This window comes from Pleurodeles waltl, chromosome 4_1 (genome assembly GCF_031143425.1).
Source record: "Pleurodeles waltl isolate 20211129_DDA chromosome 4_1, aPleWal1.hap1.20221129, whole genome shotgun sequence".
NCBI lineage: Eukaryota > Metazoa > Chordata > Amphibia > Caudata > Salamandridae > Pleurodeles > Pleurodeles waltl.
The window spans coordinates 75703045-75845941 of record NC_090442.1 but is presented as its reverse complement, the minus strand read 5'-3'; the positions used below and the strand labels follow the sequence as shown (position 1 = coordinate 75845941).

Genomic DNA, 142897 nt, shown 5'->3' with positions numbered 1-142897 from the left:
AGACCGGTACAATATGTATACCATATCAAATTGTTTTGCCATAAAACAAAGATATAGCATTGTTAAAGACATTACCACGTGAGGGACACAGAAATTGCATTTTAAAAGACATCTATGTGAACTTGCATCGATCAGAAGAGATAGTGACTGTGTGAGAGTTGTATGGTACTGCTAAACAAAGCACTGTTAAAAATAAGTCTTTCCTCACTAGAGTTGTGTTCTGTCAATGTCTGAGGCAGTGGATTTTTAAATGAGCTAGGAGGCTTAGACTGGCTGAGTCACTGACAGCTTTGCACACTTACTGCAGAGAGTGAGCAGACAAGAGACTAAGACTGAAATTTAGGGCACAGAGTGATTGCAGAAGAGAGTAAGACTCACTCTCACTTCCACCATGGTGAGTAGACAAGAGAGTAAGCTAGTCCCACAGCTGGAATCCCAGAGTAGGTATAACTCAGTGCTAGTCAGAGTCCATGGTATTATATGTGACGTCTGCACTCTACAGCCTGCTGCTCGCAGTAATAAGGTGTGTGTGAAGGCATAACTCTTGAGTGAGGATCTGTATAGCTCAGCAGTAAAGTATGTGACTGCAGATCAAGAGGTCCCCAGTTCAAGTCTTGCTTCCCACTTCACCTTTTAAGGAACAAAAAAAAATGTATCTCTTAATTATTTCAATTTCTGGTGATTTCTCGAAAGTATGTCACAGAAAAACCACTAATTAAAAAGAGTTTTAGGTTTTATCTGCGTCCGTAAGAGGGTTGTGTGAAAGGACCAGCAGCCGGTCTCCATAGCAGTCCCTGTGACTAGTGAAGCAAGAGAAAGCTTGAGAGTGAATTGGCACCCTTGGCCTAGGACCTGCTGTCATGCTATGTATTTTGTTGTGAATCGTGAAGCAGCAGGTGTGTTGAGTGTGTCCATCAGCTTGTAGCCAGGGGCATGAGTCAGGCTGTGTCCCAGACCCTGTGACTAATAAATCAGCAGGTGGTATAGAGAGCCTATAAAAGAGGAAGTCGTTCTGATGAGATCCACAGCAGCAGTTTCTAGTACATCCACTTCCAGATATTACAACAAGGGGGTATAGCTCAGGGGTAGAGCATTTGACTGCAGATCAAGAGGGCCCTGGTTCAAATCCAGGTGCCCCCTTAATACTTTAAAGATGCTGTCAATTTCTTTCTGTATCGCTTTTTTCAATTCTTGGGGAATTTTTGAAAGTATGTCACACTAAAACGACTAATTAAGCAAAATAGCTCAAAGTTTTATGTGCATCCTTAAGACTCTTGTTGAAAATTAACAGTTTTCACACTCACACCCAGTAACTGCACCATGGATCAATCTGGGTGCCCCCTTCACACATGAAAGAAGCTGTCAATTTCTTTCCATATCACTTTCTACAATTCTTGGGGATTTATTGAAAGTATTTCACACTCAAACGACTATTTAAACAAAATAGCTCAAAGTTTTATGTGCATCCTAAAGACTGTTGTGCGAAAATTAACAGTTTTCACACTCACGCCCAGTAACTGCACCATGGATCAATTCGAGTAAAACAAGAGTTCGTACATTGGCACACAGAGACAAATTGAAATTTGTGTACACAGCATGATACTGTGTACTTTAATACATCTTTCTACATTCTGGAGTGTGCAGCACACAGATAATGTTTTACGGCATGGATTTATTAACAAGCATTGCTTCTAATATTTGAGCATATAGCAGAAATTGCAGATGCAAAGAAAAAATACATGGGTAAACAAATCACAAGTTTCTAAATTCCACTGTATTTACCACAGCACAGCTGATTTGTTGTGCTTTAAGAAACACTGTGTGCCTGTACAGCAGCAAAGATGTGAGTGTGTGGACACTGTATGCCCGTAATGCTTTCACAAATGTCCTTATACTGTAACAGAAGTCTCTGCAGTTTTAGAACTGAGTTTGGACAGTAGCATGTGTGCTTACTGATAGTAATATGTGTAAGAAACAAATGCCTGCATGCTGTTACTTGTGTCTTTCTCCAGTAGCACACCTATTTACTGTAATTAGTATGTAAGGTAACGTCGGCTACACAAAACTGGACCCAAATGCTGGTACACTGTGACTGGCCTGTGTACTGTTTCCAGTGTGTTTCACTAGTATCACGCCAGCTTACCGTTACTAGAATGTACAGTAAGACCGGTACAATATGTATACCATATCAAATTGTTTTGCCATAAAACAAAGATATAGCATTGTTAAAGACATTACCACGTGAGGGACACAGAAATTGCATTTTAAAAGACATCTATGTGAACTTGCATCGATCAGAAGAGATAGTGACTGTGTGAGAGTTGTATGGTACTGCTAAACAAAGCACTTTTAAAAATAAGTCTTTCCTCACTAGAGTTGTGTTCTGTCAATGTCTGAGGCAGTGGATTTTTAAATGAGCTAGGAGGCTTAGACTGGCTGAGTCACTGACAGCTTTGCACACTTACTGCAGAGAGTGAGCAGACAAGAGACTAAGACTGAAATTTAGGGCACAGAGTGATTGCAGAAGAGAGTAAGACTCACTCTCACTTCCAGCATGGTGAGTAGACAAGAGAGTAAGCTAGTCCCACATCTGGAATCCCAGAGTAGGTATAACTCAGTGCTAGTCAGAGTCCATGGTATTATATATGACGTCTGCACTCTACAGCCTGCTGCTCGCAGTAATAAGGTGTGTGTGAAGGGATAACTCTTTCATGAGGATCTGTATAGCTCAACAGTAATGTATGTAACTGCAGATCAAGAGGTCCCCAGTTCAAGTCTTGCTTCCCACTTCACCTTTTAAAGAACAAAAAAAAATGTATCTCTTACTTATTTCAATTTCTGGTGATTTCTCGAAAGTATGTCACAGAAAAACCACTAATTAAAAAGAGTTTTAGGTTTTATCTGCGTCCGTAAGAGGGTTGTGTGAAAGGACCAGCAGCCGGTCTCCATAGCAGTCCCTGTGACTAGTGAAGCAAGAGTAAGCTTGAGAGTGAATTGGCGCCCTTGGCCTAGGACCTGCTGTCATGCTATGTATTTTGTTGTGAATCGTGAAGCAGCAGGTGTGTTGAGTGTGTCCATCAGCTTGTAGCCAGGGGCATGAGTCAGGCTGTGTCCCAGACCCTGTGACTAATAAATCAGCAGGTGGTATAGAGAGCCTATAAAAGAGGAAGTCGTTCTGATGAGATCCACAGCAGCAGCTTCTAGTACATCCACTTCCAGATATTACAACAAGGGGGTATAGCTCAGTGGTAGAGCATTTGACTGCAGATCAAGAGGGCCCTGGTTCAAATCCAGGTGCCCCCTTAATACTTTAAAGAAGCTGTCAATTTCTTTCTGTATCGCTTTTTTCAATTCTTGGGGATTTTTTGAAAGTATGTCACACTAAAACGACTAATTAAGCAAAATAGCTCAAAGTTTTACGTGCATCCTTAAGACTCTTGTTGAAAATTAACAGTTTTCACACTCACACCCAGTAACTGCACCATGGATCAATCTGGGTGCCCCCTTCACACATGAAAGAAGCTGTCAATTTCTTTCTATATCACTTTCTACAATTCTTGGGGATTTATTGAAAGTATTTCACACTAAAACGACTATTTAAACAAAATAGCTCAAAGTTTTATGTGCATCCTTAAGTCTGTTGTGCGAAAATTAACAGTTTTCACACTCACGCCCAGTAACTGCACCATGGATCAATTCGAGTAAAACAAGAGTTCGTACATTGGCACACAGAGACAAATTGAAATTTGTGTACACAGCATGATACTGTGTACTTTAATACATCTTTCTACATTCTGTAGTGTGCAGCACACAGATAATGTTTTACGGCATGGATTTATTAACAAGCATTGCTTCTAATAATTGAGCATATAGCAGAAATTGCAGGTGCAAAGAAAAAATACATGGGTAAACAAATCACAAGTTTCTAAATTCCACTGTATTTACCACAGCACAGCTGATTTGTTGTGCTTTAAGAATCACTGTGTGCCTGTACAGCAGCAAAGATGTGAGTGTGTGGACACTGTATGCCCGTAATGCTTTCACAAATGTTCTTATACTGTAACAGAAGTCTCTTCAGTTTTAGAACTGAGTTTGGACAGTAGCATGTGTGCTTACTGATAGTAATATGTGTAAGAAACAAATGCCTGCATGCTGTTACTTGTGTCTTTCTCCAGTAGCGCAACTATTTACTGTAATTAGTATGTAAGGTAACGTCGGCTAGACAAAACTGGACCCAAATGCTGATACACTGTGACTGGCCTGTGTACTGTTTCCAGTGTGTTTCACTAGTATCACGCCAGCTTACCGTTACTAGAATGTACAGTAAGACTGGTCCAATATGTATACCATATCAAATTGGTTTGCCATAAAACAAAGATATAGCATTGTTAAAGACATTACCACGTGAGGGACACAGAAATTGCATTTTAAAAGACATCTATGTGAACTTGCATCGATTAGAAGAGATAGTGACTGTGTGAGAGCTGTATGGTACTGCCAACCAAAGCACTGTTAAAAAGAAGTCTTTCCTCACTAGAGTTGTGTTCTGTCAATGTCTGAGGCAGTGGATTTTTAAATGAGCTAGGAGGCTTAGACTGGCTGAGTCACTGACAGCATTGCACACTTACTGCAGAGAGTGAGCAGACGAGAGACTAAGACTGAAATTTAGGGCACAGAGTGATTGCAGAAGAGAGTAAGACTCACTCTCACTTCCAGCATGGTGAGTAGACAAGAGAGTAAGCTAGTCTCACAGCTGGAATCCCAGAGTAGGTATAACTCAGTGCTAGTCAGAGTCCATGGTATTATATGTGACGTCTGCACTCTACAGCCTGCTGCACACAGTAATAAGGTGTGTGTGAAGGCATATTTCTAGGAAAGAAGATGTGTATAGCCCAGCAGTAAAGTATGTGACTGCAGATCAAGAGGTCCCCAGTTCAAGTCTTGCTTCCCACTTCTCCTCTTAAGGAACAAAAAAAAAATTCTCTCTTACTTATTTTAATTTCTGGTGATTTCTCGAAAGTATGTCACAGAAAAACCACTAATTAAAAAGAGTTTTAGGTTTTATCTGCGTCCGTAAGAGGGTTGTGTGAAAGGATCAGCAGCCGGTCTCCATAGCAGTCCCTGTGACTAGTGAAGCAAGAGTAAGTTTGAGAGTGAATTGGCACCCTTGGCCTAGGACCTGCTGTCATGCTATGTATTTTGGTGTGAATAGTGAAGCAGCAGGTGTGTTGAGTGTGTCCATCAGCTTGTAGCCAGGGGCATGAGTCAGGCTGTGTCCCAGACCCTGTGACTAATAAATCAGCAGGTGGTACAGAGAGCCTATAAAAGAGGAAGCCGTTCTGATGAGATCCACAGCAGCAGCTTCTAGTCCATCCAGTTCCAGATATTATAACAAGGGGGTGTAGCTCAGTGGTAGAGCATTTGACTGCAGATCAAGAGGTTCAAATCCAGGTGCCACCTTAGTACTTTAAAGAAGCTGTCAATTTCTTTCTGGATCGCTTTTTTCAATTCTTGGGGATTTTTGAAAGTATGTCACACTAAACCGACTAATTAAGCAAAATAGCTCAAAGTTTTATGTGCATCCTTAAGACTCTTGTTGAAAATTAACAGTTTTCACACTCACACCCAGTAACTGCACCATGGATCAATCTGGGTGCCCCCTTCACACATGAAAGAAGCTGTCAATTTCTTTCTATATCACTTTCTACAATTCTTGGGGATTTATTGAAAGTATTTCACACTAAAACGACTATTTAAACAAAATAGCTCAAAGTTTTATGTGCATCCTTAAGACTGTTGTGCGAAAATTAACAGTTTTCACACTCACGCCCAGTAACTGCACCATGGATCAATTCGAGTAAAACCAGAGTTCGTACATCGGCACACAGAGACAAATTGAAATTTGTGTACACAGCATGATACTGTGTACTTTAATACATCTTTCTACATTCTATAGTGTGCAGCACACAGATAATGTTTTACGGCATGGATTTATTAACAAGCATTGCTTCTAATATTTGAGCATGTAGCAGAAATTGCAGATGCAAAGAAAAAATACATGGGTAAACAAATAACAAGTTTCTAAATTCCACTATATTTACCACAGCACAGCTGATTTGTTCTGCTTTAAGAAACACTGTGTGCCTGTAGAGCAGCAAAGATGTGAGTGTGTGGACACTGTATGCCCGTAATGCTTTCACAAATGTCCTTATACTGTAACAGAAGTCTCTGCAGTTTTAGAACTGAGTTTGGACAGTAGCATGTGTGCTTACTGATAGTAATATGTGTAAGAAACAAATGCCTGCATGCTGTTACTTGTGTCTTTCTCCAGTAGCACACCTATTTACTGTAATTAGTATGTAAGGTAACGTCGGCTAGACAAAACTGGACCCAAATGCTGGTACACTGTGACTGGCCTCTGTACTGTTTCCAGTGTGTTTCACTAGTATCACGCCAGCTTACCGTTACTAGAATGTACAGTAAGACCGGTACAATATGTATACCATATCAAATTGTTTTACCATAAAACAAAGATATAGCATTGTTAAAGACATTACCACGTGAGGGACACAGAAATTGCATTTTAAAAGACATCTATGTGAACTTGCATCGATTAGAAGAGATAGTGACTGTGTGAGAGTTGTATGGTACTGCTAACCAAAGCACTGTTAAAAAGAAGTCTTTCCTCACTAGAGTTGTGTTCTGTCAATATCTGAGGCCGTGGAGTTTTTAAATGAGCTAGGAGGCTTAGACTGGCTGAGTCACTGACAGCTTTGCACACTTACTGCAGAGAGTGAGCAGACGAGAGACTAGGACTGAAATTTAGGGCACAGAGTGATTGCAGAAGAGAGTAAGACTCACTCTCACTTCCAGCATGGTGAGTAGACAAGAGAGTAAGCTAGTCCCACAGCTGGAATCCCAGAGTAGGTATAACTCAGTGCTAGTCAGAGTCCATGGTATTATATGTGACGTCTGCACTCTACAGCCTGCCGCACGCAGCAATAAGGTGTGTGTGAAGGCATAATTCTGGAAAAGAGGATGTGTATAGCTCAGCAGTAAAGTATGTGACTGCAGATCATGAGGTCCCCAGTTCAAGTCTTGCTTCCCACTTCTCCTTTTAAGAAACAAAAAAAAAATTCTCTGTTACTCATTTCAATTTCTGGAGATTTCTTGAAAGTATGTCACAGAAAAATCACTAATTAAAAAGAGTTTTAGGTTTTATCTGCGTCCGTAAGAGGGTTGTGTGAAAGGACCAGCAGCCGGTCTCCATAGCAGTCCCTGTGACTAGTGAAGCAAGAGTAAACTTGAGAGTGAATTGGCACCCTTGGCCTAGGACCTGCTGTCATGCTATGTATTTTGGTGTGCATAGTGAAGCAGCAGGTGTGTTGAGTGGGTCCATCAGCTTGTAGCCAGGGGCATGAGTCAGGCTGTGTCCCAGACCCTGTGACTAATAAATCAGCAGGTGGTATAGAGACAGCCTATAAAAGAGGAAGCCGTTCTGATAAGATCCACGGCAGCAGTTTCTAGTCCATCCAGTTCCAGATATTATAACAAGGGGGTATAGCTCAGTGGTAAAGCATTTGATTGCAGATCAAGATGTCCCTGGTTCAAATCCGGCTGCCCGCTTAATACTTTAAAGAAGCTGTCAATTTCTTTCTGTATCGCTTTTTTCAATTCTTGGGGATTTTTTGAAAGTATGTCACACTAAAACGACTAATTAAGCAAAATAGCTCAAAGTTTTATGTGCATCCTTAAGACTCTTGTTGAAAATTAACAGTTTTCACACTCACACCCAGTAACTGCACCATGGATCAATCTGGGTGCCCCCTTCACACGTGAAAGAAGCTTTCAATTTCTTTCTATATCACTTTCTACAATTCTTGGGGATTTATTGAAAGTATTTCACACTAAAACGACTATTTAAGCAAAATAGCTCAAAGTTTTATGTGCATCCTTAAGACTGTTGTGCGAAAATTAACAGTTTTCACACTCACGCCCAGTAACTGCACCATGGATCAATTCGAGTAAAACAAGAGTTCGTACATTGGCACACAGAGACAAATTGAAATTTGTGTACACAGCATGATACTGTGTACTTTAATACATCTTTCTACATTCTGCAGTGTGCAGCACCCAGATAATGTGTTACGGCATGGATTTATTAGCAAGCATTGCTTCTAATATTTGAGCATATAGCAGAAATTGCAGATGCAAAGAAAAAATACATGGGTAAACAAATCACAAGTTTCTTAATTCCACTGTATTTACCACAGCACAGCTGATTTGTTGTGCTTTAAGAAACACTGTGTGCCTGTACAGCAGCAAAGATGTGAGTGTGTGGACACTGTATGCCCGTAATGCTTTCACAAATGTCTTTATACTGTAACAGAAGTCTCTGCAGTTTTAGAACTGAGTTTGGACAGTAGCATGTGTGCTTTCTGATAGTAATATGTGTAAGAAACAAATGCCTGCATGCTGTTACTTGTGTCTTTCTCCAGTAGCACAACTATTTACTGTAATTAGTATGTAAGGTAACATCGGCTAGACAAAACTGGACCCAAATGCTGGTACACTGTGACTGGCCTGTGTACTGTTTCCAGTGTGTTTCACTAGTATCACGCCAGCTTACCGTTACTAGAATGTACATTAAGACTGGTCCAATACGTATACCATATCAAATTGTTTTACCATAAAACAAAGATATAACATTGTTAAAGACATTACCACGTGAGGGACACAGAAATTGCATTTTAAAAGACATCTATGTGAACTTGCATCGATTAGAAGAGATAGTGACTGTGTGAGAGCTGTATGGTACTGCTAACCAAAGCACTGTTAAAAAGAAGTCTTTCCTCACTAGAGTTGTGTTCTGTCAATGTCTGAGGCAGTGGATTTTTAAATGAGCTAGGAGGCTTAGACTGGCTGAGTCACTGACAGCTTTGCACACTTACTGCAGAGAGTGAGCAGACGAGAGACTAAGACTGAAATTTAGGGCACAGAGTGATTGCAGAAGAGAGTAAGACTCACTCTCACTTGCAGCATGGTGAGTAGACAAGAGAGTAAGCTAGTCCCACAGCTGGAATCCCATAGTAGGTATAACTCAGTGCTAGTCAGAGTCCATGGTATTATATGTGACGTCTGCACTCTACAGCCTGCTGCACGCAGTAATAAGGTGTGTGTGAAGGCATATTTCTGGAAAAGAGAATGTGTATAGCCCAGCAGTAAAGTATGTGACTGCAGATCAAGAGGTCCCCAGTTCAAGTCTTGCTTCCCACTTCTCCTTTTAAGGAACAAAAAAAAATTCTCTGTTACTTATTTCAATTTCTGGAGATTTCTCGAAAGTATGTCACAGAAAAACCATTAATTAAAAAGAGTTTTAGGTTTTATCTGCGTCCGTAAGAGGGTTGTGTGAAAGGACCAGCAGCCGGTCTCCATAGCAGTCCCTGTGACTAGTGAAGCAAGAGTAAGCTTGAGAGTGAATTGGCACCCTTGGCCTAGGATCTGCTGTCATGCTATGTATTTTGGTGTGCATAGTGAAGCATCAGGTGTGTTGAGTGTGTCCATCAGCTTGTAGCCAGGGGCATGAGTCAGGCTGTGTCCCAGACCCTGTGACTAATAAATCAGCAGGTGGTATAGAGACAGCCTATAAAAGAGGAAGCCTTCTGCTGAGATCCACAGCAGCAGTTTCTAGTCCATCCAGTTCCAGATATTACAACAAGGGGGTATAGCTCAATGCTAGAGCATTTGACTGCAGATCAAGAGGTCCCTGGTTCAAATCCAGACGCCCCGTTAATACTTTAAAGAAGCTGTTAATTTCTTTTTGTATCGCTTTTTTCAATTCTTGGGGATTTTTTGAAAGTATGTCACACTAAAACGACTAACTAAGCAAAATAGCTCAAAGTTTTATGTGCATCCTTAAGACTCTTGTTGAAAATTAACAGTTTTCACACTCACACCCAGTAACTGCACCATGGATCAATCTGGGTGCCCCCTTCACACATGAAAGAAGCTGTCAATTTATTTCTATATCACTTTCTACAATTCTTGATGATTTATTGAAAGTATATCACACTGAAACGACTATTTAAACAAAATAGCTCAAAGTTTTATGTGCATCCTTAAGACTGTTGTGCGAAAATTAACAGTTTTCACACTCACGCCCAGTAACTGCACCATGGATCAATTCGAGTAAAACAAGAGTTCGTACATTGGCACACAGAGACAAATTGAAATTTGTGTACACAGCATGATACTGTGTACTTTAATACATCTTTCTACATTCTGTAGTGTGCAGCACACAGATAATGCTTTACGGCATGGATTTATTAACAAGCATTGCTTCTAATAATTGAGCATATAGCAGAAATTGCAGGTGCAAAGAACAAATACATGGGTAAACAAATCACAAGTTTCTAAATTCCACTGTATTTAACACAGCACAGCTGATTTGTTGTGCTTGAAGAAACACTGTGTGCCTGTACAGCAGCAAAGATGTGAGTGTGTGGACACTGTATGCCCGTAATGCTTTCACAAATGTCCTTATACTGTAACAGAAGTCTCTGCAGTGTTAGAACTGAGTTTGGACAGTAGCATGTGTGCTTACTGATAGCAATATGTGTAAGAAACAAATGCCTGCATGCTGTTACTTGTGTCTTTCTCCAGTAGCACACCTATTTACTGTAATTAGTATGTAAGGTAACATCGGCTAGACAAAACTGGACCCAAATGCTGGTACACTGTGACTGGCCTGTGTACTGTTTCCAGTGTGTTTCACTAGTATCACGCCAGCTTACCGTTACTAGAATGTACAGTAAGACTGGTCCAATATGTATACCATCTCAAATTGTTATACCATAAAACAGAGATATAGCATTGTTAAAGACATTACCACATGAGGGACACAGAAATTGCATTTTAAAAGACATCTATGTGAACTTGCATCGATTAGAAGAGATAGTGACTGTGTGAGAGTTGTATGGTACTGCTAACCAAAGCACTGTTAAAAAGAAGTCTTTCCTCACTAGAGTTGTGTTCTGTCAATGTCTGAGGCAGTGGATTTTTAAATGAGCTAGGAGGCTTAGACTGGCTGAGTCACTGACAGCTTTGCACACTTACTGCAGAGAGTGAGCAGACGAGAGACTAAGACTGAAAATTAGGGCACAGAGTGATTGCAGAAGAGAGTAAGACTCACTCTCACTTCCAGCATGGTGAGTAGACAAGAGAGTAAGTTAGTCCCTGTAGGAAAGTACCATCTTGCCTGGTATGTTACCCCCATTTTTCACTGTATATATGTTGTTTTAGTTGTATGTGTCACTGGGACCCTGTTCACCAGGGCCCCAGTGCTCATAAGTGTGCCTGAATGTGTTACCTGTGTAGTGACTAACTGTCTCACTGAGGCTCTGCTAATCAGAACCTCAGTGGTTATGCTCTCTCATTTCTTTCCAAATTGTCACTAACACGCTAGTGACTAATTTTACCAATTTACATTGGCTTACTGGAACACCCTTATAATTCCCTAGTATATGGTACTGAGGTACCCAGAGTATTGGGGTTCCAGGAGATCCTTATGGGCTGCAGCATCTCTTTTGCCACCCATATGGAGCTCTGACAATTCTTACACAGGCCTGCCACTGCAGCCTGAGTGAAATAACGTCCACGTTATTTCACAGCCATTTTACACTGCACTTAAGTAACTTATAAGTCACCTATATGTCTAACATTTACCTGGTAAAGGTTAGGTGCAAAGTTACTTAGTGTGAGGGCACCCTGGCACTAGCCAAGGTGCCCCCACATTGTTCAGGGCCAATTCCCTGAACTTTGTGAGTGCGGGGACACCATTACACGCGTGCACTACATATAGGTCACTACCTATATGTAGCTTCACAATGGTAACTCCGAATATGGCCATGTAACATGTCTATGATCATGGAATTGCCCCCTCTATGCCATCCTGGCATAGTTGGCACAATCCCATGATCCCAGTGGTCTGTAGCACAGACCCTGGTACTGCCAAACTGCCTTTCCTGGGGTTTCACTGCAGCTGCTGCTGCTGCCAACCCCTCAGACAGGCATCTGCCCTCCTGGGGTCCAGCCAGGCCTGGCCCAGGATGACAGAACAAAGAACTTCCTCTGAGAGAGGGTGTTACACCCTCTCCCTTTGGAAAATGGTGTGAAGGCAGGGGAGGAGTAGCCTCCCCCAGCCTCTGGAAATGCTTTCTTGGGCACAGATGTGCCCAGTTCTGCATAAGCCAGTCTACACTGGTTCAGGGGACCCCTTAGCCCTGCTCTGGCGCGAAACTGGACAAAGGAAAGGGAAGTGACCACTCCCCTGACCTGTACCTCCCCTGGGAGGTGCCCAGAGCTCCTCCAGTGTGCTCCAGACCTCTGCCATCTTGGAAACAGAGGTGCTGCTGGCACACTGGACTGCTCTGAGTGGCCAGTGCCACCAGGTGACGTCAGAGACTCCTTCTGATAGGCTCCTTCAGGTGTTAGTAGCCTATCCTCTCTCCTAGGTAGCCAAACCCTCTTTTCTGGCTATTTAGGGTCTCTGTCTCTGGGGAAACTTTAGATAACGAATGCAAGAGCTCATCAGAGTTCCTCTGCATCTCTCTCTTCACCTTCTGCCAAGGAATCGACTGCTGACCGCGCTGAAAGCCTGCAAAACTGCAACATAGTAGCAAAGACGACTACTGCAACTCTGTAACGCTGATCCTGCCGCCTTCTCGACTGTTTTCCTGGTGGTGCATGCTGTGGGGGTAGTCTGCCTCCTCTCTGCACTAGAAGCTCCGAAGAAATCTCCCGTGGGTCGACGGAATCTTCCCCCTGCAACCGCAGGCACCAAAAAGCTGCATTACCGGTCCCTTGGGTCTCCTCTCAGCACAACGAGCGAGGTCCCTCGAATCCAGCATCTCTGTCCAAGTGACCCCCACAGTCCAGTGACTCTTCAGTCCAAGTTTGGTGGAGGTAAGTCCTTGCCTCACCTCGCTAGACTGCATTGCTGGGAACCGCGACTTTTGCAGCTACTCCGGCCTCCGTGCACTTCCGGTGGAAATCCTTTGTGCACAGTCAAGCCTGGGTCCACGGCACTCTAACCTGCATTGCATGACCTCCTAAGTTGTTCTCCGGCGACGTGGGACTTCTTTGTGCGACTTCGGGTGAGTACCATTTCACGCATCCTCATAGTGCCTGTTTCTGGCACTTCTCCGGGTGCAACCTGCTGCTAATAGAGCTCCTTGTCTTGCTCGACGTCTCCTCTACCTCCTGGTCCAATTTGCGACCTCCTGGTCCCTCCTGGGCCACAGCAGCGTCCAAAAACGCTAACCGCATGATTTGCAGCTAGCAAGGCTTGTTGGCATTCTTTCGGCGGGAAAACACTTCTGCACAACTCTCCACGGCGAGAGGGATCCGTCCCCCAAAGGGGAAGTCTCTAGCCTTTTTTTTTCCTGCAGAAACCTCAGCTTCTTCTGTCCAGTAAAAACTTCTTTGCACCCACAGCTGGCATTTCCTGGGCATCTGCCCATCTCCGACTTGCTTGTGACTTTTGGACTTGGTCCCCTTGTTCCACAGGTACCCAAGATTGGAAATCCATCGTTGTTGCATTGTTGGTTTGTGTCTTTCCTGCATTATTCCTCTGACACAACTTCTTTGTCCTTAGGGGAACTTTAGTGCACTTTGCACTCACTTTTCAGGGTCTTGGGGAGGGTTATTTTTCTAACTCTCACTATTTTCTAATAGTCCCAGCGACCCTCTACAAGGTCACATAGGTTTGGGGTCCATTCGTGGCTCGCATTCCACTTTTGGAGTATATGGTTTGTGTTGCCCCTACCCCTATGTGTCCCCATTGCATCCTATTTTAACTATACATTGTTTGCACTGTTTTCTAAGACAATACTGCATATTTTTGCTATTGTGTATATATATCTTGTGTATATTTCCTATCCTCTCACTGAGGGTACACTCTAAGATACTTTGGCATATTGTCATTGTTGGACTTTTGCTTTTGCAGGGTCATCCCCAGACTTTTTTACCTCCTGCCTCCTATATTTTTCTGACATGTTGCTGTTGGCTTTTCAACTCTGAGCACTTTACCACTGCTAACCAGTGCTAAAGTGCATATGCTCTCCTGTTTAAATTGTATGTAAGTGGTTTATCCATGATTGGCATATTTGATTTACTAGTAAGTCCCTAGTAAGGTGCACTAGAGGTGCCAGGGCCTGTAAATCAAATGCTACTAGTGGGCCTGCAGCACTGGTTGTGCCACCCACATAAGTAGCTCTGTAATCATGTCTCAGACCTGCCACTGCAGTGTCTGTGTGTGTATTCTTACACTGTAAATTCGACTTGGCAAGTGTACCCACTTGCCAGGCCTAAACCTTCCCTTTCCTTACATGTAAGGCACCCCTAAGGTATGCCCTAGGTAGCCCCAAGGGCAGGGTGCAGTGTATGGATAAGGTAGGACATATAGTAATGTGGTTTATATGTCCTGACAGTGAAATACTGCCAATTTCGTTTTCACTGTTGCAAGGTCTGTCTCTCTCATAGGATAATATGGGGGCTACCTTTAAATATGATTAAAGTGTAGATTCCCCTAGAGAAGAGATGGACAGGTGGAGTTTGGGATCCCTGAACTCACAATTTAAAAATGCATCTTTTAGTAAAGTTGATTTTGAGATTGTGAGTTTGGAAATGCCACTTTTAGAAAGTGAGCATTTTCTTGCTTAAACCATTCTGTGACTCTGCCTTGTTTGTGGATTCCCTGTCTGGGTCAGTTGACAGTTGGGTTGTTTTTCACCTCACACCAGACAGTGACACAAAGGGAGCTGGGGTGTGATCTGCATTCCTGATTAGCCATCTCTGCTAGGAGGGAGGGGTGGAGTGGTCACTCTCATCTGAAAGGACTGTGCCTGCCTCTGACAATGCTGTCTCCAGCCCCCTGGTGTGTGTCTGAGGTCTTGCCTGGGCAAGGCAGGATTTCACAAGAAGGTGTGAGTCCCCTTTGAAGGAAGGTGACTTCAAAGACTAAAATGGGTATAAGAAGGGCATCCAAACTTACAAACTTTAGAAACACTTCTGGAATCAAGGGGAACCTCTGCCTGGAGAAGAGCTGATCGCTGAGGAACAAGTGCTGCCCTGCCTGTGACTGTGCTTTGTGGAGCTTTCCTGCAGTGCTGCTTCTGCCTGAGTAAGAGGGCAAAGACTGGACTTTGTGTGCCTTCCATCTTGAAGAAGAAATCTCCAAGGGCTTGATGTAGAGCTTGCCTCCTGTTGTTGAAGTCTCAGGGATAGCAAAGACTTCTTCCTGCCAGCACCTGGAGTCTCTGGAGAGACCCCTGCTCTGCTCTGTGGTGCCCTTCCAGTTCCTGGGACCCTGAAAGGAGAGGCTGGCAGCCTAAGGACAAAAATACACGCACCGAGCACCGTGCGGAGAAAAGATCGACGCGAATCCGATCGCGGCTGAGAAAACGACGCGACGCCGGCTCCGCAGCTGAGAAACGACGCCGCAGGAAACGCGACCGGAGAATCGACGCCCGGAGCAGGAGAAACGACGCGCAGCATCGCTGACGAAGGCTGAGAGATCGCAACCAGCGCCGCGGGACTTTCGGACCGTCGCGTGGCTGGCTTTTTCGACGCGCCTCGCCGTGCCGAGCTGTTTTCGACGCATATACCCGTGCAGGGTTATTTTCGACGCACACCGCCCGTGCGGGGTTATTTTTGCCGCAAACCAGGTACATTTTCACGCTAGCAGCGCTAGTGTGGTGTTACAACTACCTAAAGACTCTTTTTATTTTAAACCTTTAAAAAATCATAACTTGACTTGTGTATGTTGGATTTTTGTCGTTTTGGTCTTGTTTTGTCTAGATAAATATTTCCTATTTTTCTAAACTGGTGTTGTGTCATTTTGTAGTGTTTTCATTGAGTTACTGTGTGTGTTGGTACAAATACTTTACGCCCAGCACTCTGAGGTTAAGCCTACTGCTCTGCCAAGCTACCAAGGGGGTAAGCAGGGGTTAGCTGAGGGTGATTCTCTTTTATCCTAACTAGAGTGAGGGTCCTTGCTTGAACAGGGGGTAACCTGACTGTCAACCAAAGACCCCATTTCTAACATTGGTGACCAGCGGTCGGGATTTGGACTTGTATTTGTACTTGACATACAGTAATTAAGTGTACACTACTGTTTTGATCTCAGACCACTACGTGACCACATACTACTTGTCTTGTGATTCTGCTTTTTGTTCTCTGATGTCCTCCTGGAAGTATTGATGATATTTTTGGACTTGGTTTTTTGGTTGTGAAGCCTTTGCAGAAATGGAAGTCAATTTCTGGCACCTATCTATGTATAAAAAGTGGCAGCTTAAAGCATTCTGCATGGAAAGGGGACTGGCTGTGAACAAGGAATCCAGAAGGGAGGATCTTGAGTCAGCCCTGTTTCAGGATGAATTGAAACGTTGTCAGGCAACACCACCAAATGAGTCTGAGGAGGATAACTACTCTGAGGAGGAGGACTACTCCAAAGAGGAGGGCAGTGGCCCTGAGGAGGGAACAGAAAGAGATGATAGGCTCCTAGCTCGAATCCGGAGTCTGGAAGAGCTTAAGAGGGCCGAGGAGAAGAGAGCCTTAGTCCTGGCAGAAAGGAGGAGGGACTTAGAGATTAAAAAAATGATTTATGCTTACGAGCTTAAATTGAAAGAGCTGGAAGTCATGAGGGCTGAGTCCAGCTGGAATGGTGGCAGCAACAATTGTATATCCAGTGATGCTGCAGAAGTACACATGCCCAGAGAGGTGGTGCCCTACTTGAAGGAGGGAGTTAACACACGCCAGGAGGTTCAGGGGTATGAGGTAGCTCCAGTGATGCACAGGGTCCCTGAGGTGGATTGGGGAACTGGCATGGGGAGTCATATTCCTACTGGTGGGAGGGACACTCTACTGACTCTAGTTGAGAGTGACAGGGAGAGGGGTTCCCCCCAGGTAGAAGTCCTGGTTATGGAGTGTGAAGACATCCCAGAAGAGTGTGGGTTGAGTGTCAGGGACAGTCAGGTACTGTCTCACCAGTCTCAGGAGGGTGATGTGGGGTGCTTTTTCAAAGCAGAGTCACTGGATGGTTGGGTGAAGGGTACTTTGGTTAATTCATGTGAGGGGCTGAGTGATGTAATTGCTGGAGAGCATATGTCTAGTCCTTATTTTCCAGAGCTATGCCAACACCAGGTGGAGTGTGAGTTCTCTGACCCCAGGGAGCTTACAATGGAGGCAGACTTCTGGGTGAGTACCAGAGAGTCTGAAGAGGCATTTGGGGGTGCTCCTGAGAGGAGTGGTCTAGGTAGTTCCCAACCAGGTGGGGTAGGGAAGGATTGTAGTGTCCCAGGTAGGTCCCAGTGTAGTGGGATGGGTGAGGGACCCCATGTCCAGTCTCAGAGGAGAGGGAATGGGGATGGGTTGAGGCCCAAGGTGCCCGAGATCCGGTCCCAGGTCCTGGAGGGTTCCCTGCGGGAACACCAGGAGGGGAGCCTAGCCTGTACCATAGGGCCATCTGTTGAGGGAGACCCCACAGTGTCAGGAGAACTTGGGGGGGCGGCTGTAGCCAGCGTCCCACCAGTTCTGGTGTCTGGCAGTACCACTCCTAGTGAGGGGGTGCAGAAGTCCAGACAGAGGGTTGAGAGGGGGTTGCGGACCCCAGTGGAGAACCTGGAGGGTCAGGGGTCAGCTCTGAGAGCAGAGCCCCCCATGAATGACCTTGGTGAGACCATTTCTGGGTTGGGGGGAATCCAGACTCTGTCAGATGGGCAGAGGTCAGGAGACCTGCGCCAGCCAGACTCTTGTGTGGCCCTTCGGGACAGTGTGTCCCTTGAGGGGGGTAAGTGTGCCCCCCTGGAAGTCCTGGTGTGCCAGGCAGTGGTTCAACCGCAGGGTGGTGACCCTGGGTTGGATGACCAGGTTCAGAGGGTAAACTCTGACCTGGTAGGGGGTAGGTATGCCCCCCAAGAAGTCCTGGTTTGCCAGGCAGTGATCCAGTCTGTGGGTACAGGCCCTGGATTGGGAAGCCAGGTTAAGGGTGTCCCCCCTGACCTGGAGGAAGGGGCTACTGCTAACAGTGCCCCTACCATGTTGTCTTCTGGGGGGGCCGCTCCTAGTTGGGTGGTTCAGGACCCCAGAAGAGAGGGCAGGGGGAGGGAAGCCTCACCCCTGGCCCTGGTCCAACCTGAAGGTACAGACCCCAGGTTGGAGGATCAGTTGCAGGTTAACATCCCTGCACTGATGGAAGAATTGTGCAGGACTGCTTATACAAGCACCCTGACAGTTTTTGACTCTGGGGGTGCCGCTTCTGCAGGGAGGGTACAGAGCCCCAGAGGGGAGGACCAGGGTCAGGTTGTCATCCCTGACCTGGTGGAAGAGAGAGTGGTCAAAGGGTGCCAGGCACCTGGGGCTACCACCCCCCACTCTCCACAGTCACAGTGGTTAGAGAGGCCTGAGGTCGGGCTCTCATCCCTGACAGTTGTCTGGGGCCACTGTGGCTTGCTGTCCTGGTGGACAGAGTTGCCCCTGGGGGGGGAAGGACGAAAGTCACACCCCAGGGGTGGAGTGGGCAACACCATTGTGTTGGCCCTGGTGGTACTATCTGCCCATTGCAATACATCTGTGAGCAAAGTAAAGTTAGGTGTTGCACAGATGGTGTCTGTAGATGTGGAGAAGGGTTCCCCATGGGTTAGCTTAGTGGGCCCTGAGAGTATGGACAGAGGGATCCAACTGGAGTCAGGAAGGCGTAGAACTGGAGCATGCCCCTGCTGTTGTGGGCCTGGGTCCCTGTTCTATCGCCCCAATCAGGGAAGTACATCAAGGTATTGATTGTTCTCCCCTGGCTTTAGGCTGGTAGGGGGTCGTGTTGGACTTTTGCTTTTGCAGGGTCATCCCCAGACTTTTTTACCTCCTGCCTCCTATATTTTTCTGACATGTTGCTGTTGGCTTTTCAACTCTGAGCACTTTACCACTGCTAACCAGTGCTAAAGTGCATATGCTCTCCTGTTTAAATTGTATGTAAGTGGTTTATCCATGATTGGCATATTTGATTTACTAGTAAGTCCCTAGTAAGGTGCACTAGAGGTGCCAGGGCCTGTAAATCAAATGCTACTAGTGGGCCTGCAGCACTGGTTGTGCCACCCACATAAGTAGCTCTGTAATCATGTCTCAGACCTGCCACTGCAGTGTCTGTGTGTGTATTCTTACACTGTAAATTCGACTTGGCAAGTGTACCCACTTGCCAGGCCTAAACCTTCCCTTTCCTTACATGTAAGGCACCCCTAAGGTATGCCCTAGGTAGCCCCAAGGGCAGGGTGCAGTGTATGGATAAGGTAGGACATATAGTAATGTGGTTTATATGTCCTGACAGTGAAATACTGCCAATTTCGTTTTCACTGTTGCAAGGTCTGTCTCTCTCATAGGATAATATGGGGGCTACCTTTAAATATGATTAAAGTGTAGATTCCCCTAGAGAAGAGATGGACAGGTGGAGTTTGGGATCCCTGAACTCACAATTTAAAAATGCATCTTTTAGTAAAGTTGATTTTGAGATTGTGAGTTTGGAAATGCCACTTTTAGAAAGTGAGCATTTTCTTGCTTAAACCATTCTGTGACTCTGCCTTGTTTGTGGATTCCCTGTCTGGGTCAGTTGACAGTTGGGTTGTTTTTCACCTCACACCAGACAGTGACACAAAGGGAGCTGGGGTGTGATCTGCATTCCTGATTAGCCATCTCTGCTAGGAGGGAGGGGTGGAGTGGTCACTCTCATCTGAAAGGACTGTGCCTGCCTCTGACAATGCTGTCTCCAGCCCCCTGGTGTGTGTCTGAGGTCTTGCCTGGGCAAGGCAGGATTTCACAAGAAGGTGTGAGTCCCCTTTGAAGGAAGGTGACTTCAAAGACTAAAATGGGTATAAGAAGGGCATCCAAACTTACAAACTTTAGAAACACTTCTGGAATCAAGGGGAACCTCTGCCTGGAGAAGAGCTGATCGCTGAGGAACAAGTGCTGCCCTGCCTGTGACTGTGCTTTGTGGAGCTTTCCTGCAGTGCTGCTTCTGCCTGAGTAAGAGGGCAAAGACTGGACTTTGTGTGCCTTCCATCTTGAAGAAGAAATCTCCAAGGGCTTGATGTAGAGCTTGCCTCCTGTTGTTGAAGTCTCAGGGATAGCAAAGACTTCTTCCTGCCAGCACCTGGAGTCTCTGGAGAGACCCCTGCTCTGCTCTGTGGTGCCCTTCCAGTTCCTGGGACCCTGAAAGGAGAGGCTGGCAGCCTAAGGACAAAAATACACGCACCGAGCACCGTGCGGAGAAAAGATCGACGCGAATCCGATCGCGGCTGAGAAAACGACGCGACGCCGGCTCCGCAGCTGAGAAACGACGCCGCAGGAAACGCGACCGGAGAATCGACGCCCGGAGCAGGAGAAACGACGCGCAGCATCGCTGACGAAGGCTGAGAGATCGCAACCAGCGCCGCGGGACTTTCGGACCGTCGCGTGGCTGGCTTTTTCGACGCGCCTCGCCGTGCCGAGCTGTTTTCGACGCATATACCCGTGCAGGGTTATTTTCGACGCACACCGCCCGTGCGGGGTTATTTTTGCCGCAAACCAGGTACATTTTCACGCTAGCAGCGCTAGTGTGGTGTTACAACTACCTAAAGACTCTTTTTATTTTAAACCTTTAAAAAATCATAACTTGACTTGTGTATGTTGGATTTTTGTCGTTTTGGTCTTGTTTTGTCTAGATAAATATTTCCTATTTTTCTAAACTGGTGTTGTGTCATTTTGTAGTGTTTTCATTGAGTTACTGTGTGTGTTGGTACAAATACTTTACGCCCAGCACTCTGAGGTTAAGCCTACTGCTCTGCCAAGCTACCAAGGGGGTAAGCAGGGGTTAGCTGAGGGTGATTCTCTTTTATCCTAACTAGAGTGAGGGTCCTTGCTTGAACAGGGGGTAACCTGACTGTCAACCAAAGACCCCATTTCTAACAGTCATAAAAATAAAGTACCTTTATTTTTAGTATAACTGTGTATTGTGTTTTCTTATGATATTGTGCATATGACACTAAGTGGTACTGTAGTAGCTTCACACGTCTCCTAGTTCAGCCTAAGCTGCTCTGCTAAGCTACCATTATCTATCAGCCTAAGCTGCTAGACACCCTATACACTAATAAGGGATAACTGGGCCTGGTGCAAGGTGCAAGTACCCCTAGGTACTCACTACAAGCCAGTCCAGCCTGCTACATTGGTGGCAGCGGTGGGATAAGTGCTTTGAGACTACTTACCACTCTTGTCATTGTACTTTTCATAAGAGAAAAATATACAAAACAAGTTCAGTGTATATACACATAGCCAAAAAGTTTTGCATTTCCTCTTTTCACTCTTTTCTAAGTGCTGAAAACTACTTCTAACTTTCTAAAAAGTTCTAAAAAGTTTTTAAAGTTTTTTTTTCTGTCTTTCTAAAAGTTCTGAAAACTTTTTTCTCTTTTTCTATCACTTTAACTCTCTCTAAAAATGTCTGTCACAGGCCAAAATGTTGACCTGTCTAAGATTGCATATGATCACCTTAGCTGGAAAGGAGCAAGGAGTCTCTGCATAGAGAGAGGTTTGAGTGTAGGGAAGAATCCTTCCTTGGAATTGTTACTTAACATGCTTAGAGAACAAGATAAGGCAAGAAGTGCCCCATCTGTTGAAAAAGTAGCTAATGGTTCCCAATCTGATCCAGGGACTCCCCCAGGAAAAGATTCAGGAAAGAAACTTCCTAGCCTGCCCATTACTAGACAGTCTAGCATAGTTGGTAATGATGAAGAGCCACACCATACAAATAGTGTTGTCTCACATCATAGCAAAAGCATTTATTCACACCACAGTGGTACTGATGTTTCTGTTAGCCAAGCTGTTAGGGTGCCCTCTGTAAGGGACAGGTCTCCTTCTGTCCATTCTCACCATACTTCTGTTTCAAGACATGTCCCTCCCACCCACCCTGATGACAGATTGTTAGAAAGGGAGCTCAATAGATTGAGAGTGGAACAAACCAGACTGAAGCTCAAGAAGCAACAGCTGGATTTGGATAGACAGACTTTAGAAGTAGAGAAGGAGAGACAGAAACTGGGTTTAGAAACCCATGGTGGCAGCAGCAGTATTCCCCATAGTCATCCTGCAAAAGAGCATGATTCCAGGAATCTGCATAAGATAGTTCCCCCTTATAAGGAGGGGGATGACATTAACAAGTGGTTTGCTGCACTTGACAGGGCCTGTGCTGTACAGGATGTCCCTCAAAGGCAGTGGGCTGCTATCCTATGGCTATCATTTAGTGGAAAAGGCAGGGATAGGCTCCTTACTGTGAAAGAAAATGAAGCTAATGATTACAAAGTTCTTAAGAATGCACTCCTGGATGGTTATGGCTTAACCACTGAACAATACAGGATAAAGTTCAGAGAGACCAAAAAGGTGTCTTCACAAGACTGGGTTGATTTCATTGACCATTCAGTGAAGGCCTTGGAGGAGTGGTTACATGGCAGTAAAGTTACTGATTATGACAGCCTCTATAACTTGATCCTGAGAGAGCATATTCTTAATAATTGTGTGTCTGATTTGTTGCACCAGTACTTGGTGGACTCTGATCTGACCTCTCCCCAAGAATTGGGAAAGAAGGCAGACAAATGGGTCAGAACAAGGGTGAACAGAAAAGTTCATACAGGGGGTGACAAAGATGGCAACAAAAAGAAGGATGGTAAGTCTTCAGACAAGGGTGGGGACAAATCTAAAAATGAGTCTTCATCAGGCCCACAAAAACACTCTGGTGGGGGTGGTGGGTCCAAATCCTCCTTTAATCAAAACAAAGAAAAGAAACCATGGTGCTATTTATGTAAAGTAAAAGGCCATTGGACAACAGATCCCAGTTGTCCAAAGAAAAGCACCAAGCCTCCTACCACTACAACCCCTACTGCTACCCCTAGTGTCCCTACTAATAGCAGTGGTGGTGGGAGCAAACCTACTAATAGCCAATCCAAGGGAGTAGCTGGGCTCACTATTGGTAACTTAGTTGGGGTTGGCCTTGTTAGGGAGGCCACAGAGGCTGTGTTAGTCTCTGAGGGGGCTATTGATTTAGCCACCTTAGTTGCTTGTCCCCTTAATATGGATAAGTACAAGCAGCTACCCCTAATAAATGGTGTTGAGGTTCAGGCCTACAGGGACACTGGAGCCAGTGTGACTATGGTCATAGAGAAACTGGTCCACCCTGAACAACATCTACTTGGTCACCAGTACCAAGTAACCGATGCTCACAACAACACACTTAGCCACCCCATGGCTGTTGTAAATCTCAACTGGGGGGGGGTTACTGGTCCAAAGAAAGTTGTGGTAGCCACAGATTTACCTGTAGACTGTCTACTAGGAAATGATTTGGAGACATCAGCTTGGTCAGATGTGGAGTTGGAGGCCCATGCAGCAATGCTGGGCATCCCAGGGCATATTTTTGCTTTGACAAGGGCTCAGGCCAAAAAGCAAAAAGGACAGGGAAGCTTGGATCCTGAAACAATGGACCAAGTGCTCCCTAAAGCTAGGGCTAGTAGAAGCAAACCACTTCCTACTATCCCTCCCGCTACAGTGGATTCTACTTCTGAGGAAGAAGAATTTCCACCCTGTGCAGAACCTACACCAGAGGAGCTGGAAGCAGACACTGCTGAGCTTTTGGGTGAAGGGGGGCCTGCCAGGGAGGAGCTGAGTGTGGCACAGCAAACCTGTCCCACATTAGAGGGTCTGAGACAGTAAGCTGTCAAACAGGCTAATGGGGATGTTAGTGACTCACACAGAGTTTACTGGGAGGACAATCTCTTGTACACTGAGGCAAGGGATCCTAAACCGGGAGCTGCCAGGAGATTAGTGATCCCTCAGGAGTACAGAAAGTTCCTCCTAACTCTTGCTCACGACATTCCCCTAGCAGGACATCTGGGACAAATGAAAACTTGGGACAGGCTTGTTCCCTTGTTTCATTGGCCTAGGATGTCTGAGGACACAAAATAGTTTTGTAAGTCCTGTGAAACCTGTCAAGCCAGTGGCAAGACAGGTGGAACACCAAAGGCACCCCTTATTCCACTGCCTGTGGTTGGGGTTCCCTTTGAAAGGGTAGGGGTTGACATAGTTGGCCCCCTTGACCCTCCTACTGCTTCCGGCAATAGATTCATCTTGGTGTTAGTGGACCATGCCATAAGATACCCTGAAGCTATTCCTTTAAGGACCACTACAGCTCCTGCAGTGGCAAAGGCCCTCCTGGGAATATTTTCCAGGGTGGGCTTCCCAAAGGAAGTAGTATCAGACAGGGGAAGCAATTTCATGTCTGCATACTTAAAGGTCATGTGGAAGGAGTGTGGTGTGACTTATAAGTTCACTACACCCTATCATCCACAAATAAATGGACTGGTGGAGAGATTTAATAAAACTCTCAAAGGCATGATTATGGGTCTCCCTGAAAAACTCCGCAGGAGATGGGATATCCTTCTACCATGCCTCCTTTTTGCCTACAGGGAGTGTCGGAGGCTTGACTGGCTTGTAGTGAGTACCAAGGGGTACTTGCACCTTGCACCAGGCCCAGTTATCCCTTATTAGTGTATAGGGTGTCTAGCAGCTTAGGCTGATAGATAATGGTAGTTTAGCAGAGCAGCTTAGGCTGAACTAGGAGACGTGTGAAGCTACTACAGTACCACCTAGTGTCATATGCACAATATCATAAGAAAACACAATACACAGTTATACTAAAAATAAAGGTACTTTATTTTTATGACAATATGCCAAAGTATCTTAGAGTGTACCCTCAGTGAGAGGATAGGAAATATACACAAGATATTTATACACAATAGCAAAAATATGCAGCATAGTCTTAGAAAACAGTGCAAACAATGTATAGTTACAATAGGATGCAATGGAGAAACATGGGGATAGGGGCAACACAAACCATATACTCCAAAAGTGGAATGCGAACCACGAATGGACCCCAAACCTATGTGACCTTGTAGAGGGTCGCTGGGACTATTAGAAAATAGTGAGAGTTAGAAAAATAACCCTCCCCAAGACCCTGAAAAGTGAGTGCAAAGTGCACTAAAGTTCCCCTAAGGACAAAGAAGTCGTGTTAGAGGAATAATGCAGGAAAGACACAAACCAACAATGCAACAACTGTGGATTTCCAATCTAGGGTACCTGTGGAACAAGGGGACCAAGTCCAAAAGTCACAAGCAAGTCGGAGATTGGCAAATGCCCAGGAAATGCCAGCTGCGGGTGCAAAGAAGCTTCTACTGGACAGAAGAAGCTGAGGTTTCTGCAGGAACGAAAAGGGCTAGAGACTTTGTCTTTGGTGGACGGATCCCTCTCGCCGTGGAGAGTCGTGCAGAAGTATTTTCCCGCCAAAAGAACGCCAACAAGCCTTGCTAGCTGCAAATCGTTCAGTTAACGTTTTTGGACGCTGCTGAGGCACAGGAGGGACCAGGAGGTCGCAAATTGGACCAGCAGAGAGAGGGGACATCGAGCAAGACAAGGAGCCCTCTCTGAAGCCGGTATCACCCGGAGAAGTGCCAGAAACAGGCACTACAAGGATGCATGAAATGGTGCTCACTGAAGTTGCACAAAGGAGTCCCACGTCGCCGGAGACCGACTTAGAAAGTCGTGCAATGCAGGTTAGAGTGCCGTGGACCCAGGCTTGGCTGTGTACAAAGGATTTCCACCGGAAGTGCACAGGGGCCGGAGTAGCTGCAAAAGTCGCGGTTTCCAGCAATGCAGCCCAGCGAGGTGAGGCAAGGACTTACCTCCACCAAACTTGGACTGAAGAGTCACTGGACTGTGGGGGTCACTTGGACAGAGTCGCTGGATTCGAGGGACCTCGCTCGTTGTGCTGAGAGGAGACCCAAGGGACCGGTAATGCAGCTTTTTGGTGCCTGCGGTTGCAGGGGGAAGATTCCGTCGACCCACGGGAGATTTCTTCGGAGCTTCTGGTGCAGAGAGGAGGCAGACTACCCCCACAGCATGCACAAGCAAGAAAACAGTCGAGAAGGCGGCAGGATTAGCGTTACAGAGTTGCAGTAGTCGTCTTTGCTACTATGTTGCAGGTTTGCAGGCTTCCAGAACGGTCAGCAGTCGATTCCTTGGCAGAAGGTGAAGAGAGAGATGCAGAGGAACTCGGATGAGCTCTTGCATTCGTTATCTAAAGTTTCCCCAGAGACAGAGACCCTAAATAGCCAGAAAAGAGGGGTTGGCTACCTAGGAGAGAGGATAGGCTACTAACACCTGAAGGAGCCTATCAGAAGGAGTCTCTGACATCACCTGGTGGCACTGGCCACTCAGAGCAGTCCAGTGTGCCAGCAGCACCTCTGTTTCCAAGATGGCAGTGGTCTGGAGCACACTGGAGGAGCTCTGGACACCTCCCAGGGGAGGTGCAGGTCAGGGGAGTGGTCACTTCCCTTTCCTTTGTCCAGTTTCGCGCCAGAGCAGGGCTAAGGGGTCCCCTGAACCGGTGTAGACTGGCTTATGCAGAATTGGGCACCTCTGTGCCAAACAAAGCATTTTCAGAGGCTGGGGGAGGCTACTCCTCCCCTGCCTTCACACCATTTTCCAAAGGGAGAGGGTGTCACACCCTCTCTCAGAGGAAGTTCTTTGTTCTGCCATCCTGGGCCAGGCCTTTCTGGACCCCAGGAGGGCAGATGCCTGTCTGAGGGGTTGGCAGCAGCAGCAGATGCAGTGAAACCCCAGGAAGGGCAGTTTGGCAGTACCAGGGTCTGTGCTACAGACCACTGGGATCATGGGATTGTGCCAACTATGCCAGGATGGCATAGAGGGGGCAATTCCATGATCATAGACATGTTACATGGCCATATTCTGAGTTACCATTGTGAAGCTACATATAGGTAGTGACCTATATGTAGTGCACGCGTGTAATGGTGTCCCCGCACTCACAAAGTTCAGGGAATTGGCTCTGAACAATGTGGGGGCACCTTGGCTAGTGCCAGGGTGCCCTCACACTAAGTAACTTTGCACCTAACCTTTACCAGGTAAAGGTTAGACATATAGGTGACTTATAAGTTACTTAAGTGCAATGTAAAATGGCTGTGAAATAACGTGGACGTTATTTCACTCAGGCTGCAGTGGCAGGCCTGTGTAAGAATTGTCAGAGCTCCCTATGGGTGGCAAAAGAAATGCTGCAGCCCATAGGGATCTCCTGGAACCCCAATACCCTGGGTACCTCAGTACCATATACTAGGTAATTATAAGGGTGTTCCAGTAAGCCAATGTAAATTGGTAAAATTGGTCACTAGCCTGTTAGTGACAATTTAGAAAGAAATGAGAGAGCATAACCACTGAGGTTCTGGTTAGCAGAGCCTCAGTGAGACAGTTAGGCACCACACAGGGAACACATACATATAGGCCACAAACTTATGAGCACTGGGGTCCTGACTAGCAGGGTCCCAGTGACACATAACAAACATACTGAAAACATAGGGTTTTCACTATGAGCACTGGGCCCTGGCTAGCAGGATCCCAGTGAGACAGTGAAAACACCCTGACATACACTCACAAACAGGCCAAAAGTGGGGGTAACAAGGCTAGAAAGAGGCTACTTTCTCACACAACCCCCCCCCCCAAACGAAGGACAATAAGGCTAACCTTGGCCAGTTGAGACTTTATTGTCTAAGTGGTGATAAGTAGAGAGTAGCTCTGCAATAGACTGGTTACTCCCTTTATCATCCACTATATGGTTACTTCCCTGTGGGGATGTAAACCACCCTGTTTGAAGTTTTTTAGCTAAGCAACAGTGTGAAGATGTATTTTCAGAGTTTCTATCAGTAAGTTTTAGTTTAGAGCAGTGGGAGTTGTCCACTGAACCTATTTGTAGTGATGGAAATGCCAGACAGGGATGCTGTCTCAGAAAAGCCATAGCTGGGCAAAAACTTTGTCCATATGGCTGGAAGAGAGAACAGGGATGCTGTTTCTCTTGAGTTGGAGCAGGGCAGGGATGCTGTCCTATGAGCTCCACACTAGGGCAGGGATGCTGTCCTAAGTGTTGTGAGGCAGTGCAGGGTTTCTACACTAAAGTTTCTCTGGGAGGGTTGGAGGGATGCTCCATGTTAACTAAAATGGTGCTCTTTTTCTCACCAATGTTAGTTCTCCCACAGAGATGTACTTCTACCTCAGGGAGTCCAGCTTTGCCAGCTGATGATTCCCTTGGAACAGGTGCCACCCCAGGAGAGGTTTCTCCCACCACAGGAATGCTATCCTGAATGGCAGGGTGGTTAGGGGATACTGTGATACCCTTTTTACCTGTTGATGGAGAGGGATCCTGAGTTTTCAGGCCTTCTCTCCTTTGCTTTTTCATTTCAGTAGAAATGAGAGGGAACAATTCCTCAGGGATGCCCAGCATGGCTGCATGGGCATAAAACTCTACATCAGCCCAACCTGAGGCCTCTAGGTCATTATCTAAGAGACAGTCTACAGGTAAGCTAGGTGATACCACCACCTGCTTAGGGCCAGTAACTCCACCCCAACTAAACTGAATTATAGCTAAGGGAAGAAACTTAGGGCCTCATTATGACCCTGGCGGGCGGCGGAGGCCGCCCGCCAGGATGCCGCCCTCCAAAATACCGCGCCGCGGTCAAAAGACCGCGGCGGGTATTACAAGTTTTCCCCTGGGCTGGCGGGCGGTTGCTGAAAAACCGCCCGCCAGCCCAGGGGAAAACGACCTTCCCACGAGGATGCCGGCTCGTAATCGAGCCGGCGGAGTGGGAAGGTGCGACGGGTGCAGTGGCACCCGTCGCGTATTTCAGTGTCTGCAAGGCAGACACTGAAATACTTTGCGGGGCCCTCTTACGGGGGCCCCTGCCGTGCCCATGCCATTGGCATGGGCACGGCAGGGGCCCTCAGGGGCCCCGCGACCCCCCCTACCGCCATCCTGTTCATGGCGGCTTTCCCGCCATGAACAGGATGGCGGTAGGGGGGGTCAGAATCCTCATGGCTGCGGAGCGCGCTCCGCAGCCATGGAGGATTCACACGAGCAGCGGAAAGTCAGCGGGAGACCGCTGACTTTCCGCTTCTGACCGCGGCTGAACCGCCGCGGTCAGAATGCTCGTTGGAGCACCGCCAGCCTGTTGGCGGTGCTCCCGTGGTCGGTGGCCCTGGCGGCCACCGGCCGCCAGGGTCAGAATGACCCTCTTAGTGGAGTTATGGACATCAATAATCTTATACTGTTGTCCAATGATGTGTTGATCAGGGTGCACTAGGTTTTCAGTCACCAAAGTGATACTGGCACCTGTGTCCCTGTAGGCCAAGGCCTCAACACCATTTATTGAAACTGTCTGCCTGTACTTATCCATTGTAAGAGGACAAGCAGCCAGTGTGGCAAGGCCAATGCCACTAGGTGTGACAGAAACTGTCTTGGGACTGACTACCCCAGTTTCTATGATGGACCCATAAGTGAACCCAACTACACCCTTAACTTGACTGTTGCCAGCAGTCCCACCACTAGTACCACTACTGCTAGGGGCACTAGAGCTTGATGTATTAGTGGTGGTAGGCTCAGGGGGTTTACCTGGACAGGACTTATCCCCTGGCCTATGGCCTCTGTTTTTACACCAAGGCTTTTTAATGTGTGCAGGTTGGGAAGAAGAGGAAGAATTTGTTTTATCCCCACCCTCTGAAGAGTGTTTAAGATTTGAAGTGGGATCTTTGGTTTTACCCTTATCCCCATGCTTATCTTGAGATTTTTCACCATCTTTCTTCTTATTGCCATCTTTGTCACCCCCTGTATGAACGTTTCTGTTCACCCTTGTTCTGACCCATTTGTCTGCCTTTTTTCCCAATTCTTGGGAAGAGGTCAGATCAGAGTCTACCAGGTACTGGTGCAACAAATCAGACACACAATTATTAAGTATATGCTCTCTCAGGATTGTGTTATACAGGCTTTCATAATCAGTAACTTTACTGCCATGTAACCACCCCTCCAAGGCCTTCACTGAATGGTCAATGAAATCAACCCAGTCTTGTGAAGACTCCTTTTTGGTCTCTCTGAACTTTATCCTGTATTGTTCAGTGGTTAAGCCATAACCATCCAGGAGTGCATTCTTAAGAACTGTAAAATTATTGGATTCACTTTCTTTCACAGTAAGGAGTCTATCCCTACCCTTTCCACTAAATAATAGCCATAGGATAGCAGCCCACTGCCTTTGAGGGACATCCTGTACAACACAGGCCCTCTCAAGTGCAGCAAACCACTTGTTAATGTCATCCCCCTCCTTATAAGGGGGAACTATCTTGTGCAGATTCCTGGAATCATGCTCTTTTGCAGGATGACTATGGGGAATACTGCTGCTGCCACCATGGGTTTCTAAACCCAGTTTCTGTCTCTCCTTCTCTACTTCTAAAGTCTGTCTATCCAAATCCAGCTGTTGCTTCTTGAGCTTCAGTCTGGTTTGTTCCACTCTCAATCTATTGAGCTCCCTTTCTAACAATCTGTCATCAGGGTGGGTGGGAGGGACATGCCTTGAAACAGAAGTATGGTGAGAATGGACAGAAGGAGACCTGTCCCTTACAGAAGCCACCCTAACAGCTTGGCTAACAGAAACATCACTACCAGTATGGTGAGAATAAATGCTTTTGCTATGATGTGAGACAACACTATTTATATGGTGTGGCTCATCATCATTACCAACTATGCTAGACTGTCTAGTAATGGGCAGGCTAGGAACTTTCTTTCCTGAATCTTTTCCTGGAGGAGTCCCTGGATCAGATTGAGAACAATTAGCTACTTTTTCTACAGATGGGGCACTTATGGCCTTATCCTGTACTCTAAGCATGTTAATTAACAGTTCTAAGGAAGGATTCTTCCCTACACTCAAACCTCTCTCTATGCAGAGATTCCTTGCTCCTTTCCAGCTAAGGTGATCATATGCAAGTTTGGACAGATCAACATTTTGGCCTGTGCCAGACATTTTTTAGAGAGAGTTAAAGTGATAGTAAAAGATAAAAAGTTTGTCAGAGCTTTTAGAAAGACAGAGAAAAAAACTTTTAAAACTTTTTAGAACTTTTTAGAAAGTTAGAAGTACTTTTCAGCACTTAGAAAAGAGTGAAAAGAGGAAATGCAAAACTTTTTGGCTATGTGTATATACACTGACCTTGTTTTGTATATTTTTCTCTTATGAAAAGTACAATGACAAGAGTGGTAAGTAGTCTCAAAGCACTTATCCCACCGCTGCACAACCAATGTAGGAGGCTGGACTGGCTTGTAGTGAGTACCAAGGGGTACTTGCACCTTGCACCAGGCCCAGTTATCCCTTATTAGTGTATAGGGTGTCTAGCAGCTTAGGCTGATAGATAATGGTAGCTTAGCAGAGCAGCTTAGGCTGAACTAGGAGACGTGTGAAGCTACTACAGTACCACCTAGTGTCATATGCACAATATCATAAGAAAACACAATACACAGTTATACTAAAAATAAAGGTACTTTATTTTTATGACAATATGCCAAAGTATCTTAGAGTGTACCCTCAGTGAGAGGATAGGAAATATACACAAGATATATATACACAATAGCAAAAATATGCAGTATAGTCTTAGAAAACAGTGCAAACAATGTATAGTTACAATAGGAAGCAATGGGGAAACATGGGGATAGGGGCAACACAAACCATATACTCCAAAAGTGGAATGCGAACCACGAATGGACCCCAAACCTATGTGACCTTGTAGAGGGTCGCTGGGACTATTAGAAAATAGTGAGAGTTAGAAAAATAACCCTCCCCAAGACCCTGAAAAGTGAGTGCAAAGTGCACTAAAGTTCCCCTAAGGACAAAGAAGTCGTGTTAGAGGAATAATGCAGGAAAGACACAAACCAACAATGCAACAACTGTGGATTTCCAATCTAGGGTACCTGTGGAACAAGGGGACCAAGTCCAAAAGTCACAAGCAAGTCGGAGATGGGCAAATGCCCAGGAAATGCCAGCTGCGGGTGCAAAGAAGCTTCTACTGGACAGAAAAAGCTGAGGTTTCTGCAGGAACGAAAAGGGCTAGAGACTTCTCCCTTTAGTGGACGGATCCCACTCGCCGTGGAGAGTCGTGCAGAAGTGTTTTCCCGCCGAAAGAACGCCAACAAGCCTTGCTAGCTGCAAATCGTGCGGTTAGCGTTTTTGGACGCTGCTGAGGCCTAGGAGGGACCAGGAGGTCGCAAATTGGACCAGCAGAGAGAGGGAACGTCGAGCAAGATAAAGAGCCCTCTCTAAAGCCGGTAACACCCAAAGAAGTGCCAGAAACAGGCACTACAAGGATGCGTGAAACAGTGCTCGCCGAAGTTGCACAAAGGAGTCCCACGTCGCCGGAGACCAACTTAGAAAGTCGTGCAATGCAGGTTAGAGTGCCGTGGACCCAGGCTTGGCTGTGCACAAAGAATTTCCACCGGAATTGCACAGGGGCCGGAGTAGCTGCAAAAGTCGCGGTTCCCAGCAATGCAGCCCAGCGAGGTGAGGCAAGGACTTACCTCCACCAAACTTGGACTGAAGAGTGACTGGACTGTGGGGGTCACTTGGACAGAGTTGCTGGATTCGAGGGACCTCGCTTGTCGTGCTGAGAGGAGACCCAAGGGACCGGTAATGCAGCTTTTTGGTGCCTGCGGTTGCAGGGGGAAGATTCCGTCGACCCACGGGAGATTTCTTCGGAGCTTCTGGTGCAGAGAGGAGGCAGACTACCCCCACAGCATGCACAAGCAGGAAAACAGTCGAGAAGGCGGCAGGATCAGCGTTACAGAGTTGCAGTAGTCGTCTTTGCTACTATGTTGCAGTTTTGCAGGCTTCCAGCGCGGTCAGCAGTCGATTCCTTGGCAGAAGGTGAAGAGAGAGATGCAGAGGAACTCGGATGAGCTCTTGCATTCGTTATCTAAAGTTTCCCCAGAGACAGAGACCCTAAATAGCCAGAAAAGAGGGTTTGGCTACCTAGGAGAGAGGATAGGCTACTAACACCTGAAGGAGCCTATCAGAAGGAGTCTCTGACGTCACCTGGTGGCACTGGCCACTCAGAGCAGTCCAGTGTGCCAGCAGCACCTCTGTTTCCAAGATGGCAGAGGTCTGGAGCCCACTGGAGGAGCTCTGGACACCTCCCAGGGGAGGTGCAGGTCAGGGGAGTGGTCACTCCCCTTTCCTTTGTCCAGTTTCGCGCCAGAGCAGGGCTAAGGGGTCCCCTGAACCGGTGTAGACTGGCTTATGCAGAATTGGGCACCTCTGTGCCCAACAAAGCATTTCCAGAGGCTCGGGGAGGCTACTCCTCCCCTGCCTTCACACCATTTTCCAAAGGGAGAGGGTGTCACACCCTCTCTCAGAGGAAGTTCTTTGTTCTGCCATCCTGGGCCAGGCCTGGCTGGACCCCAGGAGGGCAGATGCCTGTCTGAGGGGTTGGCAGCAGCAGCAGCTGCAGTGAAACCCCAGGAAGGGCAGTTTGGCAGTACCAGGGTCTGTGCTACAGACCACTGGGATCATGGGATTGTGCCAACTATGCCAGGATGGCATAGAGGGGGCAATTCCATGATCATAGACATGTTACATGGCCATATTCGGAGTTACCATTGTGAAGCTACATATAGGTAGTGACCTATATGTAGTGCACGCGTGTAATGGTGTCCCCGCACTCACAAAGTTCAGGGAATTGGCTCTGAACAATGTGGGGGCACCTTGGCTAGTGCCAGGGTGCCCTCACACTAAGTAACTTTGCACCTAACCTTTACCAGGTAAAGGTTAGACATATAGGTGACTTATAAGTTACTTAAGTGCAATGTAAAATGGCTGTGAAATAACGTGGACGTTATTTCACTCAGGCTGCAGTGGCAGGCCTGTGTAAGAATTGTCAGAGCTCCCTATGGGTGGCAAAAGAAATGCTGCAGCCCATAGGGATCTCCTGGAACCCCAATACCCTGGGTACCTCAGTACCATATACTAGGGAATTATAAGGGTGTTCCAGTAAGCCATTGTAAATTGGTAAAATTGGTCACTAGCCTGTTAGTGACAATTTAGAAAGAAATGAGAGAGCATAACCACTGAGGTTCTGGTTAGCAGAGCCTCAGTGAGACAGTTAGGCACCACACAGGGAACACATACATATAGGCCACAAACTTATGAGCACTGGGGTCCTGACTAGCAGGGTCCCAGTGACACATAACAAACATACTGAAAATATAGGGTTTTCACTATGAGCACTGGGGCCTGGCTAGCAGGATCCCAGTGAGACAGTGAAAACACTCTGACATACACTCACAAACAGGCCAAAAGTGGGGGTAACAAGGCTAGAAAGAGGCTACTTTCTCACAGGGAGGTACCCCAGAAAGGAGTGGGCTTCAGCCCCTTTGAACTTCTTTTTGGACACCCTGTTAGGGGTCCACTCACACTTGTAAAGGAGGGTTGGGAACAACTGTAGGAGGCTGGACTGGCTTGTAGTGAGTACCAAGGGGTACTTGCACCTTGCACCAGGCCCAGTTATCCCTTATTAGTGTATAGGGTGTCTAGCAGCTTAGGCTGATAGATAATGGTAGCTTAGCAGAGCAGCTTAGGCTGAACTAGGAGACGTGTGTAGCTACTACAGTACCACTTAGTGTCATATGCACAATATCATAAGAAAACACAATACACAGTTATACTAAAAATAAAGGTACTTTATTTTTATGACAATATGCCAAAGTATCTTAGAGTGTACCCTCAGTGAGAGGATAGGAAATATACACAAGATATATATACACAATAGCAAAAATATGCAGTATAGTCTTAGAAAACAGTGCAAACAATGTATAGTTACAATAGGATGCAATGGGGAAACATAGGGATAGGGGCAACACAAACCATATACTCCAAAAGTGGAATGCGAACCACGAATGGACCCCAAACCTATGTGACCTTGTAGAGGGTCGCTGGGACTATTAGATAATAGTGAGAGTTAGAAAAATAACCCTCCCCAAGACCCTGAAAAGTGAGTGCAAAGTGCACTAAAGTTCCTCTAAGGACAAAGAAGTCGTGTTAGAGGAATAATGCAGGAAAGACACAAACCAGCAATGCAACAACTGTGGATTTCCAATCTAGGGTACCTGTGGAACAAGGGGACCAAGTCCAAAAGTCACAAGCAAGTCGGAGATGGGCAGATGCCCAGGAAATGCCAGCTGCGGGTGCAAAGAAGCTTCTACTGGACAGAAGAAGCTGAGGTTTCTGCAGGAACGAAAAGGGCTAGAGACTTCCTCTTTGGTGGACGAATCCCTCTCGCCAAGAAGAGTCGTGCAGAAGTGTTTTCCCGCCGAAAGAACACCAACAAGCCTTGCTAGCTGCAAATCGTGCAGTTAGTGTTTTTGGACGGTGCTGAGGCCCAGGAGGGACCAGAAGGTCGCAAATTGGACCAGCAGAGAGAGGGGACGTCGAGCAAGACAAGGAGCCCTCTCTGAAGCAGGTAGCACCCGGAGAAGTGCCAGAAACAGGCACTACGAGGATGCGTGAAACAGTGCTTGCCGAAGTTGCACAAAGGAGTCCCACGTCGCCGGAGACCAACTTAGAAAGTCGTGCAATGCAGGTTAGAGTGCCGTGGACCCAGGCTTGGCTGTGCACAAAGGATTTCCACCGGAAGTGCACAGGGGCCGGAGTAGCTGCAAAGTCTCGGTTCCCAGCAATGCCGCGAGGTGAGGCAAGGACTTACCTCCACCAAACTTGGACTGAAAGTCACTGGACGGTGGGGGTCACTTGGACAGAGTTGCTGGATTCGAGGGACTTCGCTCGTCGTGCTGAGAGGAGACCCAAGGGACCGGTAATGCAGCTTTTTGGTGCCTGCGGTTGCAGGGGGAAGATTCCGTCGACCCACGGGAGATTTCTTCGGAGCTTCTGGTGCAGAGAGGAGGCAGACTACCCCCACAGCATGCACAAGCAGGAAAACAGTCGAGAAGGCCGCAGGATCAGCGTTACAGAGTTGCAGTAGTCGTCTTTGCTACTATGTTGCAGGTTTGCAGGCTTCCAGCGCGGTCAGCAGTCGATTCCTTATCAGAAGGTGAAGAGAGAGATGCAGAGGAACTCGGATGAGCTCATGCATTCGTTATCTGAAGTTTCCCCAGAGACAGAGACCCTAAATAGCCAGAAAAGAGGGTTTGGCTACCTAGGAGAGAGGATAGGCTACTAACACCTGAAGGAGCCTATCAGAAGGAGTCTCTGACGTCACCTGGTGGCACTGGCCACTCAGAGCAGTCTAGTGTGCCAGCAGCACCTCTGTTTCCAAGATGGCAGAGGTCTGGAGCTCACTGGAGGAGCTCTGGACACCTCCCAGGGGAGGTGCAGGTCAGGGGAGTGGTCACTCCCCTTTCCTTTGTCCAGTTTCGCGCCAGAGCAGGGCTAAGGGGTCCCCTGAACCGGTGTAGACTGGCTTATGCAGAATTGGGCACATCTGTGCCCAACAAAGCATTTCCAGAGGCTGGGGGAGGCTACTCCTCCCCTGCCTTCACACCATTTTCCAAAGGGAGAGGGTGTAACACCCTCTCTCAGAGGAAGTTCTTTGTTCTGCCATCCTGGGCCAGGCCTGGCTGGACCCCAGGAGGGCAGATGCCTGTCTGAGGGGTTGGCAGCAGCAGCAGCTGCAGTGAAACCCCAGGAAGGGCAGTTTGGCAGTACCAGGGTCTGTGCTACAGACCACTGGGATCATGGGATTGTGCCAACCATGCCAGGATGGCATAGAGGGGGCAATTCCATGATCATAGACATGTTACATGGCCATATTCGGAGTTACCATTGTGAAGCTACATATAGGTAGTGACCTATATGTAGTGCACGCGTGTAATGGTGTCCCTGCACTCACAAAGTTCAGGGAATTGGCTCTGAACAATGTGGGGGCACCTTGGCTAGTGCCAGGGTGCCCTCACACTAAGTAACTTTGCACCTAACCTTTACCAGGTAAAGGTTAGAGATATAGGTGACTTATAAGTTACTTAAGTGCAGTGTAAAATGGCTGTGAAATAACGTGGATGTTATTTCACTCAGGCTGCAGTGGCAGGCCTGTGTAAGAATTGTCAGAGCTCCCTATGGGTGGCAAAAGAAATGCTGCAGCCCATAGGGATCTCCTGGAACCCCAATACCCTGGGTACCTCAGTACCATATACTAGGGAATTATAAGGGTGTTCCAGTAAGCCAATGTAAATTGGTAAAAATGGTCACTAGCCTGTTAGTGACAATTTGGAAAGAAATGAGAGAGCATAACCACTGAGGTTCTGATTAGCAGAGCCTCAGTGAGACAGTTAGTCACTACACAGGTAACTTTCAGGCATACTTATGAGCACTGGGGCCCTGGGTTACCAGGGTCCCAGTGACACATACAACTAAAACAACATATATACAGTGAAAAATGGGGGTAACATGCCAGGCAAGATGGTACTTTCCTACAACAACCTTTAAAAGCTCCTAAGCAAGATATTGTGGACTATGTACTTGGCCTCAGATCAAGGATGGCTGAGTATATGAAACAGGCCAGTAAAAACCTTCAGGCCAGCCAAGAGCTCCAGAAGCAATGGCATGATCAGAAGGCTGTTTTGGTTCAGTACCAACCAGGGCAGAAAGTGTGGGTCTTGGAGCCTGTGGCCCCAAGAGCACTCCAAGATAAATGGAGTGGTCCCCACACAATTGTTGAAAAGAAGGGAGAAGTCACCTATTTAGTTGACTTAGGCACTGCCAGGAGTCCCCTTAGGGTGCTCCATGTCAATCGCCTGAAACCCTACTATGACAGGGCTGATCTCACCCTGCTCATGGCAACTGATGAGGGACAGGAAGAAGACAGTGATCCTCTACCTGATCTCTTCTCTTCCACAGAACAAGATGCTCTTGTGGAAGGTGTAGTTTTGGCTGATTGTCTTACTGCTGAGCAGAAAGACCATTGCATATATCTCCTAGATCAATTCTCTGAACTCTTCTCTACTGTGCCAGGTACCACTTCTTGGTGTGAGCACACTATAGATACTGGAGACAGTTTACCTGTCAAAAGTAAGATCTATAGGCAGCCTGACCATGTCAGGGACTGCATAAAGCAAGAGGTGGAGAAAATGTTAGAACTAGGAGTGGTTGAGCACTCTGAAAGTCCATGGGCTTCTCCTGTGGTACTTGTACCAAAACCCCATTCCAAAGATGGAAAGAAGGAAATGCGGTTTTGTGTAGACTATAGAGGTCTCAACCTGGTAACCAAAACTGATGCTCACCCTATACCCAGGGCAGATGAGCTCATAGATACACTGGCATCTGCCAAGTATCTAAGCACTTTTGATTTGACGGCAGGGTATTGGCAGATCAAATTATCAGAAGATGCTAAACCTAAAACAGCATTTTCAACCATTGGAGGACATTGCCAGTTCACTGTAATGCCTTTTGGATTGAAAAATGCACCTGCCACTTTTCAGAGGTTGGTGAACACAGTCCTGCAAGGGCTGGAAGCTTTCAGTGCAGCATATTTGGACGATATAGCTGTCTTTAGCTCCAGCTGGGATGATCACCTGGTCCACCTATGGAAAGTGTTGGAGGCCCTGCAAAAGGCAGGCCTCACTATAAAGGCTTCAAAGTGCCAGATAGGGCAGGGTAAGGTGGTTTATCTGGGACACCTTGTTGGTGGGGAACAGATTGCACCACTTCAGGGGAAAATCCAAACAATTATTGATTGGGTTCCCCCTACCACTCAGACTCAGGTGAGAGCCTTCCTAGGCCTCACTGGGTATTACAGGAGGTTCATTAAGAACTATGGCTCCATTGCAGCCCCTCTTAATGACCTCACATCCAAGAAAATGCCTAAAAAGGTATTATGGACAGCAAACTGTCAGAAAGCTTTTGAGGAGCTGAAGCAGGCCATGTGCTCTGCACCTGTACTGAAAAGCCCTTGTTACTCTAAAAAATTCTATGTCCAAACTGATGCATCTGAATTAGGAGTAGGGGCAGTCCTATCACAACTTAATTCTGAGGGCCAGGATCAACCTGTTGCTTTTATTAGTAGGAGGTTGACGCCTAGAGAAAAGCGTTGGTCTGCCATAGAGAGGGAGGCCTTTGCTGTGGTCTGGGCACTGAAGAAGTTGAGGCCATACCTGTTTGGCACTCACTTCATTGTTCAGACAGACCACAAACCTCTACTTTGGCTAAAACAAATGAAAGGTGAAAATCCTAAATTATTGAGGTGGTCCATATCCCTACAGGGAATGGACTATACAGTGGAACATAGACCTGGGAGTAGCCACTCCAATGCAGATGGACTCTCCAGATATTTCCACTTAGACAATGAAGACTCATCAGGTCATGGCTAGTCTTATTGTCCTTCGTTTGGGGGGGGGGGGTTGTGTAGGAAAGTACCATCTTGCCTGGCATGTTACCCCCATTTTTCACTGTATATATGTTGTTTTAGTTGTATGTGTCACTGGGACCCTGTTCACCAGGGCCCCAGAGCTCATAAGTGTGCCTGAATGTGTTACCTGTGTAGTGACTAACTGTCTCACTGAGGCTCTGCTAATCAGAACCTCAGTGGTTATGCTCTCTCATTTCTTTCCAAATTGTCACTAACAGGCTAGTGACTAATTTTACCAATTTACATTGGCTTACTGGAACACCCTTATAATTCCCTAGTATATGGTACTGAGGTACCCAGGGTATTGGGGTTCCAGGAGATCCCTATGGGCTGCAGCATTTCTTTTGCCACCCATAGGGAGCTCTGACAATTCTTACACAGGCCTGCCACTGCAGCCTGAGTGAAATAACGTCCACGTTATTTCACAGCCATTTTACACTGCACTTAAGTAACTTATAAGTCACCTATATGTCTAACCTTTACCTGGTAAAGGTTAGGTGCAAAGTTACTTAGTGTGAGGGCACCCTGGCACTAGCCAAGGTGCCCCCACATTGTTCAGGGCCAATTCCCCGGACTTTGTGAGTGCGGGGACACCATTACACGCGTGCACTACATATAGGTCAGTACCTATATGTAGCTTCACAATGGTAACTCCGAATATGGCCATGTAACATGTCTATGATCATGGAATTGCCCCCTCTATGCCATCCTGGCATAGTTGGCACAATCCCATGATCCCAGTGGTCTGTAGCACAGACCCTGGTACTGCCAAACTGCCTTTCCTGGGGTTTCACTGCAGCTGCTGCTGCTGCCAACCCCTCAGACAGGCATCTGCCCTCTTGGGGTCCAGCCAGGCCTGGCCCAGGATGGCAGAACAAAGAACTTCCTCTGAGAGAGGGTGTTACACCCTCTCCCTTTGGAAAATGGTGTGAAGGCAGGGGAGGAGTAGCCTCCCCCAGCCTCTGGAAATGCTTTCTTGGGCACAGATGTGCCCAATTCTGCATAAGCCAGTCTACACCGGTTCAGGGGACCCCTTAGCCCTGCTCTGGCGCGAAACTGGACAAAGGAAAGGGGAGTGACCACTCCCCTGACCTCTACCTCCCCTGGGAGGTGCCCAGAGCTCCTCCAGTGTGCTCCAGACCTCTGCCATCTTGGAAACAGAGGTGCTGCTAGCACACTGGACTGCTCTGAGTGGCCAGTGCCACCAGGTGACGTCAGAGACTCCTTCTGATAGGCTCCTTCAGGTGTTAGTAGCCTATCCTCTCTCCTAGGTAGCCAAACCCTCTTTTCTGGCTATTTAGGGTCTCTGTCTCTGGGGAAACTTTAGATAACGAATGCAAGAGCTCATCAGAGTTCCTCTGCATCTCTCTCTTCACCTTCTGCCAAGGAATCGACTGCTGACTGCGATGGAAGCCTGCAAAACTGCAACATAGTAGCAAAGACGACTACTGCAACTCTGTAACGCTGATCCTGCCGCCTTCTCGACTGTTTTCCTGGTGGTGCATGCTGTGGGGGTAGTCTGCCTCCTCTCTGCACCAGAAGCTCCGAAGAAATCTCGCATGGATCGACTGAATCTTCCCCCTGCAACCGCAGGCACCAAAAAGCTGCATTACCAGTCCCTTGGGTCTCCTCTCAGCACAACGAGCGAGGTCCCTCAAATCCAGCAACTCTGTCCAAGTGACCCCCACAGTCCAGTGACTCTTCAGTCCAAGTTTGGTGGAGGTAAGTCCTTGCCTCACCTCGCTAGACTGCATTGTTGGGAACTGTGACTTTTGCAGCTACTCCGGCCTCCGTGCACTTCCGGTGGAAATCCTTTGTGCACAGTCCAGCCTGGGTCCACGGCACTCTAACCTGCATTGCACGACCTCCTAAGTTGTTCTCCGGCGACGTGGGACTTCTTTGTGCGACTTTGGGTGAGCACCGTTTCACACATCCTCGTAGTGCCCGTTTCTGGCACTTCTCCGGGTGCTACCTGCTGCTAAGAGGGCTCCTTGTCTTGCTCGACGTCTCCTCTACCTTCTGGTCCAATTTGCGACCTCCTGGTCCCTCCTGGGCCACAGCAGCGTCCAAAAATGCTAACCGAACGATTTGCAGCTAGCAAGGCTTGTTGGCGTTCTTTCGGCGGGAAAACACTTCTGCACGACTCTCCACGGCAAGATGGATCGGTCCTCCAAAGGGGAAGTCTCTAGCCCTTTTTGTTCCTGCAGAAACCTCAGCTTCTTCTGTCCGGTAAAAGCTCCTTTGCACCCACAGCTGGCATTTCCTGGGCATCTGCCCATCTCCGACTTGCTTGTGACTTTTGGACTTGGTCCCCTTGTTCCACAGGTACCCAAGATTGGAAATCCATCGTTGTTGCATTGTTGGTTTGTGTCTTTCCTGCATTATTCCTCTGACACAACTTCTTGGTCCTTAGGGGAACTTTAGTGCACTTTGCACTCACTTTTCAGGGTCTTGGGGAGGGTTATTTTTCTAACTCTCACTATTTTCTAATAGTCCCAGCGACCCTCTACAAGGTCACATAGGTTTGGGGTCCATTCGTGGCTCGCATTCCACTTTTGGAGTATATGGTTTGTGTTGCCCCTATCCCTATGTGTCCCCATTGCATCCTATTGTAACTATACATTGTTTGCACTGTTTTCTAAGACTATACTGCATATTTTTGCTATTGTGTATATATATCTTGTGTATATTTCCTATCCTCTCACTGAGGGTACACTCTAAGATACTTTGGCATATTGTCATAAAAATAAAGTACCTTTATTTTTAGTATAACTGTGTATTGTGTTTTCTTATTATATTGTGCATATGACACTAAGTGGTACTGTAGTAGCTATACACGTCTCCTAGTTCAGCCTAAGCTGCTCTGCTAAGCTACCATTATCTATCAGCCTAAGCTGCTAGACACCCTATACACTAATAAGGGATAACTGGGCCTGCTGCAAGGTGCAAGTACCCCTAGGTTCTCACTACAAGCCAGTCCAGCCTCCTACAGTCCCACCACAACTGGAATCCCAGAGTAGGTATAACTCAGTGCTAGTCAGAGTCCATGGTATTATATGTGACGTCTGCACTCTACAGCCTGCTGCACGCAGTAATAAGGTGAGTGTGAAGATATGTTTCTAGAAAAGAGGATGTGTATAGCTCAGCAGTAAAGTATGTGACTGCAGATCAAGTGGTCCCCAGTTCAAGTCTTGCTTCCCACTTCTCCTTTTAAGGAACAAAAAAAATATCTCTCTTACTTATTTCAATTTCTGGTGATTTCTCGAAAGTATGTCACAGAAAAACCACTAATTAAAAAGAGTTTTAGGTTTTATCTGCATCCGTCAGAGGGTTGTGTGAAAGGACCAGCAGCCGGTCTCCATAGCAGTCCCTGTGACTAGTGAAGCAAGAGTAAGCTTGAGAGTGAACTGGCACCCTTGGCCTAGGACCTGCTGTCATGCTATGTATTTTGGTGTGAATAGTGAAGCAGCAGGTGTGTTGAGTGTGTCCATCAGCTTGTAGCCAGGGGCATGAGTCAGGCTGTGTCCCAGACCCTGTGACTAATAAATCAGCAGGTGTTATAGAGACAGCCTATAAAAGAGGAAGCCGTTCTGATGAGATCCACAGCAGCAGTTTCTAGTCCATCCAGTTCCAGATATTGCAACAAGGGGTTATAGCTCAGTGGTAGACCATTTGACTGCAGATCAAGAGGTCCCTGGTTCAAATCCAGGTGCCCCCTTAATACTTTAAAGAAGCTGTCAATTTCTTTCTGTATCGCTTTTTTCAATTCTTGGGGATTTTTTGAAAGTATGTCACACTAAAACAACTAAATAAGCAAAATAGCTCAAAGTTTTATGTGCATCCTTAAGACTCTTGTTGAAAATTAACAGTTTTCACACTCACACCCAGTAACTGCACCATGGATCAATCTGGGTGCCCCCTTCACACATGAAAGAAGCTGTCAATTTCTTTCTATATCACTTTCTACAATTCTTGATGCTTTATTGAAAGTATATCACACTAAAACGACTATTTAAACAAAATAGCTCAAAGTTTTATGTGCATCCTTAAGACTGTTGTGCGAAAATTAACAGTTTTCACACTCACGCCCAGTAACTGCACCATAGATCAATTCGAGTAAAACAAGAGTTCGTACATTGGCACACAGAGACAAATTGAAATTTGTGTACACAGCATGATACTGTGTACTTTAATACATCTTTCTACATTCTGTAGTGTGCAGCACACAGATAATGTTTTACGGCATGGATTTATTAACAAGCATTGCTTCTAATATTTGAGCATACAGCAGAAATTGCAGATGCAAAGAAAAAATACATGGGTAAACAAATCAGAAGTTTCTAAATTCCACTGTATTTACCACAGCACAGCTGATTTGTTGTGCTTTAAGAAACACTGTGTGCCTGTACAGCAGCAAAGATGTGAGTGTGTGGACACTGTATGCCCGTAATGCTTTCACAAATGTCCTTATACTGTAACAGAAGTCTCTGCAGTTTTAGAACTGAGTTTGGACAGTAGCATGTGTGCTTACTGATAGTAATATGTGTAAGAAACAAATGCCTACATGCTGTTACTTGTGTCTTTCTCCAGTAGCACACCTATTTACTGTAATTAGTATGTAAGGTAACGTCGGCTAAACAAAACTGGACCCAAATGCTGGTACACTGTGACAGGCCTGTGTACTGTTTCCAGTGTGTTTCACTAGTATCACGCCAGATTACCGTTACTAGAATGTATAGTAAGACCAGTACAATATGTATACCATACCAAATTGTTTTACCATAAAACAAAGATATAGCATTGTTAAAGACATTACCACGTGAGGGACACAGAAATTGCATTTTAAAAGACATCTATGTGAACTTGCATCGATTAGAAGAGATAGTGACTGTGTGAGAGTTGTATGGTACTGCTAACCAAAGCACTGTTAAAAAGAAGTCTTTCCTCACTAGAGTTGTGTTCTGTCAATGTCTGAGGCAGTGGATTTTTAAATGAGCTAGGAGGCTTAGACTGGCTGAGTCACTGACAGCTTTGCACACTTATTGCAGAGAGTGAGCAGACGAGAGACTAAGACTGAAATTTAGAGCACAGAGTGATTGCAGAAGAGAGTAAGACTCACTCTCACTTCCAGCATGGTGAGTAGACAAGAGAGTAAGCTAGTCCCACAGCTGGAATCCCAGAGTAGGCATAACTCAGTGCTAGTCAGAGTCCATGGTATTATATGTGACGTCTGCACTCTACAGCCTGCTGCTCGCAGTAATAAGGTGTGTGTGAAGGCATAATTCTTGAATGAGGATCTGTATAGCTCAGCAGTAAAGTATGTGACTGCAGTTTAAGAGGTCCACTGTTCAAGTCTTGCTTCCCACTTCTCCTTTTAAGGAACAAAAAAAAAATTCTCTCTTACTTATTTCAATTTCTGGAGATTTATTGAAAGTATGTCACAGAAAAACCACTAATTAAAAAGAGTTTTAGGTTTTATCTGCATCCGTAAGAGGGTTGTGTGAAAGGACCAGCAGCCGGTCTCCATAGCCGTCCCTGTGACTAGTGAAGCAAGAGTAAGCTTGAGAGTGAATTGGCACCCTTGGCCTAGGACCTGCTGTCTTGCTATGTATTTTGGTGTGAATAGTGACGCAGCAGGTGTGTTGAGTGTGTCCATCAGCTTGTAGGCAGGGGCATGAGTCAGGCTGTGTCCCAGACCCTGTGACTAATAAATCAGCAGGTGGTATAGAGAGCCCATAAAAGAGGAAGCCGTTCTGATGAGATCCACAGCAGCAGTTTCTAGTCCATCCACTTCCAGATAATACAACAAGGGGGAATAGCTCAGTGGTAGAGCATTTGACTACAGATCAAGAGGTCCCTGTTTCAAATCTGGGTTCCCCCTTAATACTTTAAAGGAGCTGTCAATTTCTTTCAGTATCGCTTTTTTCAATTCTTGGGGATTTTTTTAAAGTATGTCACACTAAAACGACTAATTAAGCAAAATAGCTCAAAGTTTTATGTGCATCCTTAAGACTCTTGTTGAAAATTAACAGTTTTCACACTCACACCCAGTAACTGCACCATGGATCAATCTGGGTGCCCCCTTCACACATGAAAGAAGCTGTCAATTTCTTTCTATATCACTTTCTACAATTCTTGGGGATTTATTGAAAGTATTTCACACTAAAACGACTATTTAAACAAAATAGCTCAAAGTTTTATGTGCATCCTTAAGACTGTTGTGCGAAAATTAACAGTTTTCACACTCACGCCCAGTAACTGCACCATAGATCAATTCGAGTAAAACAAGAGTTCGTACATTGGCACACAGAGACAAATTGAAATTTGTGTACACAGCATGATACTGTGTACTTTAATACATCTTTCTACATTCTGTAGTGTGCAGCACACAGATAATGTTTTACGGCATGGATTTATTAACAAGCATTGCTTCTAATATTTGAGCATATAGCAGAAATTGCAGATGCAAAGAAAAAATACATGGGTAAACAAATCACAAGTTTCTAAATTCCACTGTATTTACCACAGCACAGCGGATTTGTTGTGCTTTAAGAAACACTGTGTGCCTGTACAGCAGCAAAGATGTGAGTGTGTGGACACTGTATGCCCGTAATGCTTTCACAAATGTCCTTATACTGTAACAGAAGTCTCTGCAGTTTTAGAACTGAGTTTGGACAGTAGCATGTGTGCTTACTGATAGTAATATGTGTAAGAAACAAATGCCTGCATGCTGTTACTTGTGTCTTTCTCCAGTAGCACACCTATTTATTGTAATTAGTATGTAAGGTAACGTCGGCTAGACAAAACTGGACCCAAATGCTGGTACACTGTGACTGGCCTGTGTACTGTTTCCAGTGTGTTTCACTAGTATCACGCCAGCTTACCGTTACTAGAATGTACAGTAAGACCGGTACAATATGTATACCATATCAAATTGTTTTATCATAAAACAAAGATATAGCATTGTTAAAGACATTACCACGTGAGGGACACAGAAATTGCATTTTAAAAGACATCTATGTGAACTTACATCGATTAGAAGAGATAGTGACTGTGTGAGAGTTGTATGGTACTGCAAACCAAAGCACTGTTAAAAAGAAGTCTTTCCTCACTAGAGTTGTGTTCTGTCAATGTCTGAGGGAGTGGATTTTTAAATGAGCTAGGAGGCTTAGACTGGCTGAGTCACTGACAGATTTGCACACTTACAGCAGAGAGTGAGCAGACGAGAGACTAAGACTGAAATTTAGGGCACAGAGTGATTTCAGAAGAGAGTAAGACTCACTCTCACTTCCAGCATTGTGAGTAGACAAGAGAGTAAGCTAGTCCCACAGCTGGAATCCCAGAGTAGGTATAACTCAGTGCTAGTCAGAGTCCATGGTATTATATGGGACGTCTGCACTCTACAGCCTGCTGCTCGCAGTAATAAGGTGTGTGTGAAGGCATAATTCTTGCATGAGGATCTGTATAGCTCAGCAGTAAAGTATGTGACTGCAGATCAAGAGGTCCCCAGATGAAGTCTTGCTTCCCACTTCTCCTTTTATGGAACAAAAAAAAAATTCTCTGTTACTTATTTCAATTTATGGAGATTTCCTGAAAGTATGTCACAGAAAAACCATGAATTAAAAAGAGTTTTAGGTTTTATCTGCGTCCGTAAGAGGGTTGTGTGAAAGGACCAGCAGCCGGTCTCCATAGCAGTCCCTGTGACTAGTGAAGCAAGAGTAAGCTTGAGAGTGAATTGGCACCCTTGGCCTAGGACCTGCTGTCATGCTATGTATTTTGGTGTGCATAGTGAAGCAGCAGGTGTGTTGAGTGTGTCCATCAGCTTGTAGCCAGGGGCATGAGTCAGGCTGTGTCCCAGACCCTGTGACTAATAAATCAGCAGGTGGTATAGAGACAGCCTATAAAAGAGGAAGCCGTTCTGATGAGATCCACAGCAGCAGTTTCTAGTCCATCCCATTCCAAATATTGCAACAAGGGGGTATAGCTCAGTGGTAGAGCATTTGACTGCAGATCAAGAGGTCCCTGGTTCAAATCCAGGTGCCCCCTTAATACTTTAAAGAAGCTGTCAATTTCTTTCTGTATCGCTTTTTTCAATTCTTGGGGATTTTTTGAAAATATGTCACACTAAAACGACTAATTAAGCAAAATAGCTCAAAGTTTTATGTGCATCCTTAAGACTCTTGTTGAAAATTAACAGTTTTCACACTCACACCCAGTAACTGCACCATGGATCAATCTGGGTGCCCCCTTCACACATGAAAGAAGCTGTCAATTTCTTTCTATATCACTTTCTACAATTCTTGATGATTTATTGAAAGTATATCACACTAAAACGACTATTTAAACAAAATAGCTCAAAGTTTTATGTGCATCCTTAAGACTGTTGTGCGAAAATTAACAGTTTTCACACTCACGCCCAGTAACTGCACCATGGATCAATTCGAGTAAAACAAGAGTTCGGACATTGGCACACAGAGACAAATTGAAATTTGTGTACACAGCATGATACTGTGTACTTTAATACATCTTTCTACATTCTGCAGTGTGCAGCACACAGATAATGTTTTACGGCATGGATTTATTAACAAGCATTGCTTCTAATAATTGAGCATGTTGCAGAAATTGCAGGTGCAAAGAAAAAATACATGGGTAAACAAATCACAAGTTTCTAAATTCCACTGTATTTACCACAGCACAGCTGATTTGTTGTGCTTTAAGAAACACTGTGTGCCTGTACAGCAGCAAAGATGTGAGTGTGTGGACACTGTATGCCCGTAATGCTTTCACAAATGTCCTTATACTGTAACAGAAGTCTCTGCAGTGTTAGAACTGAGTTTGGACAGTAGCATGTGTGCTTACTGATAGCAATATGTGTAAGAAACAAATGCCTGCATGCTGTTACTTGTGTCTTTCTCCAGTAGCACACCTATTTACTGTAATTAGTATGTAAGGTAACATCGGCTAGACAAAACTGGACCCAAATGCTGGTACACTGTGACTGGCCTGTGTACTGTTTCCAGTGTGTTTCACTAGTATCACGCCAGCTTACCGTTACTAGAATGAAGAGTAAGACTGGTCCAATATGTATACCATATCAAATTGTTTTACCATAAAACAAAGATATAGCATTGTTAAAGACATTACCACATGAGGGACACAGAAATTGCATTTTAAAAGACATCTATGTGAACTTGCATCGATTAGAAGAGATAGTGACTGTGTGAGAGTTGTATGGTACTGCTAACCAAAGCACTGTTAAAAAGAAGTCTTTCCTCACTAGAGTTGTGTTCTGTCAATGTCTGAGGCAGTGGATTTTTAAATGATCTAGGAGGCTTAGACTGGCTGAGTCACCGACAGCTTTGCACACTTACTGCAGAGAGTGACCAGACGAGAGACTAAGACTGAAATTTAGGGCACAGAGTGATTGCAGAAGAGAGTAAGACTCACTCTCACTTCCAGCATGGTGAGTAGATAAGAGAGTAAGCTAGTCCCACCACAGCTGGAATCCCAGAGTAGGTATAACTCAGTGCTAGTCAGAGTCCATGGTATTATATGTGACGTCTGCACTATACAGCCTGCTGCACGCAGTAATAAGGTGTGTGTGAAGGTATGTTTCTGGAAAAGAGAATGTGTATAGCCCAGCGGTAAGGTATGTGACTGCAAATCAAGAGGTCCCCAGTTCAAGTCTTGCTTACCACTTCTTCTTTTAAGGAACAAAAAAAAGATTCTCTCTTACTTATTTAAATTTCTGGTGATTTCTCGAAAGTATGTCACAGAAAAACCACTAATTAAAAAGAGTTTTAGGTTTTATCTGCGTCCATAAGAGGGTTGTGTGAAAGGACCAGCAGCCGGTCTCCATAGCAGTCCCTGTGACTAGTGAAGCAAGAGTAAGCTTGAGAGTGAATTTGCACCATTGGCCTAGGACCTGCTGTCATGCTATGTATTTTGGTGTGAATAGTGAAGCAGCAGGTGTGTTGAGTGTGTCCATCAGGTTGTAGCCAGGGACATGAGTCAGGCTGTGTCCCAGACCCTGTGATTAATAAATCAGCAGGTGGTATAGAGACAGCCTATAAAAGAGGAAGCCGTTCTGATCAGATCCACGGCAGCAGTTTCTAGTCCATCCAGTTCCAGATATTACAACAAGGGCGTATAGCTCAGTGGTAGAGCATTTGACTGCAGATCAAGATGTCCCTGGTTCTAATCCAGCTGCCCCCTTAATACTTTAAAGAAGCTGTCAATTTCTTTCTGTATCGCATTTTTCAATTCTTGGGGATTTTTTGAAAGTATGTCACACTAAAACGACTAATTAAGCATAATAGCTCAAAGTTTTATGTGCATCCTTAAGACTCTTGTTGAAAATTAACAGTTTTCACACTCACACCCAGTAACTGCACCATGGATCAATCTGGGTGCCCCCTTCACACATGAAAGAAGCTGTCAATTTCTTTCTATATCACTTTCTACAATTCTTGGGGATTTATTGAAAATATTTCACACTAAAACGACTATTTAAACAAAATAGCTCAAAGTTTTATGTGCATCCTTAAGACTGTTGTGCGAAAATTAACAGTTTCACACTCACGCCCAGTAACTGCACCATAGATCAATTCGAGTAAAACAAGAGTTCGTACATTGGCACACAGAGACAAATTGAAATTTGTGTACACAGCATGATACTGTGTACTTTAATACATCTTTCTACATTCTGTAGTGTGCAGCACACAGATAATGTTTTACGGCATGGATTTATTAACAAGCATTGCTTCTAATATTTGAGCATATAGCAGAAATTGCAGATGCAAAGAAAAAATACATGGGTAAACAAATCACGAGTTTCTAAATTCCACTGTATTTACCACAGCACAGCGGATTTGTTGTGCTTTAAGAAACACTGTGTGCCTGTACAGCCGCAAAGATGTGAGTGTGTGGACACTGTATGCCCGTAATGCTTTCACAAATGTCCTTATACTGTAACAGAAGTCTCTGCAGTTTTAGAACTGAGTTTGGACAGTAGCATGTGTGCTTACTGATAGTAATATGTGTAAAAAACAAATGCCTGCATGCTGTTACTTGTGTCTTTCTCCAGTAGCACACCTATTTACTGTAATTAGTATGTAAGGTGACATCGGCTAGACAAAACTGGACCGAAATGCTGGTACACTGTGACTGGCCTGTGTACTGTTTCCAGTGTGTTTCACTAGTATCACGCCAGCTTACCGTTACTAGAATGTAGAGTAAGACTGGTCCAATATGTATACCATATCAAATTGTTTTACCATAAAACAAAGATATAGCATTGTTAAAGACATTACCACGTGAGGGACACAGAAATTGCATTTTAAAAGACATCTATGTGAACTTGCATCGATTAGAAGAGATAGTGACTGTGTGAGAGTTGTATGGTACTGCTAACCAAAGCACTGTTAAAAAGAAGTCTTTCCTCACTAGAGTTGTGATATGTCAATGTCTGAGGCAGTGGATTTTTAAATGAGCTAGGAGGCTTAGACTGGCTGAGTCACTGACAGCTTTGCACACTTACTGCAGAGAGTGAGCAGATGAGAGACTAAGACTGAAATTTAGGGCACAGAGTGATTGCAGAAGAGAGTAAGACTCACTCTCACTTCCAGCATGGTGAGTAGACAAGAGAGTAAGCTAGTCCCACAGCTGGAATCCCAGAGTAGGTATAACTCAGTGCTAGTCAGAGTCCATGGTATTATATGTGACGTCTGCACTCTACAGCCTGCTGCACGCAGTAATAAGGTGTGTGTGAAGGTATATTTCTAGAAAAGAGGATGTGTATAGCCCAGCAGTAAAGTATGTGACTGTAAATCAAGAGGTTCCCAGTTCAAGTCTTGCTTCCCACTTCTCCTTTTAAGGAACAAAAAAAATATTCTCTCTTACTTATTTCAATTTCTGGTGATTTCTCGAAAGTATGTCACAGAAAAAACACTAATTAAAAAGAGTTTTAGGTTTTATCTGCGTCCGTAAGAGGGTTGTGTGAAAGGACCAGCAGCCAGTCTCCATAGCAGTCCCTGTGACTAGTGAAGCAAGAGTAAGCTTGAGAGTGAGTTGGCACCCATGGCCTAGGACCTGCTGTCATGCTATGTATTTTGGTGTGAATAGTGAAGCAGCAGGTGTGTTGAGTGTGTCCATCAGCTTGTAGCCAGGGTCATGAGTCAGGCTGTGTCCCAGACCCTGTGACTAATAAATCAGCAGGTGGAATAGAGAGCCTATAAAAGAGGAAGCCGTTCTGATGAGATCCACAGCAGCAGTTTCTAATCCATCCACTTCCACATACTTCAACAAGGGGGTATATCTCAGTGGTAGAGCATTTGACTGCAGATCAAGCGGTCCCTGGTTCAAATCCGGGTGCCCCCTTAATACTTTAAAGAAGCTGTCAATTTCTTTCTGTATCGCTTTTTTCAATTCTTGGGGATTTTTTGAAAGTATGTCACACTAAACCGACTAATTAAGCAAAATAGCTCAAAGTTTTATGTGCATCCTTAAGACTCTTGTTGAAAATTAACAGTTTTCACACTCACAGCCAGTAACTGCACCATGGATCAATCTGGGTGCCCCCTTCACACATGAAAGAAGCTGTCAATTTCTTTCTATATCACTTTCTACAATTCTTGGGGATTTATTGAAAGTATTTCACACTAAAACGACTATTTAAACAAAATAGCTCAAAGTTTTATGTGCATCCTTAAGTCTGTTGTGCGAAAATTAACAGTTTTCACACTCACGCCCAGTAACTGCACCATGGATCAATTCGAGTAAAACAAGAGTTCGTACATTGGCACACAGAGACAAATTGAAATTTGTGTACACAGCATGATACTGTGTACTTTAATACATCTTTCTACATTCTGTAGTGTGCAGCACACAGATAATGTTTTACGGCATGGATTTATTAACAAGCATTGATTCTAATATTTGAGCATATAGCAGAAATTGCAGATGCAAAGAAAAAATACATGCGTAAACAAATCACAAGTTTCTAAATTCCACTGAAGTTACCACAGCACAGCGGATTTGTTGTGCTTTAAGAAACACTTTGTGCCTGTACAGCAGCAAAGATGTGAGTGTGTGGACACTGTATGCCCGTAATGCTTTCACAAATGTCCTTATACTGTAACAGAAGTCTCTGCAGTTTTAGAACTGAGTTTGGACAGTAGCATGTGTGCTTACTGATAGTAATATGTGTAAGAAACAAATGCCTGCATGCTGTTACTTGTGTCTTTCTCCAGTAGCACACCTATTTACTGTAATTAGTATCTAAGGTAACGTCGGCTAGACAAAACTGGACCCAAATGCTGGTACACTGTGAATGGCCTGTCTACTGTTTCCAGTGTGTTTCACTAGTATCACGCCAGCTTACCGTTATTAGAATATACAGTAAGACTGGTCCAATATGTATACCATATCAAATTGTTTTACCATAAAACAAAGATATAGCATTGTTAAAGACATTACCACGTGAGGGACACAGAAATTGCATTTTAAAAGACATCTATGTGAACTTGCATCGATTTGAAGAGATAGTGACTGTGTGAGAGCTGTATGGCACTGCTAACCAAAGCACTGTTAAAAAGAAGTCTTTCCTCACTAGAGTTGTGTTCTGTCAATGTCTGAGACAGTGGATTTTTAAATGAGCTAGGAGGCTTAGACTGGCTGAGTCACTGACAGCTTTGCACACTTACTGCAGAGAGTGAGCAGACGAGAGACTAAGACTGAAATTTAGGGCACAGAGTGATTGCAGAAGAGAGTAAGACTCACTCTCACTTCCAGCATGGTGAGTAGACAAGAGAGTAAGCTAGTCCCACAGCTGGAATCCCAGAGTAGGTATAACTCAGTGCTAGTCAGAGTCCATGGTATTATATGTGACGTCTGCACTCTACAGCCTGCTGCACGCAGTAATAAGGTGTGTGTGAAGGTACATTTCTAGAAAAGAGGATGTGTATAGCCCAGCAGTAAAGTATGTGACTGCAGATCAAGAGGTCCCCAGTTCAAGTCTTGCTTCCCACTTTTCCTTTTAAGGAACAAAAAAAAAATTCTCTCTTACTTATTTCAATTTCTGGTGATTTCTCGAAAGTATGTCACAGAAAAAACACTAATTAAAAAGAGTTTTAGGTTTTATCTGCGTCGGTAAGAGGGTTGTGTGAAAGGACCAGCAGCCAGTCTCCATAGCAGTCCCTGTGACTAGTGAAGCAAGAGTAAGCTTGAGAGTGAGTTGGCACCCATGGCCTAGGACCTGCTGTCATGCTATGTATTTTGGTGTGAATAGTGAAGCAGCAGGTGTGTTGAGTGTGTCCATCAGCTTGTAGCCAGGGGCATGAGTCAGGCTGTGTCCCAGACCCTGTGACTAATAAATCAGCAGGTGGAATAGAGAGCCTATAAAAGAGGAAGCCGTTCTGATGAGATCCACAGCAGCAGTTTCTAGTCCATCCACTTCCGCATATTTCAACAAGGGGGTATAGCTCAGTGGTAGAGCATTTGACTGCAGATCAAGAGGTTCCCGGTTCAAATCCGGGTGCCCCCTTAATACTTTAAAGAAGCTGTCAATTTCTTTCTGTATCGCTTTTTTCAATTCTTGGGGATTTTTTGAAAGTATGTCACACTAAACCGACTAATTAAGCAAAATAGCTCAAAGTTTTATGTGCATCCTTAAGACTCTTGTTGAAAATTAACAGTTTTCACACTCACACCCAGTAACTGCACCATGGATCAATCTGGGTGCCCCCTTCACACATGAAAGAAGCTGTCAATTTCTTTCTATATCACTTTCTACAATTCTTGGGGATTTATTGAAAGTATTTCACACTAAAACGACTATTTAAACAAAATAGCTCAAAGTTTTATGTGCATCCTTAAGACTGTTGTGCGAAAATTAACAGTTTTCACACTCACGCCCAGTAACTGCACCATGGATCAATTCGAGTAAAACAAGAGTTCGTACATTGGCACACAGAGACAAATTGAAATTTGTGTACACAGCATGATACTGTGTACTTTAATACATCTTTCTACATTCTGTAGTGTGCAGCACACAGATAATGTTTTACGGCATGGATTTATTAACAAGCATTGCTTCTAATAATTGAGCATGTAGCAGAAATTGCAGGTGCAAAGAAAAAATACATGGGTAAACAAATCACAAATTTCTAAATTCCACTGTCTTTACCACAGCACAGCTGATTTGTTGTGCTTTAAGAAACACTGTGTGCCTGTACAGCAGCAAAGATGTGAGTGTGTGGACACTGTATGCCCGTAATGCTTTCACAAATGTCCTTATACTGTAACAGAAGTCTCTGCAGTGTTAGAACTGAGTTTGGACAGTAGCATGTGTGCTTACTGTAGGAAAGTACCATCTTGCCTGGCATGTTACCCCCATTTTTCACTGTATATATGTTGTTTTAGTTGTATGTGTCACTGGGACCCTGGTAACCCAGGGCCCCAGAGCTCATAAGTGTGCCTGAATGTGTTACCTGTGTAGTGACTAACTGTCTCACTGAGGCTCTGCTAATCAGAACCTCAGTGGTTATGCTCTCTCATTTCTTTCCAAATTGTCACTAACAGGCTAGTGACCATTTTTACCAATTTACATTGGCTTACTGGAACACCCTTATAATTCCATAGTATATGGTACTGAGGTACCCAGGGTATTGGGGTTCCAGGAGATCCCTATGGGCTGCAGCATTTCTTTTGCCACCCATAGGGAGCTCTGACAATTCTTACACAGGCCTGCCACTGCAGCCTGAGTGAAATAACGTCCACGTTATTTCACAGCCATTTTACACTGCACTTAAGTAACTTATAAGTCACCTATATGTCTAACCTTTACCTGGTAAAGGTTAGGTGCAAAGTTACTTAGTGTGAGGGCACCCTGGCACTAGCCACGGTGCCCCCACATTGTTCAGAGCCAATTCCCTGAACTTTGTGAGTGTGGGGACACCATTACACGCGTGCACTACATATAGGTCACTACCTATATGTAGCTTCACAATGGTAACTCCGAATATGGCCATGTAACATGTCTATAATCATGGAATTGCCCCCTCTATGCCATGCTGGCATAGTTGGCACAATCCCATGATCCCAGTGGTCTGTAGCACAGACCCTGGTACTGGCAAACTGCCCTTCCTGGGGTTTCACTGCAGCTGCTGCTGCTGCCAACCCCTCAGACAGGCATCTGCCCTCCTTTGGTCCAGCCAGGCCTGGCCCAGGATGGCAGAACAAAGAACTTCCTCTGAGAGAGGGTGTTACACCCTCTCCCTTTGGAAAATGGTGTGAAGGCAGGGGAGGAGTAGCCTCCCCCAGCCTCTGGAAATGCTTTGTTGGGCACAGATGTGCCCAATTCTGCATAAGCCAGTCTACACCGGTTCAGGGGACCCCTTAGCCCTGCTCTGGGGCGAAACTGGACAAAGGAAAGGGGAGTGACCACTCCCCTGACCTGCACCTCCCCTGGGAGGTGTCCAGAGCTCCTCCAGTGTGCTCCAGACCTCTGCCATCTTGGAAACAGAGGTGCTGCTGGCACACTGGACTGCTCTGAGTGGCCAGTGCCACCAGGTGACGTCAGAGACTCCTTGTGATAGGCTCCTTCAGGTGTTGCTAGCCTATCCTCTCTCCTAGGTAGCCAAACCCTCTTTTCTGGCTATTTAGGGTCTCTGTCTCTGGGGAAACTTCAGATAACGAATGCAAGAGCTCATCCGAGTTCCTCTGCATCTCTCTCTTCACCTTCTGATAAGGAATCGACTGCTGACAGTGCTGGAAGCCTGCAAACCTGCAACATAGTAGCAAAGACGACTACTGCAACTCTGTAACGCTGATCCTGCCGCCTTCTCGACTGTTTTCCTGCTTGTGCATGCTGTGGGGGTAGTCTGCCTCCTCTCTGCACCAGAAGCTCCGAAGAAATCTCCTGTGGGTCGATGGAATCTTCCCCCTGCAACCGCAGGCACCAAAAAGCTGCATTACCGGTCCCTTGGGTCTCCTCTCAGCACGACGAGCGAGGTCCCTCGAATCCAGCGACTCTGTCCAAGTGACCTCCACAGTCCAGTGACTCTTCAGCCCAAGTTTGGTGGAGGTAAGTCCTTGCCTCACCTCGCTGGGCTGCATTGCTGGGAACAGCGTCTTTGCAGCTACTCCGGCCCCTGTGCACTTCCGGCGGAAATCCTTTGTGCACAGCCAAGCCTGGGTCCACTGCACTCTAACCTGCATTGCACGACTTTCTAAGTTGGTCTCCGGCGACTTGGGACTCCTTTGTGCAACTTCGGCGAGCACCGTTTCACGCATCCTCGTAGTGCCTATTTCTGGCACTTCTCCGGGTGCTACCTGCTTCAGAGAGGGCTCCTTGTCTTGCTCGACTTCCCCTCTCTCTGCTGGTCCAATTTGCGACCTCCTGGTCCCTCCTGGTCCCTCCTGGGCCTCAGCAGCGTCCAAAAACGCTAACCGCACAATTTGCAGCTAGCAAGGCTTGTTGGCGTTCTTTCGGCGGGAAAACACTTCTGCACAACTCTCCACGGCAAGTGGGATCCGTCCACCAAAGGGGAAGTCTCTAGCCCTTTTTGTTCCTGCAGAAACCTCAGCTTCTTCTGTCCAGTAGAAGCTTCTTTGCACCAGCAGCTGGCATTTCCTGGGCATCTGCCCATCTCCGACTTGCTTGTGACTTTTGGACTTGGTCCCCTTGTTCCACAGGTACCCTAGATTGGAAATCCACAGTTGTTGCATTGCTGGTTTGTGTCTTTCCTGCATTATTCCTCTAACACGACTTCTTTGTCCTTAGGGGAACTTTAGTGCACTTTGCACTCACTTTTCAGGGTCTTGGGGAGGGTTATTTTTCTAACTCTCACTATTTTCTAATAGTCCCAGCGACCCTCTACAAGGTCACATAGGTTTGGGGTCCATTCGTGGTTCGCATTCCACTTTTGGAGTATATGGTTTGTGTTGCCCCTATCCCTATGTTTCCCCATTGCATCCTATTGTAACTATACATTGTTTGCACTGTTTTCTAAGACTATACTGCATATTTTTGCTATTGTGTATATATATCTTGGCTATATTTCCTATCCTCTCACTGAGGGTACACTCTAAGATACTTTGGCATATTGTCATAAAAATAAAGTACCTTTATTTTTAGTATAACTGTGTATTGTGTTTTCTTATGATATTGTGCATATGACACTAAGTGGTACTGTAGTAGCTTCACACGTCTCCTAGTTCAGCCTAAGCTGCTCTGCTAAGCTACCATTATCTATCAGCCTAAGCTGCTAGACACCCTATACACTAATAAGGGATAACTGGGCCTGGTGCAAGGTGCAAGTACCCCTTGGTACTCACTACAAGCCAGTCCAGCCTCCTACATTGGTTGTGCAGTGGTGGGATAAGTGCTTTGAGACTACTTACCACTCTTGTCATTGTACTTTTCATAAGAAAAAAAAAAAAAAAACAAGGTCAGTGTATATACACATAGCCAAAACGTTTTGCATTTCCTCTTTTCACTCTTTTCTAAGTGCTGAAAAGTACTTCTAACTTTCTAAAAAGTTCTAAAAAGTTTAAAAAGTTTTTTTCTCTGTCTTTCTAAAAGCTCTGACAAACTTTTTATCTTTTACTATCACTTAAACTCTCTCTAAAAATGTCTGGCACAGGCCAAAATGTTGATCTGTCCAAACTTGCATATGACAACCTTAGCTGGAAAAGAGCAAGGAGTCTCTGTATAGAGAGAGGTTTGAGTGTAGGGAAGAATCCTTTCTTGGAACTGTTACTTAACATGCTTAGAGAACAGGATAAGGCCATAGGTGCCTCATCTGTTGAAAAAGTACCTAATAGTTCCCAATCTGATTCAGGGACTACCCCAGGAAAAGATTCAGGAAAGAAACTTCCTAGCCTGCCCATTACTAGACAGTCTAGCATAGTTGGTAATGATGATGAGCCACACCATACAAATAGTGTTGTCTCACATCATAGCAAAAGCATTTATTCTCACCATACTGGTAGTAATGTTTCTGTTAGCCAAGCTGTTAGGGTGGCTTCTGTAAGGGACAGGTCTCCTTCTGTTCATTCCCATCATACCTCTGTATCTAGGAATGCCCCTCCCACCAACCCTGATGACAGAATGTTAGAGAGGGAACTCAATAAGTTGAGGGTGGAACAAACCAGACTGAAGCTTAAAAAGCAACAGCTGGATTTGGATAGACAGTCTTTTGAACTAGAGAAGGAAAGACAGAAGTTGGGTTTAGAAACCCATGGTGGCAGCAGCAGTATTCCCCATAGTCATCCTGCAAAAGAGCATGATTCCAGGAATCTGCACAAGATAGTTCCCCCTTATAAGGAGGGGGATGACATTAACAAGTGGTTTGCTGCACTTGAGAGGGCCTGTGTTGTACAGGATGTCCCTCAAAGGCAGTGGGCTGCTATCCTATGGCTATCATTTAGTGGAAAAGGTAGGGATAGGCTCCTTACTGTGAAAGAAAATGATGCTAATAATTTCCAAGTTCTTAAGAATGCACTCCTGGATGGTTATTGCTTAACCACTGAACAGTACAGGATAAAGTTCAGAGAGACCAAAAAGGAGTCTTCACAAGACTGGGTTGATTTCATTGACCATTCAGTGAAGGCCTTGGAGGGGTGGTTACATGGCAGTAAAGTTACTGATTATGACAGCCTGTATAACTTAATCCTGAGAGAGCATATTCTTAATAATTGTGTGTCTGATTTGTTGCACCAGTACTTGGTGGACTCTGTTCTGACTTCTCCCCAAGAATTGGGAAAGAAGGCAGACAAATGGGTCAGAACAAGAGTGAACAGAAAAGTTCATACAGGGGGTGACAAAGATGGAAACAAAAAGAAGGATGGTAAGTCTTCAGACAAGGGTGGGGACAAATCTAAAAATGAGTCTTCATCAGGCCCACAAAAACACTCTGGTGGGGGTGGTGGGTCCAAATCCTCCTTTAATCAGAACAAGGAAAAGAAACCATGGTGCTATTTATGTAAAATAAAAGGCCATTGGACAACAGATCCCAGTTGTCCAAAGAAAGGCACCACTGCTCCTACCACTACAACCCCTACTGCTACACCTAGTGTCCCTACTAATAGCAGTGGTGGTGGGAGCAAACCTACTAATAGCCAATCCAAGGGAGTAGCTGGGCTCACTTTTGGTAATTTACTTGGGGTTGGCCTTGTTAGGGAGGCCACAGAGGCTGTGTTAGTCTCTGAGGGGGCTATTGATTTAGCCACCTTAGTTGCTTGTCCCCTTAATATGGATAAGTACAAGCAGCTACCCCTAATAAATGGTGTTGAGGTTCAGGCCTACAGGGACACTGGTGCCAGTGTGACTATGGTCATAGAGAAACTGGTCCACCCTGAACAACACCTACTTGGTCACCAGTACCAAGTAACCGATGCTCACAACAACACACTTAGCCACCCCATGGCTGTTGTAAATCTCAACTGGGGGGGGTTACTGGTCCAAAGAAAGTTGTGGTAGCTTCAGATTTACCTGTAGACTGTCTATTAGGGAATGATTTGGAGACATCAGCTTGGTCAGATGTGGAGTTGGAGGCCCATGCAGCAATGCTGGGCATCCCAGGGCATATTTTTGCTTTGACAAGGGCTCAGGCCAAAAAGCAAAAAGGACAGGGAAGCTTGGATCCTGGAACAATGGACCAAGTGCTCCCTAAAGCTAGGGCTAGTAGAAGCAAACCACTTCCTACTATCCCTCCCTCTACAGTGGATTCTACTTCTGAGGAAGAAGAATTCCCTCCCTGTGCAGAACCTACACCAGAGGAGCTGGAAGCAGACACTGCTGAGCTTTTGGGTGAAGGGGGGCCTGCCAGAGAGGAGCTGAGTGTGGCACAGCAAACCTGTCCCACATTAGAGGTTCTCAGACAGCAAGCTGTCAAACAGGCTAATGGGGATGTCAGTGACTCTCACAGAGTTTACTGGGAGGACAACCTCTTGTACACTGAGCATAGGGATCCTAAACCTGGAGCTGCCAGGAGATTAGTGATTCCTCAGGAGTACAGAAAGTTCCTCCTAACACTGGCACATGACATTCCCTTAGCTGGGCATCTAGGACAAATGAAAACTTGGGACAGGCTTGTTCCCCTATTTCATTGGCCTAGAATGTCTGAGGACACAAAGGAATTTTGTAAGTCCTGTGAAACCTGTCAAGCCAGTGGCAAGACAGGTGGCACCCCAAAGGCACCCCTTATCCCACTGCCTGTGGTTGGGGTTCCCTTTGAAAGGGTAGGGGTTGACATAGTTGGCCCCCTTGACCCTCCTACTGCTTCAGGCAATAGGTTTATCTTGGTGGTAGTGGACCATGCCACAAGATATCCTGAAGCTATTCCTTTAAGGACCACTACAGCACCTGCAGTGGCAAAGGCCCTCCTGGGAATATTTTCCAGGGTGGTCTTCCCAAAGGAAGTGGTATCAGACAGAGGAAGCAATTTCATGTCTGCATACTTAAAGGCCATGTGGAAGGAGTGTGGTGTAACGTACAAGTTCACAACACCCTATCATCCACAAACAAATGGACTGGTGGAGAGATTTAATAAAACTCTCAAAGGCATGATTATGGGTCTCCCTGAAAAACTCCGCAGGAGATGGGATATCCTTCTACCATGCCTCCTTTTTGCCTACAGGCAGGTACCCCAGAAAGGAGTGGGCTTCAGCCCCTTTGAACTTCTTTTTGGACACCCTGTTAGGGGTCCACTCACACTTGTAAAGGAGGGTTGGGAACAACCTTTAAAAACTCCTAAGCAGGATATTGTGGATTATGTACTTGGCCTCAGATCAAGGATGGCTGAGTACATGAAAAAGGCCAGTAAAAACCTTCAGGCCAGCCAAGAGCTCCAGAAGCAATGGCATGATCAGAAGGCTGTTTTGGTTCAGTACCAACCAGGGCAGAAAGTGTGGGTCTTGGAGCCTGTGGCCCCAAGAGCACTCCAAGATAAAGGGAGTGGTCCCCACACAATTGTTGAAAAGAAGGGAGAAGTCACCTATTTAGTTGACTTAGGCACTGCCAGGAGTCCCCTTAGGGTGCTCCATGTCAACCGCCTGAAATCCTACTATGACAGGGCTGATCTCACCCTGCTCATGGCAACTGATGAGGGGCAGGAAGAAGACAGTGATCCTCTACCTGATCTCTTCTCTTCCACAGAACAAGATGCTCTTGTGGAAGGTGTAGTTTTGGCTGATTGTCTTACTGCTGAGCAGAAAGATAATTGCATAAATCTCCTAGATCAATTCTCTGAACTCTTCTCTACTGTGCCAGGTACCACTTCTTGGTGTGAGCACACTATAGATACTGGAGACAGTTTACCTGTCAAAAGTAAGATCTATAGGCAGCCTGACCATGTCAGGGACTGCATAAAGCAAGAGATCCAGAAAATGTTAGAACTAGGAGTAGTTGAGCACTCTGACAGTCCATGGGCTTCTCCTGTGGTACTGGTACCAAAACCCCATTCCAAAGATGGAAAGAAGGAAATGCGGTTTTGTGTAGACTATAGAGGTCTCAACTTGGTAACCAAAACTGATGCTCACCCTATACCCAGGGCAGATGAGCTCATAGATACACTGGCATCTGCCAAGTATCTAAGCACTTTTGATTTGACTGCAGGGTATTGGCAGATCAAATTATCAGAAGATGCTAAACCTAAGACTGCATTTTCTACCATTGGAGGACATTACCAGTTTACTGTAATGCCTTTTGGTTTGAAAAATGCACCTGCCACTTTTCAGAGGTTGGTGAACACAGTCCTGCAAGGGCTGGAAGCTTTCAGTGCAGCATATTTGGACGATATAGCTGTCTTTAGCTCCAGCTGGGATGATCACCTGGTCCACCTATGGAAAGTTTTGGAGGCCCTGCAAAAGGCAGGCCTCACTATCAAGGCTTCAAAGTGCCAGTTAGGGCAGGGTAAGGTGGTTTATCTGGGACACCTTGTTGGTGGGGAACAGATTGCACCACTTCAGGGGAAAATCCAAACAATTATTGATTGGGTTCCCCCTACCACTCAGACTCAGGTGAGAGCCTTCCTAGGCCTCACTGGGTATTACAGGAGGTTCATTAAGAACTATGGCTCCATTGCAGCACCTCTTAATGACCTCACATCCAAGAAAATGCCTAAAAAGGTATTATGGACAGCAAACTGTCAGAAAGCTTTTGAGGAGCTGAAGCAGGCCATGTGCTCTGCACCTGTCCTGAAAAGCCCTTGTTACTCTAAAAAATTCTATGTCCAAACTGATGCATCTGAATTAGGAGTAGGGGCAGTCCTATCACAACTTAATTCTGAGGGCCAGGATCAACCTGTTGCTTTTATTAGTAGGAGGTTGACCCCTAGAGAAAAGCGTTGGTCTGCCATTGAGAGGGAGGCCTTTGCTGTGGTCTGGGCTCTGAAGAAGTTGAGGCCATACCTGTTTGGCACTCACTTCATTGTTCAGACAGACCACAAACCTCTACTTTGGCTAAAACAAATGAAAGGTGAAAATCCTAAATTGTTGAGGTGGTCCATATCCCTACAGGGAATGGACTATACAGTGGAACATAGACCTGGGAGTAGCCACTCCAATGCAGATGGACTCTCCAGATATTTCCACTTAGACAATGAAGTGTCATCAGATCATGGCTAGTCTTATTGTCCTTCGTTGGGGGGGGGGTTGTGTAGGAAAGTACCATCTTGCCTGGCATGTTACCCCCATTTTTCACTGTATATATGTTGTTTTAGTTGTATGTGTCACTGGGACCCTGGTAACCCAGGGCCCCAGTGCTCATAAGTGTGCCTGAATGTGTTACCTGTGTAGTGACTAACTGTCTCACTGAGGCTCTGCTAATCAGAACCTCAGTGGTTATGCTCTCTCATTTCTTTCCAAATTGTCACTAACAGGCTAGTGACCATTTTTACCAATTTACATTGGCTTACTGGAACACCCTTATAATTCCCTAGTTTATGGTACTGAGGTACCCAGGGTATTGGGGTTCCAGGAGATCCCTATGGGCTGCAGCATTTCTTTTGCCACCCATAGGGAGCTCTGACAATTCTTACACAGGCCTGTCACTGCAGCCTGAGTGAAATAACGTCCACGTATTTTCACAGCCATTTTACACTGCACTTAAGAAACTTATAAGTCACCTATATGTCTAACCTTTACCTGGTAAAGGTTAGGTGCAAAGTTACTTAGTGTGAGGGCACCCTGGCACTAGCCAAGGTGCCCCCACATTGTTCAGAGCCAATTCCCTGAACTTTGTGAGTGCGGGGACACCATTACACGCGTGCACTACATATAGGTCACTACCTATATGTAGCTTCACAATGGTAACTCCGAATATGGCCATGTAACATGTCTATGATCATGGAATTGCCCCCTCTATGCCATCCTGGCATAGTTGGCACAATCCCATGATCCCAGTGGTCTGTAGCACAGACCCTGGTACTGCCAAACTGCCCTTCCTGGGGTTTCACTGCAACGGCTGCTGCTGCCAACCCCTCAGACAGGCATCTGCCCTCCTGGGGTCCAGCCAGGCCTGGCCCAGGATGGCAGAACAAAGAACTTCCTCTGAGAGAGGGTGTGACACCCTCTCCCTTTGGAAAATGGTGTGAAGGCAGGGGAGGAGTAGCATCCCCCAGCCTCTGGAAATGCTTTGTTGGGCACAGATGTGCCCAATTCTGCATAAGCCAGTCTACACCGGTTATGGGGACCCCTTAGCCCTGCTCTGGCGCGAAACTGGACAAAGGAAAGGGGAGTGACCACTCCCCTGACCTGCACCTCCCCTGGGAGGTGTCCAGAGCTCCTCCAGTGGGCTCCAGACCTCTGCCATCTTGGAAACAGAGGTGCTGCTGGCACACTGGACTGCTCTGAGTGGCCAGTGCCACCAGGTGACGTCAGAGACTCCTTGTGATAGGCTCCTTCAGGTGTTGCTAGCCTATCCTCTCTCCTAGGTAGCCAAACCCTCTTTTCTGGCTATTTAGGGTCTCTGTCTCTGGGGAAACTTCAGATAACGAATGCAAGAGCTCATCCGAGTTCCTCTGCATCTCTCTCTTCACCTTCTGATAAGGAATCGACTGCTGACCGCGCTGGAAGCCTGCAAACCTGCAACATAGTAGCAAAGACGACTACTGCAACTCTGTAACGCTGATCCTGCCGCCTTCTGGACTGTTTTCCTGCTTGTGCATGCTGTGGGGGTAGTCTGCCTCCTCTCTGCACCAGAAGCTCCGAAGAAATCTCCCGTGGGTCGACGGAATCTTCCCCCTGCAACCGCAGGCACCAAAAAGCTGCATTACCGGTCCCTTGGGTCTCCTCTCAGCACGACGAGCGAGGTCCCTCGAATCCAGCGGCTCTGTCCAAGTGACCCCCACAGTCCAGTGACTCTTCAGCCCAAGTTTGGTGGAGGTAAGTCCTTGCCTCACCTCGCTGGGCTGCATTGCTGGGAACCGCGACTTTGCAGCTACTCCGGCCCCTGTGCACTTCCGGCGGAAATCCTTTGTGCACAGCCAAGCCTGGGTCCACGGCACTCTAACCTGCATTGCACGACTTTCTAAGTTGGTCTCCGGCGACGTGGGACTCCTTTGTGCAACTTCGGCGAGCACTGTTTCACACATCCTCGTAGTGCCTGTTTCTGGCACTTCTCTGGGTGCTAACTGCTTCAGAGAGGGCTCCTTGTCTTGCTCGATGTCACCTCTCTCTGCTGGTCCAATTTGCGACCTCCTGGTCCCTCCTGAGCCTCAGCAGCGTCCAAAAACGCTAACCGCACGATTTGCAGCTAGCAAGGCTTGTTGGCGTTCTTTCGGCAAGAAAACACTTCTACACGACTCTCCACGGCGAGAAAGATCGGTCCACCAAAGTGGAAGTCTCTAGCCCTTTTCGTTCCTGCAGAAACCTCAGCTTCTTCTGTCCAGTAGAAGCTTCTTTGCACCCGCAGCTGGCATTTCCTGGGCATCTGCCCATCTCCGACTTGCTTGTGACTTTTGGACTTGGTCCCCTTGTTCCACAGGTACCCTAGATTGGAAATCCACAGTTGTTGCATTGCTGGTTTGTGTCTTTCCTGCATTATTCCTCTAACATGACTTCTTTGTCCTTAGGGGAACTTTAGTGCACTTTGCACTCACTTTTCAGGGTCTTGGGGAGGGTTATTTTTCTAACTCTCACTATTTTCTAATAGTCCCAGCGACCCTCTACAAGGTCACATAGGTTTGGGGTCCATTCGTGGTTCGCATTCCACTTTTGGAGTATATGGTTTGTGTTGCCCCTATCTCTATGTTTCCCCATTGCATCCTATTGTAACGATACATTGTTTGCACTGTTTTCTAAGACTATACTGCATATTTTTGGTATTGTGTATATATATCTTGTGTATATTTCCTATCCTCTCACTGAGGGTACACTCTAAGATGCTTTGGCATATTGTCATAAAAATAAAGTACCTTTATTTTTAGTATAACTGTGTATTGTGTTTTCTTATGATATTGTGCATATGACACTAAGTGGTACTGTAGTAGCTTCACACGTCTCCTAGTTCAGCCTAAGCTGCTCTGCTAAGCTACCATTATCTATCAGCCTAAGCTGCTAGACACCCTATACACTAATAAGGGATAAGTGGGCCTGGTGCAAGGTGCAAGTACCCCTTGGTACTCACTACAAGCCAGTCCAGCCTCCTACACTTACTGATAGCAATATGTGTAAGAAACAAATGCCTGCATGCTGTTACTTGTGTCTTTCTCCAGTAGCACACCTATTTACTGTAATTAGTATGTAAGGTAACATCGGCTAGACAAAACTGGACCCAAAAGCTGGTACACTGTGACTGGCCTGTGTATTGTTTCCAGTGTGTTTCACTAGTATCACGCCAGCTTACCGTTACTAGAATGTACAGTAAGACTGGTCCAATATGTATACCATATCAAATTGTTTTACCATAAAACAAAGATATAGCATTGTTAAAGACATTACCACGTGAGGGACACAGAAATTGCATTTTAAAAGACATCTATGTGAACTTGCATCGATTAGAAGAGATAGTGACTGTGTGAGAGTTGTATGGTACTGCTAACCAAAGCACTGTTAAAAAGAAGTCTTTCCTCACTAGAGTTGTGATATGTCAATGTCTGAGGCAGTGGATTTTTAAATGAGCTAGGAGGCTTAGACTGGCTGAGTCACTGACAGCTTTGCACACTTACTGCAGAGAGTGACCAGACGAGAGACTAAGACTGAAATTTAGGGCACAGAGTGATTGCAGAAAAGAGTAAGACTCACTCTCACTTCCAGCATGGTGAGTAGACAAGAGAGTAAGCTAGTCCCACCACAGCTGGAATCCCAGAGTAGGTATAACTCAGTGCTAGTCAGAGTCCATGGTATTATATGTGACGTCTGCACTCTACAGCCTGCTGCACGCAGTAATAAGGTGTGTGTGAAGGCATATTTCTGGACAAGAGAATGTGTATAGCCCAGCAGTAAAGTATATGACTGCAGATCAAGAGGTCCCCAGTTCAAGTCTTGCTTTCCACTTCTCCTTTTAAGGAACAAAAAAAAATGTCTCTCTTACTTATTTCAATTTCTGGTGATTTCTCGAAAGTATGTCACAGAAAAACCACTAATTAAAAAGAGTTTTAGGTTTTATCTGCGTCCGTAAGAGGGTTGTGTGAAAGGACCAGCAGCCGGTCTCCATAGCAGTCCCTGTGACTAGTGAAGCAAGAGTAAGCTTGAGAGTGAATTGGCACCCTTGGCCTAGGACCTGCTGTCATGCTATGTATTTTGGTGTGAATAGTGAAGCAGCAGCTGTTTTGAGTGTGTCCGTCAGCTTGTAGCCAGGGGCATGAGTCAGGCTGTGTCCCAGACCCTGTGACTAATAAATCAGCAGGTGGTATAGAGACAGCCTATAAAAGAGGAAGCCGTTCTGATGAGATCCACAGCAGAAGTTTCTAGTCCATCCAGTTCCCGATATTACAACAAGGGGGTATAGCTCAGTGGTAGAGCATTTGACTGCAGATCAAGAGGTCCCTGGTTCATATCCGGCTGCCCCCTTAATCCTTTAAAGAAGCTGTCTATTTCTTTCTGTATTGCTTTTTACAATTCTTGGGGATTTTTTGAAAGTATGTCACACTAAAACGACTAATTAAGCAAAATAGCTCAAAGTTTTATGTGCATCCTTAAGACTCTTGTTGAAAATTAACAGTTTTCACACTCACACCCAGTAACTGCACCATGGATCAATCTGGGTGCCCCCTTCACACATGAAAGAAGCTTTCAATTTCTTTCTATATCATTTTCTACAATTCTTGGGGATTTATTGAAAGTATTTCACACTAAAACGACTATTTAAACAAAATAGCTCAAAGTTTTATGTGCATCCTTAAGACTGTTGTGCGAAAATTAACAGTTTTCACACTCACACCCAGTAACTGCACCAAAGATCAATTCAAGTAAAACAAGAGTCCGTACATGGGCACACAGAGACAAATTGAAATTTGTGTACACAGCATGATACTGTGTACTTTAATACATCTTTCTACATTCTGTAGTGTGCAGCACACAGATAATGTTTTACGGCATGGATTTATTAACAAGCATTGCTTCTAATATTAGAGCATATAGCAGAAATTGCAGATGCAAAGAAAAAATACATGGGTAAACAAATCACAAGTTTCTAAATTCCACTGTATTTACCACAGCACAGCTGATTTGTTGTGCTTTAAGAAACACTGTGTGCCTGTACAGCAGCAAAGATGTGAGTGTGTGGACACTGTATGCCCGTAATGCTTTCACAAATGTCCTTATACTGTAACAGAAGTCTCTGCAGTTTTAGAACTGAGTTTGGACAGTAGCATGTGTGCTTACTCATAGTAATATGTGTAAGAAACAAATGCCTGCATGCTGTTACTTGTGTCTTTCTCCAGTAGCACACCTATTTACTGTAATTAGTATGTAAGGTAACGTCGGCTAGACAAAACTGGACCCAAATGCTGGTACACTGTGACTGGCCTGTGTACTGTTTCCAGTGTGTTTCACTAGTATCACGCCAGCTTACCGTTACTAGAATGTACAGTAAGACTTGTCCAATATGTATACCATATCAAATTGTTTTACCATAAAACAAAGATATAGCATTGTTAAAGACATTACCACGTGAGGGACACAGAAATTGCATTTTAAAAGACATCTATGTGAACTTGCATCGATTAGAAGAGATAGTGACTGTGTGAGAGCTGTATGGCACTGCTAACCAAAGCACTGTTAAAAAGAAGTCTTTCCTCACTAGAGTTGTGTTCTGTCAATGTCTGAGGCAGTGGATTTTTAAATGAGCTAGGAGGCGTAGACTGGCTGAGTCACTGACAGCTTTGCACACTTACTGCAGAGAGTGAGCAGACGAGAGACTAAGACTGAAATTTAGGGCACAGAGTGATTGCAGAAGAGAGTAAGACTCACTCTCACTTCCAGCATGGTGAGTAGACAAGAGAGTAAGCTAGTCCCACAGCTGGAATCCCAGAGTAGGTATAACTCAGTGCTAGTCAGAGTCCATGGTATTATATGTGACGTCTGCACTCTACAGCCTGCTGCACGCAGTAATAAGGTGTGTGAAGGCACATTTCTAGAAAAGAGGATGTGTATAGCCCAGCAGTAAAGTATGTGACTGCAGATCAAGAGGTCCCCAGTTCAAGTCTTGCTTCCCACTTCTCCTTTTAAGGAACAAAAAAAAAATTCTCTCTTACTTATTTCAATTTCTGGTGATTTCTCGAAAGTATGTCACAGAAAAAACACTAATTAAAAAGAGTTTTAGGTTTTATCTGCGTCCGTAAGAGGGTTGTGTGAAAGGACCAGCAGCCGGTCTCCATAGCAGTCCCTGTGACTAGTGAAGCAAGAGTAAGCTTGAGAGTGAGTTGGCACCCATGGCCTAGGACCTGCTGTCATGCTATGTATTTTGGTGTGAATAGTGAAGCAGCAGGTGTGTTGAGTGTGTCCATCAGCTTGTAGCCAGGGGCATGAGTCAGGCTGTGTCCCAGACCCTGTGACTAATAAATCAGCAGGTGGAATAGAGAGCCTATAAAAGAGGAAGCCGTTCTGATGAGATCCACAGCAGCAGTTTCTAGTCCATCCACTTCCAGATATTATAACATGGGGGTATAGTTCAGTGGTAGAGCATTTGACTGCAGATCAAGAGGTCCCTAGTTCAAATCTGGGTGCCTCCTTAATACTTTAAAGAAGCTGTCAATTTCTTTCTGTATCGCTTTTTTCAATTCTTGGGGATTTTTTGAATGTATGTCACACTAAAACGACTAATTAAGCAAAATAGCTCAAAGTTTTATGTGCATCCTTAAGACTATTGTTGAAAATTAACAGTTTTCACACTCACACCCAGTAACTGCACCATGGATCAATCTGGGTGCCCCCTTCACACATGAAAGAAGCTGTCAATTTCTTTCTATATCACTTTCTACAATTCTTGGGGATTTATTGAAAGTATTTCACACTAAAACGACTATTTAAACAAAATAGCTCAAAGTTTTATGTGCATCCTTAAGACTGTTGTGCGAAAATTAACAGTTTTCACACTCACGCCCAGTAACTGTACCATGGATCAATTCGAGTAAAACAAGAGTTCGTACATTGGCACACAGAGACAAATTGAAATTTGTGTACACAGCATGATACTGTGTACTTTAATACATCTTTCTACATTCTGTAGTGTGCAGCACACAGATAATGTTTTACGGCATGGATTTATTAACAAGCATTGCTTCTAATAATTGAGCATATAGCAGAAATTGCAGGTGCAAAGAAAAAATACATGGGTAAACAAATCACAAGTTTCTAAATTGCACTGTATTTACCACAGCACAGCTGATTTGTTGTGCTTTAAGAAACACTGTGTGCCTGTACAGCAGCAAAGATGTGAGTGTGTGGACACTGTATGCCCGTAATGCTTTCACAAATGTCCTTATACTGTAACAGAAGTCTCTGCAGCGTTAGAACTGAGTTTGGACAGTAGCATGTGTGCTTACTGATAGTAATATGTGTAAGAAACAAATGCCTGCATGCTGTTACTTGTGTCTTTCTCCAGTAGCACACCTATTTACTGTAATTAGTATGTAAGGTAACATCGGCTAGACAAAACTGGACCCAAATGCTGGTACACAGTGACTGGCCTGTGTACTGTTTCCAGTGTGTTTCACTAGTATCACGCCAGCTTACCGTTACTAGAATGTACAGTAAGACTGGTCCAATATGTATACCATATCAAATTGTTTTACCATAAAACAAAGATATAGCATTGTTAAAGACATTACCACGTGAGGTACACAGAAATTGCATTTTAAAAGACATCTATGTGAACTTGCATCGATTAGAAGAGATAGTGACTGTGTGAGAGCTGTATGGTACTGCTAACCAAAGCACTGTTAAAAAGAAGTCTTTCCTCACTAGAGTTGTGTTCTGTCAATGTCTGAGGCAGTGGATTTTTAAATGAGCTAGGAGGCTTAGACTGGCTGAGTCACTGACAGCTTTGCACACTTACTGCAGAGAGTGAGCAGACGAGAGACTAAGACTGAAATTTAGGGCACAGAGTGATTGCAGAAGAGAGTAAGACTCACTCTCACTTCCAGCATGGTGAGTAGACAAGAGAGTAAGCTAGTCCCACAGCTGGAATCCCAGAGTAGGTATAACTCAGTGCTAGTCAGAGTCCATGGTATTATATGTGAAGTCTGCACTCTACAGCCTGCTGCACGCAGTAATAAGGTGTGTGTGAAGGCATATTTCTAGAAAGGAGGATGTGTATAGCCCAGCAGTAAAGTATGTGACTGCAGATAAAGAGGTCCCCAGTTCAAGTCTTGCTTCCCACTTCTCCTTTTAAGGAACAAAAAAAAAATTCTCTCTTACTTATTTCAATTTCTGGTGATTTCTCGAAAGTATGTCACAGAAAAAACACTAATTAAAAAGAGTTTTAGGTTTTATCTGCGTCCGTAAGAGGGTTGTGTGAAAGGACCAGCAGCCGGTCTCCATAGCAGTCCCTGTGACTAGTGAAGCAAGAGTAAGCTTGAGAGTGAGTTGGCACCCATGGCCTAGGACCTGCTGTCATGCTATGTATTTTGGTGTGAATAGTGAAGCAGCAGGTGTGTTGAGTGTGTCCATCAGCTTGTAGCCAGTGGCAGGAGTCAGGCTGTGTCCCAGACCCTGTGACTAATAAATCAGCAGGTGGAATAGAGAGCCTATAAAAGAGGAAGCCGTTCTGATGAGATCCACAGCAGCAGTTTCTAGTCCATCCACTTCCAGACATTATAACAAGGGTGTATAGCTCTGTGGTAGAGCATTTGACTGCAGATCAAGAGGTCCCTGGTTCAAATCTGGGTGTCCCCTTAATACTTTAAAGAAGCTGTCAATTTCTTTTTGTATCGCTTTTTTCAATTCTTGGGGATTTTTTGAAAGTATGTCACACTAAAACGACTAATTAAGCAAAATAGCTCAAAGTTTTATGTGCATCCTTAAGACTCTTGTTGAAAATTAACAGTTTTCACACTCACACCCAGTAACTGCACCATGGATCAATCTGGGTGCCCCCTTCACACATGAAAGAAGCTGTCAATTTCTTTCTATATCACTTTCTACAATTCTTGGGGATTTATTGAAAGTATTTCACACTAAAACGACTATTTAAACAAAATAGCTCAAAGTTTTATGTGCATCCTTAAGACTGTTGTGCGAAAATTAACAGTTTTCACACTCACGCCCAGTAACTGCACCATGGATCAATTCGAGTAAAACAAGAGTTCGTACATTGGCACACAGAGACAAATTGAAATTTGTGTACACAGCATGATACTGTGTACTTTAATACATATTTCTACATTCTGTAGTGTGCAGCACACAGATAATGTTTTACGGCATGGATTTATTAACAAGCATTGCTTCTAATAATTGAGCATATAGCAGAAATTGCAGGTGCAAAGACAAAATACATGGGAAAACAAATCACAAGTTTCTAAATTCCACTGTATTTACCACAGCACAGCTGATTTGTTGTGCTTGAAGAAACACTGTGTGCCTGTACAGCAGCAAAGATGTGAGTGTGTGGACACTGTATGCCCGTAATGCTTTCACAAATGTCCTTATACTGTAACAGAAGTCTCTGCAGTGTTAGAACTGAGTTTGGACAGTAGCATATGTGCTTACTGATAGCAATATGTGTAAGAAACAAATGCCTGCATGCTGTTACTTGTGTCTTTCTCCAGTAGCACACCTATTTACTGTAATTAGTATGTAAGGTAACATCGGCTAGACAAAACTGGACCCAAATGCTGGTACACTGTGACTGGCCTGTGTACTGTTTCCAGTGTGTTTCACTAGTATCACGCCAGCTTACCGTTACTAGAATGTACAGTAAGACTGGTCCAATATGTATACCATATCAAATTGTTTTACCATAAAACAAAGATATAGCATTGTTAAAGACATTACCACGTGAGGGACACAGAAATTGCATTTTAAACGACATCTATGTGAACTTGCATCGATTAGAAGAGATAGTGACTGTGTGAGAGTTGTGTGGTACTGCTAACCAAAGCACCGTTAAAAAGAAGTCTTTCCTCACTAGAGTTGTGTTCTGTCAATGTCTGAGGCAGTGGATTTTTAAATGAGCTAGGAGGCTTAGACTGGCTGAGTCACTGACAGCTTTGCACACTTACTGCAGAGAGTGAGCAGACGAGAGACTAAGACTGAAATTTAGGGCACAGAGTGATTGCAGAAGAGAGTAAGACTTACTCTCACTTCCAGCATGGTGAGTAGACAAGAGAGTAAGCTAGTCCCACCACAGCTGGAATCCCAGAGTAGGTATAACTCAGTGCTAGTCAGAGTCCATGGTATTATATGTGACGTCTGCACTCTACAGCCTGCTGCACGCAGTAATAAGGTGTGTGTGAAGGCATATTTCTGGAAAAGACGATGTGTATAGCCCAGCAGTAAAGTATGTGACTGCAGATCAAGAGGTCCCTAGTTCAAGTCTTGCTTCCCACTTCTCCTTTTAAGGAACAAAAAAAAAATTCTCTCTTACTTATTTCAATTTCTGGTGATTTCTCGAAAGTATGTCACAGAAAAACCACTAATTAAAAAGAGTTTTAGGTTTTATCTGCGTCCGTAAGAGGGTTGTGTGAAAGGACCAGCAGCCGGTCTCCATAGCAGTCCCTGTGACTAGTGAAGCAAGAGTAAGCTTGAGAGTGAATTTGCACCATTGGCCTAGGACCTGCTGTCATGCTATGTATTTTGGTGTGAATAGTGAAGCAGCAGGTGTGTTGAGTGTGTCCATCAGCTTGTAGCCAGGGACATGAGTCAGGCTGTGTCCCAGACCCTGTGACTAATAAATCAGCAGGTGGTATAGAGACAGCCTATAAAAGAGGAAGCCGTTCTGATGAGATCCACAGCAGCAGTTTCTAGTCCATCCAGTTCCAGATTTTACAACAAGGGGGTATAGCTCAGTGGTAGAGCATTTGACTGCAGATCAAGATGTCCCTGGTTCAAATCCAGCTGACCCCTTAATACTTTAAAGAAGCTGTCAATTTCTTTCTGTATTGCTTTTTTCAATTCTTGAGGATTTTTTGAAAGTATGTCACACTAAAACGACTAATTAAGCAAAATAGCTCAAAGTTTTATGTGCATCCTTAAGACTCTTGTTGAAAATTAACACTTTTCACACTCACACCCAGTAACTGCACCATGGATCAATCTGGGTGCCCCCTTCACACATGAAAGAAGCTGTCAATTTCTTTCTATATCACTTTCTACAATTCTTGGGGATTTATTGAAAGTATTTCACACTAAAACGACTATTTAAACAAAATAGCTCAAAGTTTTATGTGCATCCTTAAGACTGTTATGCGAAAATTAACAGTTTTCACACTCACGCCCAGTAACTGCACCATGGATCAATTCGAGTAAAACAAGAGTGTTAGAAATGGGGTTTTTGGTTGGCAGTCAGGTTAACACCTGTCCAAGCAAAAGCCCTCACTCTAGTCAGGGTAAGTCACACACAATCCAAGATTATCCTGTGCCCACCCTCTGGTAGCTTGGCACGAGCAGTCAGGCTTAACTTAGAAGGCAATGTGTAATGTATTTGTGCAATAAATCATACAATACCACCATATAGCAGCACAAAAATACACCACACAGTGTTTAGAAAAATATATAATATTTATCAGGATAATTGTAGGTCAAAAAGAATAAAGTTGCAATGGGAAATTATAGAGATATCACTGAAAAGTGATATAAAGTGTCTTAAGTCTTTAGAATATAAACAAAGACTTTTCAAGCACAAGTACCTGGTTTAGCGTGGAAAAATCTCCTCAGAGGGCCACAAGAGAAGAGGTGCCTGGAAAAAGGGTGTGTGCGTCGATTTCTCCCCAGCACACACGGACTTGCGTCGTTATTTTCCACGCGGGGAAGTCGGGCGTCATTTTCCGGCGCGCGGACAGTCTCTTTCTGTGGATCGCGGGGATTACCAGATGTCCCGGGTCTGTGCGTGGATTTTCCTGCTTGTTCTCCTGCTGCGCGTCGGTCTGCGGGGCTGCGCGTCGAAATTACGATCTCACGGCAGGCGTTGCGTCGATTTCTCCTCTAGACTTCGATCTGCGGGGCTGCGCGTTGAAATTACGATCTCACGGCATGCGTCGCGCCGATTTCTCCTCTAGAGGTCGGGCGGCGTTGTCCTTGCGAGGCCGTGCGTCGGATCTTCGATCGTCCCAAGAGCGTCGCGTCGATCAGCTTCGGAGTGCGGCATTTTTCTCACCGCGAAACAAGCTGTGCGTCGAAATTTTCGGCGCACAGAGCGTCCAAGTAAAAAAGAGAAGTCTTTTTGGTCCTGAGACTTCAAGGAACAGGAGGCAAGCTCTATCCAAGCCCTTGGAGAGCACTTTCAGGGCCAGACAAGAGTTCAGCAAGGCAGCAGGGCAACAGCAAGGCAGCAGTCCTTTGTAGAAAGCAGGCAGGTGAGTCCTTTGAGCAGCCAGGCAGTTCTTCTTGGCAGGATGTCGTTTCTGGTTCAGGTTTCTTCTCCAGCAAGTGTCTGATGAGGTAGGGCAGAGGCCCTGTTTTATACCCAAATGTGCCTTTGAAGTGGGGGAGACTTCAAAGAGTGGCTAAGAAGTGCACCAGGTCCTCTTTCAGTTCAATCCTGTCTGCCAGGGTCCCAGTAGGGGGTGTGGCAGTCCTTTGTGTGAGAGCAGGCCCTCCACCCTCCCAGCCCAGGAAGACCCATTCAAAATGCAGATGTATGCAAGTGAGGCTGAGTACCCTGTGTTTGGGGTGTGTCTGAGTGAATGCACAAGGAGCTGTCAACCAAGCCCAGCCAGACGTGGATTGTAAGGCACAGAAGGATTTAAGTGCAAAGAAATGCTCACTTTCTAAAAGTGGCATTTCTAGAATAGTAATATTAAATCCGACTTCACCTGTCAGTAGGATTTTGTATTACCATTCTGGCCATACTAAATATGACCTTCCTGCTCCTTCCAGATCAGTAGCTGCCACTTCAACAGTGTATGAGGGCAGCCCCAATGTTAGCCTATGAAGGGAGCAGGCCTCACAGTAGTGTGAAAACGAATTTAGGAGTTTTACACTACCAGGACATATAACTACCCAGGTACATGTCCTGCCTTTTACCTACACAGCACCCTGCCCTAGGGGTTACCTAGGGCACATATTAAGGGTGACTTATATGTAGAAAAAGGGGAGTTCTAGGCTTGGCAAGATCTTTTAAATGCCAAGTCGATGTGGCAGTGAAACTGCACTCACAGGCCTTGCAATGGCAGGCCTGAGAACAGGAGAAGGGGCTACTTAAGTGGGTGGCACAACCAGTGCTGCTGGCCCACTAGTAGCATTTAATTTACCAGCCCTATGCACATAGAGTGCACCTTACTAAGGACTTATAAGTAAATTAATAGTCCAATCAGGTATGATTCCGGGTTACCATGTTTTAGGGGAGAGAGAGCATATGCACTTTAGCCCTGGTTAGCAGGGGTAAAGTGCGCAGAGTCTATAAACCAGCAAAAACAGTGTCCAAAAAGTGGAGGGAGGCAGGCAAAAAGTTAGGGGTGACTACCCTAAGGCTGTCAGGTCTAACATGTGTCCCCCCTAGCTGAAAGTGGGGAGAGCTACCCGACCTCCTGGGAGCTCTCATCGCTAAGGCGGAAGTACCTGGAGAGACCATCAGCATTGGCGTGGTCAACCCCTGGGCGATGTTCCACCGTAAAGTCCATCCCCTGTAGGGAAATGGACCACCTCAAGAGTTTTGGATTCTCACCCCTCATCTGCATGAGCCATCTGAGGGGCCTGTGGTCTGTCTGAACCCGGAAGTGAGTCCCAAACAGGTAGGGTCTCAGCTTCTTCAGTGCCCAGACCACAGCAAAAGCTTCTCTCTCAATAGCACTCCACCTCTGTTCCCGTGGTAGTAGCCTTCTGCTAATAAAGACTACCGGTTGATCTCTGCCCTCCTCATTCAGCTGTGCTAGGACTGCCCCTATGCCATGCTCTGAAGCGTCTGTCTGCACGATAAATTCCTGGGAGTAGTCAGGGGCCATGAGCACGGGGGCCGTGCACATGGCTTCCTTCAGGGCGTCAAAGGCTTTCTGACAAGCCTCTGTCCAATTCAACAACCTAGGTCGTTTCTTGGAAGTGAGTTCTGTCAAGGGTGTTACAATGGTGCCATAGCCCTTGACAAATCTGCGGTAGTATCCTGTGAGGCCTAGAAAGGCTCTCACCTCAGTCTGCGTTCGCGGTGGTTGCCAGGCCTTGATAGTTTCAATCTTGGCCTGGAGTGGCTGCACCTTGCCACCACCCACTAGGTGTCCCAAGTACACCACGGAACCCTGCCCAATCTGGCACTTACTAGCCTTGATGGTCAGGCCTGCCTGTTGCAGGGCCTGAAGCACCTCCTTGAGGTGAAGCAGGTGTTCCTCCCAGCTGGAACTGTAGACAGCTATGTCATCCAGGTAGGCTGCACAGAAGGCATCCTTACCAGCTAGGACCCCGTTAACCAACCGTTGGAAGGTAGCGGGGGCATTTTTCAACCCAAACGGCATCACCCGGAATTGGTAATGGCCATCAGGGGTTGAAAATGCGGATCTTTCCTTGGCCCCCTCAGTCAGGGCGATCTGCCAGTACCCTGAAGTAAGATCAAACGTACTCAGGAACTTGGCAGCGCCTAGCCTGTCCACGAGCTCATCAGCTCGGGGGATGGGGTGAGCATCAGTCCGTGTGACTGAGTTGAGACCCCGGTAGTCCACACAGAACCGGAGTTCTGGCTTCGCACCTGGGGCAGTAGCCTTAGGGACCAACACCACTGGGCTGGCCCAGGGACTACTGGATTTCTCGATAACCCCTAGAGTCAACATCTTGGAGACCTGCTCCTTGATGCTGGCCTTCACCTTATCCGACAACCTGTAAATTTTGTTCTTCACAGGGAGACTGTCACCAGTGTGTCAATATCATGAACACAGAGGTGGGTCAGTCCAGGAGTAAGGGAGAACAGGGGGGAAAACTGCTCCAACAGCTCATAGCAGTCTCCTTTCTGGTTTAGAGTCAGGGAGTCAGACAGAATGACCCCGCTTACTGACCCATCACCTTCTTGGGCAGAGAGGAGGTCGGGGAGAGGTTCACTCTCCTCTTTCGTTCCTTCATCTGTGACCAGAAGCATGTTGATCTCCGACCTCTCAAAATGAGCTTTTAGTCGGTTCACATGGAGCACCCTTAGGGGATTCCTAGGGGTTTGGAGGTCCACTAGGTAAGTGGCCTCCCCTTTCCGCTCCTTTATTTCAAATGGGCCAGACCAGCGGTCCTGGAGAGCTCTGGGCTCTACTGGCTCCATTACCCACACTTTGTCTCCAGGTTGAAACTCTACCAGGGTGGCCTTCTGGTCATACCAGTGTTTCATCACCTCTTGACTGGCCTCAAGGTTACTTTGGGCCTCTTTCCAGAAGCGGGTCATCTGGTTGCGGAGGGCCAACATATAGCTGACCACATCCTGAGGGGGTGTCTTTGGAGCTTTCTCCAATCCCTCCTGGACAATGCTTAAGGGTCCCCTGACAGGGTACCCGTAAAGAAGCTCAAAGGGACTGAACCCTACCCCCCTCTGGGGGACCTCTCTGTAAGCAAAGAGAAGGCATGGTAAGAGGACGTCCCACTTACGCCTCATGGCCTCAGGGAGGCCACCAATCATGCCTTTCAGGGTCTTGTTGAATCTCTCCACAAGACCATTAGACTGGGGGTGATAGGGTGTGGTGAACTTGTAAGTTACACCACACGCATCCCACAGAGACTTCATGTATGCAGACATGAAGTTAGTGCCTCTGTCAGACACTATTTCCTTGGGGAATCCCACACGGGTAAATATCCCCATCAGGGTTCTGGCCACCACCTGTGCAGTTACGGTCCTCAGAGGGATTGCCTCTGGGTAACGGGTGGCATGGTCCACCAAAACCAGGATGAACCTGTTGCCTAAGGCAGTTTTGGGGTCCAAGGGACCAACAATGTCGATGCCCACCCTTTCAAAGGGGGTGCCAACGACAGGAAGGGGAATCAGGGGGGTTTTAACCCTTGTCCCTGCTTTACCACTGGCCTGGCAGGTAGGACAAGATCTGCAGAACTTATCTGAGTGTGTCCTCATTTTGGGCCAATAAAAATGGGTGACAAGCCTGTTAAAGGTCTTGCCCTGCCCCAAATGTCCTGCCAGGGGAATGTCGTGAGCCAGACCCAGTAGGAAGGTTCGGTAATATTGGGGGACCACCAGCGTACGTGCTGCCCCAAAGGCCGGAACCTTAGGCTCACTGTAGAGGAGATCATTCTCCCAATATAGGTGGTGATTGCCAGAGGCGTCACCTGCTGCCTGGTTTGAGGCTTGCTTCCTCAAACCTTCCAGAGTGGGACATTCTTTCTGCGCCTTGCAGAATTCCTCCCTGGTGGGTCCACCCTCAACTTGCCAGCCAGCAAGCTCAGGTAAGTCACCTAGGGCGGCAATGTCTTCCCCAGTTGGCTCGGGAGCCTCCTCCTCAGGAGCCCCGTCAGCTACTGTGGGAACTTCTGGGGCCGGTTTCCCGCACCCCTGGTCCCTCCTCCTGGCAGCTCTCTGGGCCATCGTTCCAGGCTCCAGATGCCCTTGACTTCCCTCTCGGTCAGCCATGGACCGTGTGGTCATGCAGACCCACTCAGGTAACCCTAACATCTCCAGGTGAGACCTGAGCTCCACTTCTTTCCAAGCAGTGTGCTCAAGATCATTGCCTAACAGACAATCTACAGGCATGGCAGGACTCACCGCTACTTTCAGAGTACCAGAGACCCCCCCCCACTCAAAGGGAACCAGAGCCACCGGTAGGTGACTCTCGCGATTGTCAGCGACTCTGACCTGGTGGAATGTATTAGGTACTATCTGCTCTGTTGACACCAGCTGACTCTTGATAGTAGTCATACTGGCTCCTGTGTCACGCAGAGCCTCCACCTTCTGCCCATCAATGGTGACCCACTGCCGGTACTTGGACGTATTTCTGGGCATGTGGGCCTTGGGCACCATTTCTCCCTCTCCCAGGGACACTAGGGAAATCTCAACCTGCTCCCCAAAGCTATTTGGGTCCATCTCCCCCCCGAGCGCTACACTAGTCAACCCAGGTGCCTGTCCGGTAGTGGACGGTGCCCTCTTGGGGCACTGTGGATCGCCTTTGTAGTGACCATACTGGTAACACTCCAGGCATTTGGGGCTAGATCTCCCTGACTTGTCATATGTCCCTGGCTTTTTCCCAAATTTGGAAAAGGAAGGGTTGCCACCCCCTCCCTGGGAATTCTTTTGGGGGCCTTTGGAGAGTTCCTTATCTGCAAGTTTATCTCCCCCCTCTTTCTTCTGTTGGGAACCCTGACCACCTTTGTGGGAGTCCCCCCCAGGTACCTTCTTGGACACTCTGGTGCTAACCCAGAGGTCCGCCTCCTCAGCAAGCTTCCTGGGATCAGTCAGCTTACTGTCCACTAGGTGCTGGCGCAAATCTGTATAAGTAGTATTGAGCATTTGCTCTCTCAGAATCAAGTTATATAAACCTTTATAATCCGCTACTTTGTTGCCCCGCACCCATCCATTCAGTGCCTTACTGTAGAAATCAAAGAAATCTACCCATGTTTGTGTGGTTTGTTTGGTGCTGTCCCTGAACCTCTGACGGTATCCCTCAGGGGTCAGCCCAAACTTGGCAAGTAAAGTGGCTTTCTGAAGTGGGTATGTGTTTTGATCAGGTTGATCCAATGTGAGAAGTGTGTCCCTCCCCAATGGCGGCACATAACCCCACATAGCTACCCCCCATTGCCCTTCAGGAACCTCATGAGCCCTTAGTGCAACTTCATAAGCAGCTAACCATTTATCTATGTCATCTCCCACCACAAAACTGGGCACCACATTTTTGGGTATACAAACCTTTTTTTCTCCAGCAGGTCCTGTCTGTATGCTGCCACCATTATTGCTGGATTCAGACTGTCTCGCCTTGATCTCCAGTTCTTTGAGACTCAGTTCATGAGCCAACAATAGTTTCTTTTCAGCCAAAGCTCTTTCAGCTTCCACCTGTTTGGCTGCTCTTTCAGCTTCCTCTTGAATCTGTTTGGCTGTTCTTTCAGCCTCAGCTTGTTTGGCTTCTCTTTCTGCCCTCCTCTCCTCCTGTTGAGCCTCAATTTTCAGTTTTGCCATTTGCAATTGAAACTCCCTTTCCTCTCTCCTTTCCTCTGCGGTCAGGCTTTGCATAGAGACACTGCTCCCTGGTCTGGAAGGGGGCACAATTGCAGTTGTAACACCATCCACAGATAGTGAAAATTCCTCTGAGGGGCCATGTTCTGGCTCCTCTTCTTCATCATCCTCTAAATGGGCTTCTGCCCAGGCCCTCAGCGCCACTTGGAAGTCCTCCTTTCTGGAGGCCCCTTGGGTGGGTACCCTCAATGCCCTGCAGAATCCTCTTAGTTGTTTGACCGTATATGTATCCAACTGGACTAGGTCAAAGTCCCCTGTCTGAGACCCAGTCAGAGACATGTTGAGTGAGGATTTCGTTTTTGAAAATTGTCAGGAAAAAAGTCGGATTTTCAAAAAAGAGATAAAAACCAAGTTGACCTTCAACTGTGGGTAGGTAGTGAAATACTTAGCTACTGTATGTCACTGCACAAATACAAGTCCTATCCTCACCGCTGATCACCAATGTTAGAAATGGGGTTTTTGGTTGGCAGTCAGGTTATCCCCTGTCCAAGCAAAAGCCTCACTCTAGTCAGGGTAAGTCACACACAATCCAAGATTATCCTGTGCCCACCCTCTGGTAGCTTGGCACGAGCAGTCAGGCTTAACTTAGAAGGCAATGTGTAAAGTATTTGTGCAATAAATCAAACAATACCACCATATAGCACCACAAAACTACACCACACAGTGTTTAGAAAAATATATAATATTTATCAGGATAATTGTAGGTCAAAAAGAATAAAGTTGCAATGGGAAATTATAGAGATATCACTGAAAAGTGATATAAAGTGTCTTAAGTCTTTAGAATATAAACAAAGTCTCTTTCAAGCACAAGTACCTGGTTTAGCGTGGAAAAATCTCCTCAGAGGGCCACAAGAGAAGAGGTGCGTGGAAAAAGGGTGTGTGCGTCGATTTCTCCCTAGCACACACGGACTTGCGTCGTTATTTTCCACGCGGGGAAGTCGGGCGTCGTTTTCCGGCGCGCGGACAGTCTCTTTCTGTGGATCGCGGGGATTACCAGATGTCCCGGGTCTGTGCGTGGATTTTCCTGCTTGTTCTCCGGCTGTGCGTCGGTCTGCGGGGCTGCGCGTCGAAATTACGATCTCACGGCAGGCGTCGCGTCGATTTCTCCTCTAGACTTCGATCCGCGGGGCTGCGCGTTGAAATTACGATCTCACGGCAGGCGTCGCGTCGATTTCTCCTCTAGAGGTCGGGCGGCGCTGTCCTTGCGAGGCCGTGCGTTGGATCTTCGATCGTCCCAAGAGCGTCGCGTCGATCAGCGTCGGAGTGCGGCGTTTTTCTCGCCGCGAAACAAGCTGTGCGTCGAAATGTTCGCCGCACGGAGCGTCCAAGTAAAAGAGAGAAGTCTTTTTGGTCCTGAGACTTCAAGGAACAGGAGGCAAGCTCTATCCAAGCCCTTGGAGAGCACTTTCACAGCCAGACAAGAGTTCAGCAAGGCAGCAGGGCAACAGCAAGGCAGCAGTCCTTTGTAGAAAGCAGGCAGGTGAGTCCTTTGAGCAGCCAGGCAGTTCTTCTTGGCAGGATGTAGTTTCTGGTTCAGGTTTCTTCTTCAGCAAGTGTCTGATGAGGTAGGGCAGAGGCCCTGTTTTATACCCAAATGTGCCTTTGAAGTGGGGGAGACTTCAAAGAGTGGCTAAGAAGTGCACCAGGTCCCCTTTCAGTTCAATCCTGTCTGCCAGGGTCCCAGTAGGGGTGTGGCAGTCCTTTGTGTGAGAGCAGGCCCTCCACCCTCCCAGCCCAGGAAGACCCATTCAAAATGCAGATGTATACAAGTGAGGCTGAGTACCCTGTGTTTGGGGTGTGTCTGAGTGAATGCACAAGGAGCTGTCAACCAAGCCCAGCCAGACGTGGATTGTAAGGCACAGAAGGATTTAAGTGCAAAGAAATGCTCACTTTCTAAAAGTGGCATTTCTAGAATAGTAATATTAAATCCGACTTCACCAGTCAGTAGGATTTTGTATTACCATTCTGGCCATACTAAATATGACCTTCCTGCTCCTTTCAGATCAGTAGCTGCCACTTCAACAGTGTATGAGGGCAGCCCCAATGTTAGCCTATGAAGGGAGCAGGCCTCACAGTAGTGTGAAAACGAATTTAGGAGTTTTACACTACCAGGACATATAACTACCCAGGTACATGTCCTGCCTTTTACCTACACAGCACCCTGCCCTAGGGGTTACCTAGGGCACATATTAAGCGTGACTTATATGTAGAAAAAGGGGAGTTCTAGGCTTGGCAAGATCTTTTAAATGCCAAGTCGATGTGGCAGTGAAACTGCACACACAGGCCTTGCAATGGCAGGCCTGAGACCAGGAGAAGGGGCTACTTAAGTGGGTGGCACAACCAGTGCTGCTGGCCCACTAGTAGCATTTAATTTACCAGCCCTATGCACATAGAGTGCACCTTACTAGGGACTTATAAGTAAATTAATAGTCCAATCAGGTATGATTCCAGGTTACCATGTTTTAGGGGAGAGAGCATATGCACTTTAGCCCTGGTTAGCAGGGGTAAAGTGCGTAGAGTCTATAAACCAGCATAAACAGTGTCCAAAAAGTGGAGGGAGGCAGGCAAAAAGTTAGGGGTGATTACCTTAAGGCTGTCAGGTCTAACAAAGAGTTCGTACATTGGCACACAGAGACAAATTGAAATTTGTGTACACAGCATGATACTGTGTACTTTAATACATATTTCTACATTCTGTTGTGTGCAGCACACAGATAATGTTTTACGGCATGGATTTATTAACAAGCATTGCTTCTAATATTTGAGTATATAGCAGAAATTGCAGATGCAAAGAAAAAATACATGGGTAAACAAATCACAAGTTTCTAAATTCCACTGTATTTACCACAGCACAGCTGATTTGTTGTGTTTTAAGAAACACTGTGTGCCTGTACAGCAGCAAAGATGTGAGTGTGTGGACACTGTATGCCCGTAATGCTTTCACAAATGTCCTTATACTGTAACAGAAGTCTCTGCAGTTTTAGAACTGAGTTTGGACAGTAGCATGTGTGCTTACTGATATTAGTATGTAACGTAATGTCGGCTAGCCAAAACTGGACCCAAATGCTGGTACACTGTGACTGGCCTGTGTACTGTTTCTAGTGTGTTTCACTAGTATCACGCCAGCTTACAGTTACTAAAATGTACAGTAAGACTGGTCCAATATGTATACCATATCAAATTGTTTTACCATAAAACAAAGATATAGCATTGTTAAAGACATTACCACGTGAGGGACACAGAAATTGCATTTTAAAAGACATCTATGTGAACTTGCATCGATTAGAAGAGATAGTGACTGTGTGAGAGCTGTATGGCACTGCTAACCAAAGCACTGTTAAAAAGAAGTTTTTCCTCACTAGAGTTGTGTTCTGTCAATGTCTGAGGCAGTGGATTTTTAAATGAGCTAGGAGGCTTAGACTGGCTGAGTCACTGACAGCTTTGCACACTTACTGCAGAGAGTGAGCAGACGAGAGACTAAGACTGAAATTTAGGGCACAGAGTGATTGCAGAAGAGAGTAAGACTCACTCTCACTTCCAGCATGGTGAGTAGACAAGAGAGTAAGCTAGTCCCACAGCTGGAATCCCAGAGTAGGTATAACTCAGTGCTAGTCAGAGTCCATGGTATTATATGTGACGTCTGCACTCTACAGCCTGCTGCACGCAGTAATAAGGTGTGTGTGAAGGCATATTTCTGGAAAAGAGGATGTGTATAGCCCAGCAGTAAAGTTTGTAACTGCATATCAAGAGGTCCCCAGTTCAAGTCTTGCTTCCCACTTCTCCTTTTAAGGAACAAAAAAAAAATTCTCTCTTACTTATTTCAATTTCTGATGATTTCTCGAAAGTATGTCACAGAAAAAACACTAATTAAAAAGAGTTTTAGGTTTTATCTGCGTCCGTAAGAGGGTTGTGTGAAAGGACCAGCAGCCGGTCTCCATAGCAGTCCCTGTGACTAGTGAAGCAAGAGTAAGCTTGAAAGTGAATTGGCACCCATGGCCTAGGACCTGCTGTCGTGCTATGTATTTTGGTGTGAATAGTGAAGCAGCAGGTGTGTTGAGTGTGTCCATCAGCTTGTAGCCAGGGGCATGAGTCAGGCTGTGTCCCAGACCCTGTGACTAATAAATCAGCAGGTGGTATAGAGACAGCCTATAAAAGAGGAAGGCGTTCTGATGAGATCCACAGCAGCAGTTTCTAGTCCATCCACTTCCAGATTTTACAAAAAGGGGGTATAGCTCAGTGGTAGAGCATTTGACTGCAGATCAAGAGGTCCCTGGTTCAAATGCGGTTGCCCCCTTAATACTTTAAAGAAGCTGTCAATTTCTGTCTGTATCGCTTTTTTCAATTCTTGTGGATTTTTTTAAAGTATGTCACACTAAAACGACTAATTAAGCAAAATAGCTCAAAGTTTTATGTGCATCCTTTAGACTCTTGTTGAAAATTAACAGTTTTCACACTCACACCCAGTAACTGCACCATGGATCAATCTGGGTGCCCCCTTCACACATGAAAGAAGCTGTCAATTTCTTTCTATATCACTTTCTACAATTCTTGGGGATTTATTGAAAGTATTTCACACTAAAACGACTATTTAAACAAAATAGCTCAAAGTTTTATGTGCATCCTTAAGACTGTTGTGCGAAAATTAACAGTTTTCACACTCACGCCCAGTAACTGCACCATGGATCAATTCGAGTAAAACAAGAGTTCGTACATTGGCACACAGAGACAAATTGAAATTTGTGTACACAGCATGATACTGTGTACTTTAATACATCTTTCTACATTCTGTAGTGTGCAGCACACAGATAATGTTTTACGGCATGGATTTATTAACAAGCATTGCTTCTAATATTTGAGCATATAGCAGAAATTGCAGATGCAAAGAAAAAATACATGGGTAAACAAATCACAAGTTTCTAAATTCCACTGTATTTACCACAGCACAGCTGATTTGTTGTGCTTTAAGAAACACTGTGTGCCTGTATAGCAGCAAAGATGTGAGTGTGTGGACACTGTATGCCCGTAATGCTTTCACAAATGTCATTATACTGTAACAGATGTCTCTGCAGTTTTTGAACTGAGTTTGGACAGTAGCATGTGTGCTTACTGATAGTAATATGTGTAAGAAACAAATGCCTGCATGCTGTTACTTGTGTCTTTCTCCAGTAGCACACCTATTTACTGTAATTAGTATGTAACGTAATGTCGGCTAGACAAAACTGGACCCAAATGCTGGTACACTGTGACTGGCCTGTGTACTGTTTCTAGTGTGTTTCACTAGTATCACGCCAGCTTACAGTTACTAAAATGTACAGTAAGACTGGTCCAATATGTATACCATATCAAATTGTTTTACCATACAACAAAGATATAGCATTGTTAAAGACATTACCACGTGAGGGACACAGAAATTGCATTTTAAAAGACATCTATGTGAACTTGCATCGATTAGAAGAGATAGTGACTGTGTGAGAGCTGTATGGCACTGCTAACCAAAGCACTGTTAAAAAGAAGTCTTTCCTCACTAGAGTTGTGTTCTGTCAATGTCTGAGGCAGTGGATTTTTAAATGAGCTAGGAGGCTTAGACTGGCTGAGTCACTGACAGCTTTGCACACTTACTGCAGAGAGTGAGCAGACGAGAGACTAAGACTGAAATTTAGGGCACAGAGTGATTGCAGAAGAGAGTAAGACTCACTCTCACTTCCAGCATGGTGAGTAGACAAGAGAGTAAGCTAGTCCCACAGCTGGAATCCCAGAGTAGGTATAACTCAGTGCTAGTCAGAGTCCATGGTATTATATGTGACGTCTGCACTCTACAGCCTGCTGCACGCAGTAATAAGGTGTGTGTGAAGGCATATTTCTGGAAAAGAGGATGTGTATAGCCCAGCAGTAAAGTTTGTGACTGCATATCAAGAGGTCCCCAGTTCAAGTCTTGCTTCCCACTTCTCCTTTTAAGGAACAAAAAAAAATTTCTCTCTTACTTATTTCAATTTCTGATGATTTCTCGAAAGTATGTCACAGAAAAACCACTAATTAAAAAGAGTTTTAGGTTTTATCTGCGTCCGTAAGAGGGTTGTGTGAAAGGACCAGCAGCCGGTCTCCATAGCAGTTCCTGTGACTAGTGAAGCAAGAGTAAGCTTGAAAGTGAATTGGCACCCATGGCCTAGGACATGCTGTCGTGCTATGTATTTTGGTGTGAATAGTGAAGCAGCAGGTGTGTTGAGTGTGTCCATCAGCTTGTAGCCAGGGGCATGAGTCAGGCTGTGTCCCAGACCCTGTGACTAATAAATCAGCAGGTGGTATAGAGACAGCCTATAAAAGAGGAAGGCGTTCTGATGAGATCCACAGCAGCAGTTTCTAGTCCATCCACTTCCAGATTTTACAAAAAGGGGGTATAGCTCAGTGGTAGAGCATTTGACTGCAGATCAAGAGGTCCCTGGTTCAAATGCGGTTGCCCCCTTAATACTTTAAAGAAGCTGTCAATTTCTGTCTGTATCGCTTTTTTCAATTCTTGTGGATTTTTTTAAAGTATGTCACTAAAACGACTAATTAAGCAAAATAGCTCAAAGTTTTATGTGCATCCTTTAGACTCTTGTTGAAAATTAACAGTTTTCACACTCACACCCAGTAACTGCACCATGGATCAATCTGGGTGCCCCCTTCACACATGAAAGAAGCTGTCAATTTCTTTCTATATCACTTTCTACAATTCTTGGGGATTTATTGAAAGTATTTCACACTAAAACGACTATTTAAACAAAATAGCTCAAAGTTTTATGTGCATCCTTAAGACTGTTGTGCGAAAATTAACAGTTTTCACACTCACGCCCAGTAACTGCACCATGGATCAATTCGAGTAAAACAAGAGTTCGTACATTGGCACACAGAGACAAATTGAAATTTGTGTACACAGCATGATACTGTGTACTTTAATACATCTTTCTACATTCTGTAGTGTGCAGCACACAGATAATGTTTTACGGCATGGATTTATTAACAAGCATTGCTTCTAATATTTGAGCATATAGCAGAAATTGCAGATGCAAAGAAAAAATACATGGGTAAACAAATCACAAGTTTCTAAATTCCACTGTATTTACCACAGCACAGCTGATTTGTTGTGCTTTAAGAAACACTGTGTGCCTGTATAGCAGCAAAGATGTGAGTGTGTGGACACTGTATGCCCGTAATGCTTTCACAAATGTCATTATACTGTAACAGATGTCTCTGCAGTTTTTGAACTGAGTTTGGACAGTAGCATGTGTGCTTACTGATAGTAATATGTGTAAGAAACAAATGCCTGCATGCTGTTACTTGTGTCTTTCACCAGTAGCACACCTATTTACTGTAATTAGTATGTAACGTAATGTCGGCTAGACAAAACTGGACCCAAATGCTGGTACACTGTGACTGGCCTGTGTACTGTTTCTAGTGTGTTTCACTAGTATCACGCCAGCTTACAGTTACTAAAATGTACAGTAAGACTGGTCCAATATGTATACCATATCAAATTGTTTTACCATACAACAAAGATATAGCATTGTTAAAGACATTACCACGTGAGGGACACAGAAATTGCATTTTAAAAGACATCTATGTGAACTTGCATCGATTAGAAGAGATAGTGACTGTGTGAGAGCTGTATGGCACTGCTAACCAAAGCACTGTTAAAAAGAAGTCTTTCCTCACTAGAGTTGTGTTCTGTCAATGTCTGAGGCAGTGGATTTTTAAATGAGCTAGGAGGCTTAGACTGGCTGAGTCACTGACAGCTTTGCACACTTACTGCAGAGAGTGAGCAGACGAGAGACTAAGACTGAAATTTAGGGCACAGAGTGATTGCAGAAGAGAGTAAGACTCACTCTCACTTCCAGCATGGTGAGTAGACAAGAGAGTAAGCTAGTCCCACAGCTGGAATCCCAGAGTAGGTATAACTCAGTGCTAGTCAGAGTCCATGGTATTATATGTGACGTCTGCACTCTACAGCCTGCTGCACGCAGTAATAAGGTGTGTGTGAAGGCATATTTCTGGAAAAGAGGATGTGTATAGCCCAGCAGTAAAGTTTGTGACTGCATATCAAGAGGTCCCCAGTTCAAGTCTTGCTTCCCACTTCTCCTTTTAAGGAACAAAAAAAAATTTCTCTCTTACTTATTTCAATTTCTGATGATTTCTCGAAAGTATGTCACAGAAAAACCACTAATTAAAAAGAGTTTTAGGTTTTATCTGCGTCCGTAAGAGGGTTGTGTGAAAGGACCAGCAGCCGGTCTCCATAGCAGTCCCTGTGACTAGTGAAGCAAGAGTAAGCTTGAAAGTGAATTGGCACCCATGGCCTAGGACATGCTGTCGTGCTATGTATTTTGGTGTGAATAGTGAAGCAGCAGGTGTGTTGAGTGTGTCCATCAGCTTGTAGCCAGGGGCATGAGTCAGGCTGTGTCCCAGACCCTGTGACTAATAAATCAGCAGGTGGTATAGAGACAGCCTATAAAAGAGGAAGGCGTTCTGATGAGATCCACAGCAGCAGTTTCTAGTCCATCCCCTTCCAGATTTTACAAAAAGGGGGTATAGCTCAGTGGTAGAGCATTTGACTGCAGATCAAGAGGTCCCTGGTTCACATACGGTTGCCCCCTTAATACTTTAAAGAAGCTGTCAATTTCTGTCTGTATCGCTTTTTTCAATTCTTGTGGATTTTTTTAAAGTATGTCACACTAAAACGACTAATTAAGCAAAATAGCTCAAAGTTTTATGTGCATCCTTTAGACTCTTGTTGAAAATTAACAGTTTTCACACTCACACCCAGTAACTGCACCATGGATCAATCTGGGTGCCCCCTTCACACATGAAAGAAGCTGTCAATTTCTTTCTATATCACTTTCTACAATTCTTGGGGATTTATTGAAAGTATTTCACACTAAAACGACTATTTAAACAAAATAGCTCAAAGTTTTATGTGCATCCTTAAGACTGTTGTGCGAAAATTAACAGTTTTCACACTCACGCCCAGTAACTGCACCATGGATCAATTCGAGTAAAACAAGAGTTCGTACATTGGCACACAGAGACAAATTGAAATTTGTGTACACAGCATGATACTGTGTACTTTAATACATCTTTCTACATTCTGTAGTGTGCAGCACACAGATAATGTTTTACGGCATGGATTTATTAACAAGCATTGCTTCTAATATTTGAACATATAGCAGAAATTGCAGATGCAAAGAAAAAATACATGGGTAAACAAATCACAAGTTTCTAAATTCCACTGTATTTACCACAGCACAGCTGATTTGTTGTGCTTTAAGAAACACTGAGTGCCTGTACAGCAGCAAAGATGTGAGTGTGTGGACACTGTATGCCCGTAATGCTTTCACAAATGTCATTATACTGTAACAGATGTCTCTGCAGTTTTAGAACTGAGTTTGGACAGTAGCATGTGTGCTTACTGATAGTAATATGTGTAAGAAACAAATGCCTGCATGCTGTTACTTGTGTCTTTCTCCAGTAGCACACCTATTTACTGTAATTAGTATGTAAGGTAACGTCGGCTAGACAAAACTGGACCCAAATGCTGGTACACTGTGACTGGCCTGTGTACTGTTTCCAGTGTGTTTCACTAGTATCACGCCAGCTTACCGTTACTAGAATGTACAGTAAGACCGGTACAATATGTATTCCATATCAAATTGTTTTACCATAAAACAAAGATATAGCATTGTTAAAGACATTACCACTTGAGGGACACAGAAATGGCATTTTAAAAGACATCAATGTGAATTTGCATCGATTAGAAGAGATAGTGACTGTGTGAGAGTTGTATGGTACTGCTAACCAAAGCACTGTTAAAAAGAAGTCTTTCCTCACTAGAGTTGTGTTCTGTCAATGTCTGAGGCAGTGGATTTTTAAATGAGCTAGGAGGCTTAGACTGGCTGAGTCATTGACAGCTTTGCACACTTACTGCAGAGAGTGACCAGACGAGAGACTAAGACTGAAATTTAGGGCACAGAGTGATTGCAGAAGAGAGTAAGACTCACTCTCACTTCCAGCATGGTGAGTAGACAAGAGAGTAAGCTAGTCCCACAGCTGGAATCCCAGAGTAGGTATAACTCAGTACTAGTCAGAGTCCATGGTATTATATGTGACGTCTGCACTCTACAGCCTGCTGCACGCAGTAATAAGGTGTGTGTGAAGGCATAATTCTTGAGTGAGGATCTGTATAGCTCAGCAGTAAAGTATGTGACTGCAGATCAAGAGGTCCCCAGTTCAAGTCTTGCTTCCCACTTCTCCTTTTAAGGAACACAAAAAAAATTCTCTCTTACTTATTTCAATTTCTGCTGATTTCTCGAAAGTATGTCACAGAAAAACCACTAATTAAAAAGAGTTTTAGGTTTTATCTGCGTCCGTAAGAGGGTTGTGTGAAAGGACCAGCAGCCGGTCTCCATAGCAGTCCCTGTGACTAGTGAAGCAAGAGTAAGCTTGAGAGTGAATTGGCACCCTTGGCCTAGGACCTGCTGTCATGCTATGTATTTTGGTGTGAATAGTGAAGCAGCAGGTGTGTTGAGTGTGTCCATCAGCTTGTAGCCAGGGGAATGAGTCAGGCTGTGTCCCAGACCCTGTGACTAATAAATCAGCAGGTGGTATAGAGACAGCCTATAAAAGAGGAAGCCGTTCTGATGAGATCCACAGCAGCAGTTTCTAGTGCATCCACTTCCAGATATTACAACAAGGGGGTATAGCTGAGTGGTAGAGCATTTGACTGTAGGTCAAGATGTTCCTGGTTCAAGTCCGGCTGCCCCCTTAATACTTTAAAGAAGCTGTCAATTTCTTTCTGGATCGCTTTTTTCAATTCTTGGGGATTTTTTGAAAGTATGTCACACTAAAACGACTAATTAAGCAAAATAGCTCAAAGTTTTATGTGCATCCTTAAGACTCTTGTTGAAAATTCACAGTTTTCACACTCACACCCAGTAACTGCACCATGGATCAATCTGGGTGCCCCCTGCACACATGAAAGAAGCTGTCAATTTCTTTCTATATCACTTTCTACAATTCTTGGGGATTTATTGAAAGTATTTCACACTAAAACGACTATTTAAACAAAATTGCTCAAAGTTTTATGTGCATCCTTAAGACTGTTGTGCGAATATTAACAGTTTTCACACTCACGCCCAGTAACTGCACCATGGATCAATTCGAGTAAAACAAGAGTTCGTACATTGGCACACAGAGACAAATTGAAATTTGTGTACACAGCATGATACTGTGTACTTTAATACATCTTTCTACATTCTGTAGTATGCAGCACACAGATAATGTTTTACGGCATGGATTTATTAACAAGCATTGCTTCTAATATTTGAGCATATAGCAGAAATTGCAGATGCAAAGAAAAAATACATGGGTAAACAAATCACAAGTTTCTAAATTCCACTGTATTTACCACAGCGCAGCTGATTTGTTGTGCTTTAAGAAACACTGTGTGCCTGTACAGCAGCAAAGATGTGAGTGTGTGGACACTGTATGCCTGTAATGCTTTCACAAATGTCCTTATACTGTAACAGAAGTCTCTGCAGCGTTAGAACTGAGTTTGGACAGTAGCATGTGTGCTTACTGATAGTAAAATGTGTAAGAAACAAATGCCTGCATGCTGTTACTTGTGTCTTTCTCCAGTAGCACACCTATTTACTGTAATTAGTATGTAAGGTAACATCGGCTAGACAAAACTGGACCCAAATGCTGGTACACTGTGACTGGCCTGTGTACTGTTTCCAGTGTGTTTCACTAGTATCACGCCAGCTTACCGTTACTAGAATGTACAGTAAGACTGGTCCAATAGGTATACCATATCAAATTGTTTTACCATACAACAAAGATATAGCATTGTTAAAGACATTACCACGTGAGGGACACAGAAATTGCATTTTAAAAGACATCTATGTGAACTTGCATCGATTAGAAGAGATAGTGACTGTGTGAGAGCTGTATGGTACTGCTAACCAAACCACTGTTAAAAATAAGTCTTTCCTCACTAGAGTTGTGTTCTGTCAATGTCTGAGGCAGTGGATTTTTAAATGAGCTAGGAGGCTTAGACTGGCTGAGTCACTGACAGCTTTGCACACTTACTGCAGAGAGTGAGCAGACGAGAGACTAAGACTGAAATTTAGGGCACAGAGTGATTGCAGAAGAGAGTAAGACTCACTCTCACTTCCAGCATGGTGAGTAGACAAGAGAGTAAGCTAGTCCCACAGCTGGAATCCCAGAGTAGGTATAACTCAGTGCTAGTCAGAGTCCATGGTATTATATGTGACGTCTGCACTCTACAGCCTGCTGCACGCAGTAATAAGGTGTGTGTGAAGGTATATTTCTGGAAAAGAGGATGTGTATAGCCCAGCAGTAAAGTTTGTGACTGCATATCAAGAGGTCCCCAGTTCAAGTCTTGCTTCCCACTTCTCCTTTTAAGGAACAAAAAAAAAATTCTCTCTTACTTATTTCAATTTCTGATGATTTCTCGAAAGTATGTCACAGAAAAAACACTAATGAAAAAGAGTTTTAGGTTTTATCTGCGTCCGTAAGAGGGTTGTGTGAAAGGACCAGCAGCCGGTCTCCATAGCAGTCCCTGTGACTAGTGAAGCAAGAGTAAGCTTGAAAGTGAATTGGCACCCATGGCCTAGGACCTGCTGTCGTGCTATGTATTTTGGTGTGAATAGTGAAGCAGCAGGTGTGTTGAGTGTGTCCATCAGCTTGTAGCCAGGGGCATGAGTCAGGCTGTGTCCCAGACCCTGTGACTAATAAATCAGCAGGTGGTATAGAGACAGCCTATAAAAGAGGAAGGCGTTCTGATGAGATCCACAGCAGCAGTTTCTAGTCCATCCACTTCCAGATTTTACAAAAAGGGGGTATAGCTCAGTGGTAGAGGATTTGACTGCAGATCAAGAGGTCCCTGGTTCAAATGCAGTTGCCCCCTTAATACTTTAAAGAAGCTGTCAATTTCTGTCTGTATCTCTTTTTTCAATTCTTGGGGATTTTTTGAAAGTATGTCACACTAAAACGACTAATTAAGCAAAATAGCTCAAAGTTTTATGTGCATCCTTAAGACTCTTGTTGAAAATTAACAGTTTTCACACTCACACCCAGTAACTGCACCATGGATCAATCTGGGTGCCCCCTTCACACATGAAAGAAGCTGTCAATTTCTTTCTATATCACTTTCTACAATTCTTGGGGATTTATTGAAAGTATTTCACACTAAAACGACTATTTAAACAAAATAGCTCAAAGTTTTATGTGCATCCTTAAGACTGTTGTGCGAAAATTAACAGTTTTCACACTCACGCCCAGTAACTGCACCATGGATCAATTCGAGTAAAACAAGAGTTCGTACATTGGCACACAGAGACAAATTGAAATTTGTGTACACAGCATGATACTGTGTACTTTAATACATCTTTCTACATTCTGTAGTGTGCAGCACACAGATAATGTTTTACGGCATGGATTTATTAACAAGCATTGCTTCTAATATTTGAGCATATAGCAGAAATTTCAGATGCAAAGAAAAAATACATGGGTAAACAAATCACAAGTTTCTAAATTCCACTGTATTTACCACAGCACAGCTGATTTGTTGTGCTTTAAGAAACACTGTGTGCCTGTACAGCAGCAAAGATGTGAGTGTGTGGACACTGTATGCCCGTAATGCTTTCACAAATGTCATTATACTGTAACAGAAGTCTCTGCAGTTTTAGAACTGAGTTTGGACAGTAGCATGTGTGCTTACTGATAGTAATATGTGTAAGAAACAAAAGCCTCCATGCTGTTACTTGTGTCTTTCTCCAGTAGCACACCTATTTACTGTAATTAGTATGTAAGGTAACGTCGGCTAGACAAAACTGGACCCAAATGCTGGTACACTGTAACTGGCCTGTGTACTGTTTCCAGTGTGTTTCACTGGTATCACGCCAGCTTACCGTTACTAGAATGTACAGTAAGACCGGTACAATATGTATTCCATATCAAATTGTTTTACCATAAAACAAAGATATAGCATTGTTAAAGACATTACCACTTGAGGGACACAGAAATGGCATTTTAAAAGACATCAATGTGAATTTGCATCAATTAGAAGAGATAGTGACTGTGTGAGAATTGTATGGTACTGCTAACCAAAGCACTGTTAAAAAGAAGTCTTTCCTCACTAGAGTTGTGTTCTGTCAATGTCTGAGGCAGTGGATTTTTAAATGAGCTAGGAGGCTTAGACTGGCTGAGTCATTGACAGCTTTGCACACTTACTGCAGAGAGTGACCAGACGAGAGACTAAGACTGAAATTTAGGGCACAGAGTGATTGCAGAAGAGAGTAAGACTCACTCTCACTTCCAGCATGGTGAGTAGACAAGAGAGTAAGCTAGTCCCACAGCTGGAATCCCAGAGTAGGTATAACTCAGTACTAGTCAGAGTCCATGGTATTATATGTGACGTCTGCACTCTACAGCCTGCTGCACGCAGTAATAAGGTGTGTGTGAAGGCATAATTCTTGAGTGAGGATCTGTATAGCTCAGCAGTAACGTATGTGAGTGCAGATCAAGAGGTCCCCAGTTCAAGTCTTGCTTCCCACTTCTCCTATTAAGGAACAAAAAAAATATTCTCTCTTACTTATTTCAATTTCTGCTGATTTCTCGAAAGTATGTCACAGAAAAACCACTAATTAAAAAGAGTTTTAGGTTTTATCTGCGTCCGTAAGAGGGTTGTGTGAAAGGACCAGCAGCCGGTCTCCATAGCAGTCCCTGTGACTAGTGAAGCAAGAGTAAGCTTGAGAGTGAATTGGCACCCTTGGCCTAGGACCTGCTGTCATGCTATGTATTTTGGTGTGAATAGTGAAGCAGCAGGTGTGTTGAGTGTGTCCATCAGCTTGTAGCCAGGGGCATGAGTCAGGCTGTGTCCCAGACCCTGTGACTAATAAATCAGCAGGTGGTATAGAGAGCCTATAAAAGATGAAGCCGTTCTGATGAGATCCACAGCAGCAGTTTCTAGTCCATCCACTTCTAGATAGTACAACAAGGGGGTATAGCTCAGTGGTAGAGCATTTGACTGCAGATCAAGAGGTCCCTGGTTCAATTCCGGGTGCCCCCTTAATACTTCAAAGAAGCTGTCACTTTCTTTCTGTATCGCTTTTTTCAATTCTTGGGGATTTTTTGAAAGTATGTCACACTAAAACGACTAATTAAGCAAAATAGCTCAAAGTTTTATGTGCATCCTTAAGAATGTTGTGCAAAAATTAACAGTTTTCACACTCACGCCCAGTAACTGCACCATGGATCAATTCGAGTAAAACAAGAGTTCGTACATTGGCACACAGAGACATATTGAAATTTGTGTACACAGCATGATACTGTGTACTTTAATACATCTTTCTACATTCTGTAGTGTGCAGCACACAGATAATGTTTTACGGCATGGATTTATTAACAAGCATTGCTTCTAATAATTGAGCATATAGCAGAAATTGCAGGTGCAAAGAAAAAATACATGGGTAAACAAATCACAAGTTTCTAAATGCCACTGTATTTACCACAGCACAGCTGATTTGTTGTGCTTTAAGAAACACTGTGTGCCTGTACAGCAGCAAATATGTGAGTGTGTGGACACTGTATGCCCGTAATGCTTTCACAAATGTCCTTATACTGTAACAGAAGTCTCTTCAGTGTTAGAAGTGAGTTTGGACAGTAGCATGTGTGCTTTCTGATAGTAATATGTGTAAGAAACAAATGCCTGCATGCTGCTACTTGTGTCTTTCTCCAGTAGCACACCTATTTACTGTAATTAGTATCTAAGGTAACATCGGCTAGACTAAACTAGACCCAAATGCTGGTACACTGTGACTAGCCTGCATGCTGTTTCCAGTGTGTTTTACTAGTATTACCCCAGCTTACAGTTACTAGAATGTACAGTTAGACTGGTCCAATATGTATACCATATCAAATTGTTTTACCATAAAACAAAGATATAGCATTGTTAAAGACATTACCACGTGAGGGACACAGAAATTGCATTTTAAAAGACATCTATGTGAACTTGCATCGATTAGAAGAGATAGTGACTGTGTGAGAGTTGTATGGTACTGCTAACCAAAGCACTGTTAAAAAAAAAGTTTTTCCTCACTAGAGTTGTGTTTTGTCAATGTCTGAGGCAGTGTATTTTTAAATGAGCTAGGAGGCTTAGACTGGCTGAGTCACTGACAGCTTTGCACACTTACTGCAGAGAGTGAGCAGACAAGAGACTAATACTGATATGTTTAGGGCACAGAGTGATTGCAGAAGAGAGTAAGACTCACTCTCACTTCCAGCATGGTGAGTAGACAAGAGAGTAAGCTAGTCCCACAGCTGGAATCCCAGAGTAGGTATAACTCAGTGCTAGCCAGAGTCCATGGTATTGTATGTGACTTGTGCACTCTACAGCCTGCTGCTCACAGTAATAAGGTGTGTGTGAAGGCAGCCTTCTTGAAATGAGGGTGTGTGTAGCTCAGCAGTAAAGTATTTGACTGCAGGTCAAGAGGTCTCTAGTTCAAGTCTTGCTTCCCACTTCTCCTTTTAAGGAAAAAAAACAATCTCTGTTACTTATTTCAATTTCTGGAGATTTCTTGAAAGTATGTCACAGAAAAACCACTAATTAAAAAGAGTTTTAGCTTTTATCTGCGTCCGTAAGAGGGTTGTGTGAAAGGACCAGCAGCCGGTCTCCATAGCAGTCCCTGTGACTAGTGAAACAAGAGTTAGCTTGAGAGTGAATTGGCACCCTTGGCCTAGGACCAGCTGTCATTCTATGTATTTTGGTGTGAATAGTGAAGCAGCAGGTGTGTTGAGTGTGTCCATCAGCTTGTAGCCAGGGGCATGAGTCAGGCTGTGTCCCAGACCCTGTGACTAATAAATCAGCAGGTGGTATAGAGACAGCCTATAAAAGAGGAAGCCGTTCTGCTGAGGTCCACAGCAGCAGTTTCTAGTCCATCCACTTCAGGTGTTACAACAAGGGGGTATAGCTCAGGGGTAGAGCATCTGACTGCAGATCAAGAGGTCCCTAGTTCAAATCCAGGTGCCCCCTTAATACTTTAAAGAAGCTGTCAAATTCTTTCTGTATTGCTTTTTTCAATTCTTGGGGATTTTTGTTAAAGTACGGTACACTAAAACAACTAATTAAGCAAAATAGCTCAAAGTTTTATGTGCATCCTTAAGACTCTTGTTGAAAATTAACAGTTTTCACACTCACACCCAGTAACTGCACCATGGATCAATCTGGGTGCCCCCTTCACACATGAAAGAAGCTGTCAATTTCTTTCTATATCACTTTCTACAATTCTTGATGATTTATTGAAAGTATATCACACTAAAACGACTATTTAAACAAAATACCTCAAAGTTTTATGTGCATCCTTAAGAATGTTGTGCAAAAATTAACAGTTTTCACACTCACGCCCAGTAACTGCACCATGGATCAATTCGAGTAAAACAAGAGTTCGTACTTTGGTACACAGAGACAAATTGAAATTTGTGTACACAGCATGATACTGTGTACTTTAATACATCTTTCTATATTCTGTAGTGTGCAGCACACAGATAATGTTTTACGGCATGGATTTATTAACAAGCATTGCTTCTAATAATTGAGCATATAGCAGAAATTGCAGGTGCAAAGAAAAAATACATAGGTAAACAAATCACAAGTTTCTAAATTCCACTGTATTTACCACAGCACAGCTGATTTGTTGTGCTTTAAGAAACACTGTGTGCCTGTACAGCAGCAAAGATGTGAGTGTGTGGACACTGTATGCCCGTAATGCTTTTACAAATGTCCTTATACTGTAACAGAAGTCTCTGCAGTTTTAGAACTGAGTTTGGACAGTAGCATGTGTGCTTACTGATAGTAATATGTGTAAGAAACAAATGCCTGCATGCTGTTACTTGTGTCTTTCTCCAGTAGCACACCTATTTACTGTAATTAGTATGTAAGGTAACATCAGCTAGACAAAACTGGACCCAAATGCTGGTACACTGTGACTGGCCTGTGTACTGTTTCCAGTGTGTTTCATTAGTATCACGCCAGCTTACTGTTACTAGATTGTACAGTAAGACTGGTCCAATATGTATACCATATCAAATTGTTTTACCATAAAACAAAGATATAGCATTGTTAAAGACATTACCACGTGAGGGACACAGAAATTGCATTTTAAAAGACATTTATGTGAACTTGCATCGATTAGAAGAGATAGTGACTGTGTGAGAGTTGTATGGTACTGCTAACCAAAGCACTGTTAAAAAGAAGTCTTTCCTCACTAGAGTTGTGTTCTGTCAATGTCTGAGGCAGTGGATTTTTAAATGAGCTAGGAGGCTTAGACTGGCTGAGTCACTGACAGCTTTGCACACTTACTGCAGAGAGTGAGCAGACGAGAGACTAAGACTGAAATTTAGGGCACAGAGTGATTGTAGAAGAGAGTAAGACTCACTCTCACTTCCAGCATGGTGAGTAGACAAGAGAGTAAGCTAGTCCCACAGCTGGAATCCCAGAGTAGGTATAACTCAGTGCTAGTCAGAGTCCATGGTATTATATGTGACTTGTGCACTCTCCAGCCTGCTGCTCACAGTAATAAGGTGTGTGTGAAGGCATCCTTCTCGAAAAGAGGGTGTGTGTAACCCAGCAGTAAAGTATTTGACTGCAGGTCAAGAGGTCCCCAGTTCAAGTCTTGCTTCCCACTTCTCCTTTTAAGGAAAACAAAAAATCTCTGTTACTTATTTCAATTTCTGGAGATTTCGTGAAAGTATGTCACAGAAAAACCACTAATTAAAAAGAGTTTTAGGTTTTATCTGCGTCCGTAAGAGGGTTGTGTGAAAGGACCAGCAGCCGGTCTCCATAGCAGTCCCTGTGACTAGTGAAGCAAGAGTAAGCTTGAGAGTGAATTGGCACCCTTGGCCTAGGACCTGCTGTCATGCTATGTATTTTGGAGTGAATAGTGAAGCAGCAGGTGTGTTGAGTGTGTCCATCAGCTTGTAGCCAGGGGCATGAGTCAGGCTGTGTCCAAGACCCTGTGACTAATAAATCAGCAGGTGGTATAGAGACAGCCTATAAAAGAGGAAGCCGTTCTGATGAGATCCACAGCAGCACTTTCCAGTCCATCCAGTTCTACTTGTCTTGACAATGGGGTATAGCTCAGTGGTGGAGCATTTGACTGCAGATCAAGAGGTCCCTGGTTCAAATCTCGGTGCCCCCTTAATACTTTAAAGAAGCTGTAAATTTCCTTCTGTTTCGCTTTTTTCAATTCTTGGGGATTTTTTGAAAGTATGTCACACTAAAACGACTAATTAAGCAAAATAGCTCAAAGTTTTATGTGCATCCTTAAGACTCTTGTTGAAAATTAACAGTTTTCACACTGACACCCAGTAACTGCACCATGGATCAATCTGGGTGCCCCCTTCACACATGAATGAAGCTGTCAATTTCTTTCTATATCACTTTCTACAATTCTTGATGATTTATTGAAAGTATATCACACTAAAACGACTATTTAAATAAAATACCTCAAAGTTTTATGTGCATCCTTAAGAATGTTGTGCGAAAATTAACAGTTTTCACACTCACGCCCAGTAATTGCACCATGGATCAATTCGAGTAAAACAAGAGTTCGTACATTGGCACAAAGAGACAAATTGAAATTTGTGTACACAGCATGATACTGTGTACTTTAATACATCTTTCTACATTCTGTAGTGTGCAGCACACACATAATGTTTTACGGCATGGATTTATTAACAAGCATTGCTTCTAATAATTGAGCATATAGCACAAATTGCAGGTGCAAAGAAAAAATACATGGGTAAACAAATCACATATTTCTAAATTCCACTGTATTTACCACAGCACAGCTGATTTGTTGTGCTTTAAGAAACACTGTGTGCCTGTACAGCAGCAAAGATGTGTGTGTGTGGACACTGTATGCCCGTAATGCTTTCACAAATGTCCTTATACTGTAACAGAAGTCTCTGCAGTGTTAGAACTGAGTTTGGACAGTAGCATGTGTGCTTACTGATAGTAATATGTGTAAGAAACAAATGCCTGCATGCTGTTACTTGTGTCTTTCTCCAGTAGCACACCAATTTACTGTAATTAGTATGTAAGGTAACATAGGCTAGACAAAACTGGACCCAAATGCTGGTACACTGTGACTGGCCTGTGTACTGTTTTCAGTGTGTTTCATTAGTATCACGCCAGCTTACCGTTACTAGAATGTACAGTAAGACTGGTCCAATATGTATACCATATCAAATTGTTTTACCATAAAACAAAGATATAGCATTGTTAAAGACATTACCACGTGAGGGACACAGAAATTGCATTTTAAAAGACATCTATGTGAACTTGCATCGATTAGAAGAGATAGTGACTGTGTGAGAGTTGTATGGTACTGCTAACCAAAGCACTGTTAAAAAAAAAGTCTTTCCTCACAAGAGTTGTGTTCTGTCAATGTCTGAGGCAGTGGATTTTTAAATGAGCTAGGAGGCTTAGACTGGCTGAGTCACTGACAGCTTTGCACACTTACCGCAGAGAGTGAGCAGACAAGAGACTAATACTGATATGTTTAGGGCACAGAGTGATTGCAGAAGAGAGTAAGACTCACTCTCACTTCTAGCACGGTGAGTACACAAGAGAGTAAGCTAGTCCCACAGCTGGAAACCCAGAGGGGGTATAACTCAGTGCTAGTCAGAGTCCATGGTATTATATGTGACTTGTGCACTCTCCAGCCTGCTGCTCACAGTAATAAGGTGTGTGTGAAGGCAGCCTTCTTGAAAAGAAGGTGTGTGTAGCTCAGCAGTAAAGTATTTGACTGCAGGTCAAGAGGTCCCCAGCTCAAGTCTTGCTTCCCACTTCTCCTTTTAAGGAAAACAAAAAATCTCTGTTAATTATTTCAATTTCTGGAGATTTCTCGAAAGTATGTCACAGAAAAACCACTAATTAAAAAGAGTTTTAGGTTTTATCTGCGTCCGTAAGAGGGTTGTGTGAAAGGACCAGCAGCCGGTCTCCTTAGCAGTCCCTGTGACTAGTGAAGCAAGAGTAAGCTTGAGAGTGAATTGGCACCCTTGGCCTAGGACCAGCTGTCATGCTATGTATTTTGGTGTGAATAGTGAAGCAGCAGGTGTGTTGAGTGTGTCCATCAGCTTGTAGCCAGGGGCATGAGTCAGGCTGTGTCCCAGACACTGTGACTAATAAATCAGCCGGTGATATAGAGACAGCCTATAAAAGAGGAAGCCGTTCTGCTGAGATCCACAGCAGCAGTTTCTAGTCCATCCACTTCCAGATATTACAACAAGGGCGTATAGCTCAGTGGTAGAGAATTTGACTGCAGATCAAGAGGTCCCTGGTTCAAATCCAGGTGCCCCCTTAATACTTTAAAGAAGCTGTCAATTTCTTTCTGTATCGCTTTTTTCAATTCTTGGGGATTTTTTGAAAGTACGTCACACTAAAACAACTAATTAAGCAAAATAGCTCAAAGTTTTATGTGCATCCGTAAGACTCTTGTTGAAAATTAACAGTTTTCACACTCACACCCAGTAACTGCACCATGGATCAATCTGGGTGCCCCCTTCACACATGAAAGAAGCTTTCAATTTCTTTCTATATCACTTTCTACAATTCTTAAAGATTTATTGAAAGTATATCACACTAAAACGACTATTTAAACAAAATACCGCAAAGTTTTATGTGCATCCTTAAGACTGTTGTGCGAAAATTAACAGTTTTCACACTCACGCCCAGTAATTGCACCATGGATCAATTCGAGTAAAACAAGAGTTCGTACATTGGCACACAGGGACAAATTGAAATTTGTGTACACAGCATGATACTGTGTACTTTAATACATCTTTCTTCATTCTGTAGTGTGCAGCACACAGATAATGTTTTACGGCATGGATTTATTAACAAGCATTGCTTCTAATAATTGAGCATATAGCAGAAATTGCAGGTGCAAAGAAAAAATACATGGGTAAACAAATCACAAGTTTCTAAATTCCACTGTATTTACCACAGCACAGCTGATTTGTTGTGCTTTAAGAAACACTGTGTGCCTGTACAGCAGCCAAGATGTGAGTGTGTGGACACTGTATGCCCGTAATGCTTTCACAAATGTCCTTATACTGTAACAGAAGTCTCTGCAGTTTTAGAACTGAGTTTGGACAGTAGCATGTGTGCTTACTGATAGTAATATGTGTAAGAAACAAATGCCTGCATGCTGTTACTTGTGTCTTTCTCCAGTAGCACACCTATTTACTGTAATTAGTATGTAAGGTAACATCAGCTAGACAAAACTGGACCCAAATGCTGGTACACTGTGACTGGCCTGTGTACTGTTTCCAGTGTGTTTCATTAGTATCACGCCAGCTTACCGTTACTAGAATGTACAGTAAGACTGGTCCAATATGTATACCATATCAAATTGTTTTACCATAAAACAAAGATATAGCATTGTTAAAGACATTACCACGTGAGGGACACAGAAATTGCATTTTAAAAGACATTTATGTGAACTTGCATCGATAAGAAGAGATAGTGACTGTGTGAGAGTTGTATGGTACTGCTAACCAAAGCACTGTTAAAAAGAAGTCTTCCCTCACTAGAGTTGTGTTCTGTCAATGTCTGAGGCAGTGGATTTTTAAATGAGCTAGGAGGCTTAGACTGGATGAGTCACTGACAGCTTTGCACACTTACTGCAGAGAGTGAGCAGACGAGAGACTAAGACTGAAATTTAGGGCACAGAGTGATTGCAGAAGAGAGTAAGATTCACTCTCACTTCCAGCATGGTGAGTAGACAAGAGAGTAAGCTAGTCCCACAGCTGGAATCCCAGAGTAGGTATAACTCAGTGCTAGTCAGAGTCCATGGTATTATATGTGACGTCTGCACTCTGCAGCCTGCTGGTCGCAGTAATAAGGTGTGTGTGAAGGCATATTTTTTTAAAAGAGGATGTGTATAGCTCAGCAGTAAAGTGTATGACTGCAGATCAAGAGATCCCCAGTTCAAGTCTTGCTTCCCACTTCTCCTTTTAAGGAACAACAAAAATAATTTACTGTTACTTATTTCAATTTCTGGAGATTTCTTGAAAGTATGTCACAGAAAAACCACTAATTAAAAAGAGTTTTAGGTTTTATCTGCGTCCGTAAGAGGGTTGTGTGAAAGGACCAGCAGCCGGTCTCCATAGCAGTCCCTGTGACTAGTGAAGCAAGAGTTAGCTTGAGAGTGAATTGGCACCCTTGGCCTAGGACCTGCTGTCATGCTATGTATTTTGGAGTGAATAGTGTGTAGTGTGGTTAGTTTTACATATTCATTGCGCTTTAGCTTCAGGATTTAGGCCTTTGTGCACTCTGCCCTGAATATATTTTATTCATTTGCTGACATCTTAGAGCCTCTGTGCACTTTGCTCTACATGCTTTTTATTAGGCTTCGTACTGTTATTTTTCAAATAGCCAGTTCTACGGTGTTGTTTTTTATTCATATCACACTGTTTTGCCTACTTCAGCACTGGAGTTCTCCATAACATATTTACTCTGTGCTTCAGTCAAGGATACAGTCTGGTACATTGCCGATAGACGTGGTAGGAGTTTAGACTTGGCATTCCTGCATAGGGACATTTTGTGATCACGATGACATGTTAGTTATAAAATCACTTCCTTGTCCCAATACACGCAGAGGGAGATTCCGACCAGGGAACCACAACTAGACGCTGACTGCTTCGTTGCAGATGCTCAACCAAGATCACAGGTCTTTACTCAGGTATGAGGGCTGATGTCTCCACAGTGATTCTAATAGGCAAGCTAGAAGCTTAACATGCTGTGCTCTAAATAGAACAAGCAGAGGGAGAGTAGAAACTGTTAGACAATATGATAGCTTTGTTCTTATGTTTTACTCTCCTGGTGACTATTTCAATTCTACTGTGTTGTATCGTTCTGGTAATTGCGGCTCACGCCTTAATATCTAAAATACAGTTGTTTTATTAAAAATATTATATAAAACTTATACTGTCTTTGTCATTTGTATATGAGATCATATTGGAAATAAGAGAGTTGGTTTGGATCTGAGTAACCACGACTTCCCTGAGAAGTTCCAGAGATGTCATGCGCTCGGCTGCCAAATCATTTCTTCCACATGGGAGAAATGAGGCACTGCTAGTTAGCCGGAGCAAAAACCGGATTTAGGGTGACAGAGTTCTTTACACGTGGGTCAGACTCAGTCCCCCACACCGTTATAGATCCTGCTACCTAGAAATCCAGTAGTCTCATTTAGAATAATGAGAGCCCGCGCGACATGGCGCCGCCAACGTTTGGTCTGGCTCTAATGTTTAGGTCCGACTGACTCTCTTGGTCTCATATATGTTTTGACTCCTCGGTTCCGTATACGGAGACGTCTGTGGGGCTGAGGGTTTCCGCCGCCACGGGATAGGTGCTTCCTATTGCTTAGTGGTTGGTTGTTCAAGCTTGAACTTTGAAAGGAAAAACCCCGATATTGGTGTGCCTTCTCTGACCTGAAGCTATTTTTTATAAAAATGGTGAATCCTAATGTAGTGAATATAACAATTAATATGCGTCACCCGCTCACGGGACATCTATTGACACATGGACTGACTGTCCAGTGGGGTCCAGTCACTTTTGTGGTGGACGCCCATGCAGCCTATAGAACGGAACTTTTTTATTCTTGGGTCGGATTTCCAGCAGTGGATGGGGGAACAAATACTTTTCACGAATACACTGTTGCGAATGTCCCTGGACAATACAGGGCTTACGCTTATTTAGAAATACCTCTATCTTATCAAGAACACCATAATTGGCTTGATGGCGCCCTCCCACACACACAGTAGCACAAGTTAGGTTAGGTCCACTGAGTAATGATGGTCCTACCTGGCCTTTATTGGCTACATATACACCACATCCTGCGGTTGCTCAATTGGCAGTGGTTGAGGTTCGTCGTTTATATACAGAATTAACGGCTACATATAGACGATTAGTTCAGTTTGTAATGCAGACACTAAATACGAATGCAGCGCGTGCTGCTCCAGCGCACCCACAGACAGTGGTTCCGGGAATTAATCCGGCCACTGTACACTCAGTTATGGGTAAGGTACCGGCTAAACGAGAGGAGACTCCATTTTGGCTGGCGCAAAAAATTAATACGCTGGAAGCAGCATTTCCCCATACGGGACCTCAGGATAAACATAGGATTTTGACTATGTGTTTGCCGTATGGGATGGTTCCTCCGGTGGACCTTTGTAATACCTGGGGCACGGTGTTTGCCGCGCTCTACACTATGGCACACGGTACACCGACATTAGCTAATTTACCGGACGTGCTTAAACAGATTCAGGATGAATATGGGGCTGCCCCTGCCTTAGATTTGGGCATGCAGTTGCTGGGCAATTTTGCCACGGTTTCTTCTATTATTTTGAGTAATCTCAAAGGAGAGGCAGTAGCACTGGCAGTGCGAATGCGTCTTCGGGATGTTCCGCTGCTTGATCAGGAGCGGGAGCTTCCGAGAATAATAGCGGAAACGTATTCTAGTATTGGTCGTGATAGCCTGGGGGCTAGACCACAAAACCCCAGTTACAGGGAAAGAATAATAAAGACAATGCTAAACAGCAACAACCTGAGGGTTCGAAAAAGCGCTGGGAAAAAAAACAGCAAACACCTAAGAAAGATGGTGGGCAGTCTCCGCAACCGGAGACCCCACAGAATAAGTATAATCTCAGGAATAGGGATACTTTGAAGACGCCTGATAGATATCAATATACTGATACACGCCAATCTCGTTCCTTTCAGGACTCCTCGGAAAAGAGAAGTGAGAGAGGTGGGCGGTCAGAGCGGAGGACGGCGTACGTGAAACCGAGACAGGATTCACAACGCTCAGCGGAGGTTTCTATTAAACAAGAAGAGAAACCGCCTCAACAAAAACAGCAATTTAAAAAGAAGAAAGTGGCAGCTGTCTCAGTGAGACATGCTGCTCAAGAAGAGAGTTGTCTTGACGAACAAGACATGGGCATTAGCACTGTTAGACAGCGCGGCAGAGGTCACAATAGTTCGCTGGAGTCTTCTAGAGCATCTGGAGGTGAAAGCAACTGATGACTTCATACAAGTCGAGACGCGGATATGCGAGTCTCTGATCCTGATAGAGTATATGAAGTGACTCTGCGATTGGAAGGGGACATTGACCGTATTATAAACGCCATTTTTTGGGACCATGTGGTGAAATCATATGATGTTCTGCTGGCCGAACAAGATTGGCCACCTGACTTTGTTCGCGACTGTCCGGTTGGGGAGGAGGTGATTGCTCCTTCCTTCTCACCACTTGTTCCGAGAGAACTAGCGGAGTCCTATAGTAAATCATGGGCTCTAGCACAGGCTCCCGCCTTGTATAGAAATAACGTGGGGTGGGACAGACAATCACCTTATCATGTAATTCCGATAAAGGGCGACCCTCAGCCACAACCGCAGTATCCTATCAAATTTGAAGCTAGGGCATCGGTTAGGAAAATACTTACACAATTGGAGTACCAGGGTATCATTGAGCCCTGCGTCTCGCCGATGAATAATCCCTTGTTTCCGGTTGCTAAACCGGACCATTCATATAGGATAGTGGTGGATCACCGACATTTGAATAGTCATACACGCACATATGCAATACAGAATTCACAGAGTGAAGCGCTTATGAATAATATAGTGCGTAGAAAATACAAAACAACATTAGATATCTCGAATGGATTTTTCTGCCAGAATATAGCGCCCGAGAGTCGGTACTATACCTGTTTCTGTGCGTTTGGCTCTCAGAATTTTTTTTGCCTCAGGGGTATAAGAATAGCCCAGGACTGTTTTCGGCTCGTGTGACTGAAATGCTGCATGAGTTCGACCCTGAAGCATTATCATATGTTGATGACATATATCTGACAGATGATGAGATTCTGCAACATCTAAGGCGTGTATCGCGCATTGTTGTGGGGTTTGCTGATATTGGCTATAAGTTTAATTTTAAGAAATCAAAGATTGCCTTCCTCAGCGTCATTTTCCTGGGATATGAGTTGTCGAGTGAGGGCAAGAGCCTAGCGCCACATTTTTTGGAGGAATGTGCTTTGTTGCAGCCTCCTCATACGGTTCGGAAGCTCCAGTCATTGTTGGGGTTTCTGAATTTTGGCAGAACTTACATTCCTGAATATGCGACGCGTATAAAACCCTTATACGAGTTGATTCGCCCAAATTTTTCGAGTAGATTTTGGACGATTGAACATACACACATACTGCGAGAGTTACAGAGTGATCTCTTAGCTGTTAAACACTTACACACACGGGACAATAAGACACATTTAGTCATCATGGTGATACCTGGGGCTGTTGGGTTTACTTAGGTCACCTTTAATGAAGGGGAGACAGTCCCGATTGCATACAAGTCTCACTTGTATTCAGCTGCAGAGCAACGTTTTGCACAAACTGAGAAAATTCTCACTGCAGTACAGATGGCTGTTATTAAAGAAAGACCGCTGGCAAAGGGTCAACGCATCGTTGTCGTTTCCCCGATTCCGGCCTTAGAGGCAGTTACAAAAGCGAGTGTTCCAAATTCGAAAGCTTTACACCCGCGGTGGATACAATGGGCTACGTCTTTGACAGCCACTGATGTAGATTATGTATTTGACCCTAAACTGCAGACTCAAGAATTTCTTCAATATGAGATGGAATACCCTGTTCTTGCTGGTACGTTGCCTATTGACCAATATCAAGTGGTCATGTATACCGATGGCTCTGCGCAACCAGCGGTTGGGACTAAACAACAGTATTCTGCTGCATGTGCGGTGGTGAGCGGCACTATGGAGGGGGAAGTGTTCTGCCCCCGACATACTTACACTAAAACCTTGGGAGATTGCACGGCACAGCTGGCTGAGCTCAAAGCTCTATTGTTAGCGTTGGAGCACGCGGATCCAGCGACTTTAACCTTGCTGGTCTGTGACTCCTACTACTGTGTTCAGTCTTTCAATGAATATCTACACTATTGGAAGATGAATGGGTTCAGAGATTCTAAAGGCAACACCATTAAAAATAAAATGTTGTGGGGTAAGGTTGCGGATCTGAAGGAAACGCTTCCTAACCTCCATGTTGTGCATACACTTGGACACCAGCGCGTTGGAATACACGTTGCTGGGAATACTTTGGCTGATGAAGCCGCGAAATCAGCAGTGGCTGTCGCCACTGTGGCCGCAGTGACTCGTTCGAGTTCCAAACCAGACACAGAAATTTCGGCTGCCATTAGGCTACGGCTGCTGGCACGCCCGTTCCTAAAGGATTTCCTTCAAAATATAGTTACTGCTTGAATGGTGCGCTGAATGCTACTGTTACAATTCCAGGCATTGGTGTACGTGAAATTCCCAATAAAATTGAGAGACCTCGATTAATTTCTGCAGCACATGAGGGGGTGGCTTCTGCACATGCTGGGGTGGCTGCCACGATTTCACTTTTACAGGCTTGTTACTGGTGGCCTGGTCTCTATAAAGAGACGAAGCAATATGTCCTTTGTTGTGACGTTTGTCAACAAATTAAAGCATCGTCGGCTAGACGCCCGCAGCAGACGCCCCTTCTGATTTCAAATAAACCATTACAGTGTGTGTACTTGGATCATTGTGGTCCACTGACACCAGATAGTGCATACAAATATATTTTGGTTGCTGTAGATTCGTGCTCCAGATTTGTATGGGTATGGCCACAACGCTCGGCTGACGCTCGAACTGTTAGTAAAAATTTGCGCATCTTTGTCGATACATTTGCAGTTGCGGCTTTTCATTCGGACCAGGGCCCTGCTTTTGCCTCTAAGGCATTCAGGGACACCATGGCTTCGTTGGGGGTCCAACTCCAATTCTCGTCTCCATTTCATCCTGAGGGAAATTCTGTCGTGGAACGTTTAAATCGTGATTTAAAGCAGTCCTTAACGGCCAGAGTTATAGGTATGGGTCGTGGTTGGCTAGCCCACCTATATGGAGTACAGAGAGCACTTAATAACTTGCCTAGAAGGTCACTGGGGGGTCGTACTTCATATGAGTGCCTGTTTGGAACATGAATGTATGTTCCTGATCTAGATGGCCCTGGTGTGGAGGCGGCAGATACGCCCTTTGACATAAATGATCGTGTCACTGTTTTGCAGGATTTACAACAATTCCGTGAAGATAACTCTTCTGCCAGTGCTTCCTCCTCAGGAATTAAGGATGAGCCAGTAACACCTACTGGTTGGATACCCAGGATTGGGGATCTAGTGCGTGAAAAGGTCGCAGTTAAAAAAGAATTTGGTCCTTCTTATCGAGAACCTGTCCCTGTGTTGGGGGTGAGCGGCACGAGAACTGTGATTTTACCGCCGCTGCGAGGGGCCAAAGGAAATCGCTTTGTTTCCATTGATAATGTCAAGTTACAACATGTGGCCGATTCTGCACAGCAGACCAAGAGGGACACCCAGTAGTTCCGGAATCCCTCTCACTACTGGGGAAGAAGTCCCGCTGCAGGTGATTTTCACCGACACTGTTTCCTCTCCGAGCTTGGGGAGGGTGGATGATGATCTTGCGATTGTTCCACCGACGGCGATTAATATGGAATCTTGTGATCAAATTGCTGTACGTTCTACTGACGTTTCTGAACATGTGGTTTATAGCGTGCCACGGCGAGAGCCTCCATCTGCTTCTTTGTTCACAGTTGCACCTTTTGCTAGAACTGCTTCTGGCTGCTTCAACGACGCTGATAATGATGTGTCCGGCTCCTCGTCCTCGGTGTCTTCTGTCCACGGTCCACGACGGCTGCTGGGATGGCTTAAACGAACATATTTTGTTTTTCCTTGGAACTATTTTTCGCTGTTTTTGGCCGTGATGACTATTTTATTATGGTTGGGATTTGTGGTTACTTTTTTTCTGATAATACATGGTCATTTTCTTCCTGATCGATCTGACATTGAGCACGTAGAGACTGTGTTAAAACCGCATTTTTCGTCTCATATGGTTCGAAGAGACTTGTCCACAGTGAACATTTCTGCTATACCAGTTCCGGATGGAATTGTGTGGGATAAAGTAATGTTTGATATATATGGTCCCACTGAATTGATTCAAATACCGTATGTCCTCAAATTATCAATGAATGATATTGTTATACCTGGCATTGTTTCTGATGATTGGGATGTGAAGACAGTAGATCTATGCTAACGGATTTGCAATACTATACTGTCTATGACGATGAAGATGCTTACCAGTTTAGAGATAATCATGGTGACATGTTTTGTTATAACTATTATGGACACCACTTTATTCATAAAGCTAGTAGCCCTAAGCCCATGTTTAATTATGTGCAATGGGAACATTGCTCGACTCCTCCACAAGGTAGTTCGAAAACGTATTATGATAAATTTGCATATTTTTCTGGGCATGATCAACGTAATGCTAAGTCCTACTATTTTAAAGTTGCACCGTATTCTAATAAGCAAATGTTATTGACCGATACTAAATTACTGTATTCCAATTTGTTTGGTCGAGGGATATGAATACTGGTTTAAAACTGTTGACTTAAAAAGTGTTTGGGTTCGAAAAATTGGCATATGCGGGGCAGAGACACGTTATTTAGAGCATGTATTATCCCGGTCCAAATGATTTTCCTCAATGACACAGTACAACAGGCTAGCTGTTTGGGCTTAGCGACAATTAAGGAGTTGACTTTGCCTAGTATACCTGTCCCTTCTAAATTAACAAATTGGCAGCACTATGTAAATGCTACTTTTAGTGACTTTACACATTGGGTCCAAAATGGTACGCTTAACACTTCATCGTTACATCCAGGCGGGTGGTTATTATGGCCTGTAGACACTAATGTGTGTCATCAACGTTTTGTCACCTCTTCAGGGGGGTTCAGGACTAGTAGGGCAGACCCTCGTTATGTATCACCAGAACATGCTGATATTATAACTACATACAGTGTGGGGAAGCTTTGTAAGCAATGGTTGAAGTCATCCACGCTGGATGCAGTTAAGTCACATCTCACGTTACTGTCTAATGATACTGACTTACAAGATTTTTTGTCAGGTCCCAAAGTACCACAGAAGAAAAGGTTCTTATACGAGGTTTATAATGAGATTTGGAAGCTTTCACAACAAGAGGCTGCAGCCCAGTTGAGGCAGATTGATCAGGAAAATCTGATGCAGACTTTGTCTGTTGTTGATAATGGCATGCATACCCTTTCTGACCGTGTTTACACGATTGACAGCATTGTTTCTTCTGCCATTGACATTATTAAATCGGACATGTCTTCTTTATATCATGGGCAGAGTCAGACGCGGTCCATCATGCAGCTGGGTTGGACTCTTCAGACCTTGAAGGCGGGTCGCGTTCCATGGCAGCACGTTTGTGCCAGAGAGATCTTTATCTCTTTTAATTTGACTCGTCAACAACAACTGATGGCTAAAAAGGAAGCAACATATGTTATGTTAAATATTGAGAAATTAGAGAAACTGCCTTTCACGGTAGCTGAGATTCCGTCAGATTCCGTCAGCTGAATGGTTGATTCATGGGGTTATTAATTTGCCTATCTCTACTTTGCAATTTACTTCGTGTTTGAAGCACATTCCGGTGGGTAGATATGAACTATTGGGAGACAGTTACATACACGAGGTGTGGGACCTTCCCTTTCAGTACAGATGTGTTAATGGTTTGAAGGAGGTTTTTCTTAGCGGCAGCGAATGCGAAGCTTCTGTCAGCCATTCAATGGTTTGTAAACAGCTGTCCTTGCACGGGGCGTGTAACGCTTCGATTGCTAACTTAGCTTGTTATCTGAAGGGAGTTCCAGTCCCGGTTATTAAGAACACTTTCCAGGTGCTTTCTAACGGCAGTTACATTGTTCTTAACAGCGAACGCTGCTGTGGCATGCGTGCCGGAATAGTTTACATCGTCGTTGTCAACAAGGCCGTTACGTGCTGCGGGAATGTGTTGTTTCCCCCCACTCAATTTAGGGAGGTAGCGGACATCTGGCCTCATATTGCTACTTCCAAGGTTGATTTCGACAAGTTGAGTCGGCTAAAAGCTTTATTGTTTCAAAAGCATGTGGCCCTTACATCTGCTAGCGAGACCTACGCACTTCAGGTGGCAAGGTCATCGGCGGAGATACAGTCCCTTTTGAATACTAACTTTCCGAATCACTTCGGTGAACTTGTGGGACGTATATTTAATGCATCCAGCACTGCTGGTATTGCACATTTTTTCAAAGTCGTTGGTGTTGGTTTTGCTCATACCTTCTCTTCCATATTCGGTTTGATACCTTCGGCTATACATTCTATTTTCGGAAGCATTTTTGGGGGTTTCCCGATTACTTTGGCTTTATTGGCTGGAGTCTTGCTGTTGTTGCCATTTTTTTGCAATGGCTGTCCCGTCACGACGAGATCCTGTATTGCTGCTCCCGTCAGCGCAGCTGTGTCGTGAACGCATGATGCAGCATTTTGGAGCGACGCTCCTGGGACATTTGGAGTGTGACTGGTCTCTGTCATTCAGACCGGTTTTGGATTGTGTGCAACCCGTGTTTCGATGCCTTTGGTGCTCGTTTGAACATGCACTGGCTCTCTGTCTCTCACTGCTGCGCCCTCCAATGGTCGATACTGATCTGTTGATGTTCCCGATTAGGGCTCATTCCCAGACTTGTGTACTACGGATGCGCTTGCTTCGTGAGGCAGTTTATGAGATTCCCTTCCTGGAGGAAGATAGTATTGTCTCTTTCATAGGCCCTGCACGGGGTGCCGCCCTGAATGGTTTTGGGGCTTTGGATCACACCTGCTCCATGGTACTTTGTGGCGTGGATCTTCCGATATTGACATATATCGAAGTGGAGGAACTACTGCGTTCTATTGCTTCTATCTGACGATTGGATTTTTACGAAATTGACACTATATTGAATTTGGCTTTATGGTCACATGTTACCTAAATTTATGACTTTGTTGTCTTCTCACCTTGTCGAAATAATTGTTTTAGGTATTGTTTATATTTGGGGCATCCTTTTATATTATTGGAACCACTTGCTACCGACAAGGGGAGGGTGTAGTGTGGTTAGTTTTACGTATTCATTGCGCTTTAGCTTCAGGCTTTAGGCCTTTGTGCACTTTGCCCTGAATATATTTTATTAATTTGCTGACAGCTTAGAGCCTCTGTGCACATTCCTCTACATGCTTTTTATTAGGCTTCGTACTGTTATTTTTCAAATAGCCAGTTCTACGGTGTTGTTTTTTATTCATATCACACTGTTTTGCCTACTTCAGCACTGGAGTTCTCCATAACATATTTACTGTGTGCTTCAGTCAAGGATACAGTCTGGTACATTGCCGATAGACATGGTAGGAGATTAGACTTGGCATTCCTGCGTAGGGACATTTTGTGATCACGATGACATGTTAGTTATAAAATCACTTCCTTGTCCCAATACACGCAGAGGGAGATTCCGACCAGGGAACCACAACTAGACGCTGACTGCTTCGTTGCAGATGCTGAACCAAGATCACAGGTCTTTACTCAGGTATGAGGGCTGATGTCTCCACAGTGATTCTAATAGGCAAGATAGAAGCTTAACATGCTGTGCTCTAAATAGAACAAGCAGAGGGAGAGAAGAAACTGTTAGACAATATGATAGCTTTGTTCTTATGTTTTACTCTCCTGGTGACTATTTCAATTCTACTGTGTTGTATCGTTCTGGTTATTGCGGCTCACGCCTTAATATCTAAAATACAGTCGTTTTATTAAAAATATTATATAAAACTTATACTGTCTTTGTCATTTGTATATGAGATCATATTGGAAATAAGAGAGTTGGTTTGGATCTGAGTAACCACGACTTCCCTGAGAAGTTCCAGAGATGTCATGCGCTCGGCTGCCAAATCATTTCTTCCACATGGGAGAAATGAGGCACTGCTAGTTAGCCGGAGTAAAAACCGGATTTAGGGTGACAGAGTTCTTTACACGTGGGTCAGACTCAGTCCCCCACACCGTTATAGATCCTGCTACCTAGAAATCCAGTAGTCTCATTTAGAATAATGAGAGCCCGCGCGACAGTGAAGCAGCAGGTGTGTTGAGTGTGTCCATCAGCTTGTAGCCAGGGGCATGAGTCAGACTGTGTCCCAGACCCTGTGACTAATAAATCAGCAGGTGGTATAGAGACAGCCTATAAAAGAGGAAGCCGTTCTGGTGAGATCCACAGCAGCACTTTCTAGTCCATCCAGTTCTACATGTCACAACAAGGGGGTATAGCTCAGAGGTAGAGCATTTGACTGCAGTTCAAGAAGTCCCTGGTTCAAATCTGGGTGCCCCCTTAATACTTTAAAGAAGCTGTAAATTTCTTTCTGTGTCGCTTTTTTCAATTCTTGGGGATTTTTTGAAAGTATGTCACACTAAAACGACTAATTAAGCAAAATAGCTCAAAGTTTTATGTGCATCCTTAAGACTCTTGTTGAAAATTAACAGTTTTCACACTCACACCCAGTAACTGCACCATGGATCAATCTGGGTGCCCCCTTCACACATGAAAGAAGCTGTCAATTTATTTCTATATCACTTTCTACAATTCTTGATGATTTATTGAAAGTATATCACACTAAAACGACTATTTAAACAAAATACCTCAAAGTTTTATGTGCATCCTTAAGAATGTTGTGCGAAAATTAACAGTTTTCACACTCAAGCCCAGTAACTGCACCATGGATCAATTCGAGTAAACAAGAGTTTGTACATTGGCACACAGAGACAAATTGAAATTTGTGTACACAGCATGATACTGTGTACTTTAATACATCTTTCTACATTCTGTAGTGTGCAGCACACACATAATGTTTTACGGCATGGATTTATTAACAACCACTGCTTCTAATAATTGAGCGCATAGCAGAAATTGCAGGTGCAAAGAAAAAATACATGGGTAAACAAATCACAAGTTTCTAAATTCCACTGTATTTACCACAGCACAGCTGGTTTGTTGTGCTTTAAGAAACACTGTGTGCCTGTACAGCAGCAAAGATGTGAGAGTGTGGACACTGTATGCCCGTAATGCTTTCACAAATGTCCTTATACTGTAACAGAAGTCTCTGCAGTGTTAGAACTGAGTTTGGACAGTAGCATGTGTGCTTACTGATAGTAATATGTGTAAGAAACAAATGCCTGCATGCTGTTACTTGTGTCTTTCTCCAGTAGCACACCTATTGACTGTAATTAGTATGTAAGGTAACATCGGCTAGACAAAACTGGACCCAAATGCTGGTGCACTGTGACTAGCCTGTATACTGTTTCCAGTGTGTTTCACTAGTATTACGCCAGCTTACCGTTACTAGAATGTACAGTTAGACTGGTCCAATATGTATACCATATCAAATTGTTTTACCACAAAACAAAGATATAGCATTGTTAAAGACATTACCACGTGAGGGACACAGAAATTGCATTTTAAAAGACAGCTATGTGAACTTGCATCGATTAGAAGAGATAGTGACTGTGTTAGAGTTGTATGGTACTGCTAACCAAAGCACTGTTAAAAAAAAGTCTTTCCTCACTAGAGTTGTGTTCTGTCAATGTCTGAGGCAGTGGATTTTTAAATGAGCTAGGAGGCTTAGACTGGCTGAGTCACTGACAGATTTGCACACTTACTGCAGAGAGTGAGCAGACAAGAGACTAATACTGATATGTTTAGGGCACAGAATGATTGCAGAAGAGAGTAAGACTCACTCTCACTTCCAGCATGGTGAGTAGACAAGAGAGTAAGCTAGTCCTACAGCTGGAATCCCAGAGTAGGTATAACTCAGTGCTAGTCAGAGTCCATGGTATTATATGTGACGTCTGCACTCTAAAGCCTGCTGCTCGCAGTAAAAAGGTGTGTGTGAAGGCATATTTCTTGAAAAGAGGATGTGTATAGCTCAGCAGTAAAGTGTTTGACTGCAGATCAAGAGATCCCCAGTTCAAGTCTTGCTTCCCACTTCTCCTTTTAAGGAACAACAAAAATAATTCTCTGTTACTTATTTCAATTTCTGGAGATTTCTTGAAAGTATGTCACAGAAAAACCACTAATTAAAAAGAATTTTAGGTTTTATCTGCGTCCGTAAGAGGGTTGTGTGAAAGGACCAGCAGCCGGTCTCCATAGCAGTCCCTGTGACTAGTGAAGCAAGAGTAAGCTTGAGAGTGAATTGGCACCCTTGGCCTAGGACCTGCTGTCATGCTATGTATTTTGGAGTGAATAGTGAAGCAGCAGGTGTGTTGAGTGTGTCCATCAGCTTGTAGCCAGGGGCATGAGTCAGGCTGTGTCCCAGACCCTGTGACTAATAAATCAGCAGGTGGTATAGAGACAGCCTATAAAAGAAGAAGCCGTTCTGATGAGATCCACAGCAGCACTTTCTAGTCCATCCAGTTCTACATGTCAGGACAAGGGGTTATAGCTCAGTGGTAGAGCATTTGACTACAGATTAAGAAGTCCCTCTTTCAAATCTGGGTGCTCCCTTAATACTTTAAAGAAGCTGTAAATTTCTTTCTGTGTCGCTTTTTTCAATTCTTGGGGATTTTTTGAAAGTATGTCACACTAAAACGACTAATTAAGCAAAATAGCTCAAAGTTTTATATGCATCCTTAAGACTCTTGTTGAAAATTATCAGTTTTCACACTCACACCCAGTAACTGCACCATGGATCAATCTGGGTGCCCCCTTCACACATGAAAGAAGCTGTCAATTTATTTCTATATCACTTTCTACAATTCTTGATGATTTATTCAAAGTATATCACACTAAAATGACTATTTAAGCAAAATACCTCAAAGTTTTATGTGCATCCTTAAGAATGTTGAGTGAAAATTAACAGTTTTCACACTCACGCCCAGTAACTGCACCATGGATCAATTCGAGTAAAACAAGAGTTCGTACATTGGCACACAGAGACAAATTGAAATTTGTGTACACAGCATGATACTGTGTACTTTAATACATCTTTCTACATTCTGTAGTGTGCAGCACACACATAATGTTTTACGGCATGGATTTATTAACAAGCATTGCTTCTAATAATTGAGCATATAGCAGAAATTGCAGGTGCAAAGAAAAAATACATGGGTAAACAAATCACAAGTATCTAAATTCCACTGTATTTACCACAGGACAGCTGATTTGTTGTGCTTTAAGAAACACTGTGTGCCTGTACAGCAGCAAAGATGTGAGTGTGTGGACACTGTATGCCCATAATGCTTTCACAAATGTCCTTATACTGTAACAGAAGTCTCTGCAGTTTTAGAACTGAGTTTGGACAGTAGCATGTGTGCTTACTGATAGTACTATGTGTAGGAAACAAATGCCTGCATGCTGTTACTTGTGTCTTTCTCCAGTAGCACACCTATTTACTGTAATTAGTATGTAAGGTATCATCGGCTAGACAAAACTGGACCCACATGCTTGTACACTGTGACTAGCCTGTATACTGTTTCCAGTGTGTTTCACTAGTATTACGCCTGCTTACCGTTACTAGAATGTACAGTTAGACTGGTCCAATATGTATACCATATCAAATTGTTTTACCATAAAACAAAGATATAGCATTGTTAAAGACATTACCATCTGAGGGACACAGAAATTGCATTTTAAAAGACATCTATGTGAACTTGCATCGATTAGAAGAGATAGTGACTGTGTGAGAGTTGTATGGTACTGCTAACCAAAGCACTGTTAAAAAAAAGTCTTTCCTCACTAGAGTTGTGTTCTGTCAATGTCTGAGGCTGTGGATTTTTAAATGAGCTAGGAGGCTTAGACTGGCTGAGTCACTGACAGCTTGGCACACTTACTGCAGAGAGTGAGCAGACAAGAGACTAATACTGATATGTTTAGGGCACAGAGTGATTGCAGAAGAGAGTAAGACTCACTCTCACTTCCAGCATGGTGGATAGACAAGAGAGTAAGCTAGTCCCACAGCTGGAATCCCAGAGTAGGTATAACTCAGTGCTAGTCAGAGTCCATGGTATTATATGTGACTTGTGCACTCTCCAGCCTGCTGCTCACAGTAATAAGGTGTGTGTGAAGGCAGCCTTCTTGAAAAGAGGGTGTGTGTAGCTCAGCAGTAAAGTATTTGACTGCAGGTCAAGAGGTCCCCAGTTAAAGTCTTGCTTCCCACTTTTCCTTTTAAGGAAAACAAAAAATCTCTGTTACTTATTTCAAGTTCTGGAGAATTCTCGAAAGTATGTCACAAAAAAACCACTAATTAAAAAGAGTTTTAGGTTTATCTGCGTCCGTAAAAGGGTTGTGTGAAAGGACCAGCAGGCGGTCTCCATAGCAGTCCCTGTGACTAGTGAAGCAAGAGTAAGCTTGAGAGTGAATTGGCACCCTTGGCCTAGGACCTGCTGTCATGCTATGTATTTTGGTGTGAATAGTGAAGCAGCAGGTGTGTTGAGTGTGTCCATCAGCTTGTAGCCAGGGGCATGAGTCAGGCTGTGTCCCAGACCCTGTGACTAATAAATCAGCAGGTGGTATAGAGACAGCCTATAAAAGAGGAAGCCGTTCTGATGAGATCCACAGCAGCAGTTTCCAGTCCATCCAGTTCCAGATGTCACGACAAGGGGGTAGAGCTCAGTGGTAGAGCATTTGACTACAGATCAAGAGGTCCCTGGTTCAAATCTGGGTGCCCCCTTAATACTTTAAAGAAGCTGTCAATTTCTTTCTGTATCGCTTTTTTCAATTCTTGGGGATTTTTTGAAAGTATGTCACACTAAAACGACTAATTAAGCAAAATAGCTCAAAGTTTTCTGTGCATCCTTAAGACTCTTGTTGAAAATTAACAGTTTTCACACTCACACCCAGTAACTGCACCATGGATCAATCTGGGTGCCCCCTTCACACATGAAAGAAGCTGTCAATTTATTTCTATATCACTTTCTACAATTCTTGATGATTTCTTGAAAGTATATCACACTAAAACGACAATTTAAAAAAAATACCTCAAAGTTGTATGTGCATCCTTAAGACTGTTGTGCGAAAATTAACAGTTTTCACACTCACGCCCAGTAACTGCACCATGGATCAATTCGAGTAAAACAAGAGTTCGTACATTGGCACACAGAGACAAATTGAAATTTGTGTACACAGCATGGTACTGTGTACTTTAATACATCTTTCTACATTCTGTAGTGTGCAGCACACAGATAATGTTTTACGGCATGGATTTATTAACAAGCATTGCTTCTAATAATTGAGCACATAGCAGAAATTGCAGGTGCAAAGAAAAAATACATGGGTAAACAAATCACAAGTTTCTAAATTCCACTGTATTTACCACAGCACAGCTGATTTGTTGTGCTTTAAGAAACACTGTGTGCCTGTACAGCAGCAAAGATGTGAGTGTGTGGACACTGTATGCCCGTAATGCTTTCACAAATGTCCTTATACTGTAACAGAAGTCTCTGCAGTGTTAGAACTGAGTTTGGACAGTAGCATGTGTGCTTACTGATAGTAATATGTGTAAGAAACAAATGCCTGCATGCTGTTACTTGTGTCTTTCTCCAGTAGCACACCTATTTACTGTAATTAGTATGTAAGGTAACATCGGCTAGACAAAACTGGACCCAAATGCTGGTACACTGTGACTAGCCTGTATACTGTTTCCAGTGTGTTTCACTAGTATTAAGCCAGCTTACCGTTACTAGAATGTACAGTAAGACCGGTACAATATGTATACCATATCAAATTGTTTTACCATAAAACAAAGATATAGCATTGTTAAAGACATTACCACGTGAGGGACACAGAAATTGCATTTTAAAAGACATCTTTGTGAACTTGCATCGATTAGAAGAGATAGTGACTGTGTGATAGTTGTATGGTACTGCTAACCAAAGCACTGTTAAAAAGAAGTCTTTCCTCACTAGAGTTGTGTTCTGTCAATGGCTGAGGCAGTGGATTTTTAAATGAGCTAGGAGGCTTAGACTGGCTGAGTCACTTTTCAGCTTTGCACACTTACTGCAGTGAGTGAGCAGACGAGAGACTAAGACTGATATTTAGGGCACAGAGTGATTGCAGAAGAGAGTAAGACTCACTCTCACTTCCAGAATGGTGAGTAGACAAGAGAGTAAGCTAGTCCCACAGCTGGAATCCCAGAGTAGGTATAACTCAGTGCTAGTCAGAGTCCATGGTATTATATGTGACTTGTGCACTCTCCAGCCTGCTGCTCACAGTAATAAGGTGTGTGTAAAGGCATACGACTTGAAAAGAGGGTGTGTGTAGCTCAGCAGTAAAGTATTTGACAGCAGGTCAAGAGGTCCCCAGTTCAAGCCTTGCTTCCCACTTCTCCTTTTAAGGAAAAAAAAAATCTCCGTTACTTATTTCAATTTGTGGAGATTTCTCGAAAGTATGTCACAGAAAAACCACTAATTAAAAAGAGTTTTAGGTTTTATCTGCGTCCGTAAGAGGGTTGTGTGAAAGGACCAGCAGCCGGTCTCCATAGCAGTCCCTGTCACTAGTGAAGCAAGAGTTAGCTTAAGAGTGAATTGGCACCCTTGGCCTAGGACCAGCTGTCATGCTATGTATTTTGGTGTGAATAGTAAAGCAGCAGGTATGTTGAGTGTGTCCATCAGCTTGTAGCCAGGGGCATGAGTCAGGCTGTGTCCCAGACCCTGTGACTAATAAATCAGCAGGTGGTATAGAGACAGCCTATAAAAGAGGAAGCCGTTCTGCTGAGATCCACAGCAGCAGTTTCTAGTCCATCCAGTTCCAGATAGTACAGCAAGGGGGTATAGCTCAGTGGTAGAGCATTTGACTGCAGATCAAGAGGTCCCTGGTTCAAATCCAGGTGCCCCCGTAAAAAAGCTGTCAATTTCTTTCTGTATCGCTTTTTCAAATTCTTGGGGATTTCTTGAAAGTACGTCACACTAAAACAACTAATTAAGCAAAATAGCTCAAAGTTTTATGTGCATCCTTAAGACTCTTGTTGAACATTAACAGTTTTCACACTCACACCCAGTAACTGCACCATGGATCAATCTGGGTGCCCCCTTCACACATGAAAGAAGCTGTCAATTTCTTTCTATATCACTTTCTACAATTCTTGGGGATTTATTGAAAGTATTTCACACTAAAACGACTATTTAAACAAAATACCTCAAAGTTTTATGTGCATCCTTAAGACTGTTGTGCGAAAATTAACAGTTTTCACACTCACGCCCAGTAACTGCACCATGGATCAATTCGAGTAAAACAAGAGTTCATACATTGGCACACAGAGACAAATTGAAATTTGTGTACACAGCATGATACTGTGTACTTTAATACATCTTTCTACATTGTGTAGTGTGCAGCACATAGATAATGTTTTACGGCATGGATTTATTAACAAGCATTGCTTCTAATAATTGAGCATATAGCAGAAATTGCAGGAGCAAAGAAAAAATACATGGGTAAACAAATCACAAGTATCTAAATTCCACTGTATTTACCACAGGACAGCTGATTTGTTGTGCTTTAAGAAACACTGTGTGCCTGTACAGCAGCAAAGATGTGAGTGTGTGGACACTGTATGCCCGTAATGCTTTCACAAATGTCCTTATACTGTAACAGAAGTCTCTGCAGTTTTAGAACTGAGTTTGGACAGTAGCATGTGTGCTTACTGATAGTAATATGTGTAAGAAACAAATGCCTGCATGCTGTTACTTGTGTCTTTCTCCAGTAGCACACCTATTTACTGTAATTAGTATGTAAGGTAACATCGGCTAGACAAAACTGGACCTAAATGCTGGTACACTGTGACTAGCCTGTATACTGTTTCCAGTGTGTTTCACTAGTATTACGCCAGCTTACCGTTACTAGAATGTACAGTTAGACTGGTCCAATATGTATACCATATCAAATTATTTTACCATAAAACAAAGATATACCATTGTTAAAGACATTACCATGTGAGGGACACAGAAATTGCATTTTAAAAGACATCAATGTGAACTTGCATCGATTAGAAGAGATAGTGACTGTGTGAGAGTTGTATGGTACTGCTAACCAAAGCACTGTTAAAAAAAAAGTCTTTCCTCACTAGAGTTGTGTTCTGTCAATGTCTGAGGCAGTGGATTTTTAAATGAGCTAGGAGGCTTAGACTGGCTGAGTCACTGACAGCTTTGCACACTTACTGCAGAGAGTGAGCAGACAAGAGACTAATACTGATATGTTTAGGGCACAGAGTGATTGCAGAAGAGAGTAAGACTCACTCTCACTTCCAGCATGGTGAGTAGACAAGAGAGTAAGCTAGTCCCACAGCTGGAATCCCAGAGGAGGTATAACTCAGTGCTAGTCAGAGTCCATGGTATTATATGTGACTTGTGCACTCTACAGCCTGCTGCTCACAATAATAAGGTGTGTGTGAAGGCAGCCTTCTTGAAAGAGGGTGTGTGTAGCTCAGCAGTAAAGTATTTGACTGCAGGTCAAGAGGTCCCCAGTTCAATTCTTGCTTCTCACTTCTCCTTTTAAGGAAAAAAAAAAAATCTCTGTTACTTATTTCAATTTCTGGAGATTTCTCGAAAGTATGTCACAGAAAAACCACTAATTAAAAAGAGTTTTAGTTTTTATCTGCGTCCGTAAGAGGGTTGTGTGAAAGGACCAGCAGCCGGTCTCCATAGCAGTCCCTGTGACTAGTAAAGCAAGAGTTAGCTTGAGAGTGAATTGGCACCCTTGGCCTAGGACCAGCTGTCATGCTATGTATTTTGGTGTGAATAGTAAAGCAGCAGGTGTGTTGAGTGTGTCCATCAGCTTGTAGCCAGGGGCATGAGTCAGGCTGTGTCCCAGACCCTGTGACTAATAAATCAGCAGGTGGTATAGAGACAGCCTATAAAAGAGGAAGCCGTTCTGCTGAGATCCACAGCAGCAGTTTCTAGTCCATCCTCTTCCAGATGTTACAACAAGGGGGTATAGCTCAGTGATAGAGAATTTGACTGCAGATCAAGAGGTCCCTGGTTCAAATCCAGGTGTCCCCTTAATACTTTAAAGAAGCTGTCAATTTCTTTCTGAATCGCTTTTTTCAATTCTTTGGGATTTTTTGAAAGTATGTCACACTAAAACGACTAATTAAGCAAAATAGCTCAAAGTTTTATGTGCATCCTTAAGACTCTTGTTGAAAATTAACAGTTTTCACACTCACACCCAGTAACTGCACCATGGATCAATCTGGGTGCCCCCTTCACACATGAAAGAAGCTGTCAATTTCTTTCTATATCACTTTCTACAATTCTTGATGATTTATTGGAAGTATATTACACTAAAACGACTATTTAAACAAAATACCTCAAAGTTCTATGTGCATCCTTAAGACTGTTGTGCGAAAATTAACAGTTTTCACACTCACGCCCAGTAACTGCACCATGGATCAATTCGAGTAAAACAAGAGTTCATACATTGGCACACAGAGACAAATTGAAATTTGTGTACACAGCATGATGCTGTGTACTTTAATACATGTTTCTACATTGTGTAGTGTGCAGCACATAGATAATGTTTTACGGCATGGATTTATTAACAAGCATTGCTTCTAATAATTGAGCATATAGCAGAAATTGCAGGTGCAAAGAAAAAATATATGGGTAAACAAATCACAAGTATCTAAATTCCACTGTATTTACCACAGGACAGCTGATTTGTTGTGCTTTAAGAAACACTGTGTGCCTGTACAGCTGCAAAGATGTGAGTGTGTGTCCGTAATGCTTTCACAAATGTCCTTATACTGTAACAGAAGTCTCTGCAGTTTTAGAACTGAGTTTGGACAGTAGCATGTGTGCTTACTGATAGTACTATGTGTAAGAAACAAATGCCTGCATGCTGTTACTTGTGTCTTTCTCCAGTAGCACACCTATTTACTGTAATTAGTATGTAAGGTATCATCGGCTAGACAAAACTGGACCCACATGCTTGTACACTGTGACTAGCCTGTATACTGTTTCCAGTGTGTTTCACTAGTATTACGCCTGCTTACCGTTACTAGAATGTACAGTTAGACTGGTCTAATATGTATACCATATCAAATTGTTTTACCATAAAACAAAGATATAGCATTGTTAAAGACATTACCATGTGAGGGACACAGAAATTGCATTTTAAAAGACATCTATGTGAACTTGCATCGATTAGAAGAGATAGTGACTGTGTGAGAGTTGTATGGTACTGCTAACCAAAGCACTGTTAAAAAAAAGTCTTTCCTCACTAGAGTTGTGTTCTGTCAATGTCTGAGGCTGTGGATTTTTAAATGAGCTAAGAGGCTTAGACTGGCTGAGTCACTGACAGCTTGGCACACTTACTGCAGAGAGTGAGCAGACAAGAGACTAATACTGATATGTTTAGGGCACAGAGTGATTGCAGAAGAGAGTAAGACTCACTCTCACTTCCAGCATGGTGGATAGACAAGAGAGTAAGCTAGTCCCACAGCTGGAATCCCAGAGTAGGTATAACTCAGTGCTAGTCAGAGTCCATGGTATTATATGTGACTTGTGCACTCTCCAGCCTGCTGCTCACAGTAATAAGGTGTGTGTGAAGGCAGCCTTCTTGAAAAGAGGGTGTGTGTAGCTCAGCAGTAAAGTATTTGACTGCAGGTCAAGAGGTCCCCAGTCAAAGTCTTGCTTCCCACTTTTCCTTTTAAGGAAAACAAAAAATCTCTGTTACTTATTTCAAGTTCTGGAGATTTCTCCAAAGTATGTCACAGAAAAACCACTAATTAAAAAGAGTTTTAGGTTTTATCTGCGTCCGTAAAAGGGTTGTGTGAAAGGACCAGCAGCCGGTCTCCATAGCAGTCCCTGTGACTAGTGAAGCAAGAGTTAGCTTGAGAGTGAATTGGCACCCTTGGCCTAGGACCAGCTGTCATGCTATGTATTTTGGTGTGAATAGTGAAGGAGCAGGTGTGTTGAGAGTGTCCATCAGCTTGTAGCCAGGGGCATGAGTCAGGCTGTGTCCCAGACCCTGTGACTAATAAATCAGCAGGTGGTATAGAGACAGCCTATACAAGAGGAAGCCGTTCTGATGAGATCCACAGCAGTAGTTTCCAGTCCATCCAGTTCCATATGTCACAACAAGGGGGTATTGCTCAGTGGTAGAGCATTTGACTGCAGATCAAGAGGGCCCTGGTTCAAATCCAGGTGCCCCCTTAATACTTTAAAGAAGCTGTAAATTTCTTTCTGTATCGCTTTTTTCAATTCTTGGGGTTTTTTTGAAAGTATGTCACACTAAAACGACTAATTAAGCAAAATAGCTCAATGTTTTATGTGCATCCTTAAGACTCTTGTTGAAAATTAACAGTTTTCACACTCCCACCCAGTAACTGCACCATGGATCAATCTGGGTGCCCCCTTCACACATGAAAGAACCTGTCAATTTCTTTCTATATCACTTTCTACAATTCTTGGGGATTTATTGAAAGTATATCACACTAAAACGACTATTTAAACAAAATAGCTCAAAGTTTTATGTGCATCCTTAAGACTGTTGTGCGAAAATTAACAGTTTTCACACTCACGCCCAGCAACTGCACCATCGATCAATTCGAGTAAAACAAGAGTTCGTACATTGGCACACAGAGACAAATTGAAATTTGTGTACACAGCATGATACCGTGTACTTTAATACATCTTTCTACATTCTGTAGTGTGCAGCACACAGATAATGTTTTACGGCATGGATTTATTAACAAGCATTGCTTCTAATAATTGCGCATATAGCAGAAATTGCAGGTGCAAATAAAAAATACATGGGTAAACAAATCACAAGTTTCTAAATTCCACTGTATTTACCACAGCACAGCTGATTTGTTGTGCTTTAAGAAACACTGTGTGCCTGTACAGCAGCAAAGATGTGAGTGTGTGGACACTGTATGCCCGTAATGCTTTCACAAATGTCCTTATACTGTAACAGAAGTCTCTGCAGTTTTAGAACTGAGTTTCGACAGTAACATGTGTGCTTACTGATAGAAATATGTGTAAGAAACAAATGCCTGCATGCTGTTACATGTGTCTTTCTCCAGTAGCACCCCTATTTACTGTAATTAGTATGTAAGGTAACATCGGCTAGACAAAACTGGACCCAAATGCTGGTACACTGTGACTGGCCTGTGTAGTGTTTCCAGTGTGTTTCACTAGTATTACGCCAGCTTACCGTTACTAGAATGTACAGTAAGACTGGTCCAATATGTATACCATATCAAATTGTTTTACCATAAAACAAAGATATAGCATTGTTTAAGACATTACCACGTGAGGGACACAGAAATTGCATTTTAAAAGACATCTTTGTGAACTTGCATCGATTAGAAGAGATAGTGACTGTGTGAGAGTTGTATGGTACTGATAACCAAAGCACTGTTAAAAATAAGTCTTTCCTCACTAGAGTTGTGTTCTGTCAATGTCTGAGGCAGTGGATTTTTAAATGAGCTAGGAGGCTTAGACTGGCTGAGTCACTGACAGCTTTGCACACTTACTGCAGAGAGTGAGCAGACGAGAGACTAAGACTGATATTTAGGGCACAGAGTGATTGCAGAAGAGAGTAAGACTCTGTTAGAAATGGGGTTTTTGGTTGGCAGTCAGGTTGCCCTCTGTCCAAGCAAGAACCCTCACTCTAGTCAGGGTAAGTCACACACAATCCAAAATCAGCCTGTGCTCACCCTCCGGTAGCTTGGCACGAGCAGTCAACTTAACTTAGAAGGCAATGTGTAAAGCATTTGTGCAATAAATCATACAATACCATAATATAACCCCACAAAAATACACCACACAGTGTTTAGAAAAATATATAATATTTATCTGGGTATTTGCAGGTCAAAACGATCAAAGTTGCAATATGAATTTGTAAAGATATCACTGAAAAGTGATACAAAGTGTCTTAAGTCTTTAAAAAGCAAATAAAGTGTCTTTCAAGCACAAAGTACCTGGTTTCTGGTGGGAAATCTCCTCAGAGGGCCACAGGAGAAGAGATACGTGGAAAAATGGTGTGTGCGTCGATTTCTCCCCAGCACACACAGACTTGCATCGTTATTTTCCACGCGGGGAAGTTTTACGTCGTTTTCCGGCACGCGGACAGTTTCTTTCTGTGGATCGGGGGGATTACCAGATGGCCCGGGTCTGTGCATGGATTTTCCTGCTTGTTTTCCGGCTGCGCGTCGTTCTGCGGGGCTGCGTGTCGAAGTTTCGATCTCACGGCAGGCGTTGTGTCGATTTCTCCTTGGAAATCGGGCGGCCTTGTCCTTGCGAGGCCGTGCGTCGAAGTTTTGGTCTCACGGCAGGCGTCGCGTCGATTTCTCCTTGAAAGTCGTGCGGCGTTGTCCTTGCGAGGCTGTGCGTCAAAGTCTCGAGCTCACGGTAGGCGTCGCGTCGATTTCTCCTTAGAAGTCGGGCGGCGTTGTCCTTGCGAGGCCGTGCGTCAAAGTTTCGGTCGTCCCGAAGGCGTCGCGTCGATCAGCGTCGGTGTGCGGCGTTTTTCTTGCCGCGGAACAAGCTGTGCGTCGAAAATTTCGCCGCACGGAGCGTCCAAGTGAAAGCGAGAAGTCTTTTTGGTCCTGAGACTTCAGGGAACAGGAGGCAAGCTCTATCCAAGCACTTGGAGAGCACTTTTACAGCCAGACAAGAGTTCAGCAAGGCAGCAGGCCAACAGCAAGGCAGCAGTCCTTTGTAGAAAAGCAGACAGGTGAGTCCTTTGAGCAGCCAGGCAGTTCTTCTTGGCAGGATGTAGTTTCTGGTTCAGGTTTCTTATCCAGCAAGTGTCTGATGAGGTAGGGCAGAGGCCCTGTTTTATACTAAGTTGTGCCTTTGAAGTGGGGGTGACTTCAAAGAGTGTCTAAGAAATGCACCAAGCCCCCTTTCAGTTCAATCCTGTCTGCCAGAGTCCCAGTAGGGGGTGTGGCAGTCCTTTGTGTGAGGGCAGGCCCTCCACCCTCCCAACCCAGGAAGACCCATTCAAAATGCACATGTATGCAAGTGAGGCTGAGTACCCTGTGTTTGGGGTGTGTCTGAGTGAATGCACAAGGAGCTGTCAACTAAACCTAGCCAGACATGGATTGAAGGGCACAACAAGGTTTTAGTGCAAAGAAATGCTCACTTTCTAAAAGTGGCATTTCTAGAATAGTAATATTAAATCCGACTTCACCAGTCAGCAGGATTTTATATTACCATTCTGGCCATACTAAATATGACCTTCCTGCTCCTTTCAGATCAGCAACTGCCACTTCAACAATGTATGAGAGCAGCCCCAATGTTAGCCTATGAAGGGAGCAGGCCTCACAGTAGTGTAAAAACGAATTTAGGAGTTTTACACTACCAGGACATATAACCACACAAGTACATGTCCTGCCTTTTACCCACACAGCACCCTGCTCTAGGGGTTACCTAGGGCACACATTAGGGGTGACTTATGTATAGAAAAAGGGGAGTTCTAGGCTTGGCAAGTACCTTTAAATGCCAAGTCGAAGTGGCAGTGAAACTGCACACACAGGCCTTGCAATGGCAGGCCTGAGACAAGGTTAAGGGGCTACTGAGGTGGGTGGCACAACCAGTGCTGCAGGCCCACTAGTACCATTTAATCTATATGCCCTAGGCACATGTAGTGCACTCTACTAGGGACTTACAAGTAAATTAAATAGTCAATCATGGATAAACTAATCAGTAGTACAATTTACACAGAGAGCATATGCACTTTAGCACTGGTTAGCAGTCGTAAAGTGCCCAGAGGTCAAAAGCCAACAACAACAGGTCAGAAAAAATAGGAGGAAAGAGGCAAAAAGTTTGGGGATCTCCCTGTCAAAAAGCCAGGTCCAACATGACCCCCCCACCAGCCTAAAGCCAGGGGAGAGCAATCACTATCCTGATGTACTTCCCTGTTTGAGGCGATAGAACAAGGACCCAGGCCCACAACAGCAGGGGCATGCTCCAGTTCTTCGCCTTCCTGACTCCAATTGGATCCCTCTGTCCATACTCTCAGGGCCCACTAAGCCCATCCATGGGGAACCTTTCTCCTTACCTGCGGATCCCATCTGTGCAGCACCTAACCTTACTTTGCTCACAGATGTATCCCAGGAGCAGGATAGTACCACCAGGACTAACATAGTGGTGTTGCCCCCTCTACCCCCGGGGTGTGACACTTGTCCACTCCCCAGGGCTAACTCTGTCCACCCGGACAGCAAGCCACAATGGTTACTGACAGCTGCCAGGGATGAGAGCCAGGCCCCAGGCCTCTCAAAGCTCTCCCACCACTGTGGCTGTGGAGAGTGGGGGGCGGTAGCCCCAGGTGCTGGGCACCCTTTAACCACTCTCCCTTCCACCAGGTCAGGGATGACAGCCTGACCCTGGTCCTCCCCTCTGGGGCTCTGTACCCTCCCTCCTGGAGCGGTACCCCCATGGTCAGGGTGCTTATAGAAGTCGCCCTGTACCATTCCTCCACCAGTGCAGGGCTGTTAACCTGCAACTGGCCCTCCAACATGGGGTCTGTACCTTCAGGTTGGACTAGGGCCCGGGGTGAGGCTTCCCTCCCCCTGCCCTCCCTTCTAGGATCCAGCCCCCTCCAACTAGGAGTGGCCTCCTCAGAAGACAACATGGTAGGGGCACTGTTATCAGTAGCCCCTCCCTCCAGGTCCGGGGGGACACCCTGAATCTGGTCTTCCAGCCCAGGTCCTGTACCCTCAGACTGGATCACTGCCTGGCAAACCAGGACTTTCTGGGAGGCATGCCTACCCCCCACCAGGTCAGAGTTTAACCTCTGCACCTGACCATTCAACCCAGAGTCACCACCCTGAAGTTGAACAATTGCCTGGCACACCAGGACTTCCTGGAGGGCACACTGACCCTCCACCAGGTCAGAGTTTAACCTCTGAACTTGGTCATCCAACTCAGAGTCACCACCCTGAAGTTGAACAATTGCCTGGCACGCCAGGACTTCCTGGAGGGCACACTGACCCTCCACCAGGTCAGGGTTTAACCTCTGAACCTGGTTCTCCAACCCAGGGTCACCACCCTGAGGTTGGGAAATTGCCTGGCACACCAGGACTTTCTGGGAGGCACACCTACCTCCCACCAGGTCAGAGTTTAACCCCTGAACCTGGCCATCCAACCCAGAGTCAACACCCTGAGGTTGGACAACTGCCTGGCGCGCCAGGACTGTCTGGGGGGCACACCTACCCCTCACCAGGTCAGAGTTTAACCTCTGAACCTGGGTATCCAACCCAGAGTCACCACCCTGAGGTTGGACCATTGCCTGGCATTCCAGGACTTTCTGGGGGGCACATCTACCCCCCACCAGGTCAGAGTTTAACGTCTGAACCCGGTTATTCAACCCAGAGTCACCACCCTGAGGTTGAATCTTTGCCTGGCATGCCAGGACTTCCTGGGGGGGGCACTCTCACCCCCCACAAGGGACACACCGTCCCAAAGGGCCACACAAGAGTCTGGTTGGCGCAGGTCTCCCGACCTCTGCCCATCCGGCAGAGTCTGGGTTTCCACCAAACCAGAAACGGTCTCACCTGGGTCATTCCTGGGGGGCTCTGCTCTCAGAGCTGACCCCTGACTCTCAAGGTCCTCCACTGGGGTCTGCCACCCCCTCTCATCCCTATGTCTGGACTTCTGCACCCCCTCACTAGGAGTGGTACTGCCAGACACCAGAACTGTTGGGATGCTGGCTACAGTCACCCCCCCAAGTTCTTCTGACACTGCGGGGCTTCCCTCAAAAGGTGGCCCTACGGTACAGGCTAGGCTCTGAGACCTACCTGGGACACTACAATCCTCTCCCACCTCACTCGGTTGGGAACCACCCAGACCACTCCCTTCAGGAGCACCCCCAAATGCCTCTTCAGACTCTCTGGTACTCACCCAGAAGTCTGCCTCTATTGTAAGTTCCCTGGGGTCAGAGAACTCACACTCCACCTGGTGTTGGCGTAGCTCTGGAAAATAAGGACCAGACATATGCTCTCCAGCAATTACATCACTCTGCCCTTCACATGTATTAACCACAGTACCCTTCACCCAACCACCCAGCAACTCAGCCTTAGAAAATCACTCTACATCACCCTCCTGAGACTGGTGAGACAGTATCTGTCTGTCCCTGACACTCAACCCATACTCTTCTGGGATGTCTCTACACTCTATATCCAGGACGTCCACCAGGGGGGAACCCTTTTCTCTGTCACTCTCTGCTAGAGTCAGTAAAGTGTCCCTCCCCCCAGTAGGAATATGACTCTCTGTGCCAGTTCCCCAATCCTTCTCAGGGACCCTGTGCATAACGGGAACTACCTCATACCCTTGAACCACCTGGGGTGTGTTAACTCCCTTCTTCAAGTTGGGCACCACATCTCTGGGCTTGTGCCCTTCTTCAGCAGTACTGGATGCAAGATTTTTGCTGCCACCATCTGAACTGGACTCAGCCCTTCCGGCCTCCAGTTTCAGCTCTTTACAGCTCAGCTCTTGAGCTGCAATCTTTTCTTCTTCCAGGGCTAAGAGACTTGCTGCCTCAGCCCTTTCAAGAAACTCATCTAGCTCTTCCATCCACCGTGCTTGAGCTATGAGCCATTCATCTCTCACTGGGTCTCTTTCCTCGTCTGAGTAGTCTTCCTCCTCATGTGAGCAGTCTTCCTCCTCATGTGAGTAGTCCTCCTCCTCATCTGAGGGGTACTTAGTCATTTGGTTTCTTGCTGCCTCTCTCTCTGCCCATCTTTCTTCCCCCCAGACTATGTAGGCATGTAGCATCTCCGCCTTAGTAGATCTCCTTGCTACAGGAAGGCCCCATTTTCTGCAAAGCTTCCTTAGGTCAGCCTTAGTGAGGTGGTCAGTAGGCACAAAGAATGAGTAGGTAACCAATCTCATTGCTGACAAAGTCTTACTGGCAAAAACCAAAATCCAAAGTCCAAAATATCAATAGTATATCCAGGAGGACATCAGAGAACCAAAAGCAAAAAAGATGAAAAATCAAGTTGACCTTCAACTGTGGGTAGGTAGTGAAATACTTAGCTACTGTATGTCACTGCACAAACACAAGTCCTATCCTCACCGCTGATCACCAATGTTAGAAATGGGGTTTTTGGTTGGCAGTCAGGTTGCCCTCTGTCCAAGCAAGAACCCTCACTCTAGTCAGGGTAAGTCACACACAATCCAAAATCAGCCTGTGCTCACCCTCCGGTAGCTTGGCACGAGCAGTCAGGCTTAACGTAGAAGGCAATGTGTAAAGCATTTGTGCAATAAATCATACAATACCATAATATAACACCACAAAAATACACAACACAGTGTTTAGAAAAATATATAATATTTATCTGGGTATTTGCAGGTCAAAACGATCAAAGTTGCAATATGAATTTGTAAAGATATCACTGAAAAGTGATATAAAGTGTCTTAAGTCTTTAAAAAGCAAATAAAGTGTCTTTCAAGCACAAAGTACCTGGTATCTGGTGGGAAATCTCCTCAGAGGGCCAAAGGGAGAAGAGATACGTGGAAAAATGGTGTGTGCGTCGATTTCTCCCCAGCACACACAGACTTGCGTCGTTATTTTCCATGCGGAGAAGTCGTGCGTCGTTTTCCGGCGCGCGGACAGTCTCTTTCTGTGGATCGCGGGGAAAACCAGATGGCCCGGGTCTGTGCGTGGATTTTCCTGCTTGTTTTCCGGCTGCGCGTCGTTCTGCGGGGCTGCGTGTCGAAGTTTCGATCTCACGGCAGGCGTCGCGTCGATTTCTCCTTGGAAGTCGGGCGGCCTTGTCCTTGCGAGGCCGTGCGTCGAAGTTTTGGTCTCACGGCAGGCGTCGCGTCGATTTCTCCTTGAAAGTCATGCGGCGTTGTCCTTGCGAGGCCGTGCATCAAAGTCTCGAGCTCACGGTAGGCGTCACGTCGATTTCTCCTTAGAAGTCGGGCGGCGTTGTCCTTGCGAGACCGTGCGTCAAAGTTTAGGTCGTCCCGAAGGCGTCGCGTCAATCAGCGTCGGTGTGCGGCATTTGTCTTGCCGCCGAACAAGCTGTGCGTTGAAAATTTCGGCGCACGGAGCGTCCAAGTGAAAGCGAGAAGTCGTTTTGGTCCTGAGACTTCAGGGAACAGGAGGCAAGCTCTATCCAAGCCCTTGGAGAGCACTTTTACAGCCAGACAAGAGTTCAGCAATGCAGCAGGCCAACAGCAAGGCAGCAGTCCTTTGTAGAAAAGCAGACAGGTGAGTCCTTTGAGCAGCCAGGCAGTTCTTCTTGGCAGGATGTAGTTTCTTGTTAAGGTTTCTTATCCAGCAAGTGTCTGATGAGGTAGGGCAGAGGCCCTGTTTTATACTAAGTTGTGCCTTTGAAGTGGGGGTGACTTCAAAGAGTGTCTAAGAAATTCACCAAGCCCCCTTTCAGTTCAATCCTGTCTGCCAGAGTCCCAGTAGGGGGTGTGGCAGTCCTTTGTGTGAGGGCAGGCCCTCCACCCTCCCAACCCAGGAAGACCCATTCAAAATGCAGATGTATGCAAGTGAGGCTGAGTACCCTGTGTTTGGGGTGTGTCTGAGTGAATGCACAAGGAGCTGTCAACTAAACCTAGCCAGACGTGGATTGAAGGGCACAACAAGGTTGTAGTGCAAAGAAATGCTCACTTTCTAAAAGTGTCATTTCTAGAATAGTAATATTAAATCCGACTTCACCAGTCAGCAGGATTTTATGTTACCATTCTGGCCATACTAAATATGACCTTCCTGCTCCTTTCAGATCAGCAGCTGCCACTTCAACAATGTATGAGAGCAGCCCCAATGTTAGCCTATGAAGGGAGCAGGCCTCACGGTAGTGTAAAAACGAATTTAGGAGTTTTACACTACCAGGACATATAACCACACAAGTACATGTCCTGCCTTTTACCCACACAGCACCCTCCTCTAGGGGTTACCTAGGGCACACATTAGGGGTGACTTATGTATAGAAAAAGGGGAGTTCTAGGCTTGGCAAGTACCTTTAAATGCCAAGTCGAAGTGGCAGTGAAACTGCACACACAGGCCTTGCAATGGCAGGCCTGAGACAAGGTTAAGGGGCTACTGAGGTGGGTGGCACAACCAGTGCTGCAGGCCCACTAGTAGCATTTAATCTACATGCCCTAGGCACATGTAGTGAACTCTACTAGGGACTTACAAGTAAATGAAATACTCAATCATGGATAAACCAATCAGTAGTACAATTTATACAGAGAGCATATGCACTTTAGAACTGGTTAGCAGTGGTAAAGTGCCCAGAGGTCAAAAGCCAACAACAACAGGTCAGAAAAAATAGGAGGAAGGAGGCAAAAAGTTTGGGGATGTCCCTGTCAAAAAGCCAGGTCCAACAGACTCACTCTCACTTCCAGCATGGTGAGTAGACAAGAGAGTAAACTAGTCCCACAGCTGGAATCCCAGAGTAGGTATGACTCAGTGCTAGTCAGAGTCCATGGTATTATATGTGACTTCGGCACTCTACAGCCTGCTGCTCACAGTAATAAGGTGTGTGTGAAGGCAGACTTACTGAAAAGAGGGTATGTATAGCTCAGCGGTAAAGTATTTGACTGCAGATCAAGAGATCCCCAGTTCAAGTTTTGCTTCCCACTTCTCCTTTTAAGGAAAAAAAAAATTATCTGTTACTTATTTCAAAAGTAAGTCACAGAAAAACCACTAATTAAAAAGAGTTTTAGGTTTTATCTGCATCCGTAGGAGGGTTGTGTGAAAGGACCAGCAGCCGGTCTCCATAGCAGTCCCTGTGACTAGTGAAGCAAGAGTTAGCTTGAGAGTGAATTGGCACCCTTGGCCTAAGACCAGCTGTCATGCTATGTATTTTGGTGAGAATAGTGAAGCAGCAGGTGTGTTGAGTGTGTCCATCAGCTTGTAGCCAGGGGCATGAGTCAGGCTGTGTCCCAGACCCTGTGACTAATAAATCAGCAGGTGGTATAGAGACAGCCTATAAAAGAGGAAGCCGTTCTGATGAGATACACAGCAGCAGTTTCTAGTCCATCCAGTTCTAGATGTCACAACAAGGGGGTATATCTCAGTGGTAAGGCACTTGACTGCAGATCAAGAGGTCCCTGGTTCAAATCCAGGTGCCCACTTAATACTTTAAAGAAGCTGTACATTTCTTTCTGTATCGCTTTTTTCAATTCTTGGGGATTATTTGAAAGTATGTCACACTAAAACGACTAATTAAGCAAAATAGCTCAACGTTTTATGTGCATCCGTAAGACTCTTGTTGAAAATTAACAGTTTTCACACTCACACCCAGTAACTGCACCATGGATCAATCTGGGTGCCCCCTTCACACATGAAAGAAGCTGTCAATTTCTTTCTATATCACTTTCTACAATTCTTGGGGATTTATTGAAAGTAAGTCACATTAAAACGACTATTTAAACAAAATAGCTCAAAGTTTTATGTGCATCCTTAAGACTGTTGTGCGAAAATGAACAGTTTTCACACTCACGCCCAGAAACTGCACCATGGATCAATTCGAGTAAAACAAGAGTTCGTACATTGGCACACAGAGACAAATTGAAATTTGTGTACACAGCATGATACTGTGTACTTTAATACATCTTTCTACATTCTTTAGTGTGCAGCACACAGATAATGTTTTACGGCATGGATTTATTAACAAGCATTGCTTCTAGTAATTGAGCACATAACAGAAATTGCAGGTGCAAAGAAAAAATACATGGGTAAACAAATCACAAGTTTCTAAATTCCACTGTATTTATCACAGCACAGCTGATTTGTTGTGCTTTAAGAAACACTCTCTGCCTGTACAGCAGCAAAGATGTGAGTGTGTGGACACTGTATGCCCGTAATGCTTTCACAAATGTCCTTATACTGTAACAGAAGTATCTGCAGTTTTAGAACTGAGTTTGGACAGTAGCATGTGTGCTTACTGTAGGAGGCTGGACTGGCTTGTAGTGAGTACCAAGGGGTACTTGCACCTTGCACCATGCCCAGTTATCCCTTATTAGTGTATAGGGTGTCTAGCAGCTTAGGCTGATAGATAATGGTAGCTTAGCAGAGCAGCTTAGGCTGAACTAGGAGATGTGTGAAGCTACTACAGTACCACTTAGTGTCATATGCACAATATCATAAGAAAACACAATACACAGATATACTAAAAATAAAGGTACTTTATTTTTATGACAATATGCCAAAGTATCTTAGAGTGTACCCTCAGTGAGAGGATAGGAAATATACACAATATATATGTACACAATAGCAAAAATATGCAGTATAGTCTTAGAAAACAGTGCAAACAATGTATAGTTACAATAGGATGCAATGGGGAAACATAGGGATAGGGGCAACACAAACCATATACTCCAAAAGTGGAATGCGAACCACGAATGGACCCCAAACCTATGTGACCTTGTAGAGGGTCGCTGGGACTATTAGAAAATAGTGAGGGTTGGAAAAATAGCCCACCCCAAGACCCTGAAAAGTGAGTGCAAAGTGCACTAAAGTTCCCCCAAAGACAAAGAAGTCGTGATAGAGGAATAATGCAGGAAAGACACAATCCAACAATGCAACAACTGTGGATTTCCAATCTAGGGTACCTGTGGAACAAGGGGACCAAGTCCAAAAGTCACAAGCAAATCGGAGATGGGCATATGCCCAGGAAATGCCAGCTGTGGGTGCAAAGAAGCTTCCACTGGACAGAAGAAGCTGCAGTTTCTTCAAGAACGCAAAGGGCTAGAGACTTCTCCTTTGGAGGACGGATTCCACTTGCCTTGTAGAGTCGTGCAGTAGTGTTTTCCCGCCGAAAGAACGCCAACAAGCCTTGCTAGCTGCAAATCATGCGGTTAGCGTTTTTGGACGCTGCTGTGGCCCAGGAGGGACCAGGAGGTCGCAAATTGGACCAGGAGGTAGAGGAGACGTCGAGCAAGACAAGGAGCCCTCTTAGCAGCAGGTAGCACCCGGAGAAGTGCCAGAAACAGGCACTATGAGGATGCGTGAAACAGTGCTCACCCGAAGTTGCACAAAGAAGTCCCACGTCGCCGGAGAACAACTTAGGAGGTCGTGCAATGCAGGTTAGAGTCCCGTGGACCCAGGCTGGACTGTGCACAAAGGATTTCCGCCGGAAGTGCACGGAGGCCGGAGTAGCTGCAAAAGTCGTGGTTCCCAGCAATGCAGTCTAGCGAGGTGAGGCAAGGACTTACCTCCACCAAACTTGGACTGAAGAGTCACTGGACTGTGGGGGTCACTTGGACAGAGTTGCTGGATTCGAGGGACCTCGCTCGTCGTGCTGAGAGGAGACCCAAGGGACCGGTAATGCAGCTTTTTGGTGCCTGCGGTTGCAGGGGGAAGATTCCGTCGACCCACGGGAGATTTCTTCGGAGCTTCTAGTGCAGAGAGGAGGCAGACTACCCCCACAGCATGCACCACCAGGAAAACAGTTGAGAAGGCGGCAGGATCAGCGTTACAGAGTTGCAGTAGTCGTCTTTGCTACTATGTTGCAGGTTTGCAGGCTTCCAGCGCGGTCAGCAGTCGATTCCTTGGCAGAAGGTGAAGAGAGAGATGCAGAGGAACTCGGATGAGCTCTTGCATTCGTTATCTAAAGTTTCCCCAGAGACAGAGACCCTAAATAGCCAGAAAAGAGGGTTTGGCCACCTAGGAGAGAGGATAGTCTACTAACACCTGAAGGAGCCTATCAGAAGGAGTCTCTGACGTCACCTGGTGGCACTGGCCACTCAGAGCAGTCCAGTGTGCCAGCAGCACCTCTGTTTCCAAGATGGCAGAGGTCTGGAGCATACTGGAGGAGCTCTGGACACCTCCCAGGGGAGGTGCAGGTCAGGGGAGTGGTCACTCCCCTTTCCTTTGTCCAGTTTCGCGCCAGAGCAGGGCTAAGGGGTCCCCTGAACCGGTGTAGACTGGCTTATGCAGAATTGGGCACATCTGTGCCCAACAAAGCATTTCCAGAGGCTGGGGGAGGCTACTCCTCCCCTGCCTTCACACCATTTTCCAAAGGGAGAGGGTGTAACACCCTCTCTCAGAGGAAGTTCTTTGTTCTGCCATCCTGGGCCAGGCCTGGCTGGACCCCAGGAGGGCAGATGCCTGTCTGAGGGGTTGGCAGCAGCAGCAGCTGCAGTGAAACCCCAGGAAGGGCAGTTTGGCAGTACCAGGGTCTGTGCTACAGACCACTGGGATCATGGGATTGTGCCAACTATGCCAGGATGGCATAGAGGGGGCAATTCCATGATCATAGACATGTTACATGGCCATATTCGGAGTTACCATTGTGAAGCTACATATAGGTAGTGACCTATATGTAGTACACGCGTGTAATGGTGTCCCCGCACTCACAAAGTTCAGGGAATTGGCTCTGAACAATGTGGGGGCACCTTGGCTAGTGCCAGGGTGCCCTCACACTAAGTAACTTTGCATCTAACCTTTACCAGGTAAAGGTTATACATATAGGTAAATAAGTTACTTAAGTGCAGTGTAAAATGGCTGTGAAATAACGTGGACGTTATTTCACTCAGGCTGCAGTGGCAGGCCTGTGTAAGAATTGTCAGAGCTCCCTATGGGTGGCAAAAGAAATGCTGCAGCCCATAGGGATCTCCTGGAACCCCAATACCCTGGGTACCTCAGTACCATATACTAGGGAATTATAAGGGTGTTCCAGTAAGCCAATGTAAATTGGTAAAATTAGTCACTAGCCTGTTAGTGACAATTTGGAAAGAAATGAGAGAGCATAACCACTGAGGTTCTGATTAGCAGAGCCTCAGTGAGACAGTTAGTCACTACACAGGTAACACATTCAGGCACACTTATGAGCACTGGGGCCCTGGTGAACAGGGTCCCAGTGACACATACAACTAAAACAACATATACAGTGAAAAATGGGGGTAACATGCCAGGCAAGATGGTACTTTCCTACACAACCCCCCCCCCAAACGAAGGACAATAAGACTAGCCATGACCTGATGAGTCTTCATTGTCTAAGTGGAAATATCTGGAGAGTCCATCTGCATTGGAGTGGCTACTCCCAGGTCTATGTTCCACTGTATAGTCCATTCCCTGTAGGGATATGGACCACCTCAACAATTTAGGATTTTCACCTTTCATTTGTTTTAGCCAAAGTAGAGATTTGTGGTCTGTCTGAACAATGAAGTGAGTGCCAAACAGGTATGGCCTCAACTTCTTCAGAGCCCAGACCACAGCAAAGGCCTCCCTCTCTATGGCAGACCAACGCTTTTCTCTAGGGGTCAACCTCCTACTAATAAAAGCAACAGGTTGATCCTGGCCCTCAGAATTAATTTGTGATAGGACTGCCCCTACTCCTAATTCAGATGCATCAGTCTGGACATATAATTTTTTAGAGTAACAAGGGCTTTTCAGGACAGGTGCAAAGCACATGGCCTGCTTCAGCTCCTCAAAAGCTTTCTGACAGTTGCTGTCCATAATACCTTTTTAGGCATTTTCGTGGATGTGAGGTCATTAAGAGGGGCTGCAATGGAGCCATAGTTCTTAATGAACCTCCTGTAATACCCAGTGAGGCCTAGGAAGGCTCTCACCTGAGTCTGAGTGGTAGGGGGAACCCAATCAATAATTGTTTGGATTTTCCCCTGTAGTGGTGCAATCTGTTCCCCACCAACAAGGTGTCCCAGATAAACCACCTTCCCCTGCCCTATCTGGCACTTTGAAGCCTTGATAGTGAGGCCTGCCTTTTGCAGGGCCTCCAAAACTTTCCATAGGTGGACCAGGTGATCATCCCAGCTGGAGCTAAAGACAGCTATATCGTCCAAATATGCTGCACTGAAAGCTTCCAGCCCTTGCAGGACTGTGTTCACCAACCTTTGAAAAGTGGCAGGTGCATTTTTCAAACCAAAAGGCATTACAGTAAACTGGTAATGTCCTCCAATGGTTGAAAATGCAGTTTTAGGTTTAGCATCTTCTGACAATTTGATCTGCCAATACCCCGCAGTCAAATCAAAAGTGCTTAGATACTTGGCAGATGCCAGTGTATCTATGAGCTCATCTGCCCTGGGTATAGGGTGAGCATCAGTTTTGGTTACCAAGTTGAGACCTCTATAGTCTACACAAAACCGCATTTCCTTCTTTCCATCTTTGGAATGGGGTTTTGGTACAAGTACCACAGGAGAAGCCCATGGACTTTCAGAGTGCTCAACCACTCCTAGTTCTAACATTTTCTGCACCTCTTGCTTTATGCAGTCCCTGACATGGTCAGGCTGCCTATAGATCTTACTTTTGACAGGTAAACTGTCTCCAGTATCTATAGTGTGCTCACACCAAGAAGTGGTACCTGGCACAGTAGAGAAGAGTTCAGAGAATTGATCTAGGAGATTTATGCAATGGTCTTTCTGCTCAGCAGTAAGACAATCAGCCAAAACTACACCTTCCACAAGAGCATCTTGTTCTGTGGAAGAGAAGAGATCAGGTAGAGGATCACTGTCTTCTTCCTGTCCCTCATCAGTTGCCATGAGCAGGGTGAGATCAGCCCTGTCATAGTAGGGTTTCAGGCGGTTGACATGGAGCACCCTAAGGGGACTCCTGGCAGTGCCTAAGTCAACTAAATAGGTGACTTCTCCCTTCTTTTCAACAATTGTGTGGGGTCCACTCCATTTATCTTGGAGTGCTCTTGGGGCCACAGGCTCCAAGACCCACACTTTCTGCCCTGGTTGGTACTGAACCAAAACAGCCTTCTGATCATGCCATTGCTTCTGGAGCTCTTGGCTGGCCTGAAGGTTTTTGCTGGCCTTTTTCATGTACTCAGCCATCCTTGATCTGAGGCCAAGTACATAATCCACAATATCCTGCTTAGGAGCTTTTAAAGGTTGTTCTCAACCCTCCTTTACAAGTGTGAGTGGACCCCTAACAGGGTGTCCAAAAAGAAGTTCAAAGGGGCTGAAGCCCACTCCTTTCTGGGGTACCTCCCTGTACGCAAAAAGGAGGCATGGTAGAAGGATATCCCATCTCCTGCGGAGTTTTTCAGGGAGACCCATAATCATGCCTTTGAGAGTTTTATTAAATCTCTCCACCAGTCCATTTGTTTGTGGATGATAGGGTGTTGTGAACTTGTAAGTTACACCACACTCCTTCCACATGGCCTTTAAGTATGCAGACATGAAATTGCTTCCCCTGTCTGATACTACTTCCTTTGGGAAGCCCACCCTAGAAAATATTCCTAGGAGGGCCTTTGCCACTGCAGGTGCTGTAGGGGTCCTTAAAGGAATTGCTTCAGGGTATCTTGTGGCATGGTCCACTACCACCAAGATAAACCTATTGCCTGAAGCAGTAGGAGGGTCAAGGGGGCCAACTATGTCAACCCCTACCCTTTCAAAGGGAACCCCAACCACAGGCAGTGGAATAAGGGGTGCCTTTGGAGTGCCACCTGTCTTGCCACTGGCTTGACAGGTTTCACAGGACTTACAAAAATCTTTTGTGTCCTCAGACATCCTAGGCCAATGAAACAAGGGAACAAGTCTGTCCCAAGTTTTCATTTGTCCCAGATGCCCAGCTAGGGGAATGTCGTGGGCTAGAGTTAGGAGGAACTTTCTCTACTCCTGAGGAATCACTAATCTCCTGGCAGCTCCAGGTTTAGGATCCCTATGCTCAGTGTACAAGAGGTTGTCCTCCCAGTAAACTCTGTGAGAGTCACTGACATCCCCATTAGCCTGTTTGACAGCTTGCTGTCTGAGACTCTCTAATGTGGGACAGGTTTGCTGTGCCACACTCAGCTCCTCTCTGGCAGGCCCCCCTTCACCCAAAAGCTCAGCAGTGTCTGCTTCAAGCTGTCTCTGGTGTAGGTTCTGCACAGGGAGGGAATTCTTCTTCCTCAGAAGTAGAATCCACTGTAGAGGGAGGGATAGTAGGAA

General features: G+C 44.8%; 23 non-coding genes across 23 annotated transcripts; all 23 read left to right on the top strand.

Moving 5' to 3' along the window:
* The first annotated feature begins 1068 nt into the window (after window positions 1-1068).
* On the top strand, window positions 1069-1140 carry TRNAC-GCA (transfer RNA cysteine (anticodon GCA)). Its single transcript has one exon. It is a non-coding gene; the product is annotated as a tRNA-Cys (tRNA).
* A 2091-nt stretch (window positions 1141-3231) lies between these two features.
* On the top strand, window positions 3232-3303 carry TRNAC-GCA (transfer RNA cysteine (anticodon GCA)). Its single transcript has one exon. It is a non-coding gene; the product is annotated as a tRNA-Cys (tRNA).
* A 4251-nt stretch (window positions 3304-7554) lies between these two features.
* On the top strand, window positions 7555-7626 carry TRNAC-GCA (transfer RNA cysteine (anticodon GCA)). Its single transcript has one exon. It is a non-coding gene; the product is annotated as a tRNA-Cys (tRNA).
* A 35362-nt stretch (window positions 7627-42988) lies between these two features.
* TRNAC-GCA (transfer RNA cysteine (anticodon GCA)) lies at window positions 42989-43060 on the top strand. The gene has a single exon. It is a non-coding gene; the product is annotated as a tRNA-Cys (tRNA).
* Window positions 43061-45151: 2091 nt separating this feature from the next.
* On the top strand, window positions 45152-45223 carry TRNAC-ACA (transfer RNA cysteine (anticodon ACA)). The gene has a single exon. It is a non-coding gene; the product is annotated as a tRNA-Cys (tRNA).
* A 2093-nt stretch (window positions 45224-47316) lies between these two features.
* On the top strand, window positions 47317-47388 carry TRNAC-GCA (transfer RNA cysteine (anticodon GCA)). Its single transcript has one exon. It is a non-coding gene; the product is annotated as a tRNA-Cys (tRNA).
* A 2097-nt stretch (window positions 47389-49485) lies between these two features.
* TRNAC-GCA (transfer RNA cysteine (anticodon GCA)) lies at window positions 49486-49557 on the top strand. The gene has a single exon. It is a non-coding gene; the product is annotated as a tRNA-Cys (tRNA).
* A 2091-nt stretch (window positions 49558-51648) lies between these two features.
* TRNAC-GCA (transfer RNA cysteine (anticodon GCA)) lies at window positions 51649-51720 on the top strand. The gene has a single exon. It is a non-coding gene; the product is annotated as a tRNA-Cys (tRNA).
* Window positions 51721-53812: 2092 nt separating this feature from the next.
* TRNAC-GCA (transfer RNA cysteine (anticodon GCA)) lies at window positions 53813-53884 on the top strand. Its single transcript has one exon. It is a non-coding gene; the product is annotated as a tRNA-Cys (tRNA).
* A 13400-nt stretch (window positions 53885-67284) lies between these two features.
* Window positions 67285-67356, top strand: TRNAC-GCA (transfer RNA cysteine (anticodon GCA)). The gene has a single exon. It is a non-coding gene; the product is annotated as a tRNA-Cys (tRNA).
* A 2090-nt stretch (window positions 67357-69446) lies between these two features.
* TRNAC-GCA (transfer RNA cysteine (anticodon GCA)) lies at window positions 69447-69518 on the top strand. The gene has a single exon. It is a non-coding gene; the product is annotated as a tRNA-Cys (tRNA).
* Window positions 69519-73779: 4261 nt separating this feature from the next.
* On the top strand, window positions 73780-73851 carry TRNAC-GCA (transfer RNA cysteine (anticodon GCA)). The gene has a single exon. It is a non-coding gene; the product is annotated as a tRNA-Cys (tRNA).
* An 11447-nt stretch (window positions 73852-85298) lies between these two features.
* TRNAC-GCA (transfer RNA cysteine (anticodon GCA)) lies at window positions 85299-85370 on the top strand. Its single transcript has one exon. It is a non-coding gene; the product is annotated as a tRNA-Cys (tRNA).
* A 2094-nt stretch (window positions 85371-87464) lies between these two features.
* TRNAC-GCA (transfer RNA cysteine (anticodon GCA)) lies at window positions 87465-87536 on the top strand. The gene has a single exon. It is a non-coding gene; the product is annotated as a tRNA-Cys (tRNA).
* Window positions 87537-96122: 8586 nt separating this feature from the next.
* On the top strand, window positions 96123-96194 carry TRNAC-GCA (transfer RNA cysteine (anticodon GCA)). Its single transcript has one exon. It is a non-coding gene; the product is annotated as a tRNA-Cys (tRNA).
* A 1890-nt stretch (window positions 96195-98084) lies between these two features.
* TRNAC-GCA (transfer RNA cysteine (anticodon GCA)) lies at window positions 98085-98156 on the top strand. Its single transcript has one exon. It is a non-coding gene; the product is annotated as a tRNA-Cys (tRNA).
* A 4258-nt stretch (window positions 98157-102414) lies between these two features.
* TRNAC-GCA (transfer RNA cysteine (anticodon GCA)) lies at window positions 102415-102486 on the top strand. The gene has a single exon. It is a non-coding gene; the product is annotated as a tRNA-Cys (tRNA).
* Window positions 102487-115362: 12876 nt separating this feature from the next.
* TRNAC-GCA (transfer RNA cysteine (anticodon GCA)) lies at window positions 115363-115434 on the top strand. The gene has a single exon. It is a non-coding gene; the product is annotated as a tRNA-Cys (tRNA).
* Window positions 115435-119694: 4260 nt separating this feature from the next.
* On the top strand, window positions 119695-119766 carry TRNAC-ACA (transfer RNA cysteine (anticodon ACA)). The gene has a single exon. It is a non-coding gene; the product is annotated as a tRNA-Cys (tRNA).
* Window positions 119767-121857: 2091 nt separating this feature from the next.
* On the top strand, window positions 121858-121929 carry TRNAC-GCA (transfer RNA cysteine (anticodon GCA)). Its single transcript has one exon. It is a non-coding gene; the product is annotated as a tRNA-Cys (tRNA).
* Window positions 121930-124015: 2086 nt separating this feature from the next.
* On the top strand, window positions 124016-124087 carry TRNAC-GCA (transfer RNA cysteine (anticodon GCA)). Its single transcript has one exon. It is a non-coding gene; the product is annotated as a tRNA-Cys (tRNA).
* A 2082-nt stretch (window positions 124088-126169) lies between these two features.
* On the top strand, window positions 126170-126241 carry TRNAC-GCA (transfer RNA cysteine (anticodon GCA)). Its single transcript has one exon. It is a non-coding gene; the product is annotated as a tRNA-Cys (tRNA).
* A 9822-nt stretch (window positions 126242-136063) lies between these two features.
* On the top strand, window positions 136064-136135 carry TRNAC-GCA (transfer RNA cysteine (anticodon GCA)). The gene has a single exon. It is a non-coding gene; the product is annotated as a tRNA-Cys (tRNA).
* Window positions 136136-142897: the final 6762 nt, after the last annotated feature.